General features: G+C 37.4%; 1 non-coding gene across 1 annotated transcript; it reads right to left on the bottom strand.

The window, feature by feature from the left end:
• Window positions 1-120,791: 120,791 nt before the first annotated feature.
• On the bottom strand, window positions 120,792-120,863 carry TRNAE-CUC (transfer RNA glutamic acid (anticodon CUC)). The gene has a single exon. It is a non-coding gene; the product is annotated as a tRNA-Glu (tRNA).
• Between the last annotated feature and the right edge of the window lie 23,316 nt (window positions 120,864-144,179).

Below are 144,179 nucleotides of genomic sequence, written 5' to 3'. Positions count from 1 at the left end.
AAAAATCAGACAGGGTCTCAAAGTACAAATAAACGACTGAAAAGAATCAGTTATCTTGGGCGTTCTTGGTGGTTCCTTTTTAGCTTCTAAATACTCTGGATTACCATACATAGTTGTTTCCTTTGGGAACAGCAGGAAGAAACCATGTTTCTAACAACGTGGTTATACTGCAACTCCTCTATGTTTGTGATGGGCATATTCTTACTCCACTTTCTTTTTTTCACATTTTCAGTTACAGGACTTTTTTTTTTTTTTTTCTCCTGGGAAGAATGTTTTAACTCTTCACATTGTTCACAGAAAGAAAAAGAAAAAATAATTCCAGCAAGTTCTGTTCCCTCCATCAAGATGCAATAATGCCATCTCTACTTCTTCACAAGAAGATAAGATAACCTTAATGCAAAACTATACTAATTTATGACTCCTTTTCTATCACGTTTTGGGTCTGCTTGTGTGGCACAGTGCAATGAAATGTAGATAAGTAAAGCAGCTCTAACCGGATGTCTCATGTTCTCAGCGAGTTATTCAGTTAAGGTGAATGGACATGCTAATACTGCTAATAGGGCTCAATCCAGTTCTGAGCATCAGGAGATGTATCAGAAATAACCTGTATGAAGCTCTATGTTATTACCTTGCTACAACAGAAACATATTCTTCCTCCAGCTCCTCAAATATTGTTGCTAACTGAATGCATTTGCTCCTATAGCTATAATTACAACAGCAAAAAAGTAGAGGCAGAACATGAAAGTCTCTATTGGACTCTGTTTACTTGCATGTTGTCAAACATCTTTGCTAAGATCAGGTATTACTGTCATGCATTCTAAGAACCTACCATACTCATTTCATCACCTAGCAGTATTTCCCTTTTTCTGTGGTTATAATTATGACAGAACCTTTCATAAATTTAATATGGCCATACCAATGACAATTTTTATTAATTCTGCTCCTTGAAGTTTTTCAAAGTAATTTCTTTCAAATGTCCAATCGCTTTGGATAGATTAAAAATAAATGGCAAGTGGCAACAGAACTCATTTCTCAACCATGCCAGATATTTTAATTATTTAAACAGCTTCTCTCTGAATATTTCCCTTCATTAGTGTACTGTGTTTTGTAGCCAGATCTCTCTGCTCTAGGATTTATGAAAGGTAGAATTCTGTATACTGTGTTTTTCACAGAAAGTTCATGCTGGCACAGTCAGTAAAAATAAATAAACAAAAAAGCTAATAAAAACTGCTCCAGATATTTCTATTGCTGAATCTCTTTTTCCTTTCCTCAGCATTATGGCAACATCACCACTTCTAATGCAAATACTGTTCTGTTTCTTTTTGTTCTTCCTTTGTTTCTGCTTGTTTTATGGTGACTTGTGAAGAAACGATAGAATCTCTCTGAATATGGCTAGGGACAGAAAGTAATTTTTTCCTCTTTATTCCCCTGGGCTCAATTAATAACAAATCCTGGATTGAAAATTCATAGAAACAAGACTGGCCCATCAGGGAGTCCTACATGACCACCTTTCCCCACTGCCTCTATAGTCACACACAAGCAGCATCTTCCTCCCCTTGCAATCCAGGGTCAAGGAAGAGCCTTTTGCACAACTCCCCTTTCCACGAATAAAACCATGGACAGATCAAATATTCAGGGAGAAAAAATTTTCAAAAATAACCTTCCAAAAGTTTCCTTTTTTGACATGGCCTATGGTGCATAAAGAAAAGATTACCTTTTCTGAACCTTGTAGTTTTATTAGCCTTCTTTGCCCTTTACTCTGGGGAGTAAAGACAGCTAATTTTCAGGCTAAAGCCCATGTGAAAATCTTTAGCAGAGACTTTGGGTCAATACAAAAACTACAGGATAAAGGATAAAGGTTATGGGAAACTCTCTCGTAGCATTTTTCAAGGGAATCCTTGTAATTCAGCCTAGGTCAAACTTGGGTGGAAAACTTGTCACTAATGACTCTGAATGTAGGGAAACTGATGGATCTGATTGCAGTCTTTGCAACAACTTGGTACAAGGCACATAGATATGACTGTGAATCAATCATGAATAGGTTCACTCTTTTGCCCGTGACACACTGGGTACTCACTCATCTGCGGGTTCTGCCCATCGTTTTTTTTCAGAAATAAGCCAAAGCAAAGTCTGCAGATACAAGTGCTTCTCCTCAGCTGAGGTCATGTGCTGCAACTTCACTCTCTGTTTCACAGGACATGAAAGAAAGTAAAGGAGAAGGGAAGAGTTGACTTCCAATTCATATAGAGGCTGCAGGAATCCCCTTTAGATGATTTTATGCCAGCACTTGAAAGCTTACGCATGTATTTATTTGGAATTCATTGATTTGAACACCAACAGGAATTCATTCATCCATGGAGCTGAAAATAAAAATAATTTCAGGCCACATGGAGGGACTGTAGTCAAACAGGGGGGTTGGAGAAGGGAGGGAGTGGTTAATTTATTTTACATCCAAGATATTCTGAAATTTTCCAAACAGATCACAGGAAGTTTGCATTAAAAATGCTCTCCTGAGTTTCAGCTTTCAGGTATAGAAGTCCAGCAGTATATCAGTTCTGAGACAGAAAGTAACAAGATCAGAGAATGTAAAATATAATTCACTCTTTTATATTTCTCTTGAAAAACAGAAAATCATTGTGAGTTATTGTGAATATACATAGCCAGCTTCAAGCATGATTTGCTTATTTTTTGTAAATGATCAATGCTGTGTATTTTTAAATTGTGTAATATTTTCTAAAGCTCTCAGTGACTTTTGCACATTAACTGACATTTTAGTAAAGCCTTTTTTGACATAGATGTCATTACACTTGACTAAGTGGAGATGAACAAATTTATCCATCAATCTGGTAACGAACACAGGAACATGGGAGCTCGGACTCTTGCTCTCCCTTCAAGGATATTCTAAGCATAAGAAAAAATAAAATACATTCTTACAAGTGATCTATGATCCTTTCTGTCCCTGAGAAGGATTGAAATTAATGAAAGGGGTCTTTTCATGTTTTTGCTTGTTTTGTGTAGTAGCATCTGTTTTTATTTGATCAAGACTGTAAGACAAGTACATTATACTAATGGAAATGGTCTTTAAGATTTTCTGTGGGGAGAACAGTCATCCACATTTCCCACCTACAAATCCTAAACTGATTTTACCCTGCAGTATTTTCTACCTCATGTAAACAAATCCAGATTTCATTTAGAAGTCTCCTAACTTTTGAGGTAGGATTTATGGGTATTCAGCATTCACTTCAGTGGGACATTCAGTCACATTCAGTCCATCAAAAGAAAGTTCAGCTGGAACACTGTGGTAAAGTATACAAATGCTCATTGAGTATTAGTGTCTTTTTGCTCATCTTTCTTGGAGAAACTTGTGCATTTAGCACAGCATTGCAGAGACGTTTTACATGTGAACCTGAGATCCTCAAGAAATCCTGGCTTCTCTGAGCTCAAGAAGGTGATGAGGCAATGTTATTTTTGGAATGCAACAATACAAATCTAAATACAACGCAACTTGAGCTAGTCACAACACTTTGGGGATTTTTGCTTGCTTTCTTTTGACAAAACTTAAAGAAAACCTTTAACTAGGATGTTCAACTTCTCTTGTCACAAATGGAACACCTACTTAGACTATTGATGGGGATATTTCATTCTAGGAAATTTGTATCTCACTGAATGAACTCACTCATGAAATATTGCTGGATGTGGGTCAAATCTATTCTCCCCCCTTTAGTTCTCAGGTACTTTACTAGTTTTTTACATACTCTATATTTGACACACGTTCTGAAAGCTATAGAAACTGATTTTTGTTTGGTTAGCTGTTTAACAGCAGGGTTCATATGAGTTTAAAAAGTCAAAATTGAAAGTACGCTTTATTTCAGCCACAAGAAGAATGCCTTACAGTGCCTTATTTTTTGTTTGCTTGTTAGTTATGCTTCTTACATTTAAGTTATTTTATTGTACTTTCCTGGATTTCAGAATGAGAGAACTTATTATTAAGAATCCTATATCTCATTATTTTTTTTTAAATTAATTTCTCTCTGGCAAAATAAAGCTTGCTGCATCTAGCCTGTTTATCCAAACAAGCAGAAACATGGTCATGTTCCTGCTCTATGACTGGAATACAGGTTTGGTCATATTTAGCAGACTCTAGACAGAAGCCCTTTCAAGAACAGATATCTTCCTGATTTACATTATCGAGGGGCAGGCTAGGAAAATATACAATGATTTTAAATGACTGTTACCATGAAAGAATTTCTGAAGGACTAAAATTTTGTGAGATGAATTCACTAAACAAATACTGACTGCATTTTGAGGCTTTTGCTTTTGTGAACGATGCTTTGAAAAACCAAAACTTTGTACTTGAAGTGCCCATGTATTTGGAAAGGCTTTCAATTAGCCAAATATTTAAGGATGTTATGTACATTAAAAAGATATTATTGAAACATATATAGAAATATTTAGAAATAAACTTTTTAATAGAAATAAACTTTATTGAATAATGATTGAAAAAATGCCAATTGCAAGGACAGTATGGACCAAACATTTCTTTTTTTCTGCTTGGAAAAGAGCAGCTTTATGCATTGTATCATTCAAAAATGAGGAAACTCTTCTTAATTACTGATTATAGAAAGTTTGTTAAGTAACAGCTATCAAAGTTTTTAAAAATACCATTTGATTTGGCACATTAAAAAGTGAGCAAACTAACTTTTCCAAGACTAAAGACTCTAATAAAATGGCATATCATATAATTAGAATGTTAAAGCAGAAATTATGTCTTATTTTTGTGACATCTTGTGCCTTGCGTTTATTTTTAGTCTGAGAGCATTCAGGGACCAGTAAACAGAACAATTACTCACTGGAACAACTCGGTCACCTCATTGAAATAAGTATCATGAGAAACAGAAGATTCTCCATCACTTGAAGATTTTCAATCAAAATATTGTTTTTTTTTTAAAGATTCCTTCCTCAAATCATACTCCTATGCCTTTGGTTATGTTTTAAGTTACTTGATTATCACAGTATTTCTGAGCTTTCTAGATTTCATGATAAACACTCCGTGAAGAAATGAACATTTCATGAAGCAATATGGCTTAACTTCTATGTGAAAATAATTTTGGATTGCAAACAAAATAAATTGCATTCTTCTAACGAATGTAAAATTAGCTAGCATGAGTTAGCACTAGTATCTCCCTTCAGTTGATATGAGAATTTTTTAGTTTTCAGGCTAGTTTTATCAATAAATTTTCAACAAAAGGATATATCAGTATTTTATGTGGTAAATTAAAGCAAAATTGACAATACCCATGTAAACATGACAGGGTCATAGCAACAATGCTATTTTCAACATAACAGGCTTTTTAGACGTGTTTTCTGCTTTAGTATTAGAGAAATGGTCCCAAACTCATCACATGTCCAATTTCCTATTTCAAACATCTTCAAAACATTCATACTTCTAAAAAGCACTAAAATCTATTATCTTTTTTTAACCCCAGGGAATTATGAATTACCATCTGCATCTGGCATGAAACCTCCACTACAGTACTGCCTTCAAAACAATTCAGAAAGTCAGAACTTAGATCCTCAACTTTATCAGGTACCTTTGAATAGAGGGAGAGCAACTGACATCTCTTCCTGGAGAAATATGATTTTACTGTGGGTTCTGTCATTCATCTGATCAATGGCCTTGAACATACCTGAGCCTTTTCACCTCCGCACACTTGTTATCGTGGCATTTTTAAAACATATATTCCTAGCAGCACAAATTCTCTTTTTCATTGTACCTGACATTCTGCAAACATATACTGACCTACAGGAGAAGAACTGCATTTTTTTTTTTAAATTTCACCTCTCTTTCTTGCTTTAGTTTTCTGGATCAAATGATATTTGGAAAAGGTAAACTGCTGTCACAGAAAAAAAAAAAAAGGATTTTAAAAGTAGGAGAAACCCCCTTGTCTGAAGCTAATACCTTTAAAAATATTGACAATGAGAATCCCAAAAATAATTGATTTTACTTTTTGAGAGACAGTTTACCTTTGCAATGTCACAAATTCAAGAAGTCTTCCCTTAGAGTGAAAGGAAATAGTTCAAAAGAAGTAAACAAGCAGATAACAGCACATGCATTCTCAAATGCTACTTCTTACCCTCACTTCAAAGACATCTAAGAGATTGAGTGTGTTCCTTTCTCTCTCCTTTGAGATCAATATCATCAATCACACCAACACGGAAACAAACTTAGAAATCCGGGTGTTTGAGCTGTCTCCCAGCAAATACCCAACATTTTTTTAAACTGACCAGAAACGAGTTGGCAGAAATTATTAATTAACTTTAGGGCAGTGTAAGAGCAGGAAGTTTGTTAAGTATTAATGAATTCCATGTCCTTTTGGAATGCTGCAGCACAAAACTCTATATCTCAGATGAAGGTGTAAACTTCTGGAAGCCTGGAAAAATTCTTGCACTTTTATGCCATTGTTCAAGGTATTTATTAATCAGTAGTAACAATCATCTCCACTTTGTAAGTTAAAAAATTATGTTTTTTCCTAGATTTCATTATAAATCTTCCATAAACAAATGAACACATGATGAAGTTACATAAATAGTTTTCCCTAATTATTTTATTTTTAATTGGTAATCTAATTTTAATTACTTCAAAATTATACAGATTTCTGTTTCATAATTGGAATATTAAGGGGGTTCTTGGCTGGAGGTGCTGAATGAGCTGAAATGAGTTGATTAGGAAATCCCAGCGAGGCTGGAAAATGGAAAGCTGAGTCATATCTTCTACAACTGTTCCACTGAATTTTGCCTAATGGTAGGTAGCTAAAAGTGAGTTAATTATGCCAAGCCCCATTCTGAAGTTAGTGGAGAAGAAGAGGAATCTCTAAAATTTGTTCTGCTGACCTGGTTTGGATGCCCCTCTTAACAAGAACGCTGCTGTTGTCTTTTCAATGACTAGAGTGGGACAAATTTATTTGGATTAAGCAATGGATTTCTAGATGAATCTTGCACCATGTATGAATTACAATTTACTAAAGCATCACATAGTTCTCATGGGCAAGGTCACAATGAAAACCGAGACATTTCGGTACGTACCATTTCCTGCACTGCACCAAAAATGGCAGTATGTATTTACATTACATTACATGTAATGACATCCAATTTGTTATATCACTTGACAGTGAACCATTTTGACCCCTCTTTGTGTCATAAAGCTCCCAGGAGCCCAGAGAGACTCAGTGATTTCTCATTTAATAAAAAACACTGAAGAATTCAGATTTTCATGGAAGTCTGCCTTGAGAAAACACTTTTCTGGACTCTGTATCATACCTGAGCCCCAAGGAGAAATGCAGCAAGGATACACTGAGAGATGACTGCCACCAATAGTTACCAGGAAGCACACCTGGATGAAAGGGAAAAAAAAAGAAAAAAATCCTGTTAGTTGCTCTTGATGCTCAGGACTAGAAATTTTAGGCCAACTAGGAAGCATGAGGAAAAGATAAGAGGATACAGGAACGAGTGAAGAAGTATGACCAAGACCTCAAATGCCCCACTGGGTGGGGAAGCTTGATTCAGCTCTATTCCTCATCCTGTTTTAATCAGATAATGATCAGCATTTTCCCTTTTCAGGATGAAAATGTGGAAGAAATTAGGAAAATTTCAATACTCAGAAGATGATGTCACTGCAGTGACAAGTGGTGTCCCTCAAGGGTCCGTGCTGGGACCAGTACTGTTTAACATTTTTATCAAAGATATAGACAGAGGGATTGAGAGCACCATCAGCAAGTTTGCAGATGACACCAAGCTGTGTGGTGTTGTTGATACACCAGAGGGATGGGATGTCATTCAGAGGGACCTGGACAGGCTGGAGAGGTGGGCCCAGTTGAACCTCATGAGGTTCAACAAAAGCAAGTGCAGGGTCCTGCACCTGGGCCGAAACAATCCTCGGTATAAATACAGACTGGGGGATGAGGTATTAGAAAGCAGCCCTGAGGAAAGGGCCTTGGGGGTGCTGATGGACAAGAAGCTGGACATGAGCAGGCAACATGCTCTCGCAGCCCAGAAGGCCAATCACATCCTGGGCTGCATCAAAAGAAGTGTTGCCAGTAGATCCAGAGAGGTGATTCTGCCACTTTACCCTGCTCTGCTGAGACCTCACCTGGAGTACTGTGTGCAGGTCTGGAGCCCTCAATATAGAAAGGACATGGACCTGATGGAGCGGGTCCAGAGGAGGGCCACTAAAATGATCAGGGGGTTGGAGCACCTCTGCTATAAGGACAGACTGAGGGAGCTGGGGTTGTTCAGCCTGGAGAAGAGGAGGCTCCGGGGAGACCTCATAGCGGCCTTCCAATACCTGAGGGGGGCCTACAGGAAGGCTGGGGAGGGTCTGTTTACAAAGGCCTGCAGTGACAGGACGAGGGGCAATGGTTTTAAGTTGGAGAAGGGGAGATTTAGATTGGATATTAGGAAAAAGTTCTTTACCATGAGGGTGGTGGAACACTGGAACAGGTTGCCCAGGGAGGTGGTTGAGGCCCCTTCCCTTGAGATATTCAAGGGGAAGCTCGACGAGGCCCTGGGCAACCTGGTCTAGTTGGGGATGTCCCTGCTGACTGCGGGGAGGTCGGACTAGATGACCTTTGGAGGTCCCTTCCGGCCTGGACCAATCTATGAATCTATGAATCTATGATGAAGGAATAGTGTGATATGTGGCCTGGTCCATGCTCTGAAAGCAGGAAAACATTTGAAGTCTTTTCAAAAAAAAGCTGAGTTTGGTGCTGGATTGGACCTAAATGAACAGTTCTGGGATCACTTTTAAATCCAGCAGCCTCATACTAGAATGGCTAACAATCATGAATTCTGTTGTTATTTTGATGAACATTTTGTCATTCTCCTAAGCTAAGTTCATAAAAGAGTTGGCAGTAATTTGGGGAGAACACAAGAAGATTGGCTGCAGTTTCTTTGTATTAGGTGACTGTGACCAAAAAATATATTTAATAACTGCTTACGTTATATGGCTGTAATGAAACCTATTAACATTTGTTTTGAAAAAGAAAGGCAGTTTATCGAGGGTGATAGAAAAAACACAACAGCTTTAGACAGGTTTTGTTAAGGGAAAAAGTAAGCATAACATGAATATGAAAATTCTAATTCTTCTGAGTTTATTTCAGATTTTTAGAGGAAAATCAATTCATATTTTTAATTTGGTCTGATCCATGCTCTTGCATTACTGGCGGTTGATGCTTTTATTTGTAAAGCAGTCTTAACGCTTTCAAAAAGACAGTATTAGGATTTTTGGATTTACTCTGAAAAAGGAAATTTGGAAGTGGACACATATTTCTCAAATTTCAAAAGATATAACTGGAAGTGATTGCTTAAAATCTTGGTTATCAACTGATTCCATACAGAATTTTGCATTTTACATACAATTGTATTTACTTCTTTGATATAATTGAGATGATTTTTAGATAGTAGCAGCTTCACTTCTATGCACAAATTGATTTCTGTCTGGAAACTCAAGCCATATTAATGAGAAAACAAATTCTGTTAGTTTTTCAAAGCTACTATTCCTCACAGGACTGGATTAATATGTTGATCTACAGTTCATTTTGACCAACACTTTAACACATTATGAAAGATTGCATGTAGCAAATCTCTTAATGTGTTCTCTGAATTTCCCATCTGTGAGGCAGAAAATGTTCCAGCAGGTAGGGTTTTTCAAGTTGTATGTGATGTTTACTTATTTTATGCCCACTTAAAACCAACATAAATGAATTTATGTGCGCTTCTGTTTAAAGCTATGGGAATATACATTGACAAACTTTTATTTCTTTTTTGGACAAAGTAGTAAAAGCAAATCAGTGTGTGAAGGAGGAGGAAAACAAGGAACATAAATTGAAGATGGTTTTCTTCAAGTCTCCGGTTGATTATCATGGGGATAGGAGGAAGATTTTTTCCTTCTACAAAATGGAAACTTCTTCTTTGTATTCTTTGGGTGAAGAACCTTAGCCTTTTTCCTTTGTCTTCTCTTTAATGCCATTAGTTTTTTACAAAGAGAGAGAAAGAGAGAGCTTGTACACACACAGTATCCCTATAGAGTTAATGAATTTTCTGGTATTGGATCTATCATTATTGCTTAGATGATTAAACTAACCATTTGAGATACCCTTTACAGAGAGCTATTGATCTCGTTAATAGATTAAAAATTAAATGAATTCTTTTACCCTGATATCTACTAATATTCTTTGCCTTCTGTCTACCTCTCTTTAGTTAGTGTTTGTGCACTATTTATTCTCTTGCAGGCAACACCAAAAAAATGGAACTATAAATATATTTCTCTCATGCAAAACGGTTTCTGAATTTTTATTGTATGTGCTAAACTTCAGAAAACTGGAAACCTGTTTATCCTTGTGGAACAGCTATTTTTAAATGGCTCTGCAGATCTGGGTGTATAAAAAGAGCTCTGTCACACTTCAGGGATGAGATCCTGTACTGCTTTTCCCTATGACCTGACTAAGCGAGCTTCCCTGGAAAGGAACAGCCAAGGTAGCATTCAAACATCAATTTAGTCCTCTGCCTCCTGGGTTGTTCTTAAATCTTGTAAATTCCCAAAACACTGAGGCAAACGGACCTGCCCAAGACAACAGTCTGCCTTACAAATTGTGTGGAAACTCTACAGTAGTCTGCCCTGCAACCTACCTGACCCCGATCAACAGGCTCCCTGTTCTGGGAGTTGAGTGTTAACCTTAAGAATCAGCCTTATCTCCTGCAGTTTCTACTCAGAATAGATCTTGCCCCAGAAAGACAAAGCTCTTACAATGCTTCTTTTAAAAAAAAAAAAGAAAAAAAAAATTTAAACACGTGATACAAAGAGCAAATAAAGAACAATGCCCTTTGAATGAGACGCAAGGAACACATGTATATAATTCTGTTAGCCATTAAAAGATACATTTATTTAAAGGGAGGTTTCCAGCCACTCTTCTGAAAATAAGTGTCAGGCGACCAAATCTACTAGGAGAGTGTCTACAGTGTGTTGACTGTAGTTCAATTGACTGTATTGACTCAATTGCCTCAGTAATAAAATTTATACACTCAGAACATGTATAAACACTCAAATATGTCTTAACATAGACCTGCATCCCACTGTACACATTCTGTCAAGGTCTTCTGGCTTCTGCAAAGGGAAATGCAAATGCAAGTTTAATCAATAAGAAGGCAGTATTGTCATTCTTTCAATACATCATTTTACCTCTTGAGTCTATTTGTTAAAGTACACAAGTCTGTTTACCACTTTTTGTTTCAGAAGTCTAATGGTTGTACAGGTTTTTTTCTGCTGTTTTACTTCTTGCTATGCTGACTTTTTCCACCTGATGAGATCAAGCCTACAATTCTGGTTTTTATATATTCATATATAAAGTCATATATTCTATATATATTACATACTCCTCTGTACAAAATTAAGAAAACATCATCCTTAGAGACTGTTAGAATAGATCAAAATTTAAAAGGGCTGAGTATGTAAAGGGAATATTTTAAGACTAGCTTGAAACTTGTAAAGTGCATTTCTTTGAAAAAAAAGAATAAGAAGAGTTATTTCTGACAACTCAAGGATGTCATGCCCTGGAGCATCCGCTAAGAAGGCTTATAAAAAAAGATGACCTTTGGACATTTCACAACGTAAAACTACTCATACCTTAATACTTTTTCACAGACTCTGCTAAACCCTGACAAAGGACTAAGGACTGGTGCACTGTAAAAGATGACTGAAGATGAAGCTGCATTTCCTAATCGGACTTACTGTGAGGCACATTTCAAGAAAAACAGTAAGAGGACAATTTTTATCTTCCAAAATTTCAGATAGGTAATCTCATCAAATCCATGGGCAAAACTCTAGCATCTGAACCATATCCCCACCTCAATGTCATTGCAGGCAAGATTTCATCTACGGGAAAATACAGAATAAAACTTTCCACTTGCATAAGTCTTCTTCCAATTAACAACCAGGTACAGCCAGTAAATTGTCTTTTCAATATGTCTGTCCAGAGTACTTATTCGTTAGAAATATGATTGACATTTTACAGATACATATTTCTGTTTTTTTCTTTTTTTTTTAATTGACTGCAAAGTTCATTGGAATAATGGCCATAGTCTTGAATTACATTATGGAACGTAATTTCTGTAGCATAGTTATAAAGTACATTCTATAATCAATTATTCGATGAGTTCAATAAGAAAAACTAACAAATAGCATTGAATAAAGAAAAGTAAACATGAAAAAACACAGATAGGGTTGTCGGGTTTTGTTTGTTTTTTTTTTCTCATAGGGTTAAAACGGGTAGGAAAAATACAGCTGAGCGTAATATGGGTATGTGTCACAAAGTACTAGTTGCACAGTGGTATCTCTTTCACTGCCTCCTTGCTGTGCCTACAAATCGTTATCCTATACTTGAAAAATCTTGTTTTGGAAGAGGTAGAAACACTTCTTTTTGCCGCTGTCTTCCTTACAAGAACAAGAGATAATAGACAGAAAGGGTCCTTGTATACTGACACATGTGCAGGAGGAGACGAGAGAAGAGCCAAATAGTGGACTAATGCCAATGCATTTGTGTTTTCTCTTAAATATTTCCATTTAATCCTATTTGTAGTTTCCTTCTTCAATCACCAAACAATAGCTTCCTTTCAGTTTTGTTCCACTTTCGTTAATTACAAAGTGCTTTGTTACCTAGTGTAAACCCTGTCTGCTTTAATTTATAAAGTTATTTCTTTTCTAAAGTTCCTTTACATATGCACTTATAAGCATAATGTTTACCAAATGAACATTTTTTCTTACTCTCTAGTAGGCAGCTAGGAAGTTATCCTGTTTTCTCATGCTTGTACCATAAAACTAAAGTTATTCAATGCTTTGTTTTCCTTTTAAACAATCACCTACAGGATAAGCAAGTGTCTTTTTCATTACAGTACTGCAAAGTTATTAAAATATATCATGATAGGGCAAACTTTTACCAGTTACTCTTACAGGTAATTACTGAACTTCCCAGGGGAGATCGACACTTGCAAAATTTCCTTTCTGTTATCATCAGTTCTAAAAGGAGAAGTGGCATGGGAACAGTTTGAGAAATAAAGAACAGTTGTGGGTTTTTTTTTTTTCAAGATTGCCATCTGAGCCTCCTCGGAGGTACTTAGAGTAACCAGACACCGAAACCGGGACTGAGGCAGTTTCCAATGCAAAAAAGAAAGGGCAGGAGTGAGATAAATGCTGCGGAAAACTGTGCTCAGGAATGTTCACCATGATAAAAATAGTCTTGCCTGTTCTTGTTGATAGAATGCTTATAGCCTGTTTCCATTTGCAAAAATGAAAAATATTTTAAAGAGGTAAATTTATTATCATAGTGTATTTCCTTACAAAGAATAGATGACTGTGTTAAATTTCCTCCTGGAAATCTTTTCATTGCCATTTCAGATTATGTTTTGCATCCATGGATCTTAGATTCATTTTCTTGTGTAAGTTGGCAGTTTGCATGCAAGCAGGTAACTTTAAGATGGTTGGGTGATCTACGTATCAAATACATGCTTAGGGAAATGAATGATGGGGGAAAAAAAAAGGGATGGAAATTTCTAAGAAAGGATTTGTAAGATATGTTTCTTCTAATAAAAGATATCGAGAAAGACAGAACATGAATCAGTGTACCCCTAAAGCAGTGAAAAGGAAATTTTAGACATTTCAGGTTGTCTCCAAGGAATCTGTGTTCATTTACTCTTTGATGCAGCTGTGTGCACTTGAAAAGATGGTTTTAAATTTTTTCTATTTGATCCCTAATAGTGTTGATTCTCAGATTAGTATGTAACATGGACTTTAATTGTCTTCTTCCTGACATCGAGGAAAAATTTTAAGGATATAAAAAATATCTGTATTCTGATCAACAAATGGAATCAGGAAGGACTGGTTTGTTGTAAGTAAGAAAAGATATAAAAAACATAGGTATATTTTATGTGCTAAAAAAATCATTCTAAGCAAGTGACTAATTAACAGGGGAAACACCCTCAGCAGTCACTGGATAAATGGTTCACAGGGTATCACCATTCTCCACTGTGAAAAAAGTAGGGAAAGATTTGAACAGAAATAAAGGTGACCAAACTGAACTGGGAATAACAATCTCCTTTCTGTCCTGTTGTTTGTCATGAGAAAAACATGGCTTGCACTGCTATGGGATTAAAAGTGTCTGTCTTGCTAGATCAACAGCTGGAGAACTGAAGCATGATAGAGAAGCATGAGCTGTAAATCTCAAATTCTTTTGTTTTTCCTAACTTGAAGTAATTTACTATAAAGTCCAAATGGTCTTTAACAGTGGATTGTGACTTGGGGTTTGACTCCTGGATCTGCCCATGGTATGGTGGAAGCCTCTGATAAATTAATTCCTCAGGTTTTTTCCTCGGGGTCTTGGAATGCCCATTCTCTAATTGGGGTTTTCAGGATACGCAAATAATGTTTACCATGTTCTTTTATGAAACACTTCTACTTTTAGCACATGAAAGCACACTATTTTGGAAATTTTAATACCAAGAAATGTTAGAAATTGGAATCAGTTCATATAACAAGACTATCTGAAGCACAAGTATATCCTTACACAAATTACATTTAAATTCAGTTTTGAAGTATTGAATATGGAACAGGAAAGTATTAGGCAACAAGCAGCTTAAAAGATAATGTTAACCTTTTCAACCATAAAAAAGTGTTATCCTTCAATCTTCGTTTCATTGACTACCTGTACATTTTCTATTTTATTTTCTTCCCCTCTTTTTTTCCTGTTTTCTTTTTCAATTGTAATAAGAATACAGAATAAGGGGTGTGGTTTTGACTTGCAAATCTACAATATGAAGTAGGTTCAAAATCAGGCAGCACAATTACACCCACTCCTCCTTGAAGTGATCCTACTGTGCGAGTAAGGAGCATTTCTGTAGTGACATGGATTTATTCTTGTGTCTCATTCTCTTTGGTTTGCTGGACGATCACTGGTCAACACTTAGAAAGAGTGACCCGTATACCTATAACTGGTATATGATAATCATGCCCCAAATATGACTTTGTAGTTCACTGGAAAATACATCCTGATCTCAGTGTTTCCCAGACTTGCTTTGGTTTTAATTTGCAAGTATTCTGAAGAGCTGCTCTGGAAAACACCTTACTGAGAATTGTTGGTTTTGGAAAGCAGCATGCTTTGTGGTTGTCAAAGTCAACTAAGATGATCACAGACGTGACAAGTCAGAACTAAAAAACAACAGGTTAACACAGTAAAGGCTTAAGTTCTTGACTGCAAAGTAGGAAACTGATGTAAAAAACGCTCACAAAAAAAAAGGACTATATTTCAATGTCTGAACCAAATCTCTGTAACCGTCATTTAAGATGTTTCTTAAAAGTAGCTTCCCAGAGCTGACTTTATCTGAGCTACCATTATTCTAACTATAGTTGAGGGCGATTAGAGGGCCATTGTATACTAACTAATTAATGCTTAAGGAATTCCTGTTCCTTCTAGTTTTTCTTTCTTCCTTACTTGGTTAACAAAACTTGCATTTTTATTAGTTTGAATTTACAAACCCGTATAAAAAAATAAAAAATCTACTGAAACATAGCGTTCAGCTAAGCAAAAATATACACACAACATCTGTCTGGGATTTGTTGATTTCTTACACCAAGGTCCTCTTCCTCGAAGCAAAAACCAATGCACTTGAAATCCTTCTGACTGTCTTATTTCCAGACAATTTACCTTAACCTACAAACCTGTTTAATGCTTCCTGTAACTGGAAATTGTAATATTACTATATATATACTATACACAATTTTTGTGCTTTTGTGCTACAAAATATTTTGATTTCTAGAGAAATCCCATGAAGTATAATAATTCAAATGAGAACTTTACTACCAGATTAAGTGCCTCGCTTTCCTCTATTTGTGATTTAGAGAAGTTAAGGTGCTCACACATTCGCTCAGACACGTGCAGCAGTTTGGCAGCAGGATGATCCATAAGGCCTTGATTTTCTTTTAAGTCCCCTCAACTATAAGCTGTTGACACTAGACATTCTGCCATCCAAGACATTGACGACATATTCTTTGCTTTGTAAACTGTAGTTTGACAAATTTGAATTAGTGGTTTTATTTTCAATAGATAACACATCTAAACAAGCAAAACTTCTATTGTCTGATCCCTACAATGGCATAATGTCCCTATTACATGACAAAAACTGTTGCTTGTGAAAGGTTACCATTTTTGATAAAAACAAAGCAAAGAAAAAGAATCCAAAAACTTCATCCTGTTTGTTTCTTTTCTTTCCTGTTTGGAATAATCCTTTCTAAACCTGCTGTTTGATGCGTTGATGTAAAATTCAAATATATTGTCAAAATTTAATGAGCTTCTTTTACCTGATCAATTTGTTCAGCATGCTTATTTCCTGGTTGGTTGGTTTTTTGTGTGATTTTTTATTTTATGATTACTTCTTTTTTAGATACAGAAGTCCCAATTTTAAAATGGCAGTTATAATGTTGCTGAAGCCTGGGATAAGACTATGCCAATCAGGTAAAGAAAATTCTAGTCCTAAGCACTGGATAGTTCATACTAGCATCACCTGTAAGAGAGCATGTTGTGTTTCTGGGTCCTTCCTCTGTAGTTATACTCTTAAGTGAAGTGCTTCACCTGCTCCTGGTTGACATTTGGATGCTTTGCAATCAGACTCACCCCTCTCAATGTTTCTATGACAAAATTTACGTGGTCTTCTGTGATCTTCCCAGGTGTTGCTTAAAATAGAAATATTAAATGTAGGCAGGAGTCTACATTCATTTGATCAGTCTCTGGAAAATATTTCCTGTATTAATTAGTTAAAAATGTAAGAAGTTGAATTAGAAAAAGTCCTATACTTGTCCTAGATCCTCTCTTTGCTTCTGCATTGTGACCCAAGGGGATCTGGCAGTATCTCTTGCTCAAATATGTGTGAGATAACATATGCAACACAGCAACTAGAGCACAATATCTATCCTAGCCATTGGATGTGCATCAGTGATGGTGAATCGTTAAGCTTCCTGGTGTCTCTGCAGATTGTAGGCTTCAGCTCCCGTTTATACAGTTATTATCTTTATTTAAGGACTGTAATAGCAGAAAGGGAAATCCAGGTGTTTTCAGTCTGTAGTATTCTTATTCTAATTTACTCCACCTGTCCAACGACCTACACTCACATTTTAGCAGTGATTTGATATATCAAAGCAGCCATCAATTGGGATTATGGAAAAGAATTGTTTGAACAATTTTTTTACGTGGGGTAATCTTACTTAACAATACAGAAGCATAAACTCTGGCTTGTCAGTGGAATCAGGATTTTCCTGCACATTTGTGTTTTCAAGGAGGAGGAGAAGGAAGGTGCAAAGGAGAAGAAAGTCCCACCCTTCTTCCTGGCTTTCAATGCAAAAGGAGATTTGGTGATTTCTTTTTCATAGGTAAATCCATTATGAATTTGCGTGCATGCCCTTGGTTTGTAGAAATAGCTTTGTTGCATGGTGTTTGTATATTGCAAGTATTCATTTTGTAAATGCCTTTGTGTGACCTTGAAGAGTTTTCCAGGTATCTTGCATTCAGTTCTAGGCTTAGGGCCAACACCTAAGCACAGATAAAGTTGAGTGAGTTAAATCTCACTTTAGTTGTCACAAGCCTGTGGCATACAATATCCCTGTATGCTGTATTGACTCACACTAGGATGCTTAGAAGATGTGACTTGCATCGCAGAGCTTCACAGTATTGTAAAAAGCTCTTTCTACACAACCTTGATAGTTTCAGTATCCAAGATTTGTGGCTATTTTTCTGTAAAACACCAGATACTATGCATATCAATACAAACTCAATGATTAGGAAAGCACAGGTTTCTCCTCTTGCCTGTTATCACAGTTGCCTCTAATTAAACCCACACTCTTTCAACCTACTGAGCACTGTCCTGTATCATTTGCTCACCTAGACACTTGTGTCTCTTCATTAGTTTTGTGGTCACCTGCTTTCTTGATCTGCTGCTCCTCTTAACCTTTTTTAGCTTAAAGACAGGCTAAAAGATGCAAGGATGGCTAATTCAGGTCCCAATTAAGTCTAGCTTCCTTAGATTCCTGTGGAGTACTGATCCCTCATTAATGCCTCTTTCATCTTGACCTTTACACCTCCCTTAGGTGTTGACCCAGAAAAGGGATCTTTGGGACGAGATGTTTAGGCCTGTGTGAATTCTGCAGTGAGAGGTGGTGAATATTGTTCCACTGGAGTTATAATGCTAGAAGAATGTGGCACATACAAGTTCTTGCAGAAAAGGCTGAGACACTAAAATAATAATGAATATAATATTTTCTTAGGGAACATAAATAGTGGGAAGAAAGTTCATCAGGCAGCATAGTAGGAAGTGTTCTTTAAAGTGATTTTTGTCATTAGTGGCCATACATTGTTTTAAAAAATCTTAGAAACTCCATAGTTCTGTAACACATTATGAAATCATGTATTTTCTGCCATTGAAATAATTCTATATCATATATCCATAGCATTTGATTTCTGTGTGAACTGAATAGCAAAAATACATAGAATTGTTTCTGTCATGAGATGAAGATTGCTGGGTCAACTTGGGTGAGGGCACTATTCTGAAAGTGTTCATCATCATTAACTCAGACTTAGTGGGGTTACGTGCCAAACCTCAGTAGTTTGGGTTTAACATTGAAAGGAAGTGTTGAAAGAAGTGTAGCATACCTCTTTTTAAACCAGATATGCTCCAGAAAACACAAAACTGTCTGGATATGCAGAAATGTCTGCTGATGTCTGATATCTTTGCAATACAATCTGGCATCAAATGATTCCTCAAAAATTATTTAATTATTTTTGAACTGTCATCCCAAAACTTTGTATCTTCATTTTTTGACAAAACACCAAAATAGCTGGAGAAACCAGACAGTTCCTCAGAGGGAAGGGAAATCTTCTCAGAAAATTAAATTTGTGGTCCTATTCAGATTTTGACAAGCAATTACCAGTAACAATATACAAATTAAAAGCATATAGTGCAAGTATGATAACAGTTGTGTATGCTGATGATTCTGAACTATTTTTGATCTGAAATTCACATACTGTCCTTTAAATATTAGCCTTTATGAAAGGGAAGAACTCTGCCCAATAGGGAGCATGGGATAATGTTGTACAGTCAGTGTCACTAATTAAATAAGTTTAATTATTTTAAAATTTAATTACTAATCTCAAAGGCAAGACACCTGAGCTGGGCAACTAATGTGGGGTTATACAGAGGAGCTTAAACTGGATCTGATCACAGAAAGTTTATAAATGATGCAGTCCTGGAATTAAAAGTCATTATACAGTGAGTCTATAATGTTGCAATATGTACATATAATATTGTTTATATTAGTATTCAGAATATGATTATTGACTCTACTTGATAAATACTAAGCAACAACAAAGATGACCAACTAATCAATATAGAGGACAGGTTATAATGAATGTAATACATTTTTCTGTCAACCTCTCATTTCAAATTTAATTTCGTATCCCAAAGTGTGTTTCAAATTGTTTGTCTTATTCAAAGTTAAGGAAGTTTTTCAACCCTAATCCCTCAGTTTCAGATGACAGCTTCTACTTGCTAGAATTTAGACAACTTTTTCAGTTTTCATTGTCTTTTCTTATTAATTTTCAGGGAACGCTAATAAAGCTTGTGGCGTCTGGTTTCATGATCTGAGCCTGGAGTGAAGATTACAAAACTGTTTTTTTAGAAGTAGTAGAATAAAATTCTTTCCTAAAGCCTTTATTCATGAAAATTGGAAAAAGGATGTTATCCACTGCCACCAAAAAGCTGGTTACATTTTCATAGTTAGGTGAAACTGATCTTACCAAAGAATGAAACAGTCCAGTCCAGTACGTTATGATACAAGGTATGGGATTAAGAAAGAACTCTTGTCACATAAGGTAATGCACATAAAAATAAAGTTAACCTTAATCTAGAAAGGTTCACAACATCCTGTTGTCTCCAGGAAAAGGAAAAATCATGGCTAACTGCAGTTTATCTGTTTCAAGTAGCATCAAGTACTATTTGGGTGATAATTTCTTGCTCATGGAATCATTTAGAATATTACAGGTGTACGTGTACCTAGATATTGTTCTATAACAATTTCAATAAACTCATTGGGAAATATTTAATTGTTATATAAATCTGAAAGAAAAAGAAATGTATTATTGGATTAACAATGGACAGGTTAATGAATAAGAAGCAAACTGGAATTAGCGCGTTGTTGTAGCAATTATTTTTCTTGATGCTTGTATTTTTGTTTAGCACTGACAAATGTCCCTCTATAAATTTGAAGGTCCTATGGCACAATTAAGAGAAGTATTGTCTATCAATTTTACAAGATAGTACATAATTTCAAAAGGCTATTTAGTTGGTTTAAAAAAAAAACTGTTTTGAATGTAAATCCAACTGCCTTAAAAATTCTAAACAGATCAAAGGCTATATTAAGAGCATTTTATTGTGAGAATTTTGATAGTCTTCAGAGACTCAGGAGATCTTCTTGAGACACTCGGAATGTTCTGAAACGAATAACACATTGTCTATATTATCTTACTACCTAAAAATTAAACTTCATGTTTAATCAATCAAAAATAGAAGGAAGGGAGTTAATAAAACTGCCTTTTCTGGAGTCATACAAGACTAACGGTCAGTAGTATGAACAGCTCAGCCACTTTCCTTAGTTACTAGGTACCTTTGTTAACTAAAATTCATTGTGGTTCAGTGTCTAATGACATCCAAAATTAATATAGACAATACTAGAGAAATACCGGGGAAAAAAAAGTAAATTCCTCACTGATGTGGTTATAATATATCTGAAATATACCAAATATATATTTTAATGATTAACTGTGAAATGCTTTAGGTCAAGATTCATCTTTTCTCTCTACCAGAAGTTTTCCACCTGTCATTCACTGACTCTTCAATCTACCTTTGTTTGTTCATGCTAAAAACTCTGATTATCTGAGCCTGTTGAGTATCTTCTTCCTGCAATATCCCATGTGTCTGGTGTAACCTTCACTAGCTCGACTGAGTACTGTTGGTTCATATTATTACCAAGCTGTTAATTTGCAGTTTTCTCAAAGCCTTCTATACTCAAGTTGCACCATTGCAACACTCATTTCTGTGTCCTTGGGACTTGCATGGCTTTGCTTTAGCATCCAGGTGAAGTTGTCAAGATTTATTGCATTCATTGATGTTGAAAGACTCCTAGTTCAGTGATGTAGAGAGTTAGGGATTTTCTTTGGTGGTCTGATATACCACAAATATCCCTACAACACCCCATAGGTTACTGAGATTCTTCCTGTGAGCAGCTGATTGCCAGAACAACTTAGATGTCTGATGTAACTTGTCTAGATCTATTGCCCTTGTCTACAGTACAAAGAATTTAGCTGTTTAAGTGTTGGTCTATTGGCAAATTTTCTATTTTTCTTCCATGAAGATTTGTAAGAGACTTCCTTTTCTTACAAAGAGTGGATATTGTTTCTTTTAATGGCAGAAATACATTGATTCAGTAGTAATTTGGATACTCAATAGCCTGGAATTTCTAGGTTACTTTCAATTTCAGTATTTGCTTTAATGATAGTCTCAGACAGATGGCTTTATCTTCGCAGAAGGATTTCACCTTACTGAAGTTGGTCACAGGTCTCAGACTATTTTAATACTTTTATTTCATGTCTCCTGATTCTGTTTCTCATGTCACTAATATAATGTGACCCATAAGACACCGAGAAAGTAAACAATACTGTTTTCATTAGACACTCAAAAGAGCTACTGCAGTTCTCCTGGCTTTCGTGTCTCAATTAAAGACTTGCTGAAAGTGCTAACTGCGCAGATTGCAGATAAATTCCCAAATACAGGCTGCCCTGATCATTCTCACAGTCCCTGCGTTCTTACTCAAAGATAACGTGATAGCTTGACTGGACTTACATAAACTGGACTTACATAAACATGGCTATACTTGGTGCACAATGATGGTTTTGAGTGTACAGTCAAGACATGTATCATGGTCTTCCAGTTGAAAACACCAATGATTTAGAAAATGTCGAACTCTGTAAAAACAGCTGTCCATTGGGCTTAAATGTATCTGTGATCACTACACATTAGACAGGTTTTGTCACCTAGGCAACTACTCATATTTTTCACCCTTATTTCCAGCATAGGAAAATAACAATGACAACATCAAAATGAGAGCTTGTCACCTTCTTCTGCAGCTGAAACAGGCAGGAAGAAAAGTAAAGGAAGCAGAATGATGATTGCTGTTGAAGTGCATTCAGGGTAAAGAAAGCATAAAAGCATTCTGAGGAGTAACAATGTGGCTTTTAGGAATACCTTTGAATTAATTCCTTTTAGCAGGAAACTCTCAAATTCTCAGCAAAGTGTGAACTTTTCAGAGTATATGAAAAAAAAATGAAAAACAGAACTGATTTCAAAAGCTCCATAAATAGCTACCCTGAGAATAAGGACATATCCTATCAAAAACAAAAAGCTTGTAAGAAAAAATACAACTGTATGACTGACTGTCATTGGAAGGCAGGGGAAAAAAACTGAGGAGAGATAAACAAGAAATTATCATTCCCTTTTGGTTTACTACCTACCAGCCACTGCTAGTGCTCCTTTCTTATGGCTCCTACAATTGTTTTAATACCTCTGTTTACCAGAGTTTTCAAAAAAATGCTTTGAAAGAAAATGATTTGAAATCCACTAAATCAGCTGAAGTAAAAATGGAAATACTGTTTCATTAAACTGGAAAACGTAATTAGTTGATTTTGTGTTTTTCACCTGAAGAACATTAACTTTGTGTGTCTACCAACAACAGGCACAATAAAGATGTCAAAGAAAAGGCATAAACAGTCCCTTGCTTACACTAACACAAATTTCTTGCTTGTCTTTATACTTACTGAAGAGATTATGAGAAGACAGGAAATGTCCATTCAGGACATTGTTTAAATACTTGGTTTCATTAAGCTAAGCAATCAGTAAAAGTAGCGCTGTTGCAGTGCTGAATACACAGAGAAATGTATGTATGTCTTCCTTATATGCATATAAATACACTATTTGTGAACTGTGATAATTTTAATTTGACGTACAACAAAATCAGCAAAGTGTCTTAACAGCTGCTATTTTAATAGTAATAACACATGCATGCTTTGATTATACAGATCCCTGGGGCATTTGGTTGCAAGGATGTCTAGAAATAACTTGCATGAAGGCGAGAGTGTGGTCTGTCTTGCCTTTCAGGTAGCATTAATTGGTTTACCATTGCTACTAGCTAATTGCAGATTGATTGATATGCATGGCCTCAAAGTCAGGGAGGAATGTAGTCTATCCTCATCAGGAGATGATGCACTTCACTGTGTCTGACTGAGAGTCCAATGTTAAACCCTTTGCCTAGAGAGGTCATCTAGAAAAAATGTTTAAAAGAAATCTACACCCAAGTCATTGAATACCACAAACATCATTACTTCACATTTCTGTGAAGAATCATTTATATACCTAAAATCAAATAATTGGGGTTTTATGTGTTGTCCCTACCATATTGTACAAAGCACCATTCAGTGTGTGAGAGAGATCCAGTTCATCCTTTAAAAAGCATGACTGCAGTATTTGGATTACTTTAGTTCAGAGAGTTAGTGGCTCTGTAGCTGTGCTCCCCCGGAGCCTCTGATCAAAGAGACTGTGCTTAGAGAGTCTTTGTAAGAAGTGTTGTCTCCATACCGGTGGTTAATCCAGGGAATAATAATGATAAAAAATGAACCCCAATGTAATCAATAGATTTATGCCACAGATGAACCTAACATAGTGAGATTTCTTTTACAGTTTGTAAGCGTAGTGGGTAGATTTCTTTCTGGAATGACACGACCTCTTCACAATTCACGTCAAAAATAAATGAAGCTACTTGGGTTTGATTCACTCTCACTAAGCTTCTCTGCAAAGCTTTCATTATTAATTACCATGCATAATCATTCAGATTTTTGTGTCTTCTTCCTACACCATATTTTTTTCTGTCAGAAATCCATGTGTGCAATGTGTGCATTTATTTTAGCTACAGGCAGAAAATACATCATTCAGGAAAGGAAAAATACTGAATTATGTTATGTTAGTTGATATGCCTATCCAGCCTTCCATCCCCTATACATCTTAATTCAGGATTTTACAAAACCATGTAGTCACAAACTCTTCCTCGTATCTCACTGCCGGGGTCCTGCTATCTCACTGTTGGGGGCCTACATATCCTCATATCTAATGGACTAAAGTGATTTACAACGGTATTCCCTTAACTGGCAGCCTGAGAAGTGTCACACCTGCTCTGCTGGAGAGCTGCCAGTAAACAGATGCAGTGCCGTGCATTTTAGTGACATCAAACACGGTCAGAGTGGCACATATAGTCTGTCCTCACATGTAAAACAGGTGTTGTCTGCAAGTTTAACCACCATCATTAACAGATGTGAACTGGTGTTTTACTGCCATAAATGTCATGACTTTTATTATCATTGATCAAAACAAACCCTGTTCTTGATTTTTCAGGATGGTTGAGGGCTCACCCAATGATTGCTGGCAGCCAGCCCACCTCTGCAATTCTGAAAGAGATGTGGGTGTGCAAGAAACACAATATTAGTCCAGAAGTAACTAAGTTAATTACAGGGCTGAATTCTACAGGATTGATTTTAAGCACAGCTCCCATTGAATTAGAAGTTACTTAACTGAAATAAATTGTCATTTTACAATCCAAACAAAGACATAAGAGGAAAAGACCTGGGAGTCCTGGTGGACAACAGGATGACCACGAGCCAGCAATGTGCCCTTGTGGCCAAGAAGGCCAATGGCATCCTGGGGTGAATCAAGAAGAGTATGGCCAGCAGGTCGAGGGAGGTCATCCTCCCTCTCTACTCTGCCCTGGTGAAGCCCTATCTGGAATATTGTGTCCAGTTCTGGGCTTCCCAGTTCAAGAAGGACAGGGAACTGCTGGAGAGGGTACAGCAAAGGGCTACAAAGATGATTAGGGGACTAGAATATCTCTCATGAGGGACTTGGGTCTTTTTTGTCTGGAGAAGAGAAGACTGAGGGGGGATCTGATCAATGCTTATAAATACTTAAAGGGTGGGTGTGAAGAGGAAGGGGCAGTCTTTTTTCAGTGGTGCCCAGTGACAGGACAAGAGGAAATGGGCACAAACTTGAACATAGGAAGTTCCATCTAAACATGAGGAGGAACTTCTTTACTTTGAGGGTGGCAGAACAGTGGAACAGGCTGCCCAGAGAAGTGGTGGAGTCTCCATCTCTGGAGAAATTCAAAATCTGCCTGGACATATTCCTGTGCAACTTACTCTAGCTGGACCTGCTTTGGCAGGGGAGTTGGACTAGATGATCTCCAGAGGTCCCTTACAACCCCATATGATTCTGTGATTCTGTGAAGACCTGAGCCCTGAAACTAAGCTTCCACAGCGTTGCTCACATAACCCACCAGCTGAGCTCTGTATAGGTACTGTGTTTTATATGACATCTACATCCAAGAGAGACACGAGTGCCTCAAACTGCTTTCTCTCCTGAGCTCCCAGGCTCTGTGTCCCAGGACTTTAGGTAGTGGGAAAGAAAAGAGGTGAAGTCCAGTCCATGTAGACACTCAAGTGGCTGACCATATGGATGATGTGATATATGTGCACCACAGCATGGTATGCATCTGTCTGCACAGGCCCTGCGGCAGAAGAGATTGCTGCACTCCAGACACAGCACTAAATTTGTGATGGGTTGCATTGGCTGTTGTGAAAGACAGACCCCATGAGATAACTTTGCTCAATAAATACATCCTTTATGGTGTTATAGACACCTCTCTGAAGGTGTCTATATGTGTCTCAAGGGCAAAGTCTCCTCCATCCTTCCCTTGCACTTCAGTTACTAACAGCTGATCTGTGCCACGCTTAGAGACACAGCAAATGGACCTTCAACAGATCATGCATGGTGCAGACATGTAGGGTGTGCACTGGCTGCTGGATGGAATGATTACTGGGACATGGGAATTTGGAAAGGGGACAAATCTGGTTTGGAGTTGAATGGAATTGGGGACCCTTAGAGATGCCTTTGATGCCAGTACCAGGAGTGCAGAAAGGGTACTCCAGTATGGATAGTCCTCCCCAACAGAGCAGAATAGGAACAGTCATTGATACCTTGTTCAGAGAAATTTGAGCTATGCAAATGAGACTGAAGAAGTATTCATTTTAATGACTTTTCAGCTTTTAACTGTGGTGCAAACCACTTATTTCTCAGACAGGAAAGCTATGATAGTGGAAAATGGCATTGCAGCCTGGCTTCAGAATACAAAAGATGCACTATATTATCCTGATTAATCATGAAGAAAAAAAAAAAATCTGGATTCTATCTGTCTTTCTTTTAAAAAGAAAAATCACAGGTTTAACAAGTGTATTAAATGCTCTCATTTACAATTCCTCACACCTAAGAGCTTCTCTAGCAACTTTGAGTGCTCAGAAGTTACCACCTTACTGATGAAACAGTGTGCATTAAAAATATGAAGAGCTAACTATAGATTAATTTTGAACATACACTTTTAAAGTTTCTGGCCTGTGTGATAAGTGATTAGCAAGGCTTTTTAATTTTTTTTTATCAAATTTTAAAAGGGATATCCAACTCAAAGCCATGAAATTTCATTCAGTGTAGAAGGCCGGAAACTCTCTAATATAAGGAAATATGATTTAAAACTAATTATAGCAAATAGAAAAATCAAGAGGGACACAAAGAGCTTCTCAACAGATAGAAGGAAAAATACTGTTTGAGAAAAAATAATGTAACAGTCAGAAAGGAATTAATGAATAGGACAGGTACGTACTTACCTAGAAATAGCTATTAATACCACAGAATTATGCACTACTCAGTCATTAACATCACATTGCACCTGGCAGTTTAACAGGCAGATTTCAGTTCTTTGAGAAAAGAAATTAAGGGCTCATTTATGGATCCAAGCCATGCTGAGAAGGGAAAAAGATAAATGTTTCATGGTTTGCAGGGAAGACATATGCCTCTGGAAGGCACACAAAAAGTGGTCTGTCACTACACCTGCAATAAACAAACCATGCTGATGGACCAGCCCATTCATGGAAAACTATGTTTTCCAAAGCAACTCATTAAACCTCATTGTGAGTGTAAGGAAACAATCTTACATGTAAGGGAAGTTGCTCTTGCTCCTCTTATGATGACTGCTCAGGGACAATCCTGCTCTACGAGAAGCAATGGTAGCTCCAAGTGAAGTTTCAGTATAAATTATGTGAGATTAGAAACTGAAGATTCAGATGCGCATCCTTGGAGCCCTATAGGAGGCAGATCTATGTCTGATTTTAGTCCACTGGTGTCTGAGCTGGTCATTTGGAGGCATTGGTTTGCCTGAAAGGAGTGTTTTCACAACAGGCAGCTCTGGTGATTTTATTAGACCACAGGATTCTGTTATCTTCAGCTGCATCCTCTTAGGCTAGTCACACTGAAAATATGTCCCTGATTCCAGTGATCAAGATCACACTGTATGTTCTGTATCTGAGCTTTGCACTGATGCTTTTAGATATGATTTTTTGAGCTCTGTGCATTGCAAGCAATTCCTGGTATACCTTTAACTTCCTTCCTTTTTGTAGTAGAGAATGTATTTGTCTGATCCGATGATGATTCACACTGATCTTGTCCTTGGTATAGGCAAAACATTCCCTCTTATGGGCCCTTTCCCTTCTCAGAAAATTTTTCATGAGTATTTTTTTAGTTCTGTATCACTTATCCACATAACTTCTGTGTTATCAAATTATGTTACCAAATTATTTTTCTGTTTACTTCTTATAAATACTCAATTCTTAATCATTAGAATGCTTTTTTTTCTTTATTAAATAATTACAGATATTATGTATACAATGAAGCATTATTTAAGCAACTTGGTATTATCTTTGTCATTTAATTTTTTCCTCCTACTGTCTTTTACTCATGTTTCCAGCTTTGTAAAATTTGCCTTTCTGAAGTACTGAGAACACATATATTGATTCACAAACCATATATTTGCACATAATAAATGTAATTTTATCATGATCACATACAATCACAGATTTGTTATTATTGGCATGACCTGTTGGATTTATCTCTTGGAAATGCATCTTTAATAAGTAAAATATTTCTCAGATATCAAATCTTTCCATTTGAATGCTACTATCTGTTTACTGCTTTTTATTCTTTCTTTTTAGGGGATGTTTTAGTAGTGACACTGGACTTCAGAATAAATGTTTCATTTTATGTTTTGGAAAAGGTTGCTCATGTTGTTCTTTCTTTGTGACTGATCCATATTAGTCACCTGTGCTGTAACTCATCAGTGAGAAAATGAATCCCTAAACATTCCAAGATCGAGCTTTCTGAAATGTCAATAACTCAAAAAACAAGCTATGATATTTTTTCAGGCGTACAACCTCCCCATTTCCAAAGTAGGGAACATCCATAACATAACAGTATTGTGAGACATCCTGTCAAATTATGGCTGATATCTAAATCTAATTATTACACTTCCTGATGAATAAGTGGGGTAATCTCTGGGGTAGGTCAAAACAGTGGTTTTCATATTTACTCCAGAACTATAAACGTGCTCTTCCATTGCTCTTCCTGTTACATTAGCAATCAAATTTCCTGAAGTTCAGATCCTCTCCACTAACAAGCTCTCTATAGTCTTAATTCTAGCATCGCGCTGATTTTCATTTCTACTTCAAAGTACTATTTCTGAATGAGTGCCTTTTCCCCGGTAGAAAACAGGATGTACAAGCTTTATCCTCACAAACCTTAATGGTCTTTAGACCTTGATGGTCTAAAGTTGCGGCAATGGTCTAAAGTTGTGGCAGGGGACGATTAGGTTAGATATTAGGAAGAATTACTTTACTGAGAGAGTGGTCAGGCACTGAAACAGCCTGCCCAGGGAGGTGGTGGAGTCGCCATCCCTGGAGGTATTTAAGAAACGTGTAGACATGGCACTTCGGGGCATGCTCTAGTGCCTGAGATTGTTGGTTTGTGTCTGTTTGTGGGTGAGTGTGGTGTTCTTTTTGTTTGTTTGGTTTTGGTTTTTTGGGGTTTTGTTTGTTTGTTTGTTGTTTGTTTGGTTTTTTGGTTTGTTTTTTTTTTGGTTGGACTCGATGATCTCAAAGGTCCCTTCCAACCATGAAGATTCTGTGAAACCTTCAGACTTTCCCATGAGTTTGTCATCCTGTCCCCATAGGTGTGCAAGTCCATATCCTCAACCCCTAATTCAGTAGTCATTTAATTATATTCCCCCCAAAATATTAACAAAGATGCATAAACTTCCAATGTTTCCTTTTGGGCATGCTGAGAACCTCTCAGATCTGGACAGTATTGAACAGGGAGATACGCCAAGCATTCACCTGTGCAGGTTCTTACCTGACCATAGTCCTGGGGCACAACCAGCAGATCAGCCGCTGTGCAGAGGAGACTTGCATCCACACACTTCTAATCCAAAAACTCCAAGTTTGGGCATTCATCTGGGATTTAAAGACCTACATTTTTCTCCTGCTTTTGAAAAAAGACAAGATTAACCTCTCATTTCTCACATGGATGTTACTTAACATAGGGACAACTATTTTGGGGTTTTCTGGATTTGGCATTGGATAACTTGCTTTTAACACTGCTCACCTTTATGAAAAACATTTGTATATTCTTGAACCAGGGGAAGAGGGAGATGATTCTACAATCTATCTGGTTTTACACTTGGAATATCCACATCTAGTTTCTGTTGCCAACAAAGGTTTGTGTCATCTGGAGTGCCTAAATGATGGATATGCTGTGCTATGGATTAAGAGAAAGATGTTTTTCTTGTTTCTTCTGAGTTTTGTGAAAAAATGACTTAGACATTTTGCTGCAAAGGAAGATTCAGAATGATGAATACAGATTGGAAATAAGGTACTGCTTTTTTTTATATTTTGTTCCAGAGACAGACACTGCAATGTTCCAGAAGTCACAGCAATAGGCATATTTTATGCAGTTTTTCTTCAGCATTTTCTATCAGCTACCTTATATAGTCCTCTAGTTGTTCCAATGACTTTTTGTCCACAAACACTGCCTATCAAACTAAAAGCAGTGTGATTTTAAGACTATTCAAGTACCTCCTTATGAGAAGGTGTGTCTGTACAAGATCTAAGAGAGGTACGAGCTCGGGCAGCCCTATAGCAGTGTAACCATTCCATATGGCGTTGCATTCAGGCAAAATAACCATATGTACAATGGCTTTAGTTTTGGAACTTGAACAGAATTGCATTGCAAGGGAAAAACTACCTTAAGTCACCCTATATATCATTCACAGAACGTAGGCACCTAATGAGGCCTAAAGCTTTCATTGGGCAAAAAACTGTCTAAAAATTCTGCATGGCAATTTTGAGAGATTAAGGTAGCTTCATTCTTCCATGGATCTTGCCTCAAGCTCTCTTGAGAGTGGCAGATGAAACTGTTTGAAACATAATTGAGGTGGGTGGGAAGCTGGAGAGAGTGGGCTGGTTTTCCCTCAAAGAGTTCAAAACACAGCCTTAGACATCAGATTATACTGCAGGGATCACAATTTGCAAATTCTTAATGGGGAAAAAATGTAAAAAAATGAGAATCTGAGTAGCAAGTATTCAATAGATATATAATTTAAAAGCTTCAGAGAGTTTGGAAATTCTAACAAAAAAAAAATCTAAATCTTGCAAAAAGATTTTTGTTATTGAGCATTTTAGTCCCAAATAGTAAAGATTCTGGTAGTAGTGCTTATTTGGAGTTATTTCAAGATTATTTTTAATAAATTACTATAAATACGATGCAAAAACTTTTGTAGGAGTCAGTTAAATGAAATAAGTGAATTCATAGTCTACAGAAGGTGAATAAAGTTTTTAAATTCAAGTATTAGAAGATGTCTAAAAGGGTTAGAGACAGTGACTTCAATGGCTGCCATTAACAATTAACAATTGCCATTAAAGCAATTAACTTGTTGAGAGGATATCGTGTTTCTCAATGGTAAAAGAATATTTTGTTGTACAAAAATTTCTCATTTAAGCTAAACTAATTGTCTGTTTTACTTTACTAGGGAATGGAGAGGGAAAGTTTGCCCCATGGGATGGTTTATCTTTTCCTAAAATAATGTTCCAGGAAGGTGCATCATGCCCTACGGGGTGTGAATCTTTCTTCTCTGACTATAACAGGTGGAGAGAGAGAGAGAGAGAGGTGGAGGGAGGGAGAGAACTATAACTTCTGCTGTGTTGTTGTCTGCAACGTCTGCCTTTTGGTGTTTAAGTTATTCAGTGGTAAATATGATGGTCAGAACCCTAGTACTTTACTAGGTCTGCCTGCACATTTTTCTCTGAATGTGATCTACCCTATGTCACCTTTACTACTTGCTAAAAGGCAACTGAATCCCTTCCATGAAAGCATTAGGCAATTATTCATAGTTACAGTATCCCTAAGCTACTGAAGCATAAAGTTAATTACAAACACATGATTTGGTTGGTCCAATCCTAGTCCATGTCACTAATGGGAAAATCGGTAACACTATGAATAAGTCTTCCACTGACATGATCAGCAAACCTATGACTGAGATGACAAAAGACCTTTAAATACCTGTTTTGAGTAGAGCAGCTTTATTTTCCCAGCTTCATTTGAGCCAAAATTAAGTGGACTTACATGCACTATCTTCAACTGTCAGATGCACTAATTCATTTATTTGGCAAGTGATCTCATTCCCTGGTTAAAAATGTTGCCCCCATGAGAGAATTAAAGAAGTGTAATGTACTGAAATGAGCACTGAGTGCAGAGGAGGCGGGCAATTTTTAAGTTAATTTTGTTTCTGGTCTGGCCAACTTCTACGAACAAGCATAACTCAACAGGGATGCATCCGTACGAAGAAATTTCCAGTATTAGCTGAACTGAGAGCTCACTTGTGAGGTTGATCTGAGAAAACAGTACCAATTCATTTCAAATATCCTTCTCATAGGAACCTTTTTTCTCCAATGGCACCATCCATCTCTATCTGATTGTCATTTGCAGAGGTTGCATGCAGTTGGTGAAATGATTGCTCGTAGCTATTCTGCAGTATCTGTTACAATCTACCAAATCAGTCTCACATTAAAAAAACAACATTGGATGAGCATGTCCCAAGGCTGATATTACTATTTATTTCTAGCCACGATCTAGCGTCAAACCCAGAACATGGAAGAATGTAAGTTTTCCTACCCAACCACATCTCCTATTTCCTATCTTAACCTCTGCTTGGGAACAAGCTTGTGAACGAGTTACTACAAGTTACTGTAAGGTGAGTGTGGATGAAGATCAGATCCTCTCTGTTACCTGCCTATGAATGTACTCAAGCCCTTCACTAAGTGCACCCATTCCTTACTGAAAAGAGACAAGTTATTTCAGAGTTGCTGAGGATTAAGTGTTTGAACACTGGAAGTTACCAGGGGATCTACTTACTGGAAGCTTTTAGCTTAGTTGATAGTGCATTAACTTCCTTACTATTTCTTGAACAATAATGAAAATAATAGCACACACTTCAGTCCAGCTTGCTTTTGGCAACTTGCTTTTGGGAAGTTTTCCTTCGTGTGTCTGATCTGACTTCTGCTTTCTTGTAGGATCAGCACTGTCTTGCTCTATTCACCTCTGATCTTATTGACACTTCAGCAGTGTACAATTCCAACTGTTCATGCACTGAAAAAGGAAATTTAGATTCAAACAGATGTAAAGGTGGTTTGTGGTTTTTTTAATCTTTTTCCCCTTATAATCTGTTTAAATGGGAACATCAAATAGAGGCTTTTTGCTTTTGTCTGTCTGCTTTCTCCGTGGTTGGGCCATTCAGCCAGCAGATGGGAGCCCCTGATTTCAATCCCAGAGGCAACTTTAGGTAGTATACTATGAACAAAGCACTACTCACAAAGCTAAAGTAAGGTGCGTTTTTCCCAATAGTCCTCTTTACTGGAGATTTTGTTAACAAAACAACTATTTTTCTCCAGTCTCGAATTCACTTTCCCTGCCTTGAACCTGCCTTCAGTTGACCTAGCCTAACTGAAAAGCAGCAAAATAAGTAGAGATCAGACCAGTTCTTCCCCAGTTGCTGTCAGCGTTATGTTCTTTCCTTCTCTAGGCAAGGGACATGAGACAAAAGGCTGTGCCACTTCCCCATAAAAAATATCCTGTTCAAATAAACCAATGTATTTTTACTTAATCTATTTCCTAATGTCTCATCATTAGTATTGAAAATATCCATCCTAGGATTTTATTCCTTATCCATCCCTTTAGAGACTATTTTTCCACATTATTCAGTTGTTTCTTGAGTTTTTATGTCTCCAAATCGTAATGAGCCACTATGTCAATGGAGGAAAATACAAAGTCACTCTGAAATCTGTCTTCTTTTACGCTTTGTTAGACTTCACTATTCAAATATTTTTCTATTCAAACACAGTTCAGCTATGAAAGAAACTTGATAGCGCTTCTGCTATGGAATATGTGGTTATTGCCATAACCCACCTGGTATTCTATTCAAATTCTTCAGCTATGAGAATTTGCTACTGCAAATATACTTCACTCAAATCTGCTATGTAAAAGCATTTAACATTCTCATTTGATGCTCTTGACTCTTTGTACTTCAGCATGTTCACTGTAAGGCTGCTGGCTTTTGTGCCCATCTCTGCTTCATCTCTTTTGTTACTAACATTTGCTTTCCTCTTCAGGCTTTCATCCTAGGCACTGCAGTGAATGGAAAAAGCACCCTGCATAATAGCTCCACCCCCGTAGCTAGCAATAAATAGTGCTAAGAAGACTAGCTAAGCAGCTGACAGGTCTTGACCATTGCTTTTTATGCTATTTATGAATATCCCTCATGTTCTGTTCCTCATCTGATATCTATTTACTACTATCGTACTCTGAGTGTCAGGTCTTGGGGTCAGGGACCACTTTTCATTATGTGTGACAGCGCTTAGCAGCATAGGGTACGAGCGAGACTGTGTGCTGCAAGTAAACAGCACCTTGACGGGAGCGCAGAGAGCAGAGCATTAGATCCTCCTGTTATGAAAGCTGCTGCTGTGGTTCTCATTTACACACAGTCAGATCCCACGCTGCTGGCTTTGGAAGCTGTCCACTCCCGAGTGTTTGTTTTGTTTAAAGACAAGAGATCTAGAGCTGAACTCAGTGCAGCAAAGAAGCATTTTATTACCCCATTTATTGCCTTTAAAAGACCAGTACAGAAGCATAAGTAACATTTCTGTGGTTTTTTTTCACATGGAAAAGGAGCTCATTTCTTGAAAATAGGGCCCTGATGTTTTAGTTTTGCTTCTGGCAAGCAGAGAACTTTGAGCCTACCAGATGTAGGATGCTCTCTGGCAGGAGCTGCCAGTTCACCAGCTCTGGTAGGGCTTCTCTCCTAGATTTATTGGCTGGGAGAGCTATGTGCAGCGTTTTCTGCAAAAAAAGAAGATGAATCCCAATCTACATTTCATACTGCTGTTAGTCTTAAGACCTTGTACAGCTGTTCTGTGAGTGGACACATTTAACATTATATATTATAGTGGTTAAAGTTTTTCTAGCAGTACTTACATACGAGAAAATATAAGGCTCATAAATTTATCAGTAGACTGATAAATACACATATTACAGTGGAAAACAGTCATTTTAGGTTATGAAGTTAATCAATAAGAGACTAGTCTTTTTTTTTTTTTTTTTTTTTTTTATAGGTAAGTTCCAAGGATCAGAGAGGTCTGAGTATGTAATAATACATGAAGTCTGTTATCACCTGATGTTTCAAGGCTCCTAAATATGACAATGAATGTCAAGCAAAGTTAACAGATTCAAATAAAGAATTATGGCTGTAGAGAACAGAACAATAAAAAAAAATATCTTTACCCCTTTTATCTAAGTTTTAGAACAAGTCTTACCTCAGTAGGTTTATCAGTATTTCCCCTACCATTTCCTTTCATGAATACATGGTTTAGCCATACATCATAGTCTTCACCTTGATTTTTCTCTTCAGAAAGATGAAGAGACCACATAAATGAGAGGAGAAAGAAACAGTTGAAGGAATAACTTGGGAGCATTTAGCATTCATTGTAAGCTATGTGTAATGTATTCCACATTCCTATATTAGCTCCTCTGAAAGGAAGAATTCTGTGAGGGCAAGGAGTGGTTCTGGAGGAAGCCCTACTTCATGGGTGGTTTGTAATCTGCAAACAACCATAATTGAATGGAGTACGTCTTATGGTAGCGGTCACCTTTTGGTGTTCATATATGCCTGCCAGGAAGAACTCCAGGTTTTAATCTGAGAAAGACACTTTTTTCATGTCGTATTTGGAAGTGACTGCCATTTTAGGAGTTCCTCCCCACTACATTTCTGGTAGGAAGATTGTAGAGGACTGAGCCAGGTTAAACTCTTCTTCATTTGGTTCAGACTAGGGCTTTAAACCTGGATTTCCCATTCTGGGAACAGCCAAGACACAAGGAACCATTTTTCTTAAAATCAATCCTTACTCCCCCCACAAAGATACTAATGTTAACATTGCATTGAATGTTCAGAATTTGAATATTCTCCTCTATCAAAAGTTTCACCAGCATGGCATCTGCCTTTCAGAGTGCACTGTGATCAGCAATATTTACAGTTTAATTTCTAACCTCTTCTTTCCACAGCTTTTCTCTTCAGTGTTTTTTCTTAGCTTCATGTTCCAAAAGCCAATACTTTTTTTTCCTTTTCCACTTTTTTTTACTCTATTTTTCTACTAATTTTCTTACTGTATTTAATACTGTTTTAAATATCCCGTCTTGCTACTACTGCTCTGCAGGGTCTTGCTGCGCAAATTGGCACTCTAAGTGGAGGCACTTCATGTAAGTGACTAACAGCCACCCCTGGTGAGATACTCAAAGAAACAATTGCACTAAACTGTACCTCTTGCTTTGAAGAAAAATTAGATAGAAGGGAAAGAACTCCAGCTAACAGGAGATTAAAATTCAAGTTTAATAGAAAGTACGAAACTATGTAAAGCCTTCAAGACCTGTAAAACTGCAAGAGGTTTTTCATAGTTAAAGGGAAAGATTAAATCTTTGCTTGGGAACTAGGGCTCAAAGTCAGTAAAACCCCACAGTGTTATTAAAATTTTACAACTCCTAAGACATCTGCCTTGTCATCTTTAAAGATATTCTGTACTCACTGAATTATCATCCTGTTCTATTTTACTTGGAATAACCCTTAAAGTCAACTTTATTTTGATATTTTTATGCCTTTGTCCCCCAGGATAGACAACAGAATTGTTATGTTTCTCATTCTGGATTATTTATGGTTGCCTGGGACTTTTTTGAAAAAAATATTTTTCATTGGCAGAGATCAGTGTGACACATTTCAGACTGATTTTTTTTTCAGAAATATTTTTAATTTAATTTCCATTAAGACCAGGTTCTTGGGGACACTTTATTTTTTCAGGCCAAAATGAGAAGTATCCTGTGGGTCAGTGAGTGGGATCATTAGCCACAATGTTCAGTGGTTGATGGTCAAATCCATTATCTGAAACCAACAATGGATTAAAGGTTACTTTGTGATGGCCCAACACCTGGTTTTGTTCTTATGGGGTTTGGTGTTGGGGGTTTTTTTTGTTTGTTTTTGGTTTTGTTTTTAAATTTTCCCTGCTGTGGAATTAGATTCTTTGTATGTAGCCCAGAAATTACTTTGCTAACCTAATTCCATGCTCCTATTTTATCTGGTGATTTTTAAATGGAAAATGAAGACATTATCCCCACAGCAGAATCACAGGTATGCACCAGCTCCCAGAGAAGACAATCAGTTATTGCTAACTAAACAGATTTGATCTAAAGGAAGATCCCCTTTCATCTTGGATTTTATTAAAAGTGTCCCATCCCTTCTTTTCCTTCTTACTTGGTGTTCTGGATCTCTAGTATATGGAAGCGTGGACTTCGCAGCTTGAAATATTTCCTTAAGGTAGGCAGAGTATGGCCATTGTTTTCTTTAGTTTTTATAGATACAAGGACAGCTATTTGCTTTCAAGCATATGAATTTGTATACATTAAGAGTCCAAGTGTAATGCTATTGAACTGTCAAGTTCTTATCCTTGAGGTAAACTCACTTATCTAATTAAAGCCATTCAGTCAGGATGAAAATGAGGTTTACCTCCTCTGGGGTAAAATCTTGGGTCCATTGAATTCTGTGAAAAAAGCTTTTATGGACTTCAGCAGAACTATGAATTCACATTTAATTAGAAATTGCTGTCTTAAAACTACATATTATGTGGTTTGGGCTTTTTTTTTGGGGGGTGGGGGAAGGGAGAAGTGTAAGAACTTTTTCTGAACAGAATTACTATCCAGGAACCAAATCAGAAAGCTGGAGAAATAGTTACTTTTTTCTTGATAATTTTATATTTTAATATAGTATTATATATAATGTATAATATAAAAATAAGATTTGTTTTTTTCCCCTAGATATTTCAAAGCAATGGAATAAATATTTTCCTCTACAGCTTTGTATGCCAACTAATCATCAATTGACAATCTGTTTACAATGTTTTCTGCCAATATTAATATTTAGTTCATATCATTTTTCCATTTCATTCCTACCCTAAAAAATAAGGAAAAAATACAGCAATAAAAAAGCATATTAAGGGAAAGAAGAGAGTATAAAGGAGAGGTTCATACTAATTATGAACAACTTGCTGACAATATAGCAAATAGTCTCTGATTTATGTGGCTGAAGGTAAGGTACACTTTCAATATTTCTCATTGTATTATGAGGATGATGGATGGCCTGTTTTGCTGTTGCAATTTTAGTAATTGCACAGAACTAGGGTAAAATCCATTCCTCTGACTCACTCTGGAGATAAAGGCATGAATAACTGGCCATTTTGACATCACAGAAGTGCTTTTTTATCCTTTCTTTATAAACAGGAACCCAAACTCATTTTTGTTCTCAGCCACTCATTCTCTGTCTAAACTAACCCAAGATTCTACACAACTTCTAAAATTAACACCTGAGTAACACATAGCAGGCAGATCACAATCCATGAAGAAAGTAGCTAGTTTGCATATTTTTACTTTATTTATCTGACAAGAATAGTAATATTTCATTATAAGGTTGGAGGTGGCCTTTCAAAGAAGAGGAAGCAGGATTTATTTAAACCATACTGTTTTATGCTGAACTGTTTGCTTATTTTTAAAGTCTGTTGATGTGAAGTTGAAAAATAGAATAAAAATATATGGTCCATTCTTCAGAATAAAAATACATTTATTAGAATATCAATATGGGGAAACATCCAACAATGGCATCAAAAATGAAGTCATATTAAAATTTGCAAGCTATTTTCTCTGACACAAATGAAGCTCAGAGGAAAAAAATGTGTAACTGGAGAAAAACAAGGAAAATGAGCATCCCACAACGATTTGTGATAGTGACATTTAAAAAGTGATAAGGAAGAAACTTGGTCAATATTTCAAATTTTGCTGCATATTATGTTAGAGATTGAAATATTTGATTTCATAAGAATGATAAAAATATGTTCTAAAGATGATGGAAGTACCAATATTCACCAAAAAAATTTCATCTTAAATTGCATCTCAAAAATTAATTTGGCAAAAGTGAATAAAACTCCAATCAAACTAGGATGTTACTCCAGCTAAAGTAATAAAATAATTATCTCAGACTGTTTTAACATAGTTACTCATCAAAAAGGTTAAAAAATGAGAGTATCAGAAGACAGGTGACTTTTTGAAGGTAGATTGGGGGAGCATTGAGGACTAAGACCAATTTAACATCACTGATTGTGGGATGGGATATGCTGCCAGCCAGCACCATCAGTTGGCCTCTGTATTGTTAATGTGTGCACAATGTACACAGCTTTTAAATATTTATTGCATTTAGAGGATAGTGGGCAAGTTGCTCATAGTCCATAATCTGTGTAGATATGTACACGTGATTTTCCTCTGAGGTGGGTGTCTGTAAAGTGTCATTTCTAATTACAGTTATTTTCAAAGTTTTCCACCTCCCTAGCATGTTCTTCTGTAGCTTAGAAGCAGTCAATGTAAGACAATTTGTTAGAATCAGTTCATCTTTAACAGAGGATTAAAAGAGTCATAGGCATCCTTGCCTGGTGTAAAGGTTCATTGACTAATGCCGAGCTTGTTAAAAGCGAAGGGGAATTATTATGCATTAATCATGTCAAATCATTTCCTGAAAACTCTTGCAAGTGACAGGAGCCATTAGTATACGGTTAATTCACAGAGTCGTCTGTCATTATGTTGAACTCCTGGAGATGTGAATGACGGAGTAGGGTAGTCCAAAGAGCAGGAGCTCAGTTCTTTGGTGTATGGAGGTGTGACTAACAAAGCACCGGAGTCACCTTGATGGCACTCACTGGGACTCTCCAGCAGGGCCAAACATCCAGACCCGTCAACCTCTGACTGCCTCTGAAATCAGTGAAACTCCTTCTGAAATGGTGGGTGATGGTGAACGGGAGAGGAAGAGGTAAAATCAACATGGAGTTTAGGCTGTGTGAGTGTGACTAACACTGACAAAGGCTTTTGTAAGTCTGAGTTTTGGTGGACGTGAATAGTGCAGCACCTTGGAAATACAATGGACCCTGTTATTAATTTTTTGTTGCAGTACAGTTCTGGGCAGCAACTTTAGCCCAAGAACTGGTACACAGATGTAGTGCTGTGCTCACTTCTAGTGCGGGAAAGGGGCAGCCAGCTCAGGAGCCTGTGCCCTGTGCTCCAGAGACTTGTCACCGAAATAGGCTCCTGTTGTCTTCCTGTTGTCTCTTCTAAAGTCTGCTAGGGAGGTTGAAAGTGTTTGTATGGTCCTGAGATTAAGCCCTAAATTTGAGGTAATGTGAAAGCACTGATTTAACAAGTTGTTGACATTTAAAACAGAATTTTTTTGCAATAAAAATATGTCATAACTCTCTTGACATTGTTGCTGCAATGAGCTTGGATGACTACATGTTCCAGACACTTTCAAAATCAAGTAACTCAAAGAGAGTTCAAGCTGTGTACTCTGATTTCTACTTCTTTTCATCCTAAATTTCAGTTTCTTCAAAAAAAGATTGCTTCTGAACAGTTCCATTAGCCTAAATGATATGGATGCTTACCAGATAAATTGCAGGTGAAGACATAATGAAAAGCACTGAAAACTAGCAGGAGAAAGAATCAGCAAAGAAATACAGTGATGGAACTTCCCAGTCAGATCAGATACAAAAGGAAGAATGGGTGTCATTTTCTTCTGTAGCCAGGAAACAAATGTAATTGAGCTAAATTGATCCTGCAGATTTACTTTTTTCTTTTTTTTAAATCAGAACTGTGTACTTATTCATTTTCTCATAGTATTGTTTTCTATTGCAGACAGCGCATGCCAGGTGCTACGACTGAAAACGTGGGGACTGCAGTCCCTGCATTAGGACTGCCTGATGTGCCCTCTACTCCTGGTCAGCTGGTGGGGAAACCTCCATTCTTCCTTCAGGTATGCAGGGGTTGGGTCTAGCCCTGGTGAGAAAAAAAAAAAAAGAAAAGTAAAAATAGGTAATTAGATAGATAGATAGATATGTACCATATGCATGTGTGCATATCTATTCATATATATATATGTAAATAAATTCAGATAGCTGAAGAGTTAACTATAGAATGATTTCTTTTAGCTGTGGACTTTTTTTTCTATTTAAGCTCTAAAAGCCCCTAGAAATTGAGCTTCCTTGTTGGCTATTTAATTACAAGGAAAATATACTTTCTCTAAAGAATATATAACACATACTACTGAGGAAAAATCCCTCTGAAGTAAATATGATTTCCATTTTGTAGTTCATTTGCAAACAGAGGATCAAGTCCCAGTCAAGTGAAGTGCAGATCAGTAAATTATAGCAGAGCATGACTAATTTTTTTTTTTTTCAGATGGAAATCAGTTGTTGGATAATAATAATTACGAATAGATTTGTGTTTAACAGCTCTATTAAGGCACTATCAATCCCCTCAATTCCTCTCCTATGTAGTGTGTAAGTACTGGTGGCAGATTACAGTTGAGAAAAAGAAACAGACAGCAGTGGATAACTAAGCCATGACAGCACAACATTTTAACGTGAGGATTAAAACTGAAAATGTCTCAGCTTTTGGTTCTTGGCCAATTCTCATTTTTTATTCACCTAGTATGGAATTTGCAAATAGCTGGTGTCAGCTAAAATACAACAGGATGTAAACATCTTCAATAGAGGCCTGAATGTGAGTCTAAACTCTCTATAATGCGTATGGGAGGAGATAATGACCTAAAAATGTCATAAATGACAGCCAACACAAGTGGTTAGTGTCAGAAGTCTCCTAAGAGGCAGAAACAATGGTAAAAAGTCATAAGCCATTTTCAAACAGACTTTTTTCCCTCTCTTTTAGGTTCTGTGGCCCTGTCTTTCAAACCCCTATATATCCAGCTTGTGGGAACAGGATGTAATGATGATTGTCACTTTGTCTAGTGGCTCAGGAGTTAAAAAGGGCACAGGGTTAAAGTACATTTTCATATAAGAATACAAAATTAATACCACAATACCCAGTGGGCACAGCTCAGAAATTGCAGATTTCTGTTTGCTATTTCCAGCTATGCTTAAAAGCCATTGATCATCAGCTCTCTCTCTTCAGCTTAGTTGTCTACGTTTAAATAGACAAGAGATTTTCAAAAGCACCTGCTTTTCACTCTAGATTATACAGGCATTTTAGGCGTTTGCTTTAAGGAGATTTATACATTAGGTGTCTAAAATTTAAGAAATTTTACCTTCTCCAGAAAAGGCAACAGCTGATCAGATTTTAAAAAAGAAACTATGTAAGGAAAACAAACAAATAAACAGACAAAAACCAAGCAGTTTTTCACTCCCTTGTATAAATGGATGGAGCTGACATTTTTAGCACTTATTTCAAAGACCTGTCTGAAGCTCTGCACTCCACGCCAGTTGCAGACATAACTGAGAGGAATTGAACAGAGCTGGAAGTGATTTCAGTGATGACAATTGCCTTACAATCACAGCAGTTTTCCTTCAGTCACTTAAATACCTGTTCCAATATTTAATTTCCGTGGGAACTAGAGAAAATCTTAGGTTCATGACGTGATTTTAACCCAGAACCCTCCATTTTGATTATTTCTTTTCCATAGTAAGTAATAATACTTTCTGCTTTTTGCCATCAGTCTATATCTTTCTCCCAGTCTGTTCGTCAGAAGTCTGTAGCCATTTTCTGGGAGGCTGACCTTGAATTACAGATCATCAGAACTGACTCTGTCAGTGGGCTTTATGTGGGTTTATTCCTGCACAAAGCCCACAGATAAACCATGGACAAAAGGTTCCCCAACCCACTAATTCTGCAGCATTCAACATCCATGAATATGAGAGAGTAACATGGAACTGAACCTACAGATAAGAAGAATACTGGGGTTTCTCTTTCTAAAACTTTCCAAAGTAAACAGATTCAAAAAGAAAACACTTAAAAATATCTTGGAATAAGATCTCAGAAGAAAGTTCTTACTTTTGCAGTCATGAGTTCCACACACTGTATCACTCTGAAATGACTCGCACAGCATCTGCTGTCCTGGCACAGGCTGTGAATCAGATGCTTTCAGTCAAGCATATGCTGTTAGAAAAACCCACACCTGCAAGAAGACACTAATGATTATGTTAGGTTAACCACAGGGACACTGAAAGAGGTGTTGAACTCTAGGCAGGTATTAACAAAGTCTTCCTAACTATCACCTAGAGCTTCAGTAATGATCTTTATTCCTAAAAATGCAACTTGACAAGTTTTCCATTATTTTAGCTAATTTCAGGACTGCAATGGGAGCATCTTGTGTTCAGCTAAGAAAACAAAATAATTAAAAAACCCCATGTTGAATAACAAAGTACTTTTTTATAATGAAAACAAGTTACCAATTTTGCCTGAATACCTAATCTAACTGGATTCACAGTGTAAGAGAATGATAGATATTGAAGAGCTCCAAAAGAGGTTCTTTGTTTTGTGGACTGTGAAACAAATTATACGAAATTGAAACAAAAAGAATTTTCCTGATGGAAAACAAAGAAACAAAAAAATCACAGTAATATTCAAACATATTCGATGTTCACCAATATGAGTATTTTGAAGGATTCTATGATTTGTATCAACATGTCCTAGAGAGATTCAGGTTTCTGGCTTTGATATATGTTGGGCATTTCACAGCTTCACTGTGGCGGACGTTCATTTTTCTGCACATATAGTTTGCACAGACACTTTTATGGTATATATATTTTAATGAAAATTTTTGCAGAGAATCACTGAGGGTCATAACTTCTATTCTTGTTATAGTTTTAAATGTTTGCTTATACACTTGTCTGAATAATGATACATTTTGTAGGATTAGAAAGGCTTGAGGGTATGAGTTGCCAAAATTTTCAGAATTTTCTCTTATTCTGGCAATAAATTTAGGTCCAAATTCTGAAGCTTTAGCTCATTTTACTCCTCTAATGACCCCTTTTGACTACTTTCAGCATCCTTGAAGCCCCAAAGATTCATGGATAAATATTGATTGTTTCTGTATTTAGCTAAACACCATGAAAGATAAGGCAGAGTCTGATGTCCACCAGTAATATAGCTTTACAGTGCATTTTTGTCTTAAATTTAGAGCTTACATTTAGGGCTTAAATTGTGCTAGGGTTTCAATACTCTACTGAAATTTTTGTGAGATTGACCAAGCAGCTCCCTCCTACATATGACATGTCAAATTGTGCTAAGGTGGTGGGTTTGGCCCATGTCGTGGTTTGACCCCAGCTGGCAACTGGGACCACACAGCTGCTCACTCACTTCTCTCCCTCCTCCCCAGAAAGGGAGGGAGAAAAGGAAGGGAAAAGGAAAAAAACAAACTTGTGGTTTGAGATAAAGACAGTTTAACAGAACAATGACAGAAAAGGAAAATAACAACAATCATAACAAAAAAAAGAATATAAAAAAGAAAGAATATATAAAAAAGAAAGAATATATGTAAAAGAATATATAAAATAAAATAATACAATACCAGTCACTCTCACCATTCCAATGACCGGCTGCCCATCCCATCCCAAGCAGTGACCGCGGATCCCTGCCCTCCTGGTCATCCCCCATTTTAATACAGAGCATGATGTCTATGGTACAGAATATTCCTTTGACCAGCTGGTTCTGTCTATGCTCCCTCTCAGCTTCTATGGGAAGCTGAAAAAGTCCTTGACTAATGTAAAACTTCACCTGGCAACAACTAAAACAATATGTGTTATCAGCATCATTCTCATGTCAAAATACAACAGCTACTAGAAAGAAAATTAACTCTAACCCAGCTGAAACCAGGACAGCCCAATACTTTAAATTAATTTTCCATTCTTTTTGTGTTACACCTCAAAATCAGGACTTTGCAGTTAAAGTCCTAGGTTTTTTAACTTAGAATATCATTCTAGTATTAAAACCCACTTTGGTTTCTACCAGTGCCTCTCAAAGAACTTCTTATATTTATTTAATGACAGCACAGTAAAGGGCACAGTTGCACTACAGTTCAGAGCAGCAGCCCAGGGGCTCACGCCACTGACTCACAACAGAGTTAAGTCCAGAACACATCAACCGAGGTGTTGTTTTCACAATCCAAACAGCTAAGCAAGATGTAGCATATTGTGCTGCAAACACATGGTTTATATCCATTCTGCTGTCATCTCCTACTGAAAATTAACTTAACTAATACTAAGCTTGCCATAACTCTTTGGCTCAGTCTCCTTGCGATGGAGAGCAAGGAATTTTATTCAGGAACTCTTCAACCTAAGAAAAACAAGGGCTTCTGGCAGGACCCTCTCCACAAAGTTCCCCTTGCTTTATCATTTGTTTCAAACTTTTCTCTGAAATAACTCCACTTTTCATGCTAATTGCAGCTTGCAGCTCATTATTTTCAGGAGTGTTTAAAATAAGCTGCTGTTATATAAAAGGGTCATTTTGAAGGATATCTTCTACGCTCTCTGCCTCACTACTCCCAATTATTTTGTTGTCATTCTAATTGGTTATTACTCAGAGATAGAAAATTTGCTGCTGTTTGATCTTTTACTTGTTTGAGTTTGTTCTAGTGTTTCAGGTGCTCTAAAGATGGTTGAAAGCATCTAGAGATCAGGAGAGACATCCTGTTCTGTCTGTTGCTGCTTGCAGCTGTGCAAAGCCCAGGCAATCACCTCCCAGGTTCAGAGACCACTTGTGCCTTTTCCACTGCAGCAATAGATGTCGTTTCTCTCCAATTCACTAAATCCACTTGGGACTGGACTTTGATTTTCTCCAGCTGCCCAGATGAGGTGAAGAAAATTCTTTTCACTTTATTCAGTCACCACCTAAGCTCTGTGTGCAGAATTATAGATGCTGTATGCTCTTTAGTTCTCTGCCTTCCATGGGTGGCAGAACAGTGAAAATGGATGGGCATATAGGGCCAACCAAGGGAATGAGCTGAGCATGGAGTAGCTCAGCTTTATTATCCTTTCCAAACAACATAAGAGTCAGAATAATGTTGTTTCCAGGACAGGACTATGATCATGAGATAGGGTCTTTTAAGACAATCTGCTTTCCAGGTTTTAGAGGAAGGCTGAGTTTCTTATTGCTTCTCTTTTCCACCCCCTCATCTGTCTTACATTTGGTTTAAACTTCAGTGATGTGGACACAATGAAAAGCCTTCCCATCCCAGCCACTCATTCCCAGTAATATCACTGTACTACTGTCCTGTTTTGAGAAACGTTATAATGACAGAGATAAAACTGCTTAAAACAGGACACCAAATTTCAAAGCTGACTTAACTGAGAAATGGTTTATACTCAGAGACAATTTTTTATGACATCAAAGTATGCATGGGCAGCAGGAGTACGGGAGTGGTGAGCAGTATGAAACAGAAATGGGAGGAACTGTAGAGCTCGGTAGAAAGGCTGCTGCAAGATGGTGATTATTGACAAAGAATTACAGAACTAAGTCTTGCAGCCCTCCCACAGACATAAGTGGACCTGGTTGACAGTAGCCAATAATAAATGAGCCTGTTAAGACAGAGTGGGAGTGGACCACCTGCGTGTCTTTTGTGGTGGCACAGCAGTGACAGCAAAGTTAAGACTTCAAATACAAATTAGTAACTCTTTCCTTAAAATTAGCTATATTATTCTCCATTAAAAGGAAATGTCTTGTGGGGAAGGTAAGAAGACAGACAGCTTTTTTAAGAGGAAAATGTTCTGGGTAACTTGTAACAGAATCAGAGGAGCCCTGGATTAGGCAAAAGGATAGAGAAATCTGTGGTGGTTCCTATTCTCTTCAAAGGGGAGAAACATTGCAGAAGGAAGGAGGGAGTAGGAGTATCCAATGTATTTTCTGAACAAAAACCATCCAACCAACCCTCCTTCCTGAGTGAGGTAACAAGGAACTAGCAAGTGCATATACAGTCTTGGTCTTTTTACCATAAAGGCACATTGGGATTTTAGGCCACTTTATGAAAACAAAGACAACAAATTTTGCAAACATATCTGGTCACCAAATGTTTAACTTGAGTTCACGATCACAAATGACGCAGAATGCAATGTTAAATAAGGCAAACTCGGGCGCCTTCCTACCCTTGCAGTTATATGTGAAACACACTCATATTCTCTATTGAAAAGCCTGACATCTACCCAAAGTCACCATATGTTTCCAAACACATTTTACAAAGATTCCTCAGTAATATGTTGTAAAAATATGTTGTAAATTAGAATGAAGAGTTGCAAAAATAAAGAAACTCCTAATTTCAGGATTGCAAATGAACTAAGTTGTCTGGGAGGGGTCATTTCAGACAGACCTATTGGCACAATGCGTCTTAATCCTGGATCTTTCAGGGGTCTCTTCATGTTTTTGTCACAGACAGCATGTTCTCTCCCTTGGGAAGCAATATCATAAGGGTGCCAAAGATTTTCTTTTGCCTGACCCAAATATCGGTACAGAACAATACCCTTAGAAATGGCAAGTTACTCTTTAAAAAGCATCAGACCTACTGTTCCTAAAGAGCTTATCTGTGCTGCTTATTATTACACAAAATACATGTTGCATATATACATATAAAAATTATAAAGTAAATCTATTGAGAAAAAAAGACATCCAATTCTTTAGCAATGAAATAGAAAACAAAAGCTTACGAGGTAACAGTTTATTTAAGAAGCAGTGCATACTCTTCTAAAATGGGGACTACAAACAAAACTTGTAGTCAGGGATATGCTTTCACATGTATTAGAAAAATCATACTGTTCACTTTCTTGAGGAAGAATAGAACAACTTTAGAAGAGGCAGTTTAACTTCTAACCATCACTTACATTCAGGAAATAACTACTAAGATTGACCTTCAACCCAGGACTGTAAGGACCTTGCCGAATCCAGTCCCATGCTCATCATTGAGCATTTGCTTCACATACACCCACTACTAATCTCCCTCCACACTGGTAATAACCCATGGTTAATTACTGGTAGTAATCCATGGTTTATTACTGATAGTAATTGCATAAAAGACAAATGGATAGGATCCATAGTGGTCTGCAAGTACAAGGTTTTCCCAAGAAGCACTAGCAGCCCTGCAACTAGGGACGGTGAATCCTGGTGTGGTTTTGATGTCTTGTTGTATGTGTCTCATGATGCTCAATAGATCCCCCCAGCCCAGGTTTACCTGCTGGTCGTTAAGCACCCTGAAGGTAAGGGGCCAGCCCTCTGTCTGGAGACTTCTGGCTCAGTTTCCAGTGGGTGCCCACAGGTGCGGCAGCGAGAGCTGTCTGGTGGGAGAGTCTGGGGCCAACAGGGGCAGGGACGTTCGTTGTCATAGGGAGCCTGTCTCATTGTGGGAATGGAGGGGGAACATTGCAAAGCAGAGACTCAGCAAGAGACATGACACCATCCTCTGGCACACTCTCCCTCTGCCCCTGCCCCCTCCTTTATTCTTCTAGCAGATACCCCCTTTTGGGTAATGGTGGGGGCAGGTACATATGCAAATGGAATTATTAAAATAATGAGCTGCCACGCAGGACCACTTCCAAAATTTTTATTATTTTTTTTTCTACTGACCTGTGAGCCTCCGCTCTGTGCCTGGGAAGATGATGTAACAGAACCTCCTAGAAGCTATGCTAATGGAAGGACAGGGAGGCGATTCGAGACAGCCAGCATGGCTTCACCAAGGGCAAGGCCTGCCTTACCAAGCTTGTGGCCTCCTATGATGGAGTGACTAGATCAGTGGACCCTTTTATATAACAACAGCTGATTTTAAACACTCCTGAAAATAATGAGCTGCAAGCTGCAATTAGCATGAAAAGTGGAGTTATTTCAGAGAAAAGTTTGAAACAAATGATAAAGCAAGGGGAACTTTGTCTTTATGTAAGGAAAATAAGAAAATAAAAACCCCAATTAATCATCCTCAGTTTAATGTGAGAAAGGTTTTTTAAATTCAATTAATGTTATTTGGTTCTCGTAAAATCAAACTTCTTCACTTTTATGATACAAACCTCAATTTCTTTGGGAAAAAAACCTATTTGGATCACTGAATTGCCAGGCTCATATCCGTACCGAGAGTCTTTAAGTAGGTACTCCTGATTCTGTGTCTTCATTTTCTCTGACCTGAGCAGTTTTGGTCAAATGTCTTAAAATCTGTTGGAATTAGGTTTGGAAAAGGACCGTTGATCTAGCTGTCAACCCTCTAAAACTGATTTAGCACTGGTAGAATTGATCAAGCTTTCAGAAGACTTAGTGAGATTATTTCAAACAACGTGACTGGGCACATACAACAGCTGCTTGTGACAAACCCAATACAAAAGAAAAAGCGTTACAAAGATTTGACTGGCATCATGCTAAACTGCAGCAATTCAATAGGCATTTTCTTATTACCTTAGGCCATAGTGCTAGAGTGCAAAATTTCATGAAAATACTGCATCTTTACTAATGTCTCTAACTGCTAACAAGTTTCTAGGTAGCCAAGAGCACTATTGACATTTTTCACGTATCTGAAAAATTATTTGATTTAGAACTGGGTACTTCATATGAAAATGTAACAATAGCAATAACACAAAAGATAGTATCAGCTGCCCTGAAATGGATAGTGGTTTTATGTCAAGCTGCTTTTGTGACTGTATTTGTGGAACTATGGAAGAAAGCAAGAGTCTCCTTTTTGAATACCACTGCTTTTGAACACCTCCACTGTGCCTGCTTTGCTCCATCTAAAGAGATGTGAATTCACTTCTGAGGCTTTCCACAGTTATTCTGTATTCTTTCCAAAAGCCTCGAGAGGAGTATTTTCCCCTTGTTTCATGCTGTTTTTCTCACACTCGTATTTCTCACTGGTTTGCACCTACAAGTCCAGATATCTTTGCTCCAACAGGCTTTCATAAGAAGAAATTAACACCAGCATGAGACTGGCCCCTTCTCTACGCCCACCCCATCTTGTAGCTTTTTGTTTGTTAAAAAAAGCCTAAAACTTAGTGAATAACAAAATAGGTAGTATAATTTAAATAATTATTAAATATTACCCAATAATATACATGCACAAGAGCTTAGCAACCAGCCAGCATGCAATGCCTGCACATGATTAAACATACTCCAATCAGCATTAATAACATTCTAAATAGGAACAACTATTAGAGAATTTGATCAGATCAAATGGAAAGTACGTATTGATAAGGAAAAAGCATGGCAAAAAAGATAATTGTAGTCATCTTCATCTTCTTCACCTGCTGTAATGGAAGTGCCTCACCCAGAGGAGAATGCTTGTTTGCAGACCCCACCACTGCTCTGTCTGCCTGGCCTTTCCTTCCGCCTCCCACCCCACAACTCTTTGTTTCTCTCCTAGGGTAACTTGGAAGTCAATGTCATCCCTTATCTATAGACTCTGCAAATAAACATTGTGCATATAAACCTTTCACAAGATGCTTTGTGCAGTAGTCCTACTTAAAATTCTTAATTTTCTCAAGAGGCCATCAGCTATGGGGAGTTGCTTGTTGTAATATGCTGATGTCTGTAACTGAGGCTTTGTGTTTGTCCCATCCTTGGGTATGACGAGTTTCACAAGATGGAGTTTAAGCTGGAGGTGAGAATATATTGAAACAAATTCTCTCTCCAAAAGAGGGGCAGGGGAAGCGAAAAGAAAAAAGAAAATGGTTTTTGTTCTTCAAGTATGTCATTGACTTAATTACTTGTGATACTCAGTTTATGTTTTGGCATCAGTCTCATTGTTTTACACCATATAAGTGCCAGATACTATAGTGTGTCTTGGGCGACACTATACACCTGCATTTAGGCACTTAAATCTTGAGTAGCTCTGCACTTCAGCTGGGAACACGGATTGCTCCACAAACCCCACCAGCTGTACTGACTGCAATGTGAATGCAAACTCTCAACATGTTTGTAGACACCTTCGTATAGAAACTTTTAGGAGTTTTAAGTGTGAACTGAATCCCACTTGTAGTACAGAATTTGGTCACCTAAGCATAGACATCTAGTGCCTCTGAGGCACAACAAGGTATCTGAAAATCCTGCCTGGAGTGGCAGTTATGACACAGTGTGGAAGGGGTGGCTGGAAGCCATGCAGAAGCCTTGCGCAGTTCTCATGAGATGCCTACAATTAAGCAACCAAATAGATTTTATGTTGTGTATGCTTAAGACCAGAATTCAGCTTCCTCTTCTATGATGTGCTGGGCACTTTCTACCTGGTCGATTTACCTGTCACTGGTTTCCATTAATCTGTCACTTCCCCACAACCCTGTATATTTCCATTATCTTTTTATTAGTCTGTCCCATAAACAATCCTTCTCATTCCTCTACCAGTTCTCTAAATTGTTCTGCAGTACTTAGCCAATGAGGACTTTTTCCTCCATGCCTTATTCTGTTACTATCTCATTTATAAATAAACATCACTTGCTATCACTTACATGAACAACTCATAGTTGTCTCTCAGAACTATATAACTGTTTTTCTGCTCAAATTAAAATTGTAATGTCTTTGACGTTTTCTCATCATGTAGCTAGGAGCTCAGATTCAACAAAAATTTGTTTCCTATTCCAAACTTTCTCCTACCTTGTTTTCTTAAAATTGTACCGGTTACTGTACTGAGTGATTACACAGCCCAGCAATTTCAGTGTCCTTTCGAGCTCTGATTTTAATATTTTTAGATGCAAACTATGCTTGACTTTTTCATATTTTCTATACAAAACATCTCTTTGATACAGTTTTTCATCTCCACCTATGCATACATCTATGTGTATTCTCACATTTCATTAGAACAGCCTTTTCTCTGAACTTAGCAGATGCTATACTGTGGCTACAGGCGTCGTCCTCATATTCAGCTCATTTGAGCTTGTTATCTCTTTCTTTAAATGACTACTCTATATCTCTCTCACACTTCACATGCAATTTCAGAAACTGCCTTTTCAAGGCATCCCTGTCACACTCATCATCTCCTAATCCCAAACGGAAAGTGGACTCTTGCCTCTGGTAGGTCTGTGGTGTCAGGCTCCCCTGCCCATGCTTTACATTTTCAGACAGGTGTCATCAGACTTTTTATCACTTTCACAACTGGCAGGATATCTCTGCATCAACAGAGCTATCTGCCTTCAGAGATGTGGTTGAAAAACCATCCATTACTGTGATGCCTACAAAAATATACAACAGTGAGAGGTTTCTGTGTTGCCACTGCCAGGCTGGCTATGCCTACCAATACCCCATGGGTTTTTTGTGCTCCTTATCTGTGCCTGTGCTTGCTTAGAAATGTAAGCTCTTTACAGCAGGCGCCATCCCTTTGCCTTCTGCAACAAATCAAGTCCCATTCCACAGTAACCCTCTGCTTAGACAAATAATAATCCGTGAGTCTGCATATCTTAGAGACATTCCAAAGCTTCCTCTGTCCTCATGCTGAACTGTAGCAGATTGCAATGTGTTTCCCTACTGCCAGGTAGCGGTGGTTGTGCTGGCATATGAGTAAAACGTTATTTAGAAGATCTCTGTTTCACCCAGGGATCTAGCAATGGAATGTTATCCAGGCAATTATTTTAATTGGAGATAATCACTTGGGAAATGGATGGATGAATTAATCAATTCCAGTTAATTGGGATAATAACATTATTTATGCTGGTCACCTTTTTTTACCACCATCTGTAGGAAGCTTTCCAACTGCAAGGCCAAATTCTTCTATGACACAGATCCACTGAGGCTACTGCAATTAAAACAGGAATGAATGTGGTGCATTGTAAGTATAGAATAAATTGCCTCACTTACTTATTTTTGGAGAAACCATGTGTGCAGCTGACCTGGGAATACTACAAATTACTCTCTTTATTCCACTGTTGCTATCCTGTCATTAGTAGTGTTGCAACAGGAGGTGTTCTTGGCACTGGTTCTAACAGAAATATATAACTTTTGTTTTGTTTGCATACTTATGCAGCTCATTATTATGGGAAAAACAATCTGCAGCTTAGCATTTGTTAATGGGATATGGAACAAGGAAACAGCAGATGGAGTATTGGGATACTGAATGCATAATAAGTTTGATCCTGAAAGTCCTTGTATGATTTTTCAGCTCAAGATGGTTGTTAAATTCCACTGCAAAGCTAAGCAGAAACCATGCTGGGGTTCAGGCAGTGAAGGGAGAGTCCTCCACAATAAACAGACCTAAGGGTCAAGCATTCCCTGCACCTGATCACCTCTTAAAGGGAAACAAAAGACAAGATTTTGCTTTGTAATTAATATCTTGGCTTCTTCTACTGTTCAGAGAGGAGCTCTGAAAATAGGATGGCTCATTCTCCTTCAACTGATTGAAAATAACTTTTTCTGTAATATTGTCCTACCCATTTCTGTCTTCAGATGAAGAGAAACAGAGTTCTGAATGCCATCCTCTGTTCACCTGTATGTCTAATGCTGACTGGTGCCCACAAGATTCTCCAGTCTGAGGACAAGTAAGCAGGGCTTTTAGAATATAGGTCTCGGGGCAAAATGATTTCTCTATAATCTGTTTCTCCATCCTCATCTCCGGGTCAGACTGAGTCGTTCTTCAAGTCTGATCAAATAAACTCAAATCTTTTGTCTTGCAAAAATAAAGACCAAATCATTCTATGACACTTGGATCAGGACACACTGAGCCTGGGTACATCTGTGACCGCAGCATGGATTAGACATATCTGCCAGGTTGCAGTAAGCCAGCTCAGTTTTTAAGAGCCTTTTCTGAAGAAGAACAACTTTCCTCTAATCTAACTTGTTTAATAAATCATAACCTTTCAAACTTCTGGAAAATAGCAAACGAGTTAACAGTCTGAGGATCATTAGAACTGAATCTGAAGTAGCTACAATAAAGTTTACTGCAAATACTATGTGAGATGAGAACATGACAGATGAGGTATTTTCATGTTTTCAAGAGCAAGTGAAAGTACTTCTCCAGCAAATTGTGATATATATTTTTTGGGGGGCGGGGAGAGGGAGGAGAGGGGAGGTGGGTGAGTGTGAGGTTAGGAAATGTTAGGGCAAGCATTAAACCTGGAATTTCTCGGTTCTTTCATTGCAGGAGCTCCCTGAAGTCAAGCATGGTGTCTTGTGTGACCACAAAGGGGAAAGGACCATTTGTGAAAAGTCAGTGCCTTGTAGTTGCCTTATTTTTGCACCAGGCCGAATTCAATTGTCCTGCCTCCCTCAGAGATTTTCCAGCAAAGACAACGTCTGTGACCCATGGTGTGAACAGCTCTGATGGGAGGTAATATTTTCAGTTAAATGGGACCCAACAGGCTCCTGTGTGTGTGACTTGTTTTCATATTCATATTGATCCTCCATCCAGCAGGGCATAGGGACAGGACACTGTAAGAGGCCACCTGAGTCACTGCATGCAGGCCCTAACCTCTGTGCTAACAAACAAATAACATTATCCCACATACATGCAAACACCGTAGGACAGGGAATGCTACCTAAAAACACCTAGCAAAAGGCTACGGTGTGCCACAGGAAGAAAGCAAGAGGAAGCCAGAACATCATCTGCATACCAGGTTCCTGGATCTTTGTCAATCAAATTCCCAGATGCTGATGCTCAAGCCTACAAAAAAAAAAAAGGAAATTCTGCTTCTGCAGAAATTATTCCTAATTAGGAGAAAAACATTCCTCTGGACCCTATATCTGATCATTGGTTTAACACATGATGAGCTGTGTGAGCAACTAACACATATAAGTATTTAACGTTACTAAGAACTAAGTAGAATTGAGTCCTGCAAATGTTTATTATAATTTTGAAGTTATTTAAAGTTATTAAAGTTTTTGTTTATAAAGAATCAGTATATCTCACCTTAATTTTTGCTTGATCAAACTAAACAAATCTAAGTCAACTAGTGTTTCATAATACATTTCTGAAATCATCTTAGCACTCCGTTGGCACCTTTTTCCAGTTCTAGTTCATTTCAGTGTTGGTGACTAGAGAAGTATGAACTATTTAAAATGAAGTTTTTTCAGTATTTTCTATAGCATTACTAATAATTGCCTGGTTTTCCTAAAAAAATGCCTTAAAGAAGCCAACATATAGTTTTAACACTGAGTTTAATGAAGTCAGGATTTCACTCCCACATTCATTAATTTTTAGTTTTTTTAAAACCTTTTTTTTTTACCTACCTCTGGTATGTGAAGCACGTCCTAGAGTTTAATGCCAAAGCCTTTCTCTTAGGAGCATCTCATTTCAACAAGTGTTGAGGAATGAGGCGTGGCTTGGATACCACAATCAAACACAAAACTGAATACCTGCATCTTAAAATAAAATAAATTTCCATTAGCTTTTCCACCTCTCAGCTCATTAACTTTGGTGAAGCAAATGTGTACCTTCTAGTGAAAAAATAATTACTGAAAAATTGAGTCCAAATAAAACATATAAAAATTTTCAGTCATAATTATACATTTCAAACACCATTCTGCGATTGAGAAACTAATTCAGAAGTAAAAGTGCTTACATAAACGACTCAGATCTTGATATTCCACAAAGCATCATTTTTATCTGAATGTGAAGAAGTGAATGAGTTAAAGTCATCTTGTGTTAAAGAAGACAGTATTTGTTTGATTTTAGATCTATAAACAAATAAATCTGAAACAAAGTCCAAACTCAGAAACACAATGTCAACTATACAGAGCTTTCAAGTTTCCTCAAGCATCACTGGAATATTGTGAAATTTGTGTGAAATGCTTACGCATTTGTTTGTCTGTTTCCTCCTTGTGTAGTTTAAAGAGCTTTAAGTTTTCTTTAGGAAATAAGCATTTAATTTCTAGCAAAATTAGATTCCTAAAGAAGGGAGATGCCTGCATTGTGTGCTCCATCAGCAGCACAAGTAAACACGGTAGCCATGGAAGGGTTGTAGCAGACATCCCGGCTGCAGCTGCTGCACTCAGCGATGCCCTGTCTCCATGGAAACATTTCAGCAGACGCGGTACCTACTGACGACCAAACAAAGATTTTCCTGTTGCTTTGCAGAAGAGGCAAAATGTAAGCTGTGGTGAATACAGCATCTTTCCTTGACCCTGTAACTGTAAGCGTTGGCAAGCCAGAGGCATCAGGTCATTCTTTTTTTTTTCCGCCCTGAAAAACAAGCAGCAATTGGAGAGGAAAGGGGATTGGTAGTTTTTAAACAAAAAATATATATTTACAGTAGGATGCAAAATCTCAAAGTTAAATTCAGAGTAACAGCTCTTCTTCTAGAGAAACAAAGAGAAGTCCTCAAATCAGCTACTCGGGGAGTTCAGAGAAGGGTGTTTTAAATTGCAACAGTGTGCTTGCTGAAATTAAGATTGTAAGAGAAAGAAATAAGAACAGTGAATATATCATTATATGAAAGAACAATAACCTCCACTTCCATTTCAGCTACTTTGAGCTGAGTTGTATAACCAAGGAAAAGTCTTTTTCCATTAAAGTGACAGGAGTGGTTAGTGCTTTTGAATAGAGTGTTCAGTTCGAGAGAGCATAGAGCTGCTTAGCAGAGTAGGAAAAAACAATATATATCAGATTAGGAAATACATAGGAAGAAAGAGGCCAGCCAAAATAATAATGTCTTTCCAAGTTACAAAACAAATAAATCAGACTTAAAGTATATATAGTTTAGCCTTTGGGATGACTCCTTTAGAGACTTGTAAGTTTGAATGAGATGAAACTAATTAATAAATGGGATTTTCTTCACATTCCTCTCAAAGCCCTGTGCTGGTCACATGGGATGGAGCATTAATTCTCCCTTTTCCTGTAGCTTCTACTCAAATATGAAAAGCATATGCAATCACAAGAAGAATTCAAAATTTACACTGGTAAGTAAGGCAGGCGCAAATATCTCTGCTTTCTTTTCAGTTTCCGAGTACCTTTTCAATAGGGAAATGATGACAAAATAAAAGTTTCCACAGTGCTCACATCCTTCTGTATAGGATATCAATATCATATGTATCCTGATATAGACACCAGTAGTATGCCTACTGTGTTACCTTTATGTTTTCACTAAGACAAAATAAACCTTGCTAAGTAGCAAGGACAAATCATTAGTTTGATTACCGCTAACAGTCTGCAACTTCTGCATATAAAAAACATCCCCCAATTAAATGTCAAGCATAACAGAACATATTTTATTTATTTTTTAAAATAATTATCACGCAGATACTGTCAGCTTTGTTTATCATAACATTGGTATTCTAGCAAATTATGATGATTATAGTTTCTTCTATTTATAATAGAGGTTTTATTTAAAGGTCTCTGCTCAAATGACTTAGAGCAAAAGGTGATGTAGACTGTAGCTGATGTTTGATAGTTCTTATCAGCAAATGTAAAAGTACAGTACTGATACTATTTCTGCAGAACTCATGTTTCTTAGGAGACCAGAAAAATTTCAGACTTCCAGAATGAAATGATTATAACAGACGTGTCATAATAAAAGCTGGATATGCCTGTGCTACCTCCTGGGCAGACAGGAGTCGCTTGGAGCTGCACTGGTGGTGGTGGTGGTGATGCAACTTGAACTGTCAAGTCCTGCTGAAGGCTTCTTAGCTGCAACTTAATGCCACAGATGCTGGGACTTTGCATCAAACCTGTGCCCTGCATCTGGTCATTTCAGACAGCACAGATTTGTGAGCATTTGCTTACAGAAGAGCATGTCGATGGAGCTGGGTACAAGAGCACAATCAGCTGCTTCACAGACGTAAACAGGAAAAGGAAACCCTTTAAAATTCAAACTCAAAGCATGTTTTCTTAGTATGCCTCACCTTACCTGAGATCCTGATGAAAATGAGATTTGGCTACGGCCAGAACAGAGTAAGGAAGCTCACATTTGACTTCTAAGAAGAATTAGTGATAACGTTCAGCTTTTAAATGTAAAAAGATGCAATTCTTTCATAAAAAGCATCCAGCTGTGTTTAACTGTATCTCTGTTAGGAAGGCATTTCCTTCAGGAATGACTTTGTTGTGCTTCCTGACCTCACAGTGGATTTGTTACTGCCTTCATGACCTGGAAAATACATTGCATTAATGGCCTTGACCAAACAGAGTTGTCCCTGGTTTCTACATTCATAAAATACATACATACATAAAGCAATCTTACAAACAATGACTGTGGAGTATAGTACTTTTTTCTAAGAGTAGGATAACCATTTTCATTAATATCGCATGAATTTTTGGTTTCGTGCCTACACAATATTTACCAACTATTTGTTCCCTTGTTATCTTCCTCCAAATTGGGTTTAATCCGGAAAAATGCTATGCCTGTTTTTACCACAATATTTTGCTACAATTCAATGGAGAAAAAGTGAGGTAAAAAGGATTCCCCTACTTCAACTTTTGGATCTCTCAAAGGAAACCAAAATATTTGCCTTTATTTCTGAATAGGAAACTTATCTTCAAGGTATTTAAAACACTGACAAAAGGAAAATATACTTGCAAAATATGTATCCGAAGGAAAAAGAAAAAACAAAATTGAATTTCTTTACTATTCCATGGTTTGTACTGCAAATTGAACTTTAATTTCTTACTAATATCGAGATAGTTTATCACAGACACATGAAGACTTTTGTTTTGAAACTGTACATACTCCAAAAATTGAATTGAAAATTTCCATTTTAATGAGCAGTAATATTTTGAAAAAATCAGACATAATTTTTCTTTTCTTTTTTTTTTTAAAAAAAAAAGGTCCTCTTGCATTTCCATTTTGATATTTTCTTTCTTTTTTTTTTTTTTCATTAGAATGGAAAAAACTAACAAGGCACAGAGTGAAAAATTGAAAGCAAAATGTCATTATAGTTCAAAATGACAGAAAATTTAAATACATTCATTTGAAAAGGGTTAGGTTTTCATTTGAAACCTGAAGGTGCTCATTAGTTGGAATTTACATGAAGGTAATTAACTCATTGCTCTTTGCTGACCATATTTTTTTGTAATTGTCATTGTTTATTTAAACTTAACAGTATGCAGTCTGCTTGATAGTCATTTAGAGAACATAGTCATTTAGAGAACAGGAGAGAAGATTTAGATGCTGTTTTTCTCAACAAAGACAATCACCAAAAAACACTAAGCTACTTACATGTTTATCTGCTACCTCTTATTAAAAAAAAAAAAAAAAAACCACAAACAAACACACAAAGTCAAAACACCCCAAAAGACACCACTTTAAAATAACAATTAATCTTAACACATGTATAAAAAGCCTCTGGTGTGTTACAGATCAAACACTAAGAAGTACAGCCTTGAACTTCCACCACAATGATTTTTTTAAGGTTCATATTTTAATTTCCCAACAGAAGTAAGAAAAAACTGTCCTCAGGTTCAGGCTGTTTCACAAAATTAACATCCATCTTTTTCCAAGTCTTCCTAAATCCTTACAGAGGCAAGAGTTGTGGAATATCAATTTTCCAAGATTTCTTAAAAATAAACCACAAAAAAATTGTTAAACTTAGGTTTCTCTTTGTGTTACAGAAAGGCTACTACTTTTTTTTGTTTCCCTCATTTCTTATCTTGCTTTGCCAACAGCTAGAACATCTAGTATTTCTATAGTTGTACAATGTAACTTCCAGTCTTCATCTATGTACTCATCTCTTCATCTCACCTGTGTCATTTCCTTCCTGACTGCATTCTTTGAGGCTTTCTTTTCCAAGTTATTGAAAAAACAGAAACCAAAAAGTTCTTACTCTATCAAATCCATTTTTATTTAACTTAGATAAGTACTCACAAGTCTGTAGTATTCATACTCTATTTCAGCTCAAGACAGAAAAAGGCAGAATTGGCTGAATATTTTTCTTAAAATAATTTCATACTGAAGTGATTCGACGAGTTGACGTGGTGCTCAGGAATATGGTTTAGTGTTGGTGGTTTTTTGTTTGGTTTTTTTTAAGGTTGGACTAGATGATCTTAAAGGTCCCTTCCAACCTAGGCGATTCTGCGATTCTGTGATTCTGTGATTCAGCTTCTGGGGAAATACTGTGATATTTTCCTAGGAATTATATGTGGTATTGATCAGAAAGCAAAAAAAATCCACTACATGTACAATGTAGTAAAGATTTATTGGATTCCAATAGACACGTATATATAATAAATATAAATAGACAGCATCTTATATTTATCTAAGAGGAGCAGACATCAAAGATTTAAAAGTCCTCAGCACAGCAGAGAAAGCTCTTTTCTGTAGATGAAGTTATGATTTTGTTGACCTGTAAATCTGTTCAGCCACCCACCTAAAACACTGTTATTAATTTTGGATTTGCCTTAACTCTTAATGACAAACACTTTTTCATATGCTAGCGTTCTGCACACACAGGTTTAAGGGGGTGATTATAGTGTTATCATCAATTTATGGGGGATTATGACAGAACTGTGAGAAAGATGATTTGGAGAAGATGTAGAAGGCATTACTGGCTGATGGGAAGCTAGAATATATATAAGTATTGCATATGATGCTATAAACAATGTTAAAGTACCTAAAGTAGGTTTAAAGCCTTTCTCTAAAACTCTATCAAACAAAATGATTGATTGATGCAATATGTTTCAAAGATGCTGTACCTGAGTTTGAAGACAAAGGCTAGTCTAGATTTGAGTAACCCGGTAGAACTCTATTGACTTCCAGAACAACCTGACTACATATCTTAGGGTTCAGTAAGGTTTTAAATGTTTATCTTCTACAGTGGAAAAATACCATCTTTTCCTTATTCATTCATTACCACTGAGCTATTAGAACATCATGCAAAACCACTGTTCAAAAAATATTTGCTAACAAATATGGAAGGTTTTATCTGTTAGTAACCTGGAATTTAAGTCAACTAAAAATATTTCACCACTGTTTTTTTCTTTTTTTAATTATTTTGAAATCAACAGACCAAATATAATTATATTCTCCGGTTTTCAAAGTTTTTGAATCTATAGTTCTTCACTTCTGAATTATACTGAAATTTAATTTCCTCTTCCATTTCCTGTTTTAGAATTTCTTTTGAAATGAAGCTTGGTACATTTTATCTTTTCATCTTCATCCTGAACTGCAGTAATTTGAGGCAAAATTGAGCACTATCCTAAAATAAACAAGTGTTCTTCTTAAGGTCGCTTTTGCTCCCTGTCTCTTTATTTCACTGAACCTGAAAATGATCATGTGTGAATGAGATACAGTTTAATAAACCTATACATTTTAGTACTCAGAATTACAAAGATAAGAAAAAAATATTAGTTAAGACAGTTTTTAGTTCAGGATTGAGATTGAGACATACACTGTAAGTAAGCCAAGATTGTTCCGTTTTTGGTTGTTGTTTTTTTTTTTTTTTGTAGAGGCTTTGCTCTGTTTATTAATTTCAAGAATATATTGGTTAAATCCTAGAACTATTTTATGGAAATTCTTTCATGACATTATCCATACCTGTTACCTGAGGACTTATTGCTGGTTTTTCCTCTTCTGACCAACCTCTCCGATAGAATTTGCAGTTGAGCTGATCCTGGATTGTCTAACTTAACCTTTATCAAATGGAGCCACCTTCAGGAAGGCCTGAAGATCTGTGAATATTTGTCATTCTAAATGTCCAGAGATGCACTCTGGCATCTTCAGTTCCAAGAAACATTCAGGAACTTAAGACAAAAGAAAACAATGAGGCAGAGTTGCTAATCCATAACCCTATTTCAACATTTCATATATCATGTCTCTTTGTTTATATGCATTACGGGAATTTTAAATTAAAATTCCACACACCTTGTTATTCCTCATTATCAAGGCTTTGTTTGTACAAGCATAAATATAAATTCTTGAAGGAAATGGGTTATAATACTAGACTTACACAAAAGGAAATAAAAAATGTAATTTTTTAGTCTTTTTAAAAGTCAGAGTTGTTTTTAAAGTAAGCTTTTATATTTTTACAGGCAGAAATAGTGAAATAGCATTCCACCTCTGCATAAATAATATACAGAAAATATTATGTTGGTTGAGACACAGGTATTAATTATTTAATAGATGATTTTTTTCATGCAGCCCAACTGCTCCTGTGTTTCACAGAACAACCTCAATATTTAGATAGATATTGCTTAAAAAAATAACTGTCATTAGCTCTTCCTTAACGGTTAGCTGTGAATGGCTTGTTGTATCATTGAGTATTGTCACTGGATAGTAACTAAGGGCTGTTTATCATGTAAAAATCTTCCCTGTTCAGTTGATTTCCTTGGAATAAATTATTGCTTCATGAAAACGTTTCATATTTGTCTTTCCAAGTAAACATAAAAAACTAAGAAAAAGATTGTTCAACCAAGAAGGACCTGAGAGGTATTGATGGGATAATACATGGTACCTTTCCTTAGCTACAAGAATTAAGTTCTTTTACTGTAGTTAAAATTAAAGAAAAATAACTATTTCTTTATTTTTAACCCCAAAAGAACTGTGACTGCCTTTCTGTAGCTCTAAATTTAAAAAAGAAAAACATGTGTCTTCCAACAGTATAAATCCTATATTTGATTAATATAACTTGCTTGTGCTGCAAGTTGGCATAAGTTGGCATAATGTAAGGAAGAGATGAAAAAGACAGAAAGAACAAGAATGGGGAAAAAAGGTATCTAACCATAGGTATGGAAAACCAGTATCTCAGTCATTGTAAGTGTGGCAAACAATAGGATCGGTGGAAGACTTACAGAAATCCTGAAACATAGAGGCCATCAATACAGTTTGATTTCTTGTAACTGCAGGGAAATGGAGGAAGCAGCTTGATCTTCACAAATTGATGGAATTAAAAAAACAGGAAAATGGGGGGAAAAAAAGTCTTGATTTAACAGAATGCAGATCAGGGAATAGAGAGGAAGTTTTGAGTGATTTCCTGGAAATGACAGCCAAAAGGAATATCTGGTTGATATTCTTTGCTGTTCTTTGTATTTCTGTTGTTTTATAGGGATGCTACAATGGATAAGACCTCATTGTGTTAATCCATGTAGAAAGAGAACAATAACATGTTCCATATCTCCGAGTGTTTACAAAAAAAAGTAGCTGAAAAACAAAGAGTAAGTACAAGAAGAAAGATGAATGAGTCCAGTGAAAAACTGAGACAAAGTTAATCAGAAATAAACAACAAAAAGGACAGTGACCTATGCAGGGTGTAGATAGCCTGTTGCTGTATGACCTGGGCACACATTCTCTGCTGAGCTGGGCTGCATGAAATCTCATACTAGGACCTTTAACACTCATTTCCAATGGAGTGGGCAAACTTGAAGGAAGGGCCATTAATGTCAGCACTCTCTGGCTTCCATATCAATTAAAAGTTATTAAAAAGGGAGAGAAGCATTTCTCAAATTCTTTTTTTAATTGATCAGAGAACAATAGATAAGTCTAAAAGCAACAATTCATTGTAGTGGCAAGAGGATACAAAGAAACAGAATAAAACTGAACACATGGGAACAACAGTGCCATCAGTACCAGAATGACAGAAGTATAACCAAAATACTTCATGAGTACTTTGCTATTAGACTGAAATGCTCAAGCAGTGCCAATTCAGGAGATAGATATCATAACTGAAACAGCTACAAATATAAATGGAGATTTAATACTGAAGTACTTCAGAAAGTTATTATCTATCTGTAAAAATAAGATCAGAAATTTGGTGTCATCTCTTTGTCATGCAGTATAAAAATTATTCTAAAGGATTACAGAATAAGGACCAATAAAAATGTCAACATTCTTTAAAAATGTTACTGCTCTTACATTTCCTTCCATGTCAAACATTTCGATTTCATTATCATTGTATGTTATATACAGATAGATCTCTTGAAATGGTTATGAGCTGTATTAGAGGTTTTAATGACTCATTTCCATACCTGTTTCCATTATCTGAGAATAAAAGTAATATCAAGTGTTCCACAACAGTTCCATCAAATGCTGCAAAACTTTCAGCAGAGGTCATGATGATAAAGTGAACATAGATGTAATTCAATCCAGAAAGTAAGAAAAATAAAGTCATGACACTAAGTGTCCCAAATAGCAGTCTGAAATGGACACTGAATTAGTTCAACTTGTGTCTTCTGTGCCTTGTTAAGTATTTTATTTTGTATTATGTTGCTTTTTACCTTTCTTCCTGATACATTTCTGAACAGCTTCTTTCTGATACACTATCAAATTATTTTATTCTGTTGGCAAACATGATTTTCTCCTGTTATTTGCACTTGATCTGTATGAATAGTTTAATTGACCTCTTGCTAAGTAAAGATGCTGTTCTTTCCTGATCAAGATTTCATTTATGTTTTACCCAACAGAAAAAGGAAAATTCTGACTTTAAAATTTGATGGTCTGATTATTGCTAACAAAAAAATAAACATTGAATACTAGATTTTTTTCAGTTCAGACTATTTTGTGTGCTTTCTTCTTTACATCTTTCAACATGCCATTGAAGGATACTCTTTTGTCTCATGATACAATTAACCAGTAGTAATTTCACATAACACGTTGTTTCACAACACATATTGACACTATAATTATTCTGATGTTTCTTTTCCAGCAAGTTTTTTTTTGCCTGTGGATGGTGACTCACTGAAAAGAAAACACAGCTAAATGAAAATACAGCGGCATCTAATGTATGAATGAACAATGAATTGAACAGAATTCATTCAAGAAATACTTTCAGAAAAAACAGCACATATAATGCCATAACTGATGTCACACATTATGTTCCAAGAGAATACACCACACATCACTGGAGTCTGAATTGTTACACAAAAAGAATTAACTCCCACCAAGTCTTTTCTCCAGTGGACAGTAAATCTGTGCATGCATCACACTGACTAGAGATGTAAGCCTGGTATATTAGCAGAATTCTGTCCATCTGCCTCACTTTGTACAGGGCAATGGATTTAGCTCTTCTACACTATGGTCTCTAGACTTCTTTTTTATTCTATCAGACTGAGATCACAGGGTTGGGTCCATTCATTACACATAAGTAAATTAAAGACCTCTGAAGCTTCATAGGTTCTTTAAAATATTACAGTTCTTCCCTGTCACCCTCACTGAAAATTTTGCAGAGGGCTAAGTTCAAAGGGGTTGCAAACAAGAGCAAACTGACTCGTTTAGTACATCTTATACTGTGCCCTAGTGAAAGTAAATACATTTGCCGAAGTTTCTGCTGTCAAAATGGGTGGAAGCGTTCCATGTAAAGGCACTTTGTACTTCTCAGCCTTCAGCTTTTTGCAGGTGAGATCAAGATACATAAAGAGGACTGATATAGTGAATTTCGACCTGCCTCTTTCCCTCCATATCCCTTCTCCAAGCTCCAGAGCATTACCATTCAAGAGCAAGTGAACCTCAGCTCGCTTAGGTAATTAGTTTAAATCCAAGGCACAAAAATGTACATAAAGTCTAGAAGAGGATCTCATGACCTCCTGACTTTGGCCTAGATACCCACATTCTGGCCAGGATACAGTTCAGCACCAAAACGTTTTTGTGCATCTGGCCCATGTGTGCTTTTTGATAGAGCTGTCAGTGTTTCAGCTGGAAGGCAACTGGAATTTTGAGATGACTGACGATGTGATAAAATGAGTTCTGCAGTTTAGCACCTTATAAATTCATCAATTTCTTGCAAAAAACAAAACCATACAATTTTCTATGCATCACTTGCAGTTAAATAGGAAATATAGAGATCACAGAAAAGTGGCCATCAAAAAATTGTATAAACAACAGTGAATGTTAGCCTTGCTACTTAGAAAACAAAGGTAACGGCTTACCTTGACTGAGTAGCCTGTAACTGATAAAGACCTGGTAAGGCTTACAATGGGCTCAAGACAAGAAGTAACATCCTCCTTTATGGATGATGGAAATTGCCTTTCCAGTTGACAATATACAGTACCTACCGCCTACTTCCATGCTTTTCTGCCTTTGCTGCTGCTGAGGGACTCAAGAAAGGGACGTGTATACAGAAAACTTATTTATCAGGTGTCTAATCTGGAAATACTTGATCCCTTCCTTGCTCACACCTGAGATTTTGAGCTAAATCCTGAGGGTTAATTGAATAGGAAGACTAAATAACTGATTTGTTCTCTACTTAAATTCTTTGGGGCGATGTCATGAGAATTCCAGAGATTGGATATTTTAGTTATAAAAGCTTAAAAATAACGTGGCATATAGTTCTCACAGAATCATGATTTCAAATGAGGTATCTGCCTTATTTTCTTCAAGATATTGGTCATATTCCCTGAGTTTTTTCATTTCAGTCCTTCATAAAATGAGATGTTCTTTCCTGCACTCCTACACTTGCTGTTCCCCAGCCTCAGGCACACTATGTCCTTCATCTCTCTCTCTCTCTGCATGTATATTTACACTACAACAATCAATCAAAGAATCAAGTAATAACATCTTTCATAAAAACTCAGAATATCAGTACAAAAGGCCACCAAAAAATCTCACTAGAAAAAATGAGGAGGTGTAATTTCTCTGTCTGACAAGCTATTTAGCTAGCCTGACCTTTATTAGAAATAAATGATAATAACAGCTAGAGGAAGCCTGAAAAAAATGTAATTAAAAAAAATCACATAGAGTATATAAGAAAGCAACAGGTGAATACCATCTCTGCTAAAGTCATCAGCATTTCCGAATACTTTTTAAGGTTACTTAAAAGTAACCTTAAAAGTAACCGGTTACAAAACTGGTTTGAGCTATTTTGGGCTAGAATAAGCTGATAAAAGGAAGCTATGTAAACTTGCAAATCAAAGTGTGACAATGCTCTATGGCTAAAGATTGGAGGAAAATCTCCAAAGAGAAAACTCATTAACAATCCATAAACTTTGCAGAAGTGGGAGTTTTTCTGAAAAATAGGTACCAGTTAAACCTTCAATTTAACTACTGAGTTAAGTGCAGATGCGCTTAATGATGTCTAATGAATGAATGGATCTTTTCACATAAGTGACTACATAAAACTATCGTTGTCTGTCTCTTCTAGCTGCTATGCTACAAATATACATTTTCTCTTACAAAACGGATCAAAGTTTTTATTTAAGTCAAAGACATTCTTCCTTTGTATGGAGCATTTCTCTGAGTAGTTATGAAGAATAAGTGAAAGATATGAGACATGAGAAAGTTATGTCAAATGACACACATATCAAAATAGGTATCTCATTACAAGGTGACAAATAATGACGAAACAGCTAAATTGCAGACTTCAAAAAGAATTCACACAATCACAGAATCATAGAATTGTAGGGGTTGGAAGGGACCTCTGGAGATCATCTTGTCCAACCCCCTGCCAAAGCAGGGTCACCCAGAGCAGGTTGGACAGGAACGCATCCAGGCAGGTTCTGAATATCTCTGAAGAAGGAGACTCCACAACCTTTCTGGACAGCCCTTTCCAGTGCTGGGTCATCCTCAAAGTAAAGAAGTTTTCCTTCATATTGAAGTGGAATTTCTGTGTTCTAGCTTGTGCCCGTTGCCCTTTGTCCTGTCACCGGGCACCACCAAGAAGAGTTTGACCCCTCTATCTTGACTCCCACCCTGTAGATATTTTCATTCACTGAAGTTATCTGGTCAGAATGTAGATGGATTCCATCAAAAGTAGATTTTCTCATCTATATTTCCACCTTTTCCTTTCTTTAGAGAAGGATAGAAGGTCTAGTAAAACTGATAATTTTCTAACTACCAAAGAACATAGTTCTGTTAATTTTGAAAAGAACATTTAGAAATAGTCCAAGCATATTTTGCTAATATTGCCACTAGTAGTTAATTTCGTCCCCATGAAGAAAAAAGTTTTCAAGTTCACAAGAAGGCTTTATTTTTTTTTTTAATAGAGGAACAAGAAAATGAATTTCAAATTTAGCAAAGTTCTATTTGATTACCTGGTGAAACGGTTTTTCTGGGTAGTGTATATGAAAGCAAGTCAAACCCTGCACAACCAAATAGAATCACGTACCATTATGTGCAAGAGTCCAAGCCAATATGCAGGGGATGGAAAAGAAAGGACAACACAAAGTCAAGAGAGGCGATTTGCAGATATTTGTCCATGAAAAAGTGAAAGGGCTCACATTGTCAGAGTAGTAACTTCCAGGCAACCACTCCTTAGACGGAAATGACAACTAATACAATATGACAATGCTGTCTATGACATATTTGTAATATTCTAGTTCTTTATTCATTTCCTTGGCCAAAAAATGTATTCCTGCTTGAAATTTGAACATAGTTTTTAATTGTTCAATATTTAAGTATCTGGATATTAGAATACAAATAGACCTTAATCAGCTTTATACAGTTTACATGTTTGCATTACAGTTCCCCTGGAAACTACTAACCAGCCCAAAATGTAAATGGGGGAAATGGATAAAGTTTATATATATATGGAATAATGAATATAACATGTATATATGTATGTATATGTATAAATCTAAGATATAGATATATCTGGGATAGAGGCTTATATATTTTTTTTTAAACTTACATACATATTTATTTATGTTAATCATGTGTGTGCATATATACACACATGTACACACATATATATACACTTCTATATACTTATCATATAATTACAGAATAGTTGACATTGGAACGGAAATAATCTTTTTCAATCCTCCTTCCCTCCTCCCAGAGCCAGTTGATCAGGACTGTATCTAGAAGATTTTTGAATGCCTCCAACGATGGAGACTACACCGCCTCCCTGGGCAACCTGTGCAAGCCCTTGGTCACCCTCACAGCAACAAAGTATTTCCTGATGTTCAGAGGGAACCTCCTGTGTTTCAGTTTGCACCCGTGGCCTCTGTTCCTGTCACTGGGCACCACTGAAAAGAGCCTGGTTCCATTTTCTTTGCACTCTCCCTTCAGGTATTTATATACATTGATGAGATCCTCCCAAGCCACCTCTTCTCCAGGCTGAACAGTCCCAGCTCTCTCACTCTTTCCTCATGGGAGAGATGCTCTATCTCTTAATCATCGTTGTGGTCCTTCATTGGAGTGCCTCCAGTATGTCCATGACTCTTCTTGTACTGAGGAGCCCAGAACTGGGCATAATACTCCAGGCGTGGTCTCACCACTGCTGAGACGAGGGGAAGGATCACCTACTTCGACCTGCTGGCAATACTTGGCCTAATGCAGTCCAGGATAACCTTCACTTTCTTTAATGCAAGGGCACATTGCTGGCTCATGTAAATATATACATACTTATATTTGTATGTTCTGATTTATCCTGTTCTTGATAGAAAGAAAAAAAAAAAGGAAAAGAAAAAAAAAATATTTGAAATCTTACATAGAATAAGGTGCAGTGTTTTTCTCTTCTTGAAATATAGTATTGTTTGGTATGCCCTTGCTGTTTTCAAGTGCCAGTTCCTATATAGAGATATAAAAACCTGGTTTTATTTCACCAAATTTTTACTTACTGACAGTATAAAGTTTAATAGCAGCTTTAATATCCAGTTTCAATAAAATAGTCTAAAATATCCTTTGGGGAATGGAAATCTAAAGGAAATAGTATGTAACTATCAAATTTTCAAGCTTGCTGGAACTTGGAACTGAGCCCAGATTTATAGTGATTAATTCTCTGAATCTAAAAGTGCCTAAGTTTCACTTTAACCGACATTAAGGATTCAGATTCTCAATGGCACTTAGGAGCTTGCACCCAGTTTAAATTAAACTTAAATGGGAGGTAGGAGTCTAAATGGCTTTGTGAACCTGTCTGTAGGTACATAAGATGGAGACTCAGAAGGTGAAATCCTTGTTTACCTGTTTAAATGCCCCAGCACCAAAGACATGCTATTTATGCTAGAAGACTTTCGCGACTGAATTTCTACTACATTTTACATTCTGAAAAATGCCAGCACTTCAGTTTACTCAAGGTTTAAAAACCTTGAGTGTTTGTATCAAAATCCCCCATTTAGACTACTCTGGTGGATGCTGTTAACGCAGAGCCCCTCAGTTTTCTGAGTGAAATGTAAACAAAAGAGCAAAAGGCTTAAATTTTAGACTCTCAGCAGCATGAGAGACTTTGAACCCTGATCTTCTGCTCCCTGGGAAAGTTGACCAGGACTACAACTAAAGAGAGGTTAATAAGACAAAAAAAAAATCCTGATTTTAAGACGGTGCCAAAAGAGATGGTTCTTGTTTTTTTAGGTCATGATTGAGTAGAGGAGCCTGCAGAGCAGGAATTTAAACTTCTGGATTTTAAACTTCTTGGACACCTGGGCTTTTCACCCCCACTGCCCCTGTGAGCCAGGGTACTGTCCGAACTCAATCATTAGCCTTGTATAGGACCTCTGCAGCCCCATCGGGATACCCATGCAGAAAGGAATGAAAGACACCCGGGGACAGGAAGAGACTAGGCAAGAGTTATCCTAGATCTACAAACAATGGTGGTAGTACATCTCATCTTGCAACCCTGGGTTACAATCTCCTGTTAAGGAAGAGAACCTAAGACTTTCTCATGACCAGCAACCCCTTAGTAACTGCATCTGAACTTAACATCAGACTTTTTCCTTTCCTTCAGGGAGAATAATCTCACAGTTTGTGCTAAGTGGTAGCCTCTCAATATCTGACAGGAAATGTTCTAATCCTAGCTTTTCTGAAACCCTGATAGTTAATGCTATGAGGAACTCCACCCCTATATGCTGAACCTGTACATTCACAAAATTCCAGGCTGAGGTGAGTCTAGATCTCACTTGTGCTTTTTGCAAGGATATTGTAACCAGAGGATTTTTACATAAACGATAGGATCTGCTGCTGAAATTACACACACAACTAAGTTATAAGGTGATTTCAAACTGACTTATTTCACAAATGTGCTTCCCTGTATCTCAGGTAAACCCCTAAATCTAAGTAAGGTGTGGATTTCCAGATGCAATCCTCCCATCTATTCTTATTCCACACCTACCTGCTTAGTATATAGACCTTATTTATCCTCTTCAATAAATGTTGAACTTTCCCCATTGACTATGGAAGACTTGAAAATCTGACACAAAAATTTTAGTATCAGTCCAAAAGCCAGATGTTCCATTTTCAGCTGTAGTAATACTAAATGGGTGAAAACCTAAACCAAGAAACTTTTACTGTATGTGGAAACTTTCTCATATGTGATATGAGATGATGATCTTAGCTCAGTTCCTGGAAATTACACCTTTTCAAAAGTAACATAACATTTGTTTCCTCTTTCTTCATAACTCTGTAAGAAAGGCCTATATATTTTGCAAGTCCCACAGAAAGATCAAGGGTGGATTGGATTTATGGGTTGTTTTTGAACTGAGGAGATGAGACTTATGGAAAACAAATAAAATTCCTCAGAAGCTAGTGTTTTCAGATTGGAACCATTCACAAACAGTAAGCTTCTTTATTAACTCCTTTTGTATTTCAGGCTTGTGTTAAATTCAGTTGAGAGCAAGGTAAATGCTTTTGGTTTTGATTTTTTTTTTTTCTTTTGACCTTTATGGTTTTAACAAATGAAGATGTGTCATCTATTCTTCTAGCCAAATACAGTGCCTGCAGTGTCGAGGTGTGAAAGTTAATTAGTTTCCATGGTTTGAAGTCAGGTGAGCTTAAACATCTGCTCTGTTTCCATTTGCCGTACTACAAAGTATTCAAAAAGTGACCAGCCCTCGCTCATGCCAACCATTGCTTTCAAGTGGCCCTATGGATTTTGCCTCACACGGAATACATGATGAAGGAAGGACACAGAATCTGGGTTGTTGTGGTAGATCTGGAAACAATGTCCATGGTTGTCCAATTAAATTGACTGAACTATATAGATGAAACGAATTTGCAAATTTTTGTCCTACTTCTGGCTGAAAACTCTGTAATATGGAGATTTCCCACAGGATGGATATGCTGATTTTTATCCATTCCAAGGTACAGCTCCAATAAGAATTCATGGCAGCAACCCAAGATGAAGTAAATTGGGTAATCAGAGAAAGCATCAGTATAAAATCCCACTAGGCTGCACACAGCACATTGCAACGCACAAGTGTAGAACATAAATGAGTTCCAGCATCACAGACTGTTGCTCATACTTGGCCAAAGCCTTGTCTCCCCTAGTGACCTTGTGTACAATATGTATTTCACAGGACAGACAACATGCCAGATCTCTGGTTGTCATCATCAACTTTGTGCAGCTATGGGCCTGGGGAAAAAAGCCTCTTCAATAATGTTCCCTTTTCAGGATACAAGGCAGGAAGGACATCAAAAGCTCAGTGGGACATCCCAGCCTAGTTAAGTACTCCTCAGTAAGTATAGGAATGGTTCAAAACTGCACCAGGGAGGTTTAGATTGGACACTAGGAAGAATTTCTTTACTGAGAGCGTGGCCAAGCACTGGAACAGGCTTCTTATAGAGGTTGTTGATGCCCCAAGCCTGTCAGTGTTTAAGGGGGATTTGGGCAATGCCCTTAATAATATGCTTTAACTTGATCAGTCCTGAATTGGTCAGGCAGTTGGACTAGATGATTGTTGTAGGTCCCTTCCAACTGAAACTATTCTATTCTATTTTCTATTCTACTCTATTCTGTTCTATTCTATAGCATCTGAGCGTACAGATTCTTGCAGATAGAAACTGGAAATGAATGCAGAGACTTCAAAAATAATCTCTTAAATGGGTTATTAAATAAGGTGTAGCTGTTTAAATATCTGAAATAGCCTTAGTGAGTCATAGGAGTAAACCTACTCACAGGCAATTGAGTAGATACCAGAACCAAAGTAGCAGCAGTGAAATAGCAGCAGACTGCCAGGGATGCAGAGTAACCCATTTCCCAGGATTTCTTCTGCCACTTCTGGCATCCTGGAAAGCAGGGTTTCAGCTACTGTCAAGGGACAATATACACCTGTGGCTACCTCTGAGCTTTGATCAGTCCGTAAACAGAATTCAGTTCCCATTCCTCTTTTCTGTAACGACGTGAAGCCTTGTTCATTCCCTTAGCTTTGCTCCTTTCCTCCACACAGACAGTTCAGTCCAGTCTACGCTCTTGTTCTTGATCCTTACAATTGCAAAATTCATCTTGGTCTGCAGTGCTGAGCTGCTGGTGAGCCCCCTTCCCCCTACCCCATTCAACTGAGTCTAATAGTTCTTTTATTCACTGCACAACACTTTTCTTTTTTCTTTTTTTTTTCTTTTTTTTTCTTTTTCTTCTTTTTTTTTTTTTTTTTTTTGGTCATAAAGCATAACAGCTTTGACAACTAGATAATACCCCTAAGTGTTTAAAAGTGCTCATTATAGACTTCCTTTGGGAATAGCCAAGTTTTATTCTTACTAGTCACTTACTGCCTTTAAACATTCAGTATCTTTTGATGAAAAGGGAGTCTTCGAGGTAATGGGGGGAAAAAAAATTCTCTCCAGCTTTCTCTGCAGCTTTCTCCAATTCATCAAGACACCATTACAATTTTGCACTTCAAAGGTTTGAAATTAGTTCTTTCTGCCATCAGAAATTAAAAAACCAAGGATTCATATTACTAAACTTTACTAATAGGATCAAGAGTTCCACAACAGGACCTTTATTATTAAACCAGGCTCAAGAGACTTAGAAGAACCAGCTTCTCATAGGTCCTGTCCTTCTCCCTCCAATCATTTTAGTGGCTGGACTCTGCAGTTTCTCAATATCTCTTTTGTACTCAGAGAGGAGAGAACCAAGCTAGACACTGGCTGGCACAACCAGATGAGTGTAAAGGGGAAAAATCACATCCTTTGACTGCCTGTCTGCCTATGCATTTACTAGTTCAGCTCACTACATGTTTAGCATTTACTGCTGTCAGGGCACAACACTGACCCACATCCACCACGTCCCCAGCTCCTTTTCTGCAGATTTGCCACTGAGCCACTCAGCCCCAGGGATGTATCAGAGCACGGGGTGGTCCCAGACCTGGTGCAGGAGTTTATCTCTGGTGCTGTTGAACTTTCTGCTTTATGTGGTTCTTGCTGGCCAGTCCTTCAACTTGCTGAGATTCCTTGGGATGGCATCCATGTCCTGCAGTGCGTCATCTGCTCCTCCAGGAAGCAATGCTGGAAATGGCTTCTTACTTGTTTGAAAAAGACCAAGTTTTAATTTTGAGGGCAGAAGGTACTGTCTGTATAGGCAGGTCTTGCCTTATGGGATGATTAATAGGCAGCTTCATTAAATAAGTCTTTTCTTGTTTGTGATTTGCTCATATACTGTTTTTGTAGAATTCAGAAGCAGGGGCTGTTAAGAGCAGCCAAATCAACAGACTTTAATACCCAGGAGTATTCTTCCCCAGTTGGTGTTCTAGATGTGAGTCAGATGCTTTTCCCCACTTCCAGGTGTAACCACCAGTGATACCGAACACATATTTTAAGAATGCAAACAACCATTGTTATTTCTACAGTGATGGATAAACACAACTAGTTAAAAGACCTATTATATTGTGCATATTGCCTTACATTATCTGCTTGCATCTACTAGAACTGTCAAACATTCATTTTTGCAACATGCTTTTGTGCCTAATATTTAGCTATTAACCCTTATAAATCTACTGTTAAAATGCTTTAGAACTTACAGTTCTTTAAACTGTCCCACTGAAAATAAATGGGTCATCTTCAAGCTTGAAGTAAACTCAGTGAAAGCAGTGACACCGAGACCGGGATTTCAGTTGTTCTCCAAAGTAAAAGAAATAATATTCTTCCATCTACAGGCATAGCTGAAATGATGTATCATCCCAGTTTAAATGTTATTGAATGTCTTTAAGAAGCTGACTCTTTGTAACAGAGCTATATCATTTAGATCATCTAGGATATACGCAATCTATGAAAAATAAATGGAATTTTAAAACTTGAAATCTTGCAGTCTCACTAAACATTTAGTCTGTAGTTTTATAATCTATTCAATAACACACTTTTTTGTAATTTTCATTTCCTGAGTTATAATTTTATTTTGTGATATGGAAAAGTGCATCATTTAATAGAACAATAGTAATTATTATTATTATCTGAATATATTAAAAGTCAGCATAGATTCTTATAAACATAAAAATTGTCTCCATTTTCATTGAAGTACCATGTCCCAAAATAACAGCTCAGGTAATATTGCAAATGCTCGATAGAAATAACTGTGTGGCTAATATGGAAGATCTTGATCATTGCACTGAATTTAGTAGAAAGCTGTTGGCACAGGTGGGTGGCTGATGTGTTTCTTGGAATAGTAGTGGGAATGCCTTTGACACAAGACAAGCCTTTTTTTATCAATTAGGTAATGAGCAAAAAGATACTGTGCTGTGTCAATCTGTAGCACTATTGACTTTGTTGAAAGGAATGTGATGATATTTTGACACTGTGATGAGCATGTCTCAATACAGCATATATCAAGGAGATGTGATGATACTAGTCATGATCAATTAAGTCACTGTGACCCTAAAAGAATTTGATAAAATATTTTGAAAGTCACTGTGATCCTTTTGATATTTTAAATACATGAAAACATAAGGTAGTTGATGTTTAAGCAGACAAAAAGGTAATCAAATTGTATTGCATAGCATGCAAACATGCTCAAACTGCATAAATGCATGCATTAGAGGTCTTGTAATATCAAAGAGAATTCTTGAAAAATAGTTCTTCAGTATTTTTAACAGATACTTTTGGCAATACTTAGTCTTTTTATTTTGCCATCTTAAAGAAGTTATGAGTGTAAAACAGGAAACAGACAGTAGGGCTTTGCTTTTCAGGAGCAACAAAACTAATTATCTTTGCCACTGAGTCAGTGAAATTAATCTTGCAGCTTGGATTCATGAATACTCTTCCCAGTAACCAAACAGAAATGGGACTCATGAGGCTTAGTAAAACTTAGAAAATGTTTTTGTTTCATTAGGTGATTCCTGTTCTTACTGATTAATTACCAAAATTTTGCTAATGGAGTTTACTTGAGCTGAGTAAACCCCTTAATTCTTTAGCAAAACACTTCAGAAAAGAACAAACCAGGGAACTGGTTAATTAAAACCATTAACAACTCAACAGTATTCAAATAAATAGCAAAGTTGTTTCCACATGTGAAAATAACATTTAGCACATCTCTTAACAGTAATGCACACACTGTTGCCTCATTCTAGTTCTTCAGGGACCATGCAACAACGATCTAAGTACCCTGACAGGGAGCAGCCTTCACAGAGTTATTTTTTTAGGAATTACAGAGGGTGAAGTACAATCAACTATTTCATCTATAATGGCACTTAATAAAACACAGGTTTATTTCAAGCTCCATTTTCTGCAGTATGGCTTGTCAGTCATGTTAGATTATGGTACTCTTGAAAATGTCAAACAGAAATTTGAATATGCCTGAGGCATGTCACATGCTAAAACGTTTCCATCATAAGCCTTTCATTATAGCTGGGTTTTTTTCTTAGAATAAAATTTGAATATTACTTTAGGACTTCAAAATGCACTTTTTAATCCTAAAATCATATATATTCAGCTGTGCCATAGCTGCACATTCCTTCCCCTGTTCTGAGGATTAAAACAAGCATATTGTGTAAGTAGTTACCTATTTCTATGAAAATACTGTGCATTTCTTAATGTGAAATGGAGTGCAAGCATCAGTTTGTATTGTCACTTCAGATTATCTCACATTCATTGGCTCATTATAATCTGATGAATTGTGGTATACTACATCCACCATCTGTGAAGCTATTGCACTTATTTAAAATGCTGCCTGCTCATCTCTTTCATCTAGGAAATATATTCCTTCTATTGTCAGTACATCTTGATAGTTGTACAAATAAGTCAGATGAGTTTTGGGAACTTTTTGTTCAATCACTTCGCTTTTGCAGAATCTTTGAAAGCTCTTGGGTATCCAGATTTTAGGAGCCAAACCTCTTGGCTGGATTTAGAAGAAGAAAGCTCAGCTATTACCACAGCCTGCTGGAATTTCCATGCTCTCACAGGTTTGGGACTAGACTGCAGGTGCTTAGATCCATCTTATTAGATCTAGGAAAGTTAAAAAAACAGCTCCCAAAGCATCTGGTAAAAAGTACTTAGCACTGTGCACTTCCTGACAATGTTGCCACTCCTAGGAGAGCCACCAAGACTGGCACGTGCTCCTGCAGGATCACTGGTGGCCTCTCTGCACCTACTCTTTCAGCTGTGATTGGTTGTTTTGCGGAACAGTCCAACAGCGACTCAGCCAACTGGGTCAGCAAGGTCTTTCTTGCTGAGTAAATCATAAAGTAAAAGACAGAACTTCCATGTTATAATTTAACAGAATCATTAAGTACTCATTTGACTGTAAGTACATGATGGATACTGAGGGCTTCCATGTACCTTTCTAAATGGCAATGTTATCAATTTTTTGGAGCTCTTCCTCGTTTAATTTTTTGTGTTTACTTGTTGTTTTCTAGTAGTTGACAAATCTATTAATGAATTAAAGTAAGTATATAAGCATCATCTGTTGATCTGTCATTGTAATAAGCAGATGTTACCACTATCAGTAGTGTCCTCCACCTGAATTTTACAGCAAAATCCTTCGTCCAGTTCCTAATCAGTATCCACTAGTCTATTCATTGCAACTGAACTGTTTCTCATTTTTTCCACCCTTTTGCCTTATCTTGTTGCCCTTGATATAACTTGCGTGTCTCAGCTCCAGCTGATCTTTGGCTTTTGTTGGGCAATTCACCCTTGAGGTGAATTACACACACATTTGTGCTTAAATATAATATTAAAAAGAAATGAACAATTCATTGGACAGAGCCCTATTGCCATAAGTACTTCTACAAGGAGTCTGCAAAGCTGCATCATGAGCCAATTCCTTATATACACTTACAGCTACACCAATCATGTGAACACCAGCATCAGATACTTCATCCCTGCATTGGGTCCATCCCCCAGCACCAGTTCTGCTGCTCAAAAGTGGCCCCTCAGTGCTTGAATTCCAGAACTGCTGCAAGGAAATCCTGCCCTGCTACAAGACAGTGCCTTGGTTATTTCTTATATTATCACTAAGGGAAACTTCATTCTTTTACATGAAGTCATTCTGTCTCTGGCATTCCTGCTTGCAGCCAGTTTAACCCATTCTGTGGTTGGGCCTTCTTGCCCTCCATGCCAGATCATTTCTTGTTCACAAATTACCACTGCTGAGCAGTTATGATTTGAATTTCCCCTTCACTTTCCTAACAACTCCTCCCCAGCCTTCTTCAGCCTGGAGAAGAGATGTCTGGCAGCTGGGGTCTTAATGGCAGCCTTTGAATGCCTATAAAGGAGGTTAACAGGAAGACAGAGCCAAGCTATTCACAGCAGTGCATCCTGGAAGGATAAGTGACAGTGGGCATAAATTGAAACAAGAGAGGTTCAAAGTGGACAGGAGGAAAAGCCCATGAGGTCAGTCAAGCTGTGAAACAGGTTGCCCAAAAAGACGGTTTGGTCTCTATCTACCTCTCTGAGGTTTTCAAGATCTGTCAGGATAAAAACTTTAGCAACCCGGTCTGATCTCATAGCTGATGGTGCTGTGAACAGAAGGTTAGACTAGAGATCTCCAGGGGTTCTTGCAATATGAAATATGTTACGATGCCATGATCCTATGTAAAAATAAAGATAGGATATGAAGATGATCTATATTTCTGTTCTTTCAAAATACAGGTGAATCCTAAATGTGGGATATTTGTATTCCAGGGTGTGGTAGCAGACTTCCAAAGGACTTTAATAGAATTTCTTTATATCTTATTTATATATTTGGGATTATAGTATACCCCTGAATTTTTTAAATTTTTTTTTTTTTTTACATTACCTAATGGATGCTTCAGACCTAAATTTTTGCTTCTTCTAGAGGAATACTGTACCTGCTCTCAGCTACTTTCCAGGCTCTCTGTTTCTGCTACAGAAATTTATAAGAAAAAAAAACCCAACAAACCAACCAGAATCTTTTCATTCCTGAACATTTAACTAGCAAAAATAAATCGGGTCCTTGTATATGCCTCCTATTAAAGAAGTACTTAAAATTCTTCAAACACTGTGTATTCAGTTTGATCTTTTAGAGGAGTATTTTGACCAGAAAATCTACAGTATTGACAATTTTCATTTATTTTCTTAATATCTTGCTTAAATTCCCTCCCCTGGGTAATGAGAAAATAGCCAGTGAGTGTTCTGATCTTCACATAAATCCAGCAGCTGCTGACAAGGAGGAAAGAGAATGTTTTGGAAAGAGAGAAGCTGGTGTGCACTGACTCTGGGAGCCTCAGGATAAGTATGGACAAAATGTTGTCTGAGCCCAAAAAGACCTTTTTTAATGACAGTCATTTTATACATCTTCATGACATTTAACCAGTTTGTTTATCTTTTGGTTGTATAAAGAACTGTCCTCTACTCTGTAGAACTGCATTTCTTCCTGTCCTATTGAAATACAGAAGTAACCTCTTTGACACAGTTTTTCTGTGCTATATGTTCCTGTAGCTTTCTTTTTATTTCTTTCACATCACTGAAATGAACAGTATGAAGGCTAGTCTTTATTTTCAGGCATCCCAGCATGAAAACTAGTCTATATTTTCTTATTTTTTTCACTCAGAATGAACTTATGTTAGTTACATTTATTTTCTCGTATTTTATTCACGGAGGAAAACATCTGCCTTAAAACTTAAGAAACTGGGTCTTGGTCACAGTTCTGATGCTTTAGTCAACAGCTTATGAAAGAGACAGTCTTTTGGTAAGAAGGTTAAATTTGCAGAGTCAACCTGAATGAAGGTAGGGAAAAGTACGTTTGTGTAACTGTTCAAGTCGTGAGATTGTGTAACTCTGACCATACCAGGGGTTTTTGCTTTGTAGCAATAAGAAGAAAAGGTAGAGGTGGGAGGGGTGAGGGTGAATTAGAGCGACAAATATCCAGGGAGTCTCCAATCCAAAGTCTAATTATGAGCACAGAAAGACTGTCTTAAAAAACAAACAAACAAAAAAAAAAACAATAGAGTATGTACCTCATTAGCTGAGCACTTGAACATGTCACTGCAGGAAAAGGAGGGAGTAAAAGATGACTCGAGGTCCTGTATTTCAAAAATCTTTATTAAAAAAGAATATATATAATGAGGTAGTGGAGGGATGCACAAAGAAAGTCTTGGTGCCCTGGAAGTGATAGGTGATATCATGTGGTATAAGTGAAAGTTATTTGGAAAACAATTTGGGTTTGAGATGTTAATCCAGTTTTCACAAAGCAGCCTGAGCTCAGTGTACATACACATAAAACCAAATATTAATATTTATTTTCCCCTTGGTGAAAGTGAAAAATCCAAAACACTTTTAACAGTTATATCCTTTAAGTCTTTAATATTTCAGCAAGATTGTTAAGTAAGCTGATAGGTCAAAATATTGATCAGTAATGTAAAAGGTTCCATTTTCATTTTGTTCTTTCTCAGATAATAATTGAATATTCATTTCTTAAATCTTCCCCACATTTAATATTAAACACCATCAGACTGGTTTTTTTTGGGGGTTTTTTGTTTTGTTTTTTTTTTTTTTCTGGTGTGGGGTTTTTTTGTTGTTGTTATTGTTGGGTTTTTGTTTTGTTTTGTTTTGTTTTTGTGTGGGTTTGTGTGTGTGTTTTTTTTTCTTTTTTTTTTTTTAATGTGGTTGGACTCGATGATCTCAAAGGTCCCTTCCAACCACTAAGATTCTGTGATTCTGTGTGGACTTTTACTCTTCCCTCTGCACTGCTTTACCATATAAAATTCTAAAACCAGACAGATACAGGTAGGAGTGTAGGTCTCTCAGAAGTTTCCTGCCCTTCTGTGTGCAGTTTTGCTACCCCCAACCTAAATGAGACTCATATCTGCACTAGTTAGATGTCTTCTTGCACCAGAGGTTGACATCCTTGGACTCTGAGAATTCTGCAATACGGACATCAGCATCCAGGGTAAAGACCTCAGCTTCTTGTCATACAGTAAAAAAACATTTTGAAGGTGCCATTCTTCAGATATTGTAAATACATCTTAAATTAGTTTTTTTGAGACAAGTAAGATGAATCATCTTCTCATTTCTATTTGCCTACGCTGGCTCTTGAAAGTGCCTGGATGACTTAAAGTAGAGACCTATTTTTACAGTTAAAGTTGGATGCAGTAAACCTAGCCCTTACGGTTTTATCTTTGCCTTGTCTTTATCCAAGATGCAAGATAGCCAGCTCCTAACTTGAATCACACTTTCATCTATCAACTAGGTAAAACAACGTGGGATTTTTTAAATATCTTAAGATCCTTGGATGAAAGGCACTACAGAAGTGTAAAGCTATTATCATCCTTGACTACATGTCTGCAGTTCCTTATAACATATTTGCAATGTTATTATTTCTAAAGTTATTGCTCTTTTAGTCTCAGATGACATCTTTGATGTTAACGTGATTTACTGTCTAATGTTATTTTATTTAATATCCATGTCTCTGTGCTACCTTTTAAAAATAACTGATTGATTTCATGGTGCTCTTTGATCAGTGTTCTTTTGTCAGTAGTTAAACTGTTAACTTCCTCAAACTGATTAATTTTACTAGAAGTAGTTTTCTAAATTCTTTCTGCATGTCTGTCTGTGTTGACCTATTAAGACAATCCATATTACCATCAAAGTATATTCTGAAAAGTATGTCATGACTTCAGGCTAGATAAGGATAGAATTTACGGTGAGCAGAAGGAGTCTTTCACTGTATTTTCAACTAGGTGTTTCAACTTGCTTTGAAACTGAATTTATGCCAGATAAGAAAAAGGGCTGAACGTCTTGAAACGCTTTCCGTGCACAAAGAATGCTCTGTAAGGACAGAGTACTCACTTCAGTATTTTGCCCTGGTGTTCATTTTTCAAAGCCTTTATTATTTTTTTTATGTAACTTTTAAAATATTCTTACAGTAACTGATATTAGAAATCTAAAAGAATGACAGTTTTATCCAAACATAATTTTCAATATTTTTAATGTATGGGACCTTAGCTGTTTTCAGGCAAGCTATGAGTGTTTATAGAGACTCCACATACACAGAATGTTATATAACAGATGTTGGGTTTTTTTTTCCTTTTGATATTAGTTATGAACTCCATAAAAATATTTCATGAAGTGTCAAGGATATATAAATACAAAGCTTTAAATGACAAAGTTGGAGTTATGATTGTTAAGAATTTTCCAATATGCATCATTGCCCAGTAGTGGATAGAAATTTTTAGAGAACCATTTAAGAATTAAGTGAGGAGTTCTTTAAGTATTTACTTTATGTTTGCCAAGAATGCTGCAGTATTGCCATTTAATATATTGTTATTCCTTAGCACAGATTGCCAGAGTTTGCTGGAATATAGAATTTCTATTCTTCACAATAATTGGATTTTATTTTTAATGACCTGTGTCCTCCAAATTGGGACAAAAGGTCAAATTAAACGGAAAAAAAAAAAAAAAAAAAAAAAAAAAGCTAGGGTAGTGGTGGAATAAAAGACATAAAGAGAATTCTGGTAGTGAAAATGTCATTGAATTTTTTTAGCCTGAATTTATCTGCCAGTTTCCCAACCTTCAGATACTTGAAAAGGCAGGCAGCCTGGAGAGGTGAATGTTTGAGGTGCCAGGAAACTCCTGAGTGACTGTACCTGCACACTGCCTCATTCCCAAAGGGCTGAAAAGCTGATCAGCGAGGTAGATGGCTGTGGGGAGACACTGCCATGATGGTCAAGGAAGACCAGTAGAAGGCCAACCAGCCAGCTAACCTGGTTTCAGTCAAGACTCAGAAATGTGCGTACATCCCTGTAGAACCCTTTAATTCTATCATACTATTATTTTGCTACAGTGGAAAATGTTCAATGAGTATTGGGTTTTGATCTTTGAAAGCTGGAGACCTTTATGATTTCTGAAGCAAGAGGGACAGGTTCCATCCCTTTTCCACTATGAAACTGTGAAATTCTTTACCAGGCATGGAGACATGAAAATACTTACTATTCACATAACATTGTCTAATCCTTAAGTCATTACCAAAGTTGACATCTGAACCTAACCTGAAGACTCATTATGCACATTTTATGTGTGGAAGTAACTAGATAGAGCAAGGGAATCTGGTAATGCCTCAGTTGCAGTATTTATCCTTTCAGATGAAATATTCAGTTATAAATATACCATGAGTGGATGAGTGAATGCTGAAATCTCATGGCTACATTTGAACATCTGTTGGGCTCCAGAGTGACTAAGTATGATCCATTGTCCAAAAAAAATACAGAAACCCAATACAGAAATATTGTCTCCAGGAAAAACAGCAACTAAGCAAAAAGAAAATTCAATGCTTTGGGTACTGTTTATGTCCTAAAATAATGCAGTACATAGTATTTTGGCTTCAGTGAAGCAAGTCAGAAGCCAAATGAGCCAATGAACAATCTCTCATTCAAACTGGCTTTGGTTCTCCAGGTTGCTGATGAGATCAAATATGCTCACTTGCCCAAGTTTTCAAGAGCACTGAATGATGGCAGTCACATTAATTGGCACCTTTTCAATGTGGAAAGAGCTACATGCAGCTCTCATTATGAAGTGCTGTATCAATTTATAAAGACAGTGGGATCTGGAGTCACAGCAGAGAGTAGCAAGGAGGAAAAATGTCTTCAGGACATTGCAGACCAGTATGACAGTCTCTTCAGCTTGCTAATATTTTGAGAAAATGTGTAAGAGAAAGATACTGTATGGTTTCAAAGTAGCGTACTGCAGAAGCCAATGATTTAGGTCCTTAAAATTACACTCGATGATTAATTTCCAAGCATCAGGGCCTAGTTCTGTCTAACTTGACACTTTTAAAAAGGGTTTCTAAATAAGCAAAGCAATTTCTTATAGATTACCCCTAAACTCAGGGGAAACATTTCAGCTGCCCTCTGCATATTTCCAGCCTGCTTCTCTGACTGCAGCATAAGCATAGGATAATCCATATTTAGGGTGCTAATTGAGGTTTCTCATAACAAGAGTGTAACACTGGATATTAATCAAGGTTTATGTTCCCACTATGGATTTCATACCTACATGTCACATAGCTATCTATGCTATGGGACACAGAAAGAGAGAATGTCTCAGAAGAGCAGTTCAAAAATATCAAAGATTGTGTGAGGAATCGCCAAATAACAATGAAGGCGAATAAAGCCACACTAGAGATGGTGATGGTGTCACCACAACACAAAGACAAGAGACCCTGTCTGTATCCCAGCTTGAGAAGACTCAAGCCCATGTCCTCTGTTTCCTGGCAGAATGTCTCATCCATCAGAGTGCAGAAAGTGCAGGGGGATGGGGAAATGGGGCTTCACTCAGCTTCTCATGGCTTGGAGTCAGCAGAAAGCCAAGCCAGGAAAACCTTGATGCAAGAAGAGGAATTACAAACCAGGGACTCTGTGGCTTAGCGATTGCACTGCAGCTCCATCAGAGGTCACTTGCAGAAGTGGACCAAAACTGATGGGCGGGAAAGGGTTTTTGCTTCCTCCAGCTTTCTCCAGAACTTTGCATAATTTTATTAATTAAACCAGAGTCCAAAATAAGACTCTGCAATGCAGAATTATGCTAATAGCATAGGGACATGGGGACCTCCCCACACTTCTGGTATGCAGCAGCCACTTTTCAGTGCTCTCAAGCCACACAGTGCTGAGTTATGAGGAACTGCAGATTGGCAGCATTTGCCAGCACTGTGCCTTATGTCTGATTTACGTTTCCTTTACTTCAGGGATAAAGGGAATTTAACAGTGATAAATGGTGACAATGTATCAAGGTCTGATTTTTTTTCTGGAATTCTGTTTGTTCTGTAGAATATTGTGAGGAAAAACTGAAATTATACAGGTTTTAAACCTTGCCTGCAGTGAACAACCTTTTTGAATATTAATGAGAACACACACAAAAAATAAAATTACAGGCAGAAATTACAATTGAGTTAAAATGAAAGAAAATTATTCTTTTAACACAAACAATGAACAAGCCGACCATCTCCCACCACTTATGATAAATTAATCAAATAAGCAAACATAATAGATGACTGACTTAAAAAATATTATTTAGAAATAAGTAGAAAACCCAGGTAAATAAATTTATATTATACAAAGTGATATATTACTCCTACTAGCAAAATGAACCATGAGAAAGAATTTACTGCAAAAAAAAAAACAGGTTCATGATCCTAAGCAGCTTCATGACATTGAATCAGGACAACAATGACACATTGCACATAGTGGCAAATTTTCTTGTGGTAGTGTCACAGTTTGGGGCAGCTGTATGAAGTACACCAGCTTGGTTAGTCTCTCTGCTTCCTACAGCTATAGAGCCTGGGATTCCAAGTGGCTATGTGGTGAAACTACCAAGAATTTCAATTTCATGGAGCAGCTGCAGAGAGCCCTGTGACTACATTTATTTTCAGAAGAGCTGGAGTTACTTTTTGGTGAAATTTCATAAATTTTTATTTCAATCTGATTTGGACTGGACAGGTAGTCCTGCTTTCTGACCAGCCATAGCCTGTAATGACACTTTGGAATATATTAATATTTTCTTTGCTTTTTACCAGTACAGGCAAAATAGGGTTTTGAAACATATGAAGGATAATATAGGTTAAATAGATTATTCCCATGTCATTTTTTTGAATAATATCCTGCAAAAGGTTTGATTTATTATAGAGATGCTGTGCAGTCTTATTAATTTATTTTATTTATACCATTTTGTTAATCCTTGGCTACTATGGATGGATACAAAATGTAGTTTGGGCATCTGTATTTTAGTGTTGACATGATTACATGTGACTACAGTGAGTGAAGTCAAGGGAAAAAGGTTGATATTAAACAAAAGAAAAATTCCTCCAGCAACTTCTGGGATAAAGTGAAGATTGCATAACTTAGAGCTGCCCACGGTCACATTGAATTTTCATTCTGTCTGCTAAAAACACTACATCACCCTGTAGTGAAGTTTGTGAATCCTGCTGGGCTCTGTTGTGTCACTGTAGAAATATTTAGACATTTGTCAGCACGCTTCATGGAGCCCAAGATCTAAATCTAACAGAGACCACCCCCACCATGATTACCATCTTCTGCAAATCATCATAATACAGAAAACCAGATATTTTTTGTTATTGCATGTTGCTTTAATAATGTTGATGCAGTTTCATGTGGTGTATCCCTGCAGAGGTCAATAACTGCAGCAAAGCTTGGCTTTCTAGAGCACAGTCATTTATATTTTGCAATATTAAGAGATACTTCCCTCGTCTTGGACCAATAAATTTTGGTTTTGTAAGGAAAATCCTATTTTTCTGTTGGTTTTTTTTTTTCCATTTTGGAACCATTTTTCCATTTTGGAAAGTACACAATTTCTGAAAATAATACTGTACCATGAAATGAAAAGGAAAAGTATCATGGAAGAAAAAATAAATATTTCCTATGTTGAAAACACATGAAATTCTGAATAAAGGCCTCTTGCTTTGAAAAAAAATCTGAAAATAAATCTGAACCAATTGCTTTCTCCTGTAAAACTAGGCACTTTATTGTTGCCATTAAAATCATCTTTCCATAGTCCTTGGTTGAAGACCTAAATTTGTGTCTTTCTAGGGAACAGTGAGTGATGGGGTAGAAAGGAAGGCTGGAGAGGGACAAAATCCATTGATGCAAAGCATGCTTTGCATAGTGCTTTATACCCTGGCGTGTTGTGTAGCTTGTCAGTCTACAGCATGACTGTTCAGCATGATTCAGTTCAGCAAAACTGAATCCCCCAGTGGACCCTGGAGAGAGGTCACTCCTTTAATATATTTTAGGAAAACACTTTAAGAAAAAAAATAAACTACCCCCCCCCCCCAAAAAAAAAACCCAAACAAACAAACAAACAAAAAAAACCAAAAAACCAGAGATATTCCAAGGGCCACTGAAGTTAATCATAAAAACTATATGAAGAGTCAGGTTGCTCCAACCAATCTTATCCACACTTATTCTTAAATCTTTTGACCTTGCAACATCAAGAAAAAGCAGATATATCCCACTCATGCATGGGAGCTGAGGAATTCAGGAAAGGGAACCTCACACTACTATTCTTTCCCTCACATCAGTGAAGAAGAGATGAAGAACCTTAGAACTGCCTAAAAATACCAAGAAGCATCAGGTAAATGCATCAAGGAAGGACAGAAGACACAGGAGGACTGCTGGGTGGTTTTACTTACTCTAACATGGAATTGGGATAGTCAAGGCTGCAGTGATACAACATTTTCATAGTTGACTCCGTTCTTTCCATATTTCTCATAAACGTGCCAAAATCCACTTTTTTCTGTGAAAAACTCAAGTCTGTTGAACTCTACTTTGGTATTCTAAGCCTGGGGCTGGGAAGTGTCCCATAATGAACAGGTTAGGTGTAAGCTAACAAGAACAAGAAAGTTTCCTAAACAACCCGTTGCCTCAGTGCCCGGTTTCTTCAGCAATTATTCATAGCCAAGGAACCAGCTTTGTGTAGTGTCTGATGAGCAATAGACAGACGTAAGTCTTGTGCATTACATGGGAACCAGTTTCCCACTTGTCTTAAACGTACTGTACTCTTAGGTACTCTTCTAGTGGCTAAAAAAGGAGGACTGGGAGCAGGGATAATAAATCTTATTATTTCTTTTGGATAGAAGATGGAAGAGATTAGAGTCAACCTTACTGAGGAGAGAGATCTGCTGACCCGCTTGCTGTCCCAGGGGTTCTGGAGCACTTGAAATGTCCCTCCACGCATCCAGCCTCAGGGAGGTGAACATGTTACAGCAGTTAAATTGAGCCTTTTGCAGCTGGTTGGCTTAAGTACTCGCTGACCCCATTAGCTGTATTGACCATTGACTGATCACTTGTGAATGCTGACGTCTTTTCCTAGTTGTACGCACACACTTCTGTAACGCCACGTGAAATGCCCTAGGATGTGAGAGCTGTCTGGATGGGACTGGCATATATGACACAGGACTTGTGAGAATCAGCTGGAAAGTCAGGTGAGCTACACGATGCAGAGCAAGTGACACGACGCAATTGTGGATGGGCTGCTGAATCATGCTTCCAGGTGGCTTCAGAGGGAGTTAAACCCCACAAGACTTGGCAAGGAAGAAAACAATTATATTATTATTCAAATATATTTTGGTGTCCTTTCATGCTTATTGGAAAATTAGACTTTAATCAGCAGTCTCTGAGAGCATCTTCATTTCAGATGCATAGTTTGGTACAAAAGATTAGTATCTCTAAGTAGCAAAGAATTTTTGTAGGGAATTACGTGATCTTGTATTTGAAATTCTTAGTCCCCATTGATACTAACATGAAGGGATTCTGTCTAAAAATATATTTCAAAGTTTCTAGTGTGGCTTATTCAGACTGGCAAAATTAATGAGATTAGCAATACATACTGCAGGATGGAAAATATTTAATTGAAATGAAGATTAATCATTTTTCTTTTCAAGTAAACATTAGAGAAAATCTTTGACTTACTCCTTTTGTATACATCAAGTTCATCAGAAAGAAGAAAACCCTTGGGTCAAAAACTCTAGGTCAAAACCAACTCAGAGTGTTATATAAAAAGACAATACCCATTTATTGCCTCTCTCTTCAGTAGTTCACCTACAATTTGCCGGGAGGCCTGATCTCAAATTATTTGGTTCTTTGCTTTTTGAATCTGTGTCTTGATGAATCTACTAAGATATTTTTTTTTTTTTTTATTTTGAACTAGCATGCATTGTTCAGATAAATTGAGTTGTTTTCCTATTTAACATTTCAGGATTTTTTTTTAATGTTCTCAGAGCCAGCCCTCTAGGCACTGGAACAAATTGATGAAAAGTAAATTATTAATGTACTTTCAGTCAGGCATATCTAATCAGCCCAATTTAAAGTCATTATGTCTTATATAAACAAGTAGTGTATATATTTAAATATTTACCATAATAGTTTATGGAGTGACTAGGATGCAGAATACCCAGTCTGTTTTAAAGAGCATCTGAAAGGTTGTATACAACTCCAGCATCTATAAGCTCAAGGTCTCTAGAAGGAGAACAATGAATAGGTGGAGAACAGATTTGTTTATGGTAAATTAGGTTTTGGTGGCTGAAAAAGGTCACAGTGATCTGTTGTGATGAAGAGGTTAAAAAGCTTATTCCTGAGAGAATCATTGACCTCTCAGGGCATTTCATTTCTAGTTTGAACTTTATCAACCACTTTTCCAAAATGTGCTTAATGACTGGGTGAGAAGCTAGAGAGCATGTAGGGCTTCTTGCTCATTTGTTAGTTTACTTGTGACTAACACTGGATCAAATACATGGGAAGAAATTAACTGTGTGATATGACTGTGGAAAAATGCCCATATTTAAAATTTGGCAAAATTTTCTCATTAATATATTACAGGAGAGCACACCAGCACCAACATTTTGTCCTTAGAAAGATACTGCCAGGAAACATGAATACAGATGTAAAACTGCTAATACTTTCTTTGAGTTCTTCTTCAGAAGCCGTATTTTCTTATAAGAGTTTAAACCTGCAGTAGAAAGGATTTTAAGCCAATAAGGTCTTCCAAGGAAGGAAAACAAAGGTAAAAGAAGCTATAAAAAGTCAATGATAGAATCTCCTTCTATTTCTCTCTGTGAAGTTCATTAGTACAAAAATATTTTTGAAAATATAAGTTAAATTTTAATTCTCATATATCAGCTTTAAAACTGAAAATGTGTTTGTTTTGTGCTTTGGGAAGATCTCTCTTGGATCCCTCTTTTCCCAATTCCATTTTGATCTCTCTTTTCTTATCTTTATTTTCTCCTAAAAGGATTTTTTTAAAAAAGAAAGAAAAGTGGTAGCAAATTTTGAAATATTTTTTATAATTTTCAAACTTACAAAAGGTTGAAAATTATTCAAGTGGAATATCTAACTTATAAAATTATTTCTTCAATATAAATACAGTTTTCAGTCAAACCATTCTTTTTCTTTTTTTCTACTATCACTTACCTCTCTTGAAATATGTAAGATCTTACTATTATTTAAATATTCCTAATGCAAAACCTAACATGGCAACAGAATGAGAAAGCATTAGTAAAAATAAATGTATATACTGGTCTCAAAATGAAGATTTTAAAACCTCATTTCAAGAAGTCTATAAACCTGAGAAAGATAGATGATTGTGGAATATTGCTAATATTTCTGCAACCATAAGTTTTACAAATGGTGTAAATAAGGATTTCAAAAAAATGTTATCATAGAATCATAGAATAGTTAAGGTTGGAAGGAACCTTTAAAAGTCATCTGGTCGAATGCCCCTGCAAGCAATAACCAGGGACATCTTCAACTAGATGCTCAGAGCCCTGTCCAACCTGACCTGGAATGTTTCCAGGGATGATGCATCTACCACCTCTCTGGGAATTGTTTCACCACCCTCAGCATAAAAAATTTCTTCCCTCTAACTAGTCTAAATCTTCCCCCTTTTAGTTAAAGCCATTACCCCTTGTCCTGTTGCAGCAGGCCCTGCTAAAACCTTTGTCCCTCTATTTTGTATAAGCCCCCTTTAAGTACCGAAAGGCCACAGTCAGATGTCCCTAGAGAGTTCTCTTCTCCAGGCTGAACAACCCCAACTCTCTCAACCTGTCCTCACAGGACATGTTCCAGCCCTCTGATCATTTTTGTGGCCCTCCTCTGGACCCAGTCCAACAGATCCTTGTCTTTCCTGCGCTGAAGGCTGCAGAGCTGGACACATGACTCCAGCTGGGATCTCACCAGAGTGGAGTAAAAGTACAGAATCGCCTCCATGATGCAGCCCAGGATACAGTTGGCCTTCTAATCTGGGAGCACTCATTGTCAGCTCATTATCAGCTTTTCACCCATCAGTACCCCCAAGTCCTTCTTAGCAGGGCTGCTCTCAATCCCTTCATCCCCCAGCCTCTATTGATACTGGGGGTTACCCCAACCCAAGTGCAGGACCTTGCACTTGGCCTCATTGAACCTCATGAAGTTCACATGGGCTTACTTCTCATGCCCATCCAGGTCCCTCTGGATGGCATCCTGTCCCTCAGGCGTGTCAATCACACCACTCAGCTTGGTGTACTCAGTGAACATAGACTCAATTCCACTGTCTATGTCATTGATGAAGATATTACACAGTACTGGCCCCAAGATGGACCCCTGAGGGACACTACTTGCCACTGGTCTCCATCTGGACATTGAGCTGTTGACCATTACCTCTGGATACGACCATTCAATCAATTCCTCATCTACCAAACAGTCCACTCATCAAATCCATCTCTCTCCAATTTAGAGAGAAGAATGTTGTGGGGCACCGTGTCAAAGGCCTTAGAGAGGGACAGATAGACAACATCCATAGCTCTTCTCTTGTCCACTGGTGTAGTCACTCCATCATAGAAGACCATGAGCTTGGTCAGGCAGGACTTGCCCTTGGTGAAGCCATGCTGACTGTCTCCAGTCAACTCTCTTTTCTCCATGTGCTTTAGCATAGCTTCTAGGAAGATCTGTTCCATGATCTTCCCAGGCACAGAAGTGAGGGTCACAGTCCAGTAGTTCCCAGGGTCCTCCTTTCTATCCTTGTTAAGAATGGGTGCAATGTCTCCCTTTTTCCAGTGACCGAGGAGACCACCTGACTGCCATGACTTTCCAAATATCATGGCAACTACTTCAGCCAATTCCCTCATGGCTCTGGGATGCATCTTGTCAGGTCCAACAGACTTCTGTATGTGCAGGTTCCTCAGGTAGTCACCAATCTGATCATCTCTTAAAGTGGTAGGGACTTTTCTCCTCCAATCCCTGTCTTGTGGTCCAATGTACTTTATGCTAAAATATAAAATAGTAAAAAAGGATGCGAAGCTTCAGATTTATAAGAGATCGCTAAGAAGAAACTGAAAGGCTGGCAAAACATCAACAGCTATCCTTTTCCTTCCAAGCGCTATTAAAAAGATAGAGTAAATGATATGCCTATATGAATCCAGCACACATCAGAAGGAAGACCTCTACTACTTAGGATATGATTATGTTTTGCATTAGATGATTTTGCTGAAATGTGGTGGGGGCTAATCAAAATATTGGCAAACTCTCAGATTAAAGTATCATCTTCATATGCAAATTGTAGGAGAGTATAATTATTAAAAGACATTATTCAAAGATACTAATGAAAATAATACTTTTATATGTTATTCTCATTAATGGGACATGACATACATTTCTTCAACCATCTTCAGAGTTTAGCTTGGACTGTGAGTTTAAACCTGCAGGTTCTAATTCTAATACTTTTTCTTCCCTGTATTTTTATATCCAGTGACTTGATTTTGACATTTAAGTACTCTATTTGTATTATAAGTAAATGTTGAATGAAACTAAAAATTTTAGTAACTAGATCTCAATTTCAGAAAACATTTTTGTAATTTTCTGTTTTAAGACAGTATCAGCAAACCATACTCAAGTGTTTGAAGTTCTAAATTCCTTTCCATGCTCATCTTTGTACCATTCTCCTGTTAAAAAAAAAAAAAAAAAAGAATAAAACTTTTGACACTTTTGCCACAACACCCGTTAACTTCATTTATGTGCTACAGTACATAGCACAGTAGTACTTTATACACCTTATACCATAGAAGAAGAGAAGCTGGGTCTGGATTTCATGTTATAAGAAAGCAAATACACATCCCAGAAACTGGATGTTGGTTGGGAAGGTCTTGTAGTTGGGAAGGACTTCTCTCCCCTAATAGGTTTGTCTAATAATTATTTTTCTAGGCTAATAAGGCCTTTCCTGCAGATCATGGAGAAATGAATGTAGCTCTGGAGTGAGATTCATCCCATTTGCCATAGCTACCTATTTAATTTCCCTGTCCGTCCCTCTCATAAAAGGTTCCCAAATTATGTGGCTTAGACTTGGTTTGAAATTATTTTATTTACTGTTTTCTTTTTTAATAGAGCTTTGTTATTTTGTTGTTTGGGTTTTTTTAAGCAAGAACTAAGTAAAGGTGGCTATAGAGATATAAAGATTTCCAGTGCAAAATAAATTAGCAATGTTCATAAAATTTAGTCCATACTGGGAAGTAAATGATTGTAGTGGCAGGCATTTTGTGGACAATTGAAAGGGATTTCTAAACACCACCTATTTGTATTTTTTTTTTTGGTGGATATTTTGTTGAATTCTACATTTCTATGTGACCATATTTTAGATTAATGCTTCGGTGACAATAAAAATTATGTTGTGATATTTGTAGGAGAATGATTGGCTTTGAAGAAGTTCATTAATTTTTTCTTGACCAAGCAGAGTTAACAAACACACCTGTGTTCTGCCACAGCGACAAGAGATGTAAGACTTGAGATACTTGGAGGGGAAAATCTCAATTGTTTCTAAAGCCAGACCAGGTAACAGAAAAACTTAAATGAGACAAGTCTTTGGAGATGTTTTTGAAGCCTTACAATGGTAAGACTTGCTAACCTAGAAAGTTCAGCTTGAGCAAATAGCTACTCTGAAAGCTTTTAAAGACAAGTAGATCCCTTGACCAACAGTAAAGAGGCTTTAAACCATTCTTTCAGGAGGAGATTTTACTAGGCACCAAAAGCTTAAATAAATATTAGGGACCAATGAAAGGTGACTGGGTCCCACCTGTAATTTCCTGCAAACTCACCAGTGTTGCAAACTCACCAGTGTTAAAGCTACCCAGAAACCACAGATCAGAAGCAGAATAAGTGCTAGGTCTGTTTGTTCTCCAGATAAGGTACCTGAGAGACAGACATAACATGCTTGATACTAAACATTTCAGAGTGAGCAAGTAATTTCTGCTAGACCCAGGAGGCTGTGTGCCTGTGGAATAATAAAAAGTGCTACGGTTCCTCTTCTCATATTCCTGGCTCTTGTTTATTAACAAAACATGAGAAAGAATTGAATATTAAGTTGGCAAAACTGAGTTTCTAATTGCCTCGAGAGTTTGTGCATCATTCTTCTGCCAAGAGAATTATTATAATCTCAGTCTGTTCTTTCAGGTTGCTTGGACAGGACATTCAACGTCTTAAAACAAGTACTCTGACAAGCACTGCAAAATTAAATATTACAAAAAAACGAACAACTCTGCTTAGCGGAAAAAATGTAATTTTATAATTTCGAATTTAAAGCTACATTTCATTCCATTGGAAAAAGACAGGTCCGTGGGTCCTTAAAGCATTAAAAAAACCCCCCAAAATAAACAAACAAACAAACAAAAAAAAACAACTAAAAAAAGCTGCTATTACATGTCCTTTGAAAGGCCAAAGGCCAGTTTAGATTAACCACAAAAGCTTTATTGTTTAGGCAGGGTCCCAAGAAAATATGATCCATGTAAATCTCACTTTAAAAATGTACTCCTTGTCACATTTTCTCTCTCAGAACAAAAGTATTAAACTTACCCTTGTAACGTAGCTACTGGGAGTCCACCTACCAAAAATATTTGAGCAAATCTGACAGGAGAGGTAAGAAAGGTTGTTTATGCATGGGTTATATTGAGTTTTCATTCCCTCTGCATTATTGAAAGGAATGTTTGGAGGTTTCTGCCTTGGAAGATCAGAAAGCTGATAGTGAAAGCAGAGGCAGTGCATTCATTACCATATTTTTGTGAGGTTGTTTGCTCTTGTATTCTTCCTGTGGTTCTTGAGGTGTACAGAGGAAACACCAATATTCTCTGCTCATCCATACCTTTTTGCAGTGCCAGCCCTAGAGAATTATACAAAAGACCTTTCACATCCCTTGTACATATCTGGTTGCAGTAAATCCATTATTTTTTTTCTGAGTCCCTGTTTTACAGCACTGACAAAAGGTGTGGGAATGGAAAAGAAAGAGAGGAGAAGAGCAAGGTGGTGGTGGGAAATATATTTCCTTCCATACTGCATAAAAACTGGGAAGAATTAGATCTCACAGTAGTAATTCTTCCATCTATAAGAAGGAAAAAAAAAAGACAATCCAGTATCTGGGCTGTGAAAGGATTACATGTAATTTTTATACATTAAATTCAAGAATTACTAATATTTTTTAGACTCAAAAGACTTTTAGTTATTAGAGTTGAATAAAACATACAAACATTTGGTCTCACTCCAAGTTGTTTGGAAAGGGGTTACTTGTCCAACAGCTTCAGCTGAGATACAGACTAGCAGATCATAACTCATGCTATTAAAACAGGCTGGAAGAACTCAGTATATTTCCTGAGGGTGCTGATTGATTGTTTCTAGTGAGCCAAAGGACAGATCCTAAAGGAGACTTGGAGCCACATTGCATTCCCCTATTTGTTATGGAGACTGAGGGTGCACAGAGCCTCCAGCTAAACAGAAGAGGGGACTCCGTGCAGAAACAATGTGGGACCTTATGCTGTGCCAGCTAATATTAATGTGATAGTTTGCCCAGAAAATTTGTAGCTCACTTTCCCAGGGCACCAGATTTGAATTTTAAAAACTAATTTTAGGGGTCAGTTCCACTGGGTCTCCAACAAGCTCCCCATGCAGGACAGCAGAACGCAAACAGCTCATTCAGAGCCTGAGCTGCCCTGGCAGGAAAGGGAGATTGTTGCCGAAGACAAAAACTAATTAATGCCAAATAATGAATGTTCAAAGAACCTAAGCCTCTCTACACAGGATTGTGAACTAATGTCAGTGGTTTCTCCCTCCTCCTACACACCTGGTGTTTCCTCTAGAACAACTGTCTTATATTGCTGCGGACAAAATTTTCTAAATAAAAGAGAAAGACATGTTAGCAAATTATCTAAAAGATATCTTTCCTTTTTTTTACCTTTTTTCTGTCTCTTATATTTTCAGACAACTAGTCCCTAACTGTATTCCCTTCTCCAAAAACTTGAATAACTGCACTTATAGCTGGACTTGTGTGGTATTAGTTGAAGGAAAAAATAATCATTTGACCAGTCCTTGCTGGTTCTAAAACAGGGGGATTTGAGTCATCCACTGATGAAGATGTTATAACCTCCAAAACCATGACTTGAGATAATTTCTCCCTATTGTTTCTATTATAGTCACAAAACTCCCCAAACTTGGTAGACCTGATTAATAGTTCTGTTTTAATTAAAAAGGGCTACATAAAATGTTCTTTACTTGCTGTGGAAGCTTTGTCCCATGATAACTAGCATTTGAGTGTGAGGAAGCAATCAATCAAAAATTAATCTCTAGCAGCAATAGATTAGTGGAGGCAAATTAAATGAAAACATGTTGCTTTTTGAGTGAAGAAAACTACTAAAAATGCAGCTTCTCAGGCAGAACAAGAAACATTAGTATTTGGCAAAGACTATTCTCATTTTGAGATATATTTTGTAAAATGTTTGAGAAGTCTAGCAATTTTTTTTTTTCTGTATTAACATGGCAACATATGCAACAGGATGTAATGCAAGGGCAATACATAGGTAATCTATAATCAATGTCAGAAGCTGGTATAAACATGAATGCTAGAACATTGCCTCCCTTGCCGTTATTATTATGACAAAATTTCAATACAAAAGTTCTATATATAATTGGAAAAATAGGTGCTAATTCTATTACCTAGATGTAATTCTTTTCAAGGATTTTTATCTTTCCTGAACAGCTTGCAAGATAGTCATTGGTTTCCTGATGAAGCACAGAGGAGTTCAACATTTAAAATAGATGTTTATATTGTTGGGTTCAGTTTATAAATACTTCATAATAAATACCTTGTTAGAATCCAATAGACAAATAAAAACCTTATAAATACTAATTCATGCTAAAAAAACAAAAGTAGCATACATCTTATAAGCATTGGATAAGACTGGATAAGCAGCATGAAAAGTTAATTATTCACACATGCTAATAAGTTTATAAATTGGTGGAAAACGGTACCTCCTTTGTGCAGTCCTGGAAAACATTTTTTTTCCAGAAACATTTTATCTGTAGAAACTTCAAAACCAAAGAAGCAGAACTTCAAAGATAATTAGGTACTTAATCAACCAGCCAGCTGCCTGAGAGAGGCAGAAGCTCTTAAAATTTTCCCCTCACTGAAAGTTAAGTGTCTAAAAGTTAGCATCTAGTTTAAGCAAGCCATGATAGATTTTTCCATTGTCAGTGGAGGTAATGAGGCACCCCTGGAGGGCTCTTCATCTTACCTGTTGGACAGATCTCTCTCAACTGAGAGAGAATCTCAGTCTGGGAGGAATCTTCCTGCAGACTCTTTATTTTTCCCCTTCATTGACTATAAAGGAAACTTTTTAGCAGATAGATTAATTGACTCAAACTTTGAACCAACCTAATTAACACTACGCCTCACCAAATCAAATGTTTTGTCCAGTTCCTAGATGTCTTGGAAAATAGTAAAATCCTCTACTTTCATGTTGGTATACAAGTAGTGGGTATTAACTACAAAAGACAAGTTTTCTTAGAGAGGGAAGCAGGCATTGCCAACACAACCCGGAAATAAATGAGGCAGGGGAAGTGAGAGAGCAGCTCAGTTGCCCACCAGGGGCACAATATATTCTCAAACCATCTCAACCAATAAAAATATCACTAACTACACCAAACATTTGGAAAGACACACAGAGTCATAGAATTGCCTAGGTTGGAAGGGATCTTTCAGATCATCTAGTCCAACCATCAACCTAACACTGGAAAAACCATCACTAAACCATATCTCGAAGCTCTATGTCTACCCATTTTTTAAATACCTCTGGGGATGGTGACTCAACCACTTCCTTGGGCAGCCTGTTACAATTCTTAATAACCCTTTCAGTGCAAAAATTTTTCCTAATATCCAATCTAAACCTCCCCTGGTGCAACTTGAGGCTGTTTCCTCTTGTCCTATCACTTGCTACTTGCGAGAAAAGACCAACTCCCACCCCTCTACAACCTCCTTTCAGGTAGTTGTAAAGAGGGATAAGGTCTCCCCTCAGCCTCCTTTTCCCCAGGCTAAACAACCCCAGTTCCCTCAGCTGCTCCTCATAAGACTTGTGTTCCAGACACCTCACTGGTTTCATTTCACTTCTGTGGACACACTCCAGCACCTCAATGTCTTTTCTGTAGTGAGGGGCCCAAAACTGGACACAGTACTTGAGGTGGGGCCTCACCAGTGCACAGTACAGGGGGACGATCGCTTCCCTAGTCCTACTGGCCACGCTATTCCTGCTTTCAAATAACCTTAAACTTTATATTAATTTTGAGTAATTAGACAAACAGATCTCTTCATAATATACTAATTCATTTGTTCAATCTGATATTGATGTTTCATGATCATTGCATAAGCTGAATTGCATTTCTGTGCTGCTTGCAACAATGTGACATTGTAAAAATTAGCAGGAATCTTATTAAAGATTTAACAAGGTGCATATTTATCCTGAATGTAATACAAACCAATTTATGCATAGATTATTTTTAAATATGGGAAAAAATATGATTTCATTAAGAGATCTCTGGCTGTTCAAGACAAACTTAGGTTCAGTAAAAATCTCATTTCTTGAATATATTTGGCATGCTTCCTATTTGCTTGTTCTTATCACAGCATTGAGAGATTGTTTTTTTTATTTAATTGTTCCCTCTTAATAAAATCTGAGATCACATGGAGGAAAACCAGGAAAGTAAGAAATAACTGACTGTTTTTCCAAAATACTGATGAAAAACAAGGTAATTAATCAGTTACCTGGGAAAATGTGAAACTGTGGACTTTATCTTCCATCTATCTTAATCTTCCAAATCCCTAAGCTAAGTTAAACATTGCTTTGCCTCTCTAGGTTCAGAAAGAGATGTCCAAAATTTCCCTTTAAATCTGAACCTTTCACTAACTTTGCATAAACTCATAAAGTTGTAAGCAGCATCCCAAGAGGGCATTGGGTCTATCTGTCCTAGTTTATGCATCTAAAGGTTAGCCATATAAATCTGCACTAACACTTTAAGCTTCTTTTATAGTCAGTGGAGAAAAGTAAGTATGCCCAGATGGGAACTTATTTCATCCAAAGATAAGTATATGTGATAAGTCTAAGGCATACTAAAATCAGCAGAAAAAAAAAAAAAAATCCCTCTGGATTCAATTATCTTTGGCTCTGATGTTAACACACAGATTAAACAATTCTTTTAGACCCTGAATGGAGATAAATGGACGTGTCTTTTTGCTTTGTGAGTTTTTGTTTCTGTACACAGGTATATGAGCAGTAAATGCAAAGAAACAATACAACAATTTTGCAGGTGTATGTACAGAACTAAGGATATATTCAAACACAAAATGGGAATCAGTGAGAAGGCCTTTTCTGATATTCTAGAAACCTGGGATTTAGAGAACTGAAGACAACAGGTTGATTAACACAGTGCTTGTAACTATCCCAGCAACATATTACATACCCTGCAAACTTTTAATACCTGAAAGTATGTATAAGACTGTTATACTGGATGACAAAAGCAACAAGATCTCTCTGTTGGGATTTGATGCCTATAAAACAGGTATAATTTATTTTTTTTCTCCTTCAGTAAAGGTTTTGTCTTTTGAAAAAGTGCAATGTTCTGACATTTGTATTAAAATTTAAAAAGTGACCCTATGACTAAGTAAGTTGAATAGCCAACATGACAGAAATGTAATAAGCCAATTGTGGTTGTTGTCAGATTGGGAAAAGTACAATTTATAAACTCAGCAAAGATATGAACACAAGTAAGGTCTATCATTCATCTTCAGTAAAAAGGTGGCAGATATAAAAGGGACTATGATCAATGTAGTAAATTAATAATTATTTCCTTACATTAAAGCCAACCCAATTGATCATATTATTTTGTATTACATGTCTGTAACTGATAAGGCAAGTCATAGGATTTGGAAGTGTAATTTCAGATCTGGAAATAAAATGACTGGTGATTAAGAATGAAGTATGTAGGCTATGAATAACTTCATAATACTTATTATGAATTTAGATTCAGATTGAACAGGACTAAATAAACTTGCTACATTGTTAGGTACATATCTGACCAGACACTGGAAATTTGTCATGAAAGTCTCAGGCTATATTAGACCTGTATTAAACTATAGGCTATATTACCCATATTAAACAGGTACAACACATGGAAATAGACAAAACTGGTTAGCAACTACTAAATTGTCTCCTTGCATAACACAACGTGGGAAAGTGGATGCCCTGGTATCAATAAACACTACTTCAGGGGATTGCAGCAGGCATATCTCCTTCTTTTATATCTTATATTATTTACTTTATGTATTTATTTATTTTAAAATTTCCAGTCTATATTTGTTTAACTAATTAGGGCACTGAATACTTACATCCTGTGTTGAGGGGTTGGACTAGATGATCCCTAGAGGTCCCTTCCCACCCAAACTGTTCTATGATTCTATTTTAGATCAATCTATTTATTTACTTACTGCTTCCTCACTGTCTCTTAACAACGCTCTGTTAGAGGTGCGACATAACCTTGCAAGTGACCTTGTATTACAAAACTAAAAACATTTCTAGAAAAAGACCCAGACTTCCTAAATTAATTAATCTTTCTTTTCTAACCACCACAATTTTTCCGCAAGATAGGAATGTGACTTCCAACATTTGCATAAACATACATTAATCTACTCATGCCAAGAAAACTTTTCCTCTTTCTTTTACAAAACTGAAATGTCAAAAGCATCAGCAATAGAAAAGTCATTCTAGGGCATCTTTGCTTGTTTTGCCAAAGGTAATTAAATTGCCCTGCTTCTGACTCTATTTCCCAGTGATAATGTTGCAGTTGATTTTCCACAGAAAACTGTATCCACAGTATCTGTTTCCACAGACAAACTGCTTGGAGGGAGGATTTCCTTGCGTGTAACACCCATCTCTGTCCCCATATACCTACAGGAAAAGTAGCAGATGCCATGAGAACTCTGGAGATGCATCTGGACATTTGTTCTACACATTACACATGCTGATGGCCTTCCAGAAAAATTAATGTGACCCCATTCTTTTTAGGTATAGAGCTCCAGACTAAATCAGAAATCCTTTGGATTTGCCCTTTGCCACTGAGTACGAAAGCAGACACATCTAAATGGAGAAAGGTTCTTTTTTTCCCTTTGTGTTTGTCTTAATAATTATAACCCTTATTAAAATCAAGAAGCTCATTTGATTGCCTTTTTTTTTATAATATCTTCTGATGTTGATATTCCCAATTATTCATGTGCTATTAACAGAAAAAAAAAAAAAAGCAATTTACTGAATACTAAAAAATACAAAATTAAAAAAAAACAAACCGATGAAAGAAAGGGTGAATGAAGGACTTGTCCTGGAATTTTTACCCTTGCAAGCTATCTTTTCATATCTTTACAGTCCTTTTGAGATGCAGATAAAGTTTTCCAGGACCTCATGAAAGGCAATGAGTTGGACATGTGGAAATGACAGTAAAAGGAAGGGGTTTTGCAGTAGCTGGGAAATAATACTTGCTGACTGGATCTTTTCAGCTTGGTACAAACCAAAGTCAAGCTGTCCAGTTGTAGAACAGTCATAGCAATATTCTATATTATGTCTTATATCTGATAAACAAAGTTCAAAATCTGCTGATGCAATTAAGCTGCTGACAGTCATTAAAATCCAGGAGAAGCAAATGTGTTCTGAATCAATGAGGTTTCTTGAACACAAATTTGAATACAGGGGTGTAAGCTGATTTGTAATGCTTACACACTGGTTAAAGTTTAAAATTAGTGCCTAAACTTACAATATATTTGGGTATAAAGACATGGAACTGTTTCATGTATGTGAATGAAAACTATAAATATACATATAAACTATTCGTACATATAAACATGTACATACTAATGTATTTATAGTTTTTATATACATATATACATACACGCACAAATATACACACATGCACAATTATAATTACATAATTCACAAACTCATGCTGGTGCTGTCATGTTGCTGGACTGAATTTGCAGTATCCCTAATAGTGAAAAATGGTGTTGCTAATAGGCTAGACCCGGGTTTTGAGGATCACATCATTGGAGTTTGTTGTAAATCCTGCAACACTGATTCATTTTATGTGCATCAAGGCCTGACTGATGGACATAACTGAGGGTGTAAGACAAAGCCTGTTGCAGGATAAGAAGCAAAGGACGAAATAGTCCTGAGGCACTCCTAATTATTGCACCATCTTTACACAATTAAGTGGAATAAGAGGCTGTTATGAAATATTGGCCTGCCTTCTGGCCAGAAAATGGTTTGTTTTGAATGATCCAAGAATTAAATTAATTGTTTGCATGCACAGGGTATCACAGATTTCTTATTAACTACATGGCTGACAAAATAAACTTGAAAATGTATTGATCAAATAATTTGACATACTCCCAGGGGCTTAGTTATGCTGCTTTTCACCTTTCTTTCAGACTGACTGATCTGAGTGTGAGTAGCATTGGGGTTCCTCCACTAATAAGCTATTTGCTAGTATTCCTTTAATGGATGCTGTTGTTCCCTTGTTTGTTAATCACTGGTGTCAAATGGAAATGTGCTGTCATCCCAAAAGTTGCAGCTGCTGCAGCAGAAGGACGGCAGTTACTTTGGAAGAGTTGTAAAATGAAGATCTTGGCTACTTTAAGCCCTCCATGTCCCATGGCACTTTTACAAGCACAGAGAGGCCTTGGCTTGGTTGTCCAGCTGAACTGCAAACATGTAATGAGATTTGGCTTAATTAAAATTACCCCGTAGCTGTAGTCTGCCATGTACAGCAACATCTTTATCTGCAGTGTAAAAAAATAATAAAATATTTAGCTGTTAAATCTGGTATTTTACATAAACTTCAGGAGAGATTTTTTTCTTTTTTTTTGACAAGGGGAACACTGGCTGCATTTAAAGTGTTGGCAATATTTCCTGTTAATGGGCCCCTCACTACAAGAAAGATATTGGGGTGCTGGAGTACGTCCAAAGAGCATTGAAGCTGATGAGGGGTCTGGAGCACAAGTCTTATGAGGAGAAGTTGAGGGAACTGGGGTTGTTTAGCCTGGAGGAAAGGAGGCTGAGGGGAGACCTTATCATTCTCTAAAGCTACTTGAAAGGAGGTTGTAGAGAGGTAGGATTCGGCCTCTTCTTGCAAGTAGCAAGTGATAGGACAAGAGGAAACAGCCTCAAGTTGCACCAGGGGAGGTTTAGATTGGATATTAGGAAAAATTTTTGCACTGAAAGGGTTATTAAGCATTGTAACAGGCTGCCCAAGGAAGCGGTTGAGTCACCATCCCCAGAGGTATTTAAAAAATGGTAGATGTAGTGCTGAGGGACACGGTTTAGTGGCGGACATGGTAGTGTTAGGTTAACGGTTGGAGTCAATGATCTTAACGGTCCTTTCCAACTTAAATGAATCCATATTTAATTCAACAGCAATTTTCCAGTTTATTTTATGGCCCCCAGTTCAACATATTTTCCTCTTCAGGAAAATACTTACACATGTGGTCAGGTACAACTAACTTAAGCATAGTTAAATGCATTTAACCACGGTTCTGAGACACATTTGCATTGAAGCTGTAAACAGAAGATAGACTGGGAGAAATGCACCTTGTGGTTAATTATTGTATCTACATTAAGTGCAGATAATAAAATCTACACTGACTTCAAATAAAACAAAAGTCTAGGGGAAAAGGTGCATATGCTATAAAACATTTGAAGTAAACTCTAAGCAGGCAGACTGCACAGCAATAAGACATCAACACTTGACATTAATTACAGCTACTTGAGTTTTGCTTTGAATACTTTCACCTTTCCCTCTTCCAGGTTCCACCAAAAGAATGACTGAATTTTGCTCATCACTAACTTGATGTTTAAAAAACCTTGTTATTTCCTTAGTGCTTTTTGTTTAGTGTATAACAAAACAGAGATTTTGCACTCATGTTTGTAAAGGGCATAGTGTTAGATGAGCACAACACAAATTCACGTTTGTCAATGGTTCTTAATATAGCTTATAGGCAATATGTTCTGTGCAAGCTCCTTCAACAGCACCAGAGGCCAAAGGAAGCTGCTGTTGGTAAAGCTGGAATAGGCTTAGGCACAGCAAAGCCAGATGTTGCTGACAGCACATTTCTTCCCAAGTACTGTTGCTAGCAAACTAGAAAAAGTTGGAAACCACTGACTGAAAAAGAAAACTATTTTTTTTAAACCTAAGGTCCTCTGCTTCAGTACCCATTTCAGGATCCCTTCCTACTAATGGACAATCAAGACAAAGAAAGGCAAAAAATTTATCCAAGATCTCAAACCCTAATTATGAGATCAGTCTTCTGCTGATTAAACGTGATCTAATTTTGTCGTCTTAACCTAGACACATATTTACTACCTAGTAGTTTAAGTACAATCAGAGCACTACAGAATTAACAACTGAAGGATGTTTGAAATTCAAAAGTACAGTACACAAATGGTGTTTGGCAGTGTCAGTTGTTTGGTTCCATCTGATCATGTATAATATAACACACTGCATGCAGAGGGAAAAGAAAAACAACAAACTTTACATCTTTAAGACATTTTAAGACATTAACATAAGGCAGGTTATTCAGCCTGGAGAAGAGAAGGCCCTGGGGATATGTGATTGTGGCCTTTCAGTACTTAAAGGGGGCTTATAAGAGATATAGGGACAAACTTTTTAGTAGGGCCTGTTGCAATAGGACAAGGGGTAATGGCTTTAAACTAAGAAAGGGTAGATTTAGACTAGATAGAAGGAAGACATTTTTTACAGTAAGGGTGGTGAAGCACTGGCACAGGGTGCTCAGAGAAGTGGTAGATGCTCCATCCCTGGAAACATTCCAGGTCATGTTGGACAGGGCTCTGAGCAACCTGATCTAGTTGAAGATGTCCCTGCTCATGGCAGGGGAGGTTGGACTAGGTGACTTTTAAAGGTCTCTTCCAATCCCAACTATCCTATGATTTTACTGATATTTGGTGTACAGGGCAATAGCTTTTGAGCCTGATACTCAAATTTACTCAAAAATAAAATGCAGAGTATTTATCTTTTCTCTGACACAGCATGACCATACATTTCCCACTTGATAGGCAAATTAAGAAAAATACTTCATTTATATACTGTAGCAAAGGTATGTAAGCCTCTGGACTGTCTCAGAATAACAGGAAACAGAAACTTGACTGCTGTGATTACAGTAGAAAAACATGTTGAAGTCTGGTCTAATGTCATAGTACCAGAAAATATTTAATCCCATGGAGTTTAAACACCTGTGCTGCTGTAGGGGACTATTAAAGCTTTTTCATTATTGCTGACTGTATTCCACCAACTTTCAAGTGTCCATAGATCACCTCATTAAAATGCAGGCCTGGAGTACAGACCTTTGCAAGATGTATAAAGGGGAAGCACAGATTTAAAAAAAAAACAACTACTCATCTATGGCATGGGTAATACAGGTATTTAGTAGCAGCTGAAGAGAACAAGAACTTGTTTGAAATAAAAATATGCTACTGTTTCTAGTATTGTGAAGGACTACACAAAAGAGCAGAAATTCTTTTGTTTATTTATGGTTTTTTAAATAGAACACAGATATGTTCCTTCCTCCAGTCTTAATAAAGAATATTCACCACGCAGACACATCTAAAGATGGATTTTTAGGTAATTACAGTTTTAGGAAGGCTGCTATCTTCTACGCACATATAGCTAACAAACGCTAGGATTTTACATGGGATGCACAACTGTACATATAAAAATTATTACGGCAATCTAAGTCTTCACTAAGATGTCATTAGCACAGTTAATGAAATAATTGTCTGTTTAGCTTCCCTCCCTGTTGGTCATTTGCATGCAATGCTGTACAGGGAGCCCTCTGCCCTGCCCTTCCTCTCCAGCCAAGGCTGCTGTGACCCACTGCACCAGCTTCTGTGCAAGTGCGCTGTGCTTGTCGCTTCATTTAACTTGGCAAGTCAGATGAACAGAAGAGACAAAGCTGTTGTTATCCTTCTACACAGGAGGCAAACTGAAGCACAGAAATATTAAGTAGCTAATGTAAGATTTCACAAGAAAAATTTGGCTGGCAGGAACTAAATACAGATCGTGAGACCATGATACCTCGGCTCCCCTGCCAGAGAGTTCTCTCTGCCAGTTCCCATAAGTTCTAAGATGCTTTGATGTGCTGCTCTTGCTAAGGAAAATCATGAAACAACCTTAGTACACATTGAACAAATTTATTCTGGGTTTGATAGGGTTCAGGCATGGAATAAACACCCACTGGACTTCAGATCTAAATCTAGTAAAGGTTTTATGCAGCACTATAAGGTTCCTGAAGAAAAAAAAAAAGCTTTTGATACTAGAATAAATGGCCTTTTCAAGATCTTTTTTTTTTTTTTTTTTCCCTACTTCCATTGCTTCCCAGAAGTGGTATAATGAGGTCTCTGATCAAAGTAATTAAGGCTTCTAATTAATAAGGGAAATCACATTTACATATGGTATCACTCCCAATTTCAATTAATTACACTAGACAAGAATTTATTCCATTTTCTCTTTCTGACAAGCTGCAAAAGTCTTTACTAATTAGTCAGGCTTTTTTTTCAAACATGATATTCTGACAGAAAAAGAGAATTGGTATTATTCTAGCATCAAATAGAAACAAAAGTTTAAAGGAAAGAATGTGCACATGATAAGTTTTTCACATCTGTGAGTGAGTGTAGCTATCAGTAATAATTCTGTCCTGTGTCAGATAATTCTTGACCTGAGAACCTGGATCTGCTCCTGGTGATTTAAAACAGAAATTGATTTGTGTTTATATAGTTACCTATATCATCCCACTTATTTACTTGCCATGAGGTCCCTGGAAATATTCTAAAACCATTTCCCACTAAAATAGGATCAGCTCTCTGCACCTGTGGACAAGCTGCCTTTACAGCAAGTTATTTGTAAATAAGACATGCTCATATTTTAAGGGATCATCCTTTCTGCTTAACAAAATGAACATGTGACATGCAAAGATGAATTTGTTATTGGTTTTGGTTCTGTTTTCAGGAAGAAAACTGACATTAACCTCCCGTCAATCATAAATCCCCCTGCATATTTAGGCAGTCCTTATTCATGGACAGAATTTCACTGGGAGGCAGACCAAAGTAATAAATACCCGCTTCTGGCACTGCTTATTCAAGACTCATTCACATAACTTAGGTTCTGGGCTTGCAATTAACTGAATTTGATTGAAGTCCCATTATTTCCTAGCCGTGCAGTTTCTCACAGAAAGACTGATTAATGGTGATCTGTGATATATTTTTACTTCTGACTCATGTTCAGCACAGGATAAAATTCACTACAAGCTGTTACTAAGCAATGGTTGTAGAAGACTGAGTAGAAGTTAAGGATCTGTCTGCTTTTAAAACCCTAACAAAGCATCCATCACATCTCCGACACCTGAATATTCTTTCACAATCTGCCCCTAAGCATGTAACCCTTCCCTGATTAACGAACTACAACTAGTTTTTTGATCTCAGATAATCACCTTAAATCACCCTAAATTGCACATAGTCAGTGGTGAGAACAAGATATCACCTAAAATGAGATTAATCTACCACTGCCCTATTTAGGTTAAGGGAGGCTCGTGTGGTCAGTTTAGGCTTGGCCTTTAAATTACATAAGATAAATTTTGATTTGAGACTACATCTGTTCCACTACTGTATCCATAAAGTAAATAGTGCCAACCATCTGGACCGTTTAATTATTACAACAATCCCTGGCACAGCATCGTCCCTGGGCAAATCACACTTTCCCAAATGGCTTCTGGAAAGATTCTCGGCTACCATGGGCCAGGAACCATCCTTAATAGAAATTCTGCATGCAGCATATCTTGTCTAGGAGGGTAAAAGAATTTAGTAGCATGGATGTGTCCCGCCTATGCCAGCTGGCCCAGGGGATGGGTCCCAGCACTGCTCAGCTCACTAGTATAGATGCAGCCTCAGCCCAAAAAACAGTTCTAAAGAAGGATTTAAATGACTACCCAAGCTGAGTACCACAACAATAACCTCCCTTGGTCTGCTCATGACACTCTTCCTCATGCAGTCCAAGATGCTGTTGACCTTCTTTGCCATGAGATCACACTGCTGGCTCTTAGTCACCAACTTGTCAATCAGAATCCCCAAGTCCTTTTCTGAAAAGCTGCTGTCCACAGCTGGTTGGCCTCAGCCTGTCCTGGTGTCTGGGGTTATTCCTTCCTAGGTACAGGATTTTGCACTTGCCTTTATTTAATGAGATTCCAGCTTGCCTAATTCTCCAGCCTGCCAAGGTCCCTCTGAATGGCAGCAAAACTCTCTGGTGTATCAACAACTCCTCCAAGTTTTGTATCATTTGAAAAATTGCTGAGGTGCCTTCTGAGCCATGCTCCAAGTGATGAAGATGGTAAATACTGCAATGAAGATGTTAAATACTGGCTCCAGTATTGATCCCTCAGGCGCACCACTAGTGACTAGACGCCAGTCAGACTTTATGCTGTTGATCACAACCCTTTGAGTCCAGCAGCTCAGTCTACCTCACTGTCCACTTACCTAGTCTGTACTTCATCCATTCGTCTGTGAGGATGTTAGGGGAAATGGTGTCAAAAGCCTTAATACAGTTGAGATAAACCATCTACTTCATTCCCTTTCTCCACCAAACCAGTCATTTCATCATAGAGGGCTATCAGTTTGGTTAAGCATGATTTCCCTTTCATATATCCATGCTGCCTACTGCCAATCACCTCCTACTCATGTATATATCTGGTCCACCACCTTCCCAGGAATCAGTTTGAGGTTGACCAGCCTGTAGTACCTGAACAGCATTCAGGAAACTTTTTTTGGATGAATACTTACCCTCTGTGAAAAGGGGTCTTCCACTTGGGTCATTATCTGCTCATGCCATCCATCTATCTGCCTACCCATCAAATTTTACAGTAATTTTTGAAAGAGTAGTAATCCACAACATATTAAGCTATAAGTTGCATGAAAAGTAGTTTTGTTAATGTCTTTGTTTAAAGATTGCTACTGAGGCTGGCAGAACCTGACCCATCAGTTGGGACCTTGTTGATCCAAACTATGTAGCTATGGCATATGTCAAATAATGGCAGGCAGCAAACCAGAGAAGGTAGGCAGCAGATAATGAGAATACAGGTAAATTTTGAGGAAAAATTATAGGAAGGTGTTTTTCATTAGAATTACAGGGTAGTTTGTGTTACATCAGTGAGGAATACAGGATACATAGGACACAGTTTCCACACACATATAGGCCATCAGGCACCATTAACTCTGCTTCTCATGAACAAATTGTACTCATAAAAGTGGATGATGCTGAAGTGTTTCTGCTGCAGTGAATGTTAGTACTTGCTCAGTAGAGGCTCTTAAGTAGACAAAGGCATCACACAGACCCATTTCTCAATCTCAGTTGGTTTGCTGCCTTGCTACAGAGCTGGGAGTTTGACCATTGGCTAGATGTAAAACTAGATAAGAAAAGTGGGCTTTCAACTCTAACAGTGAGATGCTTTGAGAGTTCACATGCATCCAAGTTTAGGAATTCACATTTTTTAAAAAGTTCATGGAATACAACTTTGGGCACAAAAATGTAACATTCACTTAAGTTTTATTGTATATGCATTTGTCTTTTGCCTTCTCTTTTATTTTTTTTTCTCTCACCTCAGTATCATCAATCACAATAGATTGGTAATTTGAGTAAAAATGCCCACTACATGGATTTGGAAGTGGACTTCAAACCTCATGCCACTGATGTCTAGTTTTAAATTGTTAAAAAAAAAAACAGCCAGACTAAAAGCATTAAACCTTAGCAAATATATTGCAGCAGGTAAGAAATAAATTTGGGAAGCTTTGCTTTCCTATCATAAAGCTATACACAAGTCAAAGCACAACTTTAAAAAGTGCAATTTAGTTCTTCTAGTTGTTCGTAAGTTAAAATTTGATTGGTGGCTATATCAAACAGTTTAATGCCCTTTAATTTTTGAGTATCTCTCACAAGGGGTGAAATCTCCATTCCCCCCTTCAAAGCAAACATCTTCTCTTATATCGATTTGCAAATGCACTTCCTAAGACAGGGATGTCTGAGCTGCATAATGCCACACTGCAAGCCACTTAGGGGCAATTGATTAGCACAGATAGTTCAAGGGACTGCATTATATCTGCATATCTTTTACTATATCTACTAAGTACCTACTTTCTCCCCAGCTTGTACAGTTCTGCTTCTGTACTGGAAATTTTCAACATGCAAAATTACTGCTGCAATTCAAGAAAGTTCTGCTTATGGAAAGCCTGATCAGGCCTTGTATACAAGGATAATAACACATCATAATAACATGATATGTACATAACAGCAGCATTACACTAATAGGAACTAATTCAGACCATACTTATAATAGTCTGTCAAACAAGGATTAAAGTGCAATTTTGATAGTGACTGAGTTCTAGGCATGCAGTTCCATTGTACTTTGGAACTATCAAGCTCACATACAATTAATAATTTTAAATTTCCAGCACTTACTTTCTTTGATGTCCAGGATTTTGAGAAAAAGATAAGACAACAACTCTACTTTTCTCTTCAACAATTTTCTCTGTCTCTCTTCCTTCTTTTATTTCATACATGCTTGCTGGCCTTTTAGACCTGGTTCACTGCACCTGAAAATGTTCCTCAGGATGATGCTGTCAGCTGGAAAAAAAAAAGAGGGGCTAGAAGGTGAATTCAAACAAAGCACATTTGTTTGCATGGCTTGTAAAATGTGAATGACCTTCTTTTCCTTGTCTTTCTTGTAAGGCTTGGAATCAAAAGTGAAGACATGAATGTGGCAGTGTGAAGGAGGAAAAATATTGTAAGTACAGGTGTAACTGATCAAAGAGTCTGTCTGTTGCTGACACCAGCTGGCAATAAGTGTAGAAATACTGTTTAAAGCACTAAAGATCCTGAAATAATTATGCAGGCATAAAAGTTAGTTCTTAGCAGTTGGAGAATATTTGTGATGCATAGCATGAATTCATTCCTAATCAATGCTACAATATCTAAGGGATGCCAGGAAACAACCTGGACCAGTAGAGGGTATGAAAGTGTCTCTGTATAAGGATGCAGTCTTGGGACCAGAGGTAAATAATAGTTATCAGGGGATGCAGAACAGGTTATCTTAAGCGACAAGATTTTTAAATCAATTATATTAGAACATCTGTCCTAGGATATATTTCTTCCCAGTTTGTCTGTAAATGGGGATGTGTTTTGTCCAGCAACAGGAAGCACCATCTCTTACGTTTGTTTTACACTGTTTAACTAGAGTAATTGGAAAATATTATCCACCATATGCTACTTCATTTCAGTGAATTATAAAATGTACAGAAGCACAGGCAGAGCAATGATTAATAGTCAGCTTTGTTTCAATGAACACGGATCCTGGCACGCTGACATAGAATGATACCAATGCTGCCTGGCTAGGATTCCTTACATCATTAACACCAGTGCATGAATAAGATGTTATTAACACTTCAGAGGAGGAGCTATATTTCACTTTTGGAAGTAGAGGAGATCCTGAAATAACTTCTCGATATTTACCAGCATATGTAAAACTAGCTCTTTATCTTAACTTATACCCTTGGCTTTTGTTTCACGCTGAAGTTCAATGATTATCTACTGTGGCCTCTTCACAGTGGTTCTGTAACCTGTTCTTTTATCTTAATGTGAATATTCTGAGACATTTAACTGCAACTAGCTTACAACTGATAAAGCCCATCTTTATGCCTGTGGCTCTTCACACCCTGACTCAGTAACCCAACAGGCTTTGTCTTATTTTTATTATGCATTTTCCTATGATCCCTTTCAACTCATTTGTAAAAAGAGGCTTTGGCCAGCAGCTAATCCCTATGCTGCCTTTGGGAAGCACAATATGGATCTAGAGGAGCTTCATTCCCATTATATTTTGAGCTCTAGTAATTAGCCAGTTATTTGTCAGTTTAACATTTATATAACTCCTTTCATATGGTGCTAACTTAATTTGAACATTGTGTGAGTGTCTAGCAGAAGTGCAGGTGTGTCTCACCAGCTCTACTCCTCATCCCATTTGCCTGGTGGGCACATTGTTCATGCGAGACTTGTTTTCTTAAGGAAGTCAACAAAAACAAATACTTATGTAGGAAGGATATGAAACAGCACTTAACATCTAAACATAATTGGAAAGTATAGATTAAAACTCTGTATAGATTAAAATTCTGTTTATCTGTAGAAAAATAATGGGAGTCCACCATTTGCCCAACCACAACTGGAACGTGGAGCATCTGGCAGCTATGTGTAGTCTATTCTAGACAATTAGAAGTGAAGGCATCCAGCATAATGCAATTGTATTGTCAAATATCCATTTTGGCACTGTATGCAAATAATTATATGTATATTTGTGTATTTATTTATAATATTTATAATTTTAAAACCCATAAAATGTCCTTTTAAAAAATACTGGTCTACAACGTTGTCTGTAGAAACACGTCTGCCACATAACTATTTTTGACAACATTTTTATTTTTCTTCCTCAGATTCTTCAGAAGAAAAGAGCAGAGAAGCTCTCTTTGGTGTTTAGAGCCCTTTCCTACTATCCAAGTCGGATATGTTATTTACTCTTTCCCTAAGAAGCTTTTACAACCTTGTCTCTTTAATAAAGCAAAACAAAAGACATTACCAGTGCAAACTGGAAAGACTGAGCAGTGGGCATGGCATCTGGTCACTGTCTAATTTTCATGTGTCCGTAGCAGCAATTTTTTCTGTCACAACTGACATATTCTTTGTGTTAGCTTGCAGTGAAAAGCTAGCAGAAGGAAGGTGGGAGATGAAAGGTGGGAAACAGCTAGACACAAATAGAGGAAAACCAGTTCCATTCCTCAAGATCCAAACAAGTAAAACCCTTCTATCCAGACTTAAAACACATGAAAATTGAAACAGGGACCTTACACATTCCTCTTTTATAGAACTACAAACCAATATGCTCTTCTGTAATTGCCTTAAAAAAATTCTGTGCTATCTTGTTAGTTTGAGAGAATAAATTGCTTCAGAGCTCTCTGCCCTCTTCCTTTTTTATAGTTTGTTCTTTTATTTTTTCATCTCTGACTGCAAACTTCAAGTGATGTGAAATACGTGGCTCTCAAAGTAACAGAGGAATAATTTCTTTCGTGATTGGCTTAAGAGAGAAAAAAAAAAAAAAAACAGGAGCACTGACAGTCAAGGCTAGTTCCCTGTTTCAGGGGACTACTTTTCCCTGTAGTACAAGCAGTATTTCTATGGGTGTTATTTCTTTCCCAAGAGAGTACAAGGGGTCAGCAGAAACCGGTAGCTAATGTTAAATTGCATTTCAAAACCTTAAGCTTCCTGTGCTAAAAATTCATCATTTCTGTGGAAACTTTGGTTCCCTCTAGCAACATTATACATCACTCTGGCTAACAGTGCAGCAAACTGCCAAAGGTATGGAACAAATGCAGCATTAAGGGTGCTGTATATTCACACCTTCTGCTATGGGGAAAATCAATGCTGACAACTCCTCTTTCAGAGGCCAAAAATTCCTCTGAAAATGCTTTCGGTGCAGGTCTCCAAAGACCATGAGATTGCTTCTATCTTTGGTAGATTTGAGAGTGATGCGTATTCCTCCTAGCAGGGCAGGAGAGGAAGCAATGCTGTATTTTCTAGGGTAACTGGTACAGTGTACTAATTGCTTCTGACCACATGAGGAGATGCAAGACCCAATCTGTGATACTATTTAGCAACAAACAAAAAGATATGACTATGTATCGCCAGAAGAGTAAAGGCTTTAGCTGTTTGCCCACACGCATGCAGTCACCTCCCATACTGAAGCACAGTATGAAGCACAGGGAAAGAGATGAATAAGACAAGTACAGGAGGTAGGAGTCCTCAGACTGATCCTGACTCACATTTCTGCAGTATAAGCATCGGATGAATAACAGCAAAGCTCGACTTGGATGTCATAGAGGTCAGCTTAAAGGGCAGAGTGATGGACCCATGACCACCCCTCCTGCTTCAGTTTTCTTGTGCCGGCTTCTCTAATCTTTCAGCACAAAAGCACTAGCACTGGAAGTATGAGTTAAAATGAGAAAATATCTCATCACCATTCCTTGCACACCCAAGCATATGCTCAGGGACTTGCCATTTTATATCACACCTTGGTATCTGAGTAGCTCAAACTAATCCACAATTTTGAGGCAGGAGTAGAGTCCCCTGTGACTGGTTCAGATGATTGTGTATTTCAGCTGATCATTTGTTCTCTTGTGATTTCTAAGTAACATTTATCTTGATATCCCTTTGGCAATCCTGCTCTTTCTATCCAGCGTGATATTATGCGGGCTTGTAAAGGCATATGGTCTTCTACGTCTGATCTCTGATGATTAACGATGCCTTCATTTGCATGTTACTTGTATCAGGATAATGTGTGAATTTCTACTTTGTCCAAGTGAGATTATGAAATGGTGCAGTACCAGGGAGACAATGTAGTTATATTTACAATGTGTGTATGTGCTGGGAGTGAGGAAGCTATTAGGCTGACTCTCCAGATGGAAAAGAGATCATAATTATGGCGCTTCTTCTCGATCTCTGATTTTTTTTCCTGTCTCCCTTTGCTAGACTAGAGGTGGCCAAAAGCAAATTCACAAACATGAAACATTTATTATTCTCTTGCAGTCTCTGGTTAAAATTCGCAGATTTACAAGTGATAAATCACCTTATTTTGGTAACCCACTGGAGAATTAGACTATTAAACAGGTCTTTTACTTTACTGAGAGAACTTCTGACTATTCTGGGAAACAGGAAAAATAGGAGGAAACAATACAAGGAAGTAAATATATATTATATGTGTGCATGTGTACATATGAATATATAGTGTGTGTATTTTATATATTTTTTTAAAAACATGAAAATCTTTTGGGTTCTGATTCAGATCCTGGTTCTTTTTGTTTCAGTCAGTCAGGGATATGTAAATAATACTGCAATGCTACAGATTTTATTGAAAAACAGCCTGGTTTAAGCAGATACAAGAGTACAAACATCTATTATTTCATGAATAAATGCAGGTCATTGTCACCATCTCATCTTAATTATTGAGACTCAGGTCAGTCTTACTAAGTGCCGATGTGCATGCTTTTTGTAAAAGGCAAATCCAATATTGCCAAGTGTCCTTGGGATTTTGCCATCTCTCTTTTCCGTTCCCATTCAGTCACACTCAGCTATGAAGGATGTAGGTAATCTCAGCAGATACAGGTCTCTCCTCAGTGGTATCAATTATTGAGCTGCTGTGCTCCCTGGACTTGCATTTGCTTTTTTTGCTGACTGACAAGAAGAGTCTTGGCTTCCTTTTGCCTCTTGATTCCTTGATCATAAATCTGAGTGCTCAAGGCATCATGGGCCTGTACCTCGTTATTACAGATACACAGTAGTGACACCTGTAAGAACATATATTCTCCTAATAAGGCTGAGCACACACAGAATTGCACAAACAGATGCAAAGAGTAATCTGAAGAAGTTTCCAGTAATTGGTTATAGCTGCCTTCTCACTCTTTTTCTTCTCCCACTCTACAGCAGGTAACACAAGTTTATTCATATTCCAGGCAAATAATAAAGATCGTGAAAATAGCTGAACTGGAAGATTTTTATTATTTTTTTTCTTTAATTAGAGGGTGTTGCAAAGCTCCTTTTGCCTGGGAATCACTTGTAATGTTGCTCTGTGTGAGTATTGTTTACAGCACGTTTGTTTCAAGAAGTAAAAGGTATATATTGCTCTGTAAGTACATCCTAAGACACTGAGTGCTGTTAGTCACAAATATCTGCTGTCAAGAAAGGCATCTCAACACAAAGGGACAGAAGCAGTTGTGCTAAATCTGTTGTGGTACATGTACAGCCTGTCATTTGTTATGGAGAAATAATAATGGCACAAAAGTGCAACTCCAGCAGACAGCAATGAACTGTCAGGGCTGAAGATGCTGTGAATGAATGAATGAACTGTGTGTTTTCTGGAGTTACTTCTTTGTATACCGTTATATTACTTTGGCTGAACAAGTCTGACATAAAGATTGATGAAACTTTCTGGCTGCATAGCCCCTCTGATAAGTTGTTCTCAGTCTCTTTCAAGAGGAAGCTTGTATTCTGGGGAATTACTCCATATATTCGGTGAGGTATGACATACGCTTTACAGAGGCCTGATGTACATCTGCATGTTTCTCCAGGTTCATTTCTTCATTGCCTTATTTCAGATGGACTTCGTTTTATTTGTTTTTCAAAGTCTAGAGAAGATTAAAGAAATTTAAAGGCTGATTCTTCGAGCATATACTTGTTTCAAGAATGAGAATAATTTCTTCTACCTTCAACAACACTATTCACATAGCTAATGTTAAATGTACTCTTGCTCATCTGAACCTTTTTGTGAGTGTTTTTCAATTTTCAGTGAAGTTAGTGTGAACTTTTATATTACATTTGATAAAGCTTTGTCTAAAGCCTTACATACCTACAAGGAAATTAATGTCTACTAATTGCAAAGCTTTCAAAGTACCATACAGGCTCATAGTGCTCATACAGCTGAACTACTTCCAGTTAATTATCAGTCTCAGTAAATTTATGCTAAAAGCTTGGTACAAATAATGAGTCAAACAATAGGATTTTTACCTGAGGAAAGAGTGTAGAATTAAGTCCAAATTTAGATTCCCCATCTCTGGGAGAAAAAATTCAAACCTGTATCTCAAGCTGCTTGAAAAGGGATAAATTTTAATTGTGTCTCATTTATCAAATCTGAAAGGAGGTGAAATCTTATTAAATTTTTATTCATATTAAACTAGTCAGTTCATTTTAGACTAGTTTTGCTGAGTTAAAAAACTCACACTTTGCAACTTAATTTTATTATCAGTGCAAGACCACAGGGCAGTCATCTTTTATTCTGACATTATTAAAAAATTGGATGTGATGAAATATGTACTGAATATTATGATTAGAGATCTTTTTTTTAAAAAAATAACAAAAATGCCATTTTTATTGTTTTATTAACTAAATCAACCTTAATTCAGATATCTGCATGCAATAAAATAATTTTTCAAATTATAGCAGATCATACAACTTAGCTAAATATTATAGGTTTTTAGACCAAATTTTGGTTAAAGAGAAATCAATATGCCTACTTGTATCTTTACCTTTTGCATATTGTGCCATATGTAAGTACTATATTTTAACAGTCTATTTATTTTTTATGGGGATTGCTCATTTCTTGTTTATTTCAACCATTTGTTTCTTCAGTATGTCTTGTAGCAGAAATGAGAAAGGCAAATAGTAAATTAACCCCCCTTCTTTCTACAGGGACTTTCAACCTTACATTACTTAGCTGCTTCTGAAAATCACTGATTGTCTCATGTTAAAACCTGATCATTGGTGTAAAGCATCAGTAATTACACAAGATCCCCTCCAACCCCTATAATTCTGTGATTCTATGTATTTGAAGAAAGAAGTAACTGTCAGGTAAAAAATATGGCTAATTGTTCCCAGAGAACATCAGTGCAACATAGAGGCAATGATTTATCCTTTTATATGCCACATTTTTCCCTTCAGAGCAAGCAGAGGGTCCATCAAGCTCCTTTGTCACTAGCTTGTTCTTCAGTCAGTGTTTATTTTTGAAAGGAGCACAGACTGAATATGCCTTTGTATTTCTTACGACACCAGTAAAACATTTCCTGAGTGTTACACCTCAGATAGGCATCTGACCATAGTATAAGGACTTGGGGAAAGTATAACGGTTTCAATTTGAGGCACAACATACTTTTTTGCATGATCTTCAATAAGCTATTTAAGATGGTAAAACTCATCAGAAAAATTGGGTTGTTTATGCACCGATGAGGTATTTTGAGTATTAAGGTAATGGAAACAGAGTAAATATGTAAACCTTAGACAGAATCGTAAATTTTGTTTTATTGCAATAGTCTAAATAGTTACAATCTCAGAAAAGCAACATGCTGAAATAAATTTGATCTGATGATAAACATCTACTGTGAGGTAGGTTTTTATATGCAAGGTTTGAATATTTTGGCTCCACAGGGTGGCTCAAAAAAGCTGTGCCAGGTGAATGATGATAAATTTACACCTGATCATGTGACTCTGTATGCATTTTATTAGGTTTACAAGTTGTTGGTGAAATGTCTTGACTAGTGAACCATGTGTTTTCATACTTGCCTTGATCTTTTTCAGTTTTCTGCTTTTTGAGGTCAGCTCCAGGGCCATCTCTTAACGGCTGATATTCTGATATTCTATCTTGTTAAAACGTTTTGTGGTTTCCGTATGAACTGTGTGAGCTCTTATTACACAAACATTGCCTTATTGTCATAGTGTGGAAACTTGGAACAAAGCAATGGGTAGCTTCAAATTTTACATCCAAGCATTAAAAAAAAAAAAAAAAAAAAAAGCTAATTTCTGGATAATAAGTTAAAATAGACTGCTGCTTGTAAAAACATTTTATGTTTTGTTTGTTATAATGTACCAGAGAAATGGCCTAGTCAGCATATTTGATTTCTTACAAACATAATGTTTATGAATAAGCTTTGAATAATAAGTAGATCCCATAAAATACAATAATTAACTCCTCTACACATTGGAGGTTTTATAATTATCTTTTTTATTTCATAAAAATAGGGTAGTTGTTCTTGTAGGGACTGAAGGCTCTTGCAATTGTGCTCATAAAGATGCAAAAGAGGCAGTCCAGGGAAAAGGCAGCAAAGAAAAATGGACCTACTGAGACTGAAGAAGATGAAAGTGACAATGAAAAGATGTATACTTATGTGAAGCGAGTGACATGCAGTGGCCATTTTTGATAGCAGGCATCATAATTAGATCATATGCTCCAGGAGAGACTATCAAAATATGATATTAGTAAGAAAATAAGAAGAAATTTAAGCTTATCAATTCATTAGATAAATATTAAACAGAGAGGAAAAGTCTGAAAACTGAAAAAATATAGAATCATCTAATCATGGAACCATTTAGGTTGGAAAAGACCATTAAGGGCATTGAGTGCAACTGTTAATATAAGTTTTCTGGAAAACATAACTCAGGCATGTGGAAAATAATGAAGGAGGCAAGAAATGGATTCTCTCAAGATCAGTGTAGAAAACAGTTATAATAGTGAGGGGAAATGGAGTCACCAAATTAATGAATCAGAAGGCACAGTCTAAAAAGTCAATATTAAAGTAACAGAAACATCAAAACCTTCATAGGCGGCAAAGCAAATGATCATTACCATCAAAAGGAATATGAGAATATGGTTACATTGATGATTAATGCATAAAATAGGTAATTTTCAAGAGATTCTGAATAGATCAGGATTATCTTTATAGATATTGCATTGCTCCACAAATGTTTTTATCTGCATATAATTATGCACTACAAAGAAAACTGCAAATGCTACTAAGCAGCTGAATTAACCTGCTCTTAATAAAGTATAACAAACTTCTAAAGGTGGCTAAACTATGACTGTCTACACCATTTCTGAAACAGTGCTTGAAAAGAAGAGAAAGTGGTAACTAAAGTGGTTTTAATTGTCTAACTGCTGAAGAAAAAATACTTATCAGATTGCAATTGCTGTCACAGCACAGCTTTATTGACAGCACCAAACAATGCTTAGACAGGTTATTGTCTACAGTGGAAGAAACTATACAAAACAAGAAACAAAAAATTGAAAGTGTTATATTTCTGAGGAGGAAGATTATGTATTTTGAATCCTTTAGAAGCTTAGAGAACAAATTGCTAGTAATCATTAACTGTACCAATTTTGATGCTTTGATGCTTTTCATGAGAGAACTTTATGGAAGGACAATGGAGAACTACAGCAGAAAGTACAGAATTTTTTAATATAGAAGACAGCAGAATGCTCATGTTACATTTGTTATTCCATGAATGGTATGCAAAAGTTTTCCAAATAAATTGTACAGTTGCTTAAAATAACAATAGAGGACAAGTAGTAATGCTAAGTGCTAGCCTTGCTGTTGAGACTGACTTTAGATTGACTCACAGAAGTGGAGAAACTGTGGAATTTGGACTGACAATGGAAAGCCACAAAAATTTGTGGACAGTGTAGCTCCTCCCTCTGTTGCTTTATGCAATATATAGACAAAACTCTAAAAAGAAAGAAGACTGGTTATCTCAAATGAACAAGCATGAAAGGTTTAAAATCAAAAAGATTCTTTGAAAAAAACCCCCCCAAAACTAAATATCATACCTATTAGAAAAGCTAAACCAAAATCGTTGCTGAAGAATTTGTTTGTAGCCATGGTGTTCAAGAAAGAAAAGTTTGCAGGAAAATGTATTAGATTGTATGAATGACAATAACTGATATAACTGAAAAAAAGTTAACAAGCTATTAGCACAAAAGCCTTTGTTCAGGTCGATTTAATTATATGGATTATCGCTACCATTGTGCCATGATAGAACTACAGAAATGGAAAACAACAGAAAATAGACATTCTTTTTATTTAAATCTTAAGTTTTTTTAAGTATGACAATAAATGCAGAAGTAAAAGTGTGTAGCTTGATCTAACTATGAATTGCACAACATAACATAAGCATGGTGAAGCTGACCATGGAGACCAATAGACAAGTCACCCCACAGTTATTTGGGGAGACAAGCCCCATAACTCAGAATGTTTCTCGTTCCTTCTTCTTCCCCCAACTTTTATTGCTGAGTATGACGTGATGTGTTATGGAATATTCCTTCAGTCGGTTGGGATGGGCTGTCCTGGCTGTGTTGCCTCCCAGCTTCTTGTGCACCCCCAGCCTATCTGCTGGTGGGGTAGTCTGGGGAGCAAAAAAGACATTGACCCTGTGTAAGCCCTGCTAAGCAACAACTAAAACATCCCTGGATAATTAACACTGTTTTCAGCACAAATCTAAAACGTAGCCCCATACCAGCTGCTATAAGGAAAATTAACTGCATCCCAGCCAAAATCAGCACAAGTGCGCACAGGGAAGTGGCTGGGGAAGGCAGTGTGGATGGCTCCTCCCTTGAGAAAAGGCAAACCCATTGATGGGACCTGGCTGTACTTGGTGGATAGTGCAGAAGGATGGGGACATCCAGTGTGTGCCTCAAGGAGATTTAGCCTTGGGGAAAGAATAATCTGTGATGTGAATTCTATGTTGTAGGAAGTAAGGTAGCACGTTTGACCTGACAACACGGTGAGCTTCACAAAGAATCACGCAAATGCAGCAATGACCCAGATGAAACTGGTGTTAGCACCCAACAGTTGAACATGCTGCTTCTCCTGTGCTGAGAACCCTCCTTGACAGATGAGGCCCAAGCCATAGCCTGTTCTTATGAACATTTAGGGGAGTGGCAGAAGCCAAGGGAATGGGAAATTAACATCTATCTGCTAAGGGACGGGGGATAGTAGTTAATGAGAACATATAAATCTGTATGTTGGATATAAAGTATGAAGTATAACTTGTGAATGTTGGTAAGAAGGGACTTCAATAACGAGAAATAGCCACAACAGGATGTAATCTCATGCCCCACACATTGAGCTTCACGAGGAACTGTTTCCCTGACCGGGAATCGAACCCGGGCCGCGGCGGTGAGAGCGCCGAATCCTAACCACTAGACCACCAGGGAACATGGGAAGCGTATTAAAATAGATTATGTTAGAATAGAATAGATTAGAGTAGACTAGAGTACTGGTTTATCAATCTCACAGGGAGATTGATCTCACATAAATTTAGCTATCTAAAATTTGTCTAATTTACAGATTTTGAGCTCCTTTCCAACCTGGTATTCCAGGATTCTATGATTTGAGTCGCCTCAATAGTCTCTGCAGAGAGAAAGGGAAATCTTCCCACCCTTCTAAAATACGCATCTTCAGATGGTATGAGTCTCCCACCTGTTTCCTGTTTCTCTGCCAACTACTGTCTAGCGGACCAGGTTAGACTATTTATGTAATGTTTAAATGCCCAGAGGTACATTAAATTAATCTTACCCTTGGGGTTGATTTAATTTGCGTAAAAGTAGGCATATAATGCTATGTGTATCACTGCTGTCAGACTATGAGGGGCTTGGAGGGAGGGGCCTGGGACAACGCTCTCCAAACCCTCGGAGATTAAACTGTACTGAATGCCTGTGGTCAGGCAACTGAACACCATAATGACAGCAGAGTACACATGATGCAAAACAGGTTTTAAGACGATCTCTTCATTTCATGGAGCTAATATTTTATTCGTTGGGTTTTTTTTAATCTATGGCTTGTGTACATTTATTTTTCATTACCAAAGCCAAACCCAGCTGCAAGTAAGACCCAATGCATACTGGGCATTTTGACATATTTCAGTGGAAGATGGATCAGGTAAGCTCTTGGTTTTTTTCGAGATACCAGTCCAGCCCTTCATACTGAATCTGTATTGATCTAAAGGAGCTGTCTTCTTTGGAGTATTTCACCTGTCATAATTCAAGTGCTAAGCTTCTAAAAGGAATCTTTTCAATCTCTCTGTGCCTTTACAAATATATCTGTATTTGTAATATATACTCCTGACAAGTCAGGAGCCACATGGAACTCTTGATTCTCTTTCTACGTACATTTGTGCCAATTAACAGTCAAAGACATTATGCTCTTCCCTTCTGAATTTTAAGTATTATGGCAGTAAAGACTGTAAAAAAAATAGATAACCAATGTTTTCCCTCCCTTCTATCAGTCAACACGCTCTCTTCCAGAATGAGTTTTACAAGTCATTGAATATATTTTCTTGAACGGAACAATTTGTCTGTTTCTCGCATGCTGATTAAAGAAAATTAGAAACACTTTGCATGTAACACTAACCCCCTACAGATTTGTTTGAGATGTATTTTGGTAATTTAGTCTTAGTTTGATAAATGTGTAACCATTAGTATATTACAAAGGTCACTAATTCATGCACAGAGTGATTTAAGCTCTTTCTCTGTTCTACATTATGTCATAGATAAACAACTTTTTGGCTTCAGAAACTGCTTCTGAATATAGGAATTTTTCATTCATCATTTTTTCAGTATAATTCTACCAAACATTGGTCTGCAAGAGGAGAAAAAAGGCTAAAAGGATTACAGACTAAAACTTTAAACTATGTCAATCATTGATCTGTGAAGAATTAAAAACTAGTTTAATTTTGGAAAGAAGCTAATACTCTTAGGAAAACCTTATCTATTCAAGTTCCTGTGCACCCTTTATATGAAATCACAGGCATACTTCCAAGATATTCAAACAAGTATATGCAGTTCATTAGAAGTTTCCTTGGGATATTTTTTCCTAACAGGAGAATTTAAATTAGAAAAGTTATTTGTCTTTAATTCTTCATTTCTAGATATGTAAATACTATTCAGAATAATTTTCACAGAAGGATAGTTAGGCATATTGGATGAATCAATTTTACAAGTATAATAAAAGAAAGAATAGTTTATAGCTGGAAACATACTGGAAACGTGAACAGCTCAACAGGGAATAGCGTTGCACTGATCTGAGGAGGGAAAACAGTGCTAAATGTCTTCTCCAGTGTTTAATTTCTGTGACATAAGAATATTAAACCAAACTAAACTATGTAATTGATCTATTTACAAAAGAAAACTTGGGCCAGATACAAGAAAATAGATTTATACTGTGCAATAGTGACTACTGCAAAACCTCACTAATTTACAGAATCTGTAAGGGGAGATGCATCTAAGAACAGAGCCCACAAATCCAACACTGGGAGTAGAGAACCATCTCAACAGGTTCAAGAGATCTTTAGCAAGGTAAGTGCTAGGTTTTAAGTGTCTTCTTTAGTGTGGCAAGAGGCAGTGGTTAGTGATCTCTCAGAAATGTGTGGTGGTGGGTTTGAATCCCAGCAGGATCAAGACAGAAATGAAGCAGGATCTCTGACATTCTTAATGAGTGTTTTAATCATTGAGTATATTGGACAAAATATGTCACCTTCACTCGAGTCATGTGTGTGGAGCCTGCTAGTCATGAATGCTCTGAGAACCTTTCTGCACTGAGTCTGGCAGCAGATTTGAGCATAAAAAAAATACTGCTATTTGTAATTTTGAAGAGGTAGGCATGAAGCTGATGTACACCATCAAAAGTAAGGTGTTTACAGAATTTCCATCTAATGTTTGGAAACCGGAGACCTTCTGCTACTTCTAGAATTGAATGGTAGCTGAAAAGGATTTTGTGAATATAAGCTGTAGATACAGGAGTCTAAAATGGAAGCTGAAAAACTCAAGATAGATTTGTGAATCTATGTTCACAAACAGTAGATTTGATGGTGATCCTTAACTATACTGAATTCCATTATTTGCCTACAATTCAAGATACCAAAAATAAATGGATGCAGTATGACCAGACCACTTTCTAGAAAGTCCTGTAGGAAGAATTTGCTGAAATACTCACTGTAATCAGTGAAGGATTCAATTCAGAAATCAGAGAGCTAAATGTAGCTCTCCACACATCACTGCCTACAGACAAGCAGTTGCAGTCAAAAGAGATCTGAGGCTTTGTTCAGTTGCCCACACGAGGGTTTAGTGAGATTTGAGATACTCTAAGCTATGCTGTCTGTCTTTCAGCTGCTGATCCCAAAGAATACAAGTGCCCTGTACTAGATCTGCCATCCTCACAAGGTTGTCTTGGTTATTCTAGAGCATGTTATATAGAATTTAGTGCCTATAGGTGGGCAATTGAATCAAAGACCAAAGTATTTACTTTAGAGTTAACTTCTAGCAGAGTTCTAAGTTACACTTATTGTAGTAAACAGATATTCATTAACTCCATGGGGATTTAGATATGTGGCATACGTATATAGACCTATACATACAGAACTAAATTTAGATATTTTAATTTTGAACTGAATTCCGCTGTTGTAGTCTGACACTGAACATAAGTGTAAAAGACATCATTTAGATGTCACCTGGTAAACGAAGTCTTTTCTTTTTAAGAAGGATGTTGCTATAACTTTTTTTTCCCTAAGCCTCTAAAGACTGTACTGATCCAGTGAAAACCACAACAGTTGCATCAGACCAAAATATTAAGCATGAAATTCAAAAGATGTGTCTATGAAAAGAAGAAAATAATTTTTAAAATGCCTGTGTTCATCCCTATCTGATGTAGGAATAAAAAGGAATGCCTAATGAAGTGATGATTCAGCTAAATTTAGTCAACTTTGTTTATGCCAGCATAAATTCTACAGAGCTTTCATTGACCTAAATGCATGTGAGCATATCAGTTATTCAGCAGGGATCACACTGCAGTCTTTTTTCTATCTCTGAATCCTGAAGCACTGCATAAATTAAAAAAACATATGCTGAAGGATTTCTGAATTAAGACTCTTTCTTAAAAAGAAGTTGACTGATTTGTCAGGCTTGCAAGATAGAATAAGATTGCCTTTCCATTCTAACCAAAGTTTGCTGTTATTGCATAATTAGTGTGTAAGAGGAGAGCTTCAAGATGATGTACAGGAGTCATGAGAAGAGTGGTTTGATATATGGCAGTCATTTGTGCTGCTGTCATCTGTTTGACTTTCTAAGTTCATACATTATTCCACCCTTTACAGGTTGAACTTGTGCAGTCACACAACACTGTATTTGTATTGTATTGTATTTTCATAAGTCAGAAGACTTATGAAAAGTTTGGAAGAGGCATAGATATATTTTTTTCCAAAAGCAATTAATTTTGATTCTATCAATCTATCTTCTTTGATGCAGAGAAGATCTATGTATTTTACAGACACAGATGGATTTTGTGTGTATTATGATTATAAAAAGAACTAATTCATATAGGAGACTGTATTGATAAATTAAACAAATACAAATTAAACTCAAAACTCAAAATGCATGAGTTTTGTAATTTCTATTTCTGAAGACTTTGAAGAGGCCAGGAATAAAAACAGTGATCATCAAAATATCTTCCTATGCTGACAAAGATTTTTACATGGATGTCTTCATCATTTTAAGACAAAGAGTGTTTGGAAAATTGTGCATGAGAAGTGATAAACAGAATGCTCCTTATGTTGATAACAGTTTATTTTAATTCCGTGTAATAATATAATATATATTGTATATTTAATGGTATTTGTGTGGTGACAGATGAGACTACTTGTTTTTATTAGGTTGTGTGACAAAAAGCTAATCACAGTGAAAACAAAGACTCAGCAAGTATCCAAGGAACCACAACAGGCCAAGGTACCCAGCAAGTAACATGATCAGAGAGTATGGAGTACACCAAGTCAGCTACTCCTAAGATGGTTGAAGTAGAATGATCAGATCTTTGTCCCTTGTCCAGCCTGCCAAAATGACTCAATGAAACTAGTCCTCTTCCTGGAACACCATACAAACTAAGGGGGATTATTTTCTGAAGGTGTACAGGACTTATTTTGGGATGCAGGCAGAAGAGAATTTTGAGGGAGAGTGGAGAAAATTTGTAGATAGTATAAGACTATGGGGTGTCTTCAGGGGACTCTGGGAATGTGCAAAACAGGCGAAGGATCAAAAGCAGGGGAAGGGAGGGATCAAGTTGGGCCATGGAGAAAAAAGGGAATAAAGAGGACAAGTAGGCAAAAGTTTGGCAAATCTGGTGGTTGATTACCACAGCCTGTCATAACTTGTTGTTAAATCCATTCTAACTATTGTCTGTGTAGGTCACACCCTGAGTCTCTGTGTGCAAACTGCTTGTGAACTTCAGTTTGGACCAGCTGGTGAGTAGGAAGAGATCCATAAAGGGAAATACCCAAAGCCTCAGACTGTGTAGGGGAATGGGCCACAGATATTGGATGGATTTAAGGAACCCTTGGATGTGTGTCCATAAATCAAGAGTGAGGGCGTGCGTATATCCTGACTCCAATTCCAACCGCCCCGGAAGGAGGAACGGGATGAGGCCATCTGTGATGCTCATGTCTGTGTGAGTGCTGTAGGTGTTTATGTGGGTGCTGATAAAAGTACTGACCTCTTTCTCTTCTGGTCTGTGTGTTTGGTCATGCGTGCGTATGTGTGTGTGCACAGGTGTGTGTGTGTACATGCACCAGCTGGAACACATGCTCAACCTCACTGCAACACAGACCCGCAGCAGCCTCCCTTCTCCCTTCTATCACACTGAGATGAGAGGGACCCTGAGAGGATTCATATAACCATGTGATTACAACATATGACTAAATACCGTATATTATTAGTCTGCTTCAACAAGATGCTGTGTAGCTTCAGCTCCACTGTCTCAATCTTAAGTACAACACATAACCCCACCTAGCAAGGAAATGTTAAGCAGGTATAGGTAGGGAAGTCATAGCAACTGAAAGCTAGTTCACCTCAAACTGAAGGTAATATTCCTTTCCATTTCTGAGAAAAGCATGATTAAAAACTTAAAAATCAGTACATTTCATTGCCAAGGATATTGGCAATGAACAGGCATTGAAGCAATGAGAAGAGAGTCATGTGGTTCTAATGGCCATCCGTGTAACGTGTCCATGTGTTGGTTACTTAGATGAACAGAAAAAGCTGTTGGAGATTGAGTGACCTGAGGTAGCCTGTGTGAGACAACTTGTGCCTCTGAGGATATTTCTCATGATAACCCTCCATTTTAGTTTTAAAATCATTGTGCTTTTTCATGCTGCGAAGAGGGCAAGGATTAAAAAAATGAGGGTGTCTCCATCATTGCATCTCTGAAACAAGATTGCTGAGGGATATTTTGTGCCCAGATTGACCAAGCAGAATAAACCCTGCTATTTCACTGCATATCTTACTGACTCAAAAAAAAAAACCAAAAAAAAAACCAAAGCTCCCCAAAGCCCTTCAAAAAAAACTAATAACACTTAAGCAGCTCACACTACTGCATCGAAGGCTCTAAATTCTTTATAAAAAGTCTCTCATTGAAGTATTGTCTTATCCCATTCCTGCTTAACTGGGGGGACCAGATGGGATCATATGTTTCAGATATTTCCAGCATGTGCAGCGCTCCCAGAATTAAATGTGTGTCATTTCTGCAGTTATGCTGTTGACAGAAAACTGACTCTTGTTAGAAACATTGTGGAAAGTGCTCTTGGAATTAACTTATTGACAGATATCTGTCAATTAAAAACAGTAGCAGCAATATGTCAGAAAGTAATGTGCTGCTGACAGTCTATACTTGAGCTTTAATTGAGACAACTCCATATAGCTTTGTAGCAAACATACTTAGCAGGTTAGAAGGACCCATGTAAAGCAATCCTATTCCTTTGGTCTACTTAGCTACTTGCATGTATTTCTGTTGTTTGGGAGGAGTTGCTGAATGTGGTGTGAATTTCTTCTACTTCATCACTCAAAAGTAAAGGCCACATGTTACCTATTTTCTGGTTTTCTCTTCAGAATTCATTTGCTCTACATTTTACCCTGAGTTTTACTGCATCTCCTGTAAAACTACCACTGTTGATCACTCTGAGTAAGTAGATTTTAGGATGGGTTATTAAACATCTACCAGGTGTTTTTTTTCCTCAAACTACAACACTACCTCAGATTCTTTCGTCACCATTTTCCTGCTTCATGAAATTAATATTTTGAAACTGTTTCAAATCATGATATCAAGCCTCTAATAAGCCAGCCTGATTTTTCCATTTATCTGCTTTCTTTCCTAATTTGTCTTTACCTGCAGTTCTCTTCTCTGCTTTCAAAACTGGTGTAGCTGTTAATATACCAAAATTATAGAGGCTAATTCAAAAGACACAATTACATACTCTCTAGGATCAAATTAACACAGTGAAAACTTCAGTAGTTCAAAATACTTGTCCTTATGATAATGTTTTGGGACAGGACTCAGCAAGGTTTGGTGGAACGGAGAGTATTATGTGTATTATAATCAGGAATGTTGCTTATGTGCGAGGCATACCAGTGGTAGACTATAGATTTGTTGCCTGAATACATTTATGGAATAGAAAGACCATAAAACTTGATGGACTAATGTGCAAGTAGGGTCATAACTACCTCCAGCCCCTAATCCCTGTGCATGGAGCATAAAGCAATGGCAAGGTGTGTTACGCTGGAAGTATAAAACACGTCCATCACTACAGTATGGACTGAAGCAAGATTCCTTTTTCTTTCATTCCCATATATCCCTTGGTTATCTGGGCTGCCAACATAAATATCTACGTGCCCAGTGTCAGACATCCAAGCAGTCCCATGAAATGAAAAATTGCTGAATAAAAGTTTTCTGGAAGCAAACAGAAGTCATGATTGAGAACACAGCACAGCACAAGCACCTAAGAATGAGGAATAGAAAGGAAAGATGAAGGAAAAATCCCACAGAATGCTTGCACACATTCAAGGTATTTTGAAATAAATAAGAATTAAAAGCTGCACAGTAATTCACCCAGATGAAAGATTTACATTTAAAAAGCAAGTTGGTAATGCTCTCTGCAATAACTGCATGCCTCAGCATTTAACTTTGGCAATATGCTCTCTCTCCCAGATAATAGCAACATAAATAATTTCCTACAGTTGTTAGCAGCAAAATGACTTTTTATTCTCTCAGATTACTGGGAGTTTCAGCACTTCTGCATAAACCTGCTTCTGCATAAACCTAAATCAGAACCTTGAAAGTTTGTGAAGGAAAAATTTGGTGCATCAGTAGGACCATTTATTGATTATTATAAAGAAAATGCTTTGAACAAAAAAAGAAATTAGGCTACAGTTAATTAAAAATTACTCTTTCTGTTGCTAAACCATGAATCCTGTTAGAATTTTGCAATATCATGAGTTGTAAATTACCAGGAGTAGATGAAGAACCCTATCCACTAAGAATTTAAAAGCTAGAACATTAGACTTAATGCATTTGAAAAATACATGCTCTTAAATCTTTAATATTAAAAACTAAAACTAGGATAAGCCTTTCAGTTTTCTGACTTGGAAGGCAGACAAAGAATATCACTCCATTAAATATCCTTTACCTTACCAACACAGTTGGAAATACCCTTTACCTTCCCAACACAGTTATCTGCTGACTTCAAAATGAGTAATATGAGGGTAATATTTACCTATCCATTAATTTCTGTAGGCAAACCTTAAATTCAGAATCTGAGACACATTGTGGATATGCTAGATATGGCAAAACTGCTTTGCATTCAATAAGAATATGCCCTCTATTTCACTACCCGGGTTTTACTGACACTGTAGTGAGCTTTACTAAATCTAGAACAGATTGAACTCATCAGGATATTTAGCTATATGAACGTATATCTCAAATTAGCTGTTGATCAGAAGGTGGAGTGGGGCACAATCAAGCATCAATAGCTGTTGAAAGATACTCCACCCACAGAACAAGAAGTCAAGGAGTTTGGTGAATCATTGTGTTGACATGTTAGAGTCTTGGTAACCAACTCTTGTCTCTTAAACAGTCCTTCTCCTCGTCTCCCACATAGATTGCCTGGGTTTTCAAACAGTTTTCACTGCAGGAAGAGGCAGAGAAACTGAGAATTCAGACCTTTCCAGAGGGAAGCAAACACTGGAACAGACCTAACAAAATGTAAAGCGTTTTTCCCAAGCCCACTCTGAGGATATGCAAAACAGTTAAAACCTTTATCAACCTGTTCTGATGTTGCCAACTCTAAGGTAGGATTTATAGCAGGCAATAATTCTGAAAGCTGCAATCTGCAGCAGAATTAAGCACCAAGCACGGGGAAGAATATCATCCTCCTTTGCTGAAAATATCAATTTTCTCAAATAAAGCACACTGCCAGCTACATTTCTTCTGCCTAGAGAAAGAATGAGAGAAAAATATGTGGCAAATGGTAGTGAGATTGCTTAAAGAACTACTGGCAGGAACTCAGATGCTATCATAGTGACTGCAAAATAAGAGGCAATACAGAAACGGCAACAAAACTAATCCTTAGTACATGGCCTACCAGTGACAGGAAAGGGGAAAAAAGGGTACTGTATTAGTGAAAATTAATTTTATGATTAATGGGATTCAGTATCCATTTTGCTTTTCGTCTAGTTGCTTTGATTAATGTTATCAAATCTTTCTGTTCAAACACTGTGGCTGGATTCTCCCAGTGCACAGTTAAATCATAAAAGGGCTCGTGCTCACTTTAATGCTTGTATCTTGCCAGCATGGTATAAACGATAGTGAAAATCACGCTATGGGTTGTTTTATTGATATTTTAATTGCAGCAATATACTTCTGCTGCCATAAAATTTTAGATAGAATTTAAACTCAGTGGAGCAATGAGATATAAACTGGATGAAGGTGGAGATTCATAAGTAAATTCAGCAGTGATCTGGTAGATTAATGAAAAATGAAGCATTCCGGTTGCAACATTAATCTCTGAAATGGCATTAATAATGTTTTAGAAGGAAAAATCATATTTTATATTATAATCAAAATTTCATTAGCATTTCAATAAACTGAATGTCAGTGTTTTGAACTCTAGCAAAACTAGCCACTTGTAAGGTCCACAGCAGGTCTGCAGGCTATTTGAATCACTTATCCTAAATGTGCATTTTAATGGTTCATTATGCCTCTGGAAAAACAAAAATTTTGAAAATTTTAAGATTGATCCTTGCAGTTTGAGGGTGCTGTAAATATGGAGGAAAATGGAACAACTTAAAATGTCCATCTCTCTCCTCTCCAGCTACTACACTTGAAAGCAGGATCCCCATTTTGTTGTGGTATTTTTGTTTTTTTTTTGTTTTGGTTTTTTTTTAAATTAAAGTGCCTATGCATATTTGAGAGCAAAGAGTAAAGGAGAGAGTCCTGACTGATAAATCACTCAAATCAGGGCTCCAACGTTGCTGGGTTATTTTTTTCTGTTTGTGGTGGGTTGACTCTGGCTGGACACCAGGTGCCCACCAAAGCCGCTCCATCACTCCCCTCCTCAGCTGGGCAGGGGAGAGAAAATATAACGAAAGGCTCGTGGGTCAAGATAAGGGCAGGGAGAGATCATTCAGCAATTACTGTCATGAACAAAACAGACTCGATTTGGGGAAAATTAGTTTAATTAATTACCAATCAAATCAGAGTAGGATAATGAGAAATAAAAATTAAATCTTAAAAATCCTTCCCCTCACCCCTCCCTTCTTCCTGGGCTCCACTTCACTCACAATTTCTCTCCCTCCTCTCCCTGAGCAGCACAGGGGGAATGGGGAATGGGGATTGTGCTCAGTTCATCACACGTTGTCTCTGCGGCTCCTTCCTCCTCAGGGGGAAGACTCCTCACGTTCTTCTCCTGCTCCAGCCTGGGGTCCCTCCCATGGGAGACAGTTCTCCACAAACTTCTCCAACATGATTCCTTCCATGGGTTGCAGTTTCTTCAGGAACTGCTCCAGCGTTGGTTCTTCTATGGGGTGCAGTCCTTCAGGAACAGACACGTCCAGTATGGGTCCCCCACAGGGTCACAAGTCCTGCCAGCAAACCTGCTCCAGCACAGGATCTCCACAGGGTCACAGCTTCCTTCGCATCCACCTGCTTCAGTGTGGAGTCTTCTATGGGCTGCAGGTGGAAACCTGCTCCACCATGGACCTCCATGGACTGCTAGAGGTGACAGCCTGCCTCACCATGCTCTTCACCATGGGTTGCAGGGGAATCTCTGCTCCAGCACCTGAAGCGTATCCTCCCCCTCCTTCTTCACTGACTGGTGTCTGCGGTGTTGTTGCTCCCACATATTCTCACTCCTCTCTCTGGCTGCAGCTGCCCAGGTTTTGATGGGCTCAGCCTTGGCCAGCGGTGGGTCTGTCTTGGAGCTGGCTGGCATTGGCTCTATGAGACATGGGGGAAGCTTCTAGCAGCTTCTCACAGAAACCACCCCTGTAGCCCCTGTGTTACCAAAATCTTGCCATGCAAACCCAATACACTGTTTAACTCAGTCTTAGTTACCCTTTTCACTTGTCAAATCATGAGGTAACTCATAAAGATCAATAAAGGTCCTATAAAAAAAAATCATCTGCTACTGCATTCTGAATTCCAAACAGATTTACCTTTAATGTCAGCGGAGAGAAACAGACATTTCTGACTGTAATTCATCTAATCTAGCAGGTGTCTGAAGTTAGGTGAGAGGCAACTTATTCCTGGACGTGTATCACATAATTTGAGACATTACAGAACGGATGACCACATGCGAGGAAGTCCTCTTTAAAAGGTGATTCCTGACCCTGAGATAATCATCTTTCCTCTCTCAGCTGGCTGAAGATATCCACATTACAGCCCCTTAATTTGGATATAAAATTGTCCTCCCCTATGACCCCCTGTAAAACACCTTGCATAAATAACCCTGGGTATTCCTGTGTGCTTCCCTTCAATACCTCGTTAATGCAGAGGGCCCTTAGGATGATACGAGTACTCTCCAGCAGCGTTAACAGCCCAAGGGATGTACTGATGCACCATCTGGGGAAACAAGGCCAGCATACAACTGCCACGCATGTTTGATGGAAAGAGAGAAAGGCTCACCAGGGCTCCATCCAGGTAATATCCCTAATCAGGAAATCACTGAAGGGTGTAATTTGAGTCAGAGGCCTGAATACATATTGAAGTTCATCAAATTAAGGCCAGCATGTCTGAGACTATTTTTTTCTAGATTAAGTGTACTTTATGGAAAGAATGAAAGCAGTGTGGATCAGGAAATTATTTACAGAACAGAATGAGTTTAGAAGGATACCTCTTGTCTCGAGCACAATCAGAGTGTGAGGGTTACACTGAAAGATGCCTCTATCAGTCAGACATGTAAGAAATCCTCCACCCCTGACTCCTTTCCTCCTTTCTTCCATATTTTCCTTTCCAGTCCTATGTATCATAACACATATTATTAAAAAAAAAAAAAAGAAGAATTCTAAAATCTTTGTATTTGTGTTTTCTGTTTCCCATTTCTCCATTTGCCTGCATTACATAAAGTCTGTTAACCTGGTTCATGTTTCTCCTATTTTTCTGTTTGAATTCTGTGTAGTTTCCTGCAAACCAGAGAACTTACAAGGTGGCAGGGATGAAAACAGTCCTGTTTGATTTATGTGGAAGAAATAAAAAATACCCTTCCATAAGTGCTATTAAGTGCACTTCCATAAGTCCATGTGGCCAGCAGGTTGAGAGTCCCTCTACTCCACTCTGGTGAGACCCCACCTGGAGTCCTGCATCCAGCTCTGAAGTCCTCAGCGCAGAAAAGACATGGAGCAGGTCCAGAGGAGGCCACAAAAATAATCAGATGGATGGACCACGTCTCCTGTGAGGACAGGCTAAGAAAGATGGGCTTGTTCAGCCTGGAGAAGAGAAGACTCCGGAGAGACCTTCTATTGGCCTTTCAGTACTTAAAGGGGGCCTACAGTAAAGATGAGGACAAACACTTTAGCAGGGCCTGTTGCAATAGGACAAGGGGTAATGGCTTTAAACTAAAAGAGAAGATTTAGACTAGATAGAAGGAAGATATCTTTTACCATGAGGATGGTGAAACACTGGAAGAGGGTTCCCAGAGAAGAACTGTAATTTTTCACTTGCAGCCCTGTGAACTCCTTAAGAGTCACATCACTCAAGTTATTAGTTTTCAGTAAACAAGTGGCTGGATATTGTACTTACTCCTTCTTGATAATTCTGTAGCATCTACTATAATGACATAGAAGAAAAAGAAAATCTTATGTATTCTTCTAATTGTTTAATTCTTTAGTAAAAATTAAGACAAATCTTTCCTATGGATTTTAGGATGGAGTATATTGCTAACATGAAATCTCATGTAAGGTAGCTCTGAGACTCTATCACTGTACTCTTAGTGATAGTTTTATTATATTTTACAGAAACTAAACCTGATTTACAGAACTGAGCTGGTGGACATCGCACGTTTTCACATAGGTAATTTTCAATGAAAAAATATTTTTTTCTGGGAATTTTTGGGGCAAAATCAAACTATTTTTTAAATTCCTTACTTCTTTTTTTTGCAAAAAAAAATAGGGAGGGAGGGAAATAAAGGCTATCGTGTGTCTGAACCAAGCTTCAGACAAGAGACTTCAGGCTGAGAGGAGCCAGTCCATGAGTGTGCTTGCCAAGGGGAGACCTACAATTAGTCCCAGCAGCCTGTCAAGTTACTGTCTTCACCCAGACCCTGTGGAAGTCACCTCCTCCTGATCCTATGAATGGTTCCTACACTGCTGCAGTCAAAATAAGCTGAGCTAGCAAAGATCTGTTTATTTTTTAGGCCTTTTCTGACTGAAACACTTAAAGACATGCTGATACAAACACTTCAGCTCTCAGGTCAGCAGAGGCAGCAGCAGGAGGCAAAGGGGCCAGTGAGGAGGACGAGAGGGCAACAGCAATTAGCAGGGGAAGGCTGGAGTTGCAGCTTCTGACATCAGCGTATTTTCCACCCTATGAGTTTACTCTTTAGAGGAGTAGCCACCTCTAACCCCTGTTGCATTGTGTTGCTACACATATGATTGGTGATCTTGTACTATGCAGTTTTCTGCAGATAACCAAAGCTGTATAAATGAATGTTAATCAGTTACCATCTACTTTCTACTCAAGAGGCATGTAAAGCTAAAGGTTGTTTCTTTCATTAAACTGAAGTCCAAAACTATGTTATATGTTGCTAGATTTATAAAACTGCTTTCTTCCCTCAAAAAAAAAAAAAAAAAAGTGGCAACTAAAAATACCTTTAATTATCTCACCCACTGACCTCTAATTGCTATCTTCATGAAGTTATGATCAAGCAAACATTTAAATTAATTTAAATTAATTTACTGGAGGTGCACACTTACTTCAGAAATCTGAATATATTATAGCTTGCCAGATGATAAATTTGATAACACAGCTGTTGTGTTCTGCTCAAATGAGTGAAGAAAACTTCCATGCGTGTTGTCACTACCTGATTTCTCCCAGTATCAGATGGGTCTGTGGAAAAAAATTTCATTTCAGTTGCATGAAGACTATATTTGATGTAGCCTATTAGTGAAAATTGAACATATTCCTTCTCATCTTTAGTTGGGCTGCATTTCACTCCATTGGCAGACTTACATTTTCACTAACCTTAGTTTGCTAATGCTCTGTGATATTCTTAACAGTTATGACCTACTATGCTTTTCAATTTTTTCTGCTTTATGCTTGGAAGATGCCTGAAGAGATTCATTTTATCTTAAAAACTGCCTATAGATTCACAAAGAAGTAAATGCCTACCCAGTCACAGCTGGCAGGATGGCACCCTAAGCTGATAAGAGGTATTTTCTAAAACTGTGGGCTACCGTCTCCACCTTTTGCATCAAACTCTGACATTCTTTTAAACCTTTCTCACAGCTCTCCTTAGGAACTTCTTTATTTGAATGTGTTAACACCAGGTGATGAGAGATGCAGGATTCCAATATTTCTCACTCTTTGGAACAGGCTGTTCTGCCTTCCATGTGCAGACCTGGCTGGGACAGGGTGATGCAGTCGTGCTCGGGAGCTCAGTCTATGTTAAAAAAGAGCAACGTGTTAAGAGCAGATTGAACATATGTCAGCAAGACTGTACTGGCGCCGTGCTTGGCGCAGCAGCCATGCAAACAGTAGAAGGCACAAAATTGGGGCAGGGAGGGGCAGAGAGGAAAGATAATAAGGTATTTGTTTGATATTGCAACACCCAAGTAAAGCCGTAACACCCTGCCCTCTGTTAGAGGCTGTGTCCGTGCTGTGCGCCATAGAGATCAGGCTGAAAGTCACAGCCGTTGGCGTACGCTGTGGGTTAGTGCCTCACCACGGCCAGGAGCCATGAGGCGTTCCCCAGGGCAGCAGGGCCGGGCAACCAGGGCTTCTTCCACCCCCAGCCAGGAGTGGGGCACTGGTGGCAGCCCCAGCTCTGGGCATTGGGCATCACCCTGGGGAGAGGCTGAGCCTGGGCTGGGACGTAGGTCCATGGGTGGGCCTGGCTCAGCGGGGCCCATGGCTGAGCAGGGCAGGCCTGTGGGGAGCTGGAGGCTGACCCTGATGCAGTGTCACTGGGGCACGGGCTGATGGCCCTGGGGAGCTGACATGGGGTCCTAGGCCATGGGCAGGGTGAGTGGAGCCCTGGGGAGCTGACATGGGCTTCTGGGCCATGGGCAGGTTGGTGGGAGCCCTGGGTAGCCGACATGGTGTCCTGGGCTCAGACAGGGTGGTGGGAGCCCGAGGAGCTGACATAGGATCCTGGGCTGTGGGTAGGATGAAAGAAGCCCTGGGGAGCTGGCATGGGGTCCTGGTCTGTGGCAAGGTTGGGTGTCCTAGGGTGGCCGATTCCATCAAACTCGCTCATACAGGAGTTGCTATTCCAGTGAAAATTCCTGGATGAGCGGGTGCTGGTGATCGGGTTTTTTTCCAATTTGATTTAAAACTTCTGGTGATGATTCTTCAGTTTGAGACAGGTGTTTCCAATTGTGAAAATGAAAACCCCAGTGGGGGAATCTCTGTAAATTTCTATAAATGTAGGCAATGAAAAACTGATATAATTGTTGTTAGTGGCTTCTTTTAGCTTTACCCCTTTATATATTGTCTTAGCAATACTCCTTTAAGTATAAAAAATGCAACTCTCAAACATAGGTGTGGATATGGCTGAATTATGGTTTTTTGAAGTAAATTATATTACTGCATAGACATTATTAACATTTTCAATAGTGAGGCAATATCTTTTTTTCACTTTGCTTTACCTGTTACTAATTAAATTTTAACACTTGAACTTTTTGTTAGCAAAGGTTATATACATTTACACCAAATGTAGAGCCTGTATCACCATGTAAGAGCTACCTTATTTAAGTAGTTACATGAAATATAATTAAGAAAACACATTGCTTTAATTAGAGAAAACTAGAACTAAATGCCTAGGGAGTACAGATTGTATTGAAATCACATCAGAATTGCTTCTTACCAGTATGAAATGATTTTGGGATAATTTAGGGTAAATTGTACTTTGCTTAGAGACTGTAGAACTAGTTCTGATCAATTTATTTTCTCTGAGTTTCCTTGACTGGAGCTCTAACTTTCTTTGACGTTCAGAACATATTTCTCTTTTTAACATCAGTTTCTGCATTTGTTGCATCTTGAAGAGAATTTCTCACATCCTGAAGAAAAAGGCTTTCTGGACAGACTATGACACTAAATATGTAGCTTGTATACTAAATTCATAGGCTATAAATTTTCTTGAGCTTTGTGTAAATATCCTGGGTTTTGGGAACTCTGTGAACCCTTTGACATCAGTTGACATTCTGACCATGCATTTGACTAAAATAATTCACCGTCAGTGGTACGCAGTGTGAGGTTTTATGATCTGTTGCAGTATACATACCCCAAATAATTCTATTATTGGACATTTTAATAATTAATTTAGAGCTTTAACTTAATTTTCGTTCAGTTCTTTGGCCAGTGTGGAGTAAGGGATGTTCCTTGAGATCATCACAAGGTCCAACGTATGTCATGACCGAAGGGCCAGTTGTAACTCCATCCTTTTCTAGATAATTTGATTACATTCATTGAGGGCTCTATCTTTTTCATTACAATTATTTTTTGTCAAAATAATGCATGGGTCAAACAGACTTCCTTGGAAACTTTGAATGTAGAAAAAGCTGGTAATAACGTGCATTGTCTTTTATTGAACCTTAAACTACCTCCTCCAGGAAATCACAGCTAACTGCTCCCAGTCCCTGAGCTCTGGGTGTTTATTTGGATATTAAACGCAATTTATATTACTTGTACTAAGGACTGCTTAGGTACTTCAATAGAGAAACTGGAGATTTTTGCAGTCCCATAGCAAAGAGTTGATGTTCTCCTTTCCTGAAAGGTCCCAAATGTGATCTCTTAATAATGTTATTAATGTGATTTTTTTATTAATGTTATTAATACCCATTAGATAGATGAGGATTCTGATATCAGGAATTTTGGTACTTGGCAAAGAAGGAGGGTTACTAAAAATCAAAAGACTGAAGAAAACCTCATATTCTTTAGTTTGGTTCCCTAGATTTTTGGCTATGACAACTAGTTTTCCTAACATCTCCTCCTAACAAATGAATACATGATCCTGGAATTTCTTCTCAATGTTTAGCTGAAACAACGCTAATTGTGGCTAAAGATAGTCAGAACATTGAATGTTAAAATTTTGACAGATCATAAAATTGTTCTCACTTCTTTTAATCTTTCCTCTTTATACTTTTCTTTCTCAGCCATGGCAAATGAAAGTACATTGTTAATAATTACCACTGCTGTCCTTGTAGTCAGCATAGCTGTCCCCAAAATGAGGACAGAATAATCACTGCTGTCCTGAAGAAAGTTAATGGACTGTATAGCTCCCTACTTTTTTTCCAGGTAGCGAAATGAAACCACCTTTCTGATATTCATGTTCCTCCTGAATAGTTTCTGTAACTGGCGCAGGTGCTATCATATCACAAGTGGGAGTGAGAAGGGGATTACTGAAGAGGTGGCACATACTGAAGTTGTTAGAGAATGGTAGGCTTGCAGACCTTCAAATCAAAGTTATGTTCCAAAGTACAATTATGTGACACCATAAAAATAATCAGCAATTATCAAGAAATTTGCCAGGATGTGTAACAACATTGTGCACGGTGTATTGTTCTGTTTATTTGCTGTCTATCAGCATTAAAGATTAAAATATTAACTCTAGAAGCTATTCATGTGTAAGCAAAGCTAGAGTCAGAACAGTATTATTTGCACTTACGAGAAAAGCTCAGGGGTAAAAAATTAGCTATGGTTCCTTCTGGACTACGGGACTTGACTTAACCAAGTGATCATCTAGTGACATCTCTGGAGAACTGGCTAAACAGTATGACTCTGCAAGGGCTTTGACCTTGGTGAGACAGACTTCTGGATGAAAAATAATAATAAAAGTTGTAAATTGTTAGTAATTGGAGAAGAGCTAGTTTTGTGAAATTCCAATGCATATAAACATAATTAAGCCTCTTAAGATAACATCACTGACTGCAAATTTCTAATAAGTATAAACATAATAAAGGCTCTTTAGATAGCATCATTCCTAACAGTGTCAGCCACAATGTCTCATGTGAATAGCACGGATATCAGGAACATTTGTGGAGAAAAGATTGTTCACATAGCCTGTTATAAAATCTGTTAGAATTACGAAATATATTTGGGGTAATGGTTTATATATCAAAACTGAACTGGAACTTGAAGCTTATTGAATGAGAACTCACATATGATTTAAAACCCATAACTGAAAATCAATAGCTCTGACTTCTGTTAGCCAATCCTATAATATCTTTTCCATACCTTATTTTCCTCATTTCAGGTAGTGGTGGTGGGGTACTAATACTAGTGCATCCTATGCATCCCATAGCACTACAAAATTTGAATATGTGGATTAGTAATGATCAATTTTCTTAAGAACCTTAAATGGAAAATACTAAGGTCATTATAAGGACAGTGGTCAATATTATACATGTATTTTACGAGTAGGAATTTATGTACATCCTGAGGGGAGAATAAGAATTTAGGACCTATGTTCACAAAAGGGTTTTGTTTTGGATTTATATTCTCACATGAACAGTTAGATTGAAGACAACATCAGTGTTTTAGAATTTTGAAATATAATTAAATAAAGTTAAGAACAAGGAGGGTATTTTCATTGTATTTGCTGCTGTGCATGTGTACTGTGAAAAAGTTTTCCTAAATTAAGCATAAGCTTTGAGCTGGAAACATTCCCTTTATTTTTATTTTTCCAAAATGAAAGATCCTTCAGGATCTTTAGGGGTATAAAAAAGAAAAGATGAAGAAAAATCAATTTTCTATAAACTTTCTGTTCTTAATGGGACATAGTGACTTGGTTGTATTTTATGATTGATGTAATCGAAGGCAGATGGCAATTTCATAGAATCACAGAATCACACAATCGTTTGGGTAGGAAGGAACCTTAAAGATCATCTAGTTCCAAACCCCCTCCAATGGACAAGGGAACCTCCCACTAGACCAGGGAACCAACACCCCCAAGTCCCTCTCCTCAGGGCTGCTCTCAATCCATGCTCTGCCCAGCCTGTATTTGTGCTTGGGATTTCCCCGACCCATGTGCAGGACTCTGCACTTGGCCTTGTTGAACTTCATGAGGTTCGCACAGGCCCACTTCTCAAGCCTGTCCGGGTCCCTCTGGATGGCATCCTTTCCCTCCAGTGTGTTAACTGCGCCACACAGCTTGGTGTCACCAGGAAACTTGTTGAGGGTACACTCAATCCCACTGTCCATGCTGCTGACAAAGATATTAAAAACTACTGGTCCCAGTACCGACCCCTGAGGGGTGCCACTCATCACTGGTATCCATTTGGACATTGAGCCATTGACCACAACCCTTTGAGTGTGGCCATCCAGACAATTTCTTGAGTGGTCCATCCATCAAATCCATGTCTCTCCAATTTAGAGACAATGATATCATGCTGGACGGTGTCAAATGCTTTGCACAAGTCCAGGTAGATGACGTCAATTGCTCTTCCCTTATCCACCAACACTGTAACACTGCTGTAGAAGATCAACAAATGTGTCAGGCATGATTAGCCCTTAGTGAATCCATGTCAGCTGTCACCAATCAATGCAGTGGTTAATACCACTACAATTTCAACTAGATCTGAGAATATAAACAAACTAGAGGCTGAGATCTAAATGTGCATTTATTTGGTGCAGCAAACCTTGAATCAAAATACAGTCCTGCCAGATTTAAAATGGGAATGTGTTTTGGTGGAATATGTTTATTTCAACATTTGACAAGAAAATAAAAGTAACAAATTTTCATCTCTTGTTTAGCTTTGAAAGCCATGTCTGTGTTTTTTTGAGATGAATAAAATGACATCTTGATTATTTTTTTTATATAAAATATACTATTTTTATGTCTCAGTGATGCAAATTTTAATTCAAAATGGTAAAGTGAAAATATGCTAAATTACACAATACAAATCAGTGGGGGCAGAGTTCCTTTTCTAAAGGAGATCTAAAGAGTCTTCCTCAACTGTGTGACTCGTCTCACTGTCTGTTGGCTTTTGCCAAGGGCAAGACACCAGTGCTCACCCCATGGGTAGCACAGGTATATGTAGGCAGATTTTCTAATGTCTCTATCTGAACTACTTGATGGCTGGAAGATTAGATACAAATTGCTTCTGTGTTTATTCGAGAGCTCCGAAGACTACCAAGATCATGTTTAGTTTTTCTAGGACATAAAAAGTATAGGGATTTTTTCCACATCAAAACAAGTTTTAATTGTTCTCTTTAATTTCCAAGTTAAAAAAAATATATATTCAGTATTTTTCATTAAAAACACATTAGCAGCTACTTAGGGTTTGTTTTGACCTCTCTGAAGACAGAAAATCATGTCTTAGAAATTATTTGTGTGCATATCTTATGAAGGTAGGTGTTGAGTCCTTATGGAACTGATAAATTGAGTATACACAAACTTGAAACAAATTTAGTGAGGAGCTATCTATGAGTTTTTTATTGCATTGATTACTTGCTGCAAGTCCGTGAGTTTTTAGATAAAAGTTTCCAGTGAGGGTTAAAACTAATTGGTTTTTGTTTGTTTGTTTGTTTTTTCATTGTAAATCCTTAGGAAGCTTAACAAGATTGCTTTAGTCAATTTGCTGAAGCAGGCTTTCATTAGAGATATACTGAGCAGTGCGCTAATCAGTACATGAATCCACCAATTTCAGATAATTGGTGCTAATCATCATTTCTCAGCATAAAAGGACTTGAGCGCGGATTTTTGTCAACAGCATAATATGTGAAGCACAAGGCCTTACAGGCATGATGCGAGCTCATCCCTTTTCATGGAACCTACCTGTTCACTGGGCTGAACTTGTGCTAGATGTACCAAAGGACATAGACTAATTAAAATTGCACACCCAGAATTATGGATCTTGGCCACCTTGACAGAAATTTGGTGCCCAGAAGTAGGCATCCATCTGCATTTCTACAGCAAGAAAATAGGACAGGGAGCACCTCTATCGCTTTCTCTAACTGGCACAGCACGGCTCGCGTTCAGGCAGCTGTGCTTGCTCCCTCCTTATCAAAACAGGATGCCTGCATCCAGTCTGCTTTTCTTGGATGCTCCTTGGTCCCTCCTCACCCCAAGCTGTGATAAAGCCTTGTCTGGAAGGAACATGAGTTCAGACAGGCCACAGTTGCGCAATGCACTCTGTTAGCAACTCAGCAGTATGTTGTGTGCTCTAATACAGATGTGGCCAACATGCTCCCTTTTCACAAAGGCTGAGGTGCCTCAAAAATGCTGTCCAAGATATTCCAGCCATTAAAAAATGCTGGGAACTGGTGAGAAACCAAAATCTGTTCTCTTCTGTCATATAGTAATGAGCATAAGGACTAGAAAATCTTTGCTGTTTTAAGAAATATTTGTTATCTTATTTGAAGATATACTAATTACTTCATAGAGCATTTACTTGAGAAGAAAAATGGTGAGTGCAAAACTGTCGTTAGACCCGAGAAAGCTGAAATACGCAGCGCTGCTTCTTTTAAAGACTAGGTTTCCCTCAGGTCATTCTGGAATGGAAAAACAGAGAGGGTTATCCTATCTCCCTCCCGCTAAAAATGGTCAGTTGTACAGTAAAAAGAATTACTCATATGTGTGACACAGGAAAAAAAATAATGTGTTGCTGCACAGTGGGACATGAAGATTGCAATAGGACAACTGTGAACTAACCAACTGTTCTTGAATACAACCTTACCCCCTACTCATACTGCAGACCTTCTAAAGCCAGAATGGGAGACTCCAAGCACACCTTGTACCTTGCTGCAGACCTTGTTCATAAGGTTTGGGCTATAATCCTATCTAAATGGTTCTGCCACTGTCCTTACCTGACCCAAACACTTGACCCAAACCTGACCCACTTTTGATCAGAATTGTTACCTGTGATGGAAGAATTCTGGGTTTGAATCCCTTTAAGGCCGAAGAAGGAATTTGGCCTGTCTCTTTTTCTTCAGGATGAGTGCTTTAAATCACAGTTTATGATACAAAAGGTGGGAGCGGTATATTTATGTTGCTTTAAAATTAGATCCCTGCAGTGCATTTTGCAGCCAGCTTAATCATATGCGAGTTTGTCAACATTTTCTACAATCTCTTTCTAGAAGAGGTCTCAGCGGACTTGGGTAAATGAATGCCTAGTTACTAGACATGTCTAGTCCAGGAAGGTGGATTATTGAAAGAAGGTCTTTGAAAACGAATATGCTGGAGTTTGAAATGCAAAGAATTTTTCACAATTGAGTTTTAAATTATTTGAGTCTGATTTTATACCTCTCTGATTGCTTCTATGGGAAACAGGTGTCATTAGTCTAACGATGATGTACAGGACATGGTCTCCCTTGTTAAGTCATTTCAAAAAATTCTAGTTACAGAATCCAAAAATTGGCAAATGTTGCCTCAAAATATTTCATGATGCTGGTGCACAGAATAGGCAGCATTCCTCACCCAGATGTCTGATCTTAAGGTATTTTTTCGTTAAGGACATAAGAATCTCCTTCCTGGATCAAATCAGTAACTCACGCTGTCTGCCAGGGAGCAGTGTTAAATGCATAATATTGCATCTGACAAATCAGTGCAAAACCATGCAGATTTTGGCTATATAGCAATCTGTCTAAAATAGTATCCTTCCTAGTGTTTCAAATCCTTGAGATGTGAAGTTTCATATTCCTTTTATGCATAGTCTTATACATATTTCAATTTTAATTGTCCACTTTATAAAATATAAACTAAAATTCTCTGAGCGAAATAGCATCCTTCCCAGAATCAGCTTTCCATCTGCAAGATGCAGTAATCATCTCTCCACCGCAAAAATGACTGCCTGAAATGCCGTGACCATTGAAAAGCTGGGGATGAGAATAGATGGCCACTGAGGTGCTTTCTGTCTTAAAATCTATGGTACACAGTATTGTAAGCATGCATTGTATAATCCTAAACTACCTGAAATCCACATGGACTTAAACAAATGAATACACGGGCTTTACACCGTATGTTGCCTTCTGTTTTGCAAAGTTCAGCTGGCAAAATATAACAGGAT

This window comes from Numenius arquata, chromosome 9 (genome assembly GCF_964106895.1).
Source record: "Numenius arquata chromosome 9, bNumArq3.hap1.1, whole genome shotgun sequence".
Lineage (NCBI taxonomy): Eukaryota > Metazoa > Chordata > Aves > Charadriiformes > Scolopacidae > Numenius > Numenius arquata.
Note: the sequence above shows the minus strand (reverse complement) of the source record. Positions and strands in the feature narration are given on the sequence as shown.